Here is a 143,007-nt window from a genome sequence, read left to right on the forward strand (position 1 = left end):
GAAAACATGATGATTCCGGGGCTCACTGTGTAGATCTGGAGTAGAAAGACTGTGGAGATGCGAGGAGCTTCTGAGAAATGATGGAGGAGACTGCAAAGCCTGAAGACACTTGACTCACGTCTGCAAAGCAGCAACAACCACCCTGAAAATACAGCTCAGCTTTGAATGCCTGGAGCGGGGAGGGCCCTTGCTAAAGCGACCTCCTGCTCCAGGAAACACCGTGTGTGTCTGTCTACAATCTTGTGATGGGCCACATAGGCGAAGGGAAGTATGAGATGAAGGTGGACTTATCGCAGCGAGCTCTAACCACAGCCTCCACCTGGAAGCTGCCGGCAGGGGTATGGTTTGGCTTCTTGTCAATCGGCCAGGATCTTGTTCTCCGGGGGAACTCCACCGGAGGGCTCTGAGCTCCTGGCCCCCAGGGAAAGTCCTCATAAGGACCTTGGGCTACTGCCGCCTGGGCTCCGTGCAGAGGAACCCTGTTTGCAGCAGGAGGCCAGGTTCATCTCAGCTTCCTTCAACGAGCCCTGTGGTCCCTCCCGCCTTTGAAGCTCTCGTCCTGTTCTCCTACGGGGACTCCGCCTTCACCTCCGCAGGCTATCAGCCTTTGTCATCTTCCTTCAAAGCCCTGCTGTAAATCGTAGCTCCTCTGTGCTTTGCTCGTGTGTAGTGAAGATGCTGTTGTTGTTCAGCTGCTCAGTCGTGTCCCAATCGCGGTGACCCTGTGGATGGTAGCCCGCCAGGCTCCTCTGTCCATGGGATTCTTCAGGCAAGAATACAGGAATGGGTTGCCATTCCCTTCTCCAGGGGATCTTCCCCGCCCAGGGATCGAACCCGAGTGTGTTGCATTGGCAGGTGGATTCTTTATTGTTGAGCTACCAGGGAAGCCCCTGGCTTGTATGCAGTGAAGACTTGACCTGACTCAAAGACAGGTCCAAAGCTCCAATCCTTTGGCCACCTGATGCAAAGAGCTGACTCAGTGAAAAAGGCCCTGGTGTTGGGAAAGATTGAGGGCAGGAGGAAAAGGGGATGACAGAGGATGAGATGGTTGGATGGCATCACCGACTCGATGGACATGAGTTTGAGCGACTGGACAACAACAAGGACAGGTCCGTCTTTGCCTCCAGGCCCCGGAGTCTCCTTCTCAGAGGCGTGCCTTTGTCTGCTTGGGGGAGTTAGTAACTGGACCCTTTGATAATGCAATTTATGATGGGGACTCTGGGACACACCATGTCAGATCCAAACTCCAGGGGAAGACAGAGACTGCAAATGTTAGCTTCCTGAACTTCTGGGAGGGGCTGGAGACCAAAGAACAGACACGTGGCTAGTATGTGTTTGAGTATCAATAAATATTGGATGCTGAGGTTCAGGGGAGCTTCCCTGGTGAACAATATTCCATGCATATTGTGACACATTGATGCTGGCATGAATGGATGGATGGATAATTGAACTGGTGGATGGGTGGATGGATAATTGAACTGGCGGTTGGATGGATGAATTTAGGAATGGGTAATTGAATTGGTGGATGGATGGATGGATGGGTGGATGGATAATTGAATTGATGGATGGATGGATGGATGGGTGGGTGGATAACTGAATTGGTGGGTGGATGATGGATAATTGAATTGGTAGATGGATGGATGGGTGGATGGATGGATGGATGGATGATGGATAATCGAATTGGTGGATGGATGGATGGATAACTGAGTTAGTGGATGGATGGATGGAGGGGTGGATGGGTGGATGATGGATAATTAAATTGGTGGATGGATGGATGGATGGATGGGTGAATGGGGGGATGATGGATAATTGAATTGGTGAATATATGGATAACTGAATTGGTGGATGGATGGATGGATAATTGAATTGGTGGATGGATGGATGGGTGGATGGATAATTGAACTAGTGGATAGATGGATAACTGAGTTGGTGGATGGATGGATGGATGGGTGGATGATGAATAACTGAATTGGTGGATGATGGATAACTGAGTTGGTGGATAGATGGATAAATGAACTGGTGGATGAATCAATGGACAGATGGATGAATTGAGGGACAGACATGTGGACTAATGGATTGTGCCCAGTTTTTCTCCTGTCCTGGGGAAGCTCCTCCTACATCATGACCTTTTTCTGATGTAGGCTCACTCTGGACTCCTTACATTATGGGACAGCTCCATTAAAGCTGCAGGTGTCTCGGAACTAACTCAACCCAAGTGGACCCTCTTGCCTCCTTCCTACTCCAGAGTGTCCCTTCCCCTGTGGGTTTCCCCCTCAGCTCATGTCATTGACCTCACTCGGTGGCCAGAGCCTGGGACCTCAGGCGCACTCTTACCCCCGTAATCCAACCAGACACCCCTGATCAAGCTGTGAGTCCTTCATCCCATCCTCACCCTCCTCTCGGCTCCTTCGACCCGGCAGCCGCTACCCACCCCCCTCACCCCACCCTACACTGCCGATCCTGGTGTGGAGCCACCTGGGAACGCCGAGTCATGACAACAGTGGGGGATGTCACAGATCTGCAGCGTAAGGTCTTCCCGTGAGCACGTGGGTGGGTGAGGACATCCGAGCCTGACTCAGCATAGCCGTTACTGTAAGAGCTTACTCGGCATCCTGTGTGTGCCCGAGGGCTGTCTACAGTTTCAGGTCTCCTGCAGCCAGAGCCTTCACTTCACACACCCTTTTACACCTACAGGGACTGTGTGTGCGCGCGCATGCTCAGTCATATGGTCACATCTGTCTATTTGCGATTCCATGGACTGTAGCCCGCCAGGCTCCTCTGTTCATGGGGTTTTCCAAGCAAGAGTACTGGAGTGGGTTGCCATGCCCTCCTCCAGGGGATCTTCCCCACTCAGGGATTGCCTGGGTTGGCAGGCAGATTCTTTTCCAACTGAGCCACCAGGGAAGCCTCTTGCTTGTGTGTAATGAAGAGTTAACCTGAATCAAAGACAGGTCTCTTTTTGCCTCTACGATTGAGTTTCAACTTTGAGGATGCGTGCATGCTTGGTCTGTCAGTTGTGTCTGACTCTTTGCAACCCCATTTGCATCTGACTCTTTGCAACCGCATGGACTGTAGCCCCGCCAGGCTCCTCTGTCCGTGGGATTCTCCAGGCAAGAATACCGGAGTGGGTTGCCCTCCTGCAGGGGATCTTCCCGACCCAGGGATTGAACTTGCATCTCCTGCTTCGACAGGTGCGTTCTTTACCACTAGCGGCACCTTGGGGAGCTGCCACACAAGCGTATGGAATACAGCTTACACATACGCTTTTGTGTATCTGTGGGGAAATCATTCCATAGGACGAATTACCAACTTCGAGATGGCAGACTCAAAGAGAATGCAGGCACGTTGAAAATGGCATGTAATAGAATTGGTCCAACCTCCTTTGGAGAATCAGACGAATTTGTGCACGCAGCACCAGCAGAGCAGAGACTGGATTGTCTGCTCTGTCTTCCATTCGCAGGGTGACTTTTTCTTGTGCTGCATAGTAGTCATGTACGGATGTGAGAGCTGGGCCACAAAGGAGGCTGAGCACTGAAGAATGGATGCTTTCGAACTGTGGTGCTGGAGAAGACTCTTGAGAGGCCCTAGGACAGCAGGGAGATCAAACCAGTCCATCCTAAAGGAAATCAGTCCTGAATATTCACGGCAAGGACTGATGCTGAAGCTGAAACTCCAATCCTTTGGCCACCTGATGCGAAGAGCCGACTCATTGGAAAAGACCCTGATGCTGGGAAAGATTGAAGGCAGGAGGAGAAGGGGACGACAGAGGATGAGATGGTTGGATGGCATTACTGACTCAATGGACAAGAGTTTGAGCAAGCTCTGTGAGACAGTAAAGGACAGGGAGGCCTGGTGTGCTGTAGTCCATGGGGTCGCAAAGAGTCAGACACCACTTTCAACTGAACAGCAGAGGGCACGAGAAATTGCATTAAAAGTTCTGGACTAAATAAAGAATGATCGAATAGACTGAGCATGAATGAACAAGATACTGAGTTGCAGAAGACAGACGGATTCCATAAACTGGGTAACATTCATGGGAAATGACCAGGCTGATGCCTTTGCTAAGGATGGATAATTTTTTAGACATGTTGGCTTCAAAACCAGACCAAAGGATCAATCTAAGGGAGCTCTCTCCAGTTCATTAAGGAGGTGTATGCGCCATCTGGTGGAAAGGAGTGGTTCTGAGTGAAGTCTTTAGATTTCCTGGTGACTCAGTGGTAAAGAGTCCACCTGCAAAGCAGGAGACACAGGTTTGATCCCTGGGTCAGGAAGATCCCCTGGAGGAGGGCATGGCAACCCACTCCAGTATTCTTGCCTGGAGAATCCCACGGACAGAGAAGCCTGGGGGGCTACCGTCCTCGAGGTTGCAAAGAGTTGGACGTGACTTAGTGAGTGAAACAACAACAACAGACTCGAGAGTCATGGATCTGTGAGGTGGATGGACAGAGGCATGGCCTGATGGGCAGACAGAGAGGTGGGCGAGTGAGGGCACATACAGATTCCCAGGTGGATGGATGCATGGACAGGTGAATGGACACAGATGCATAGGTGGATGGATGGATAGTCAGACCAATGGATGGCTGGATGCATGAGTGACTGATCGGGTGGATAGATGGATGGATGGATAGATGGATGGATGGGTGGATGATGGATGGGTGGATAGATGGATAGATGGATAGATGGGTGGATGGATGGATGGATATGATGGATGGATGAATGGATGGATAGATGAATGGATGGATGGATGGATGCATGAGTGAATGATTGGATGGATGGATAGATGCATAGGTTGATAGATGGACAGATGGATGGGTGGATAGATGGACGGATGGATGGATAGATAGATGGGTGGATAGATGGATGATGGATGGATGGATGAATGTATGGGTGGATGGATGATGCATGGATGGATGGTTGGATAAATGCATGAATGGGTGGATGACTGGATGGATAGATGGATGGATGAATGGATGGATGGATGGATGGTGGGTGGATGGTGGATGGTGGATGCATAAATGGATGGATGAATAGATGGATAGATGGATGGATGGTTACATGGATGGGGGAGTGGATGATGTATGTATGGATGGATGATGGATGGTGAGGTGGATGGATGGATAGATGGATGGATGGATGGATAGATGGGTGGATGATGGATAGACGGATGGATGGATGGATGATGGATAGATAGATGGATGTTGGATGATGGATGATAGATGGGTAAATGGATGGATGGATATATGGATGGATGGTTAGATGGATGGGTGGATGGATGGATGATGCATGGATGATGGATGGATGGATGATGGATGGTGGATGAATTGATGGTGAATGGATGGATAGATGGATGAATTGAGTGGATGGATGGATGAATGGATGCGTTGTTGGATAAGTGGATGGATGGATGGATGGAGAGGTGGATGGATGGATTGCTGGATGAGTGGATGGATGAGTCAACGGATGTTTGGACAGATGGGTAGATGAATAGATGGATGAACAGATGGATACGTAGGCAGACAGATGTTGGATGGAGGCTACGTGTAGAAACAGCACAGTCAGCTCTGCCAGTCATCCTCAGGTCGGTCATCAGTGGTCTGACCAGCACCATCTTGGCTGTTTTAGGTACAATTAATCTTCCATTGCACGGTCGGTTTGTTCCCATTCTTTGAGGCCAGTCCTCAGATCTGTGACAGCTTATGTCATGCCTACAGCCTGGCCATGAAGTTGTTAACTTCTCCCCCTGGTAGAGGGCGTCAGTATCTACAAAGCAGCTCACAGGACGTGGCTCAGAACTTCTATAGCTCTCGCGTGCGTGCTCAGTCGTTAAGTCGAGTCCGACTCTTTGTGACCCCATGGACTGTAGCCCACCAGGCTCCTCTGTCCATGGGATTTTTCCAGGCAAGAACACTGGAGTGGGTTGCTGTTTACAACTTCACTACAGCCCTTCGGGAGGAACTAAAGGTACTTGACTATGCTTTATGAGTCAACTGTTATAATTTAGTCTTGCTTGACTGATTTGGTGTGGTTCTGCCATGTTCTTACTTCTCTGATTAAACTTCTGCTTCAGCTAAAGCAGAAGTTCAAGTTTATTTTTTACAGACAGAAGGCAGGCGGAGGGCATGGGAGACAAGGACCATAGGTTGTTGCTTCGTTTCAAAGGGACACTGGAGATTGTCGGCAAACCGCAGAAAGCCTGCTGACAGACCCGGAGCAGATCCTTCCTGGGAGCACTCGGAAGGAACCGAAATGCACCCATGCCTTGGTTGGTTTCAGACTTTCTGGTCTCCAGAACAGTGAGGGTATACATTTCTGTTCTCTTTGGGGTAACAGCTTACAGCAGCCCTTGGAAATGAATAGAGCGATAAGATTTAAGCACAGAACGCACACCATTGTCTGCATGGGGTAGAGAGGCACACTTTCCTGTGGTTGGTTGTTGTTTGGTCGCTAAATCGTGCCCAACTCTCTGCGATCCCATGAACTGCAGCACGCCAGGCTTCCCTGACCTTCACCATCTCCTGAAGCTTGCTCAAACTCATGTTCATGAAGTTGGTGATGCCATTCAACCATCGCATCCTCTGTTGCCCCATTCTCCTCCTGCCCTCAATCTTTCCCAGCATCAGGGTCTTTTCCAATGATTTGACTCTTCACATCAGGTGGCCAGAGGATTGAAGCTTCAGCTTCAGTCCTTCCAATGAATATTCAGGGTTGATTTCCTTTAACATGGATTGGTTTGATCTCCTTGCTGTCCAAGGAACTCTCAAGATAGTTCGAACGTATCAATTCTTCAGTGTTCAACCTTCTTTACGGTTCAACTTTCACAACCATACGTGACTATAGCTTTGAATACAGACCTTTGTCTGTAAAGTGATGTGTTTGCTTTTTAATATGCTGTCTAGGTTGGTCATAACTTTTCTTCCGAGGAGTAAATGTGTTTTAATTTCATGGCTGCAATCACTGTCTGCTGATTATGGAGCCCAAGAAAATAAAACCTGTCAGTGTTTCCACTTTTCCCCATCTATTTGCCATGAAGTGATGGGGCTAGATGCCATGATCTTAGTGTGTTCTGTGGTTGGTGATGACTTAATGTCCATATGTTTATTCTGGATGTGTTCATCATGTATGGCTGTGTAATAAACGACTTCAGACCTAGAAGCTTCTAAACAACAGACATCTGTCATCTCCCAGTTTCCCTCAGTTGGAATCCAAGCACATATTCCTAACAGGGTCTTCTCCTCAAGGGCTCAAAAGCCTGAGATCAAGCTAATAACCAGGGCTGGAAGGGGGATGTCTCTCCTTGGGGGTGTGGGTCTCTCTTCCAAGCTCAGTGATTGTTGGAAGAATTTCAGTTTCTTGTATCGGAACATTAAGAACCTCAGCACCCAGAAGCCACCTGCCAATCCCTGGCAAATGATCTCTTTCCACTTTGCTTCCTCGAAGGCAACCAGGCTGTGTTTCTATCATTTCAACGCTCGCTGACCCCGACAGCTGATTAGGTCAGGTCCACCTAGAACACTCTCTCATTTCATTAGACTGACAGCATCGATACCTTCACCACTCAGAAGCCACATGCCAATTCCTGCCAAATGGCTTCTTTTTTCCACCAGGCAACTGGCTTCCTCGAAGCCAACCAGGCTGCGTTTCCGCCGTTTCAAATGGTGTGGATCCTGACACCTGATTAGGGCAGGGCCACCTGGAATAACTTCTCATTTCATTAGCTTGACTCTATAGATGATAGACGACTGTAATTTCAATTGTAGAATTCCTTCAGCTGTGCAACATCACCCTGGAAGTGACAGCGTATCCTATTCCCGTTCCTCGTCATGCTCAATGGGAGTGAAATTTACATACCTGGTATTTATCACTCCTCAACAGAGGATTAAAGCTACAGGTCCCTGGGAACTTTGTTTCTGTGTTTCTGGGGGAACATTCCATGGAGGGATATTTTGCTGAAAAATGTAAAAGGACTTTCTTTGACTATTTCCCAGATTATTGCAATCGTCTCTTAGTCTTGCTGGTCCCAAAGAAGTGAGTATCTCACGTCTTAATTCGCTTTGCTTGGTTATTGGCAGTTTCCAAATTTAACAGGTCCCCAGGGCTATATTTTTGCCTGGAAAATCTCACGAACAGAGGAGCCTGGTGGGGGCTACAGTCCAAAGGGCCACAAAGAGCCGGACACGACTGAGCAGTGGGTTGCCATTTCCTTCTCCAGGGGATCTTTCTGACCCAGGAATTGAACCCAGGTCTCCTGTATTGCAGGCAGATTCTTTACCAACTGAGTTATGAGGGAAGCCATTTTATTTATACCATAAAATGACCTAAATGTACGGAGAAGGCAATGGCAGCCCACTCCAGTACTCTTTTGCCTGGAAAATCCCATGGACGGAGGAGCCTGGTAGGCTTCAGTCCATCGGGTCGCTAATAGTTGGACACAACTGAGCGACTTCACTTTCACTTTTCACTTGCATGCATTGGAGAAGGAAATGGCAACCCACTCCAGTGTTCTTGCCTGGAGAATCCAGGCAAGGACGGGGGAGCGTGGTGGGCTGCCGTCTATGGGGTCGCAGAGTTGGACACGACTGAAGTGACTTAGCAGCAGTAGCAGCAGCAGACCTAAATGTATTATTATGCATAAGATACATATTACAGGTAAAGTTATACAGAAGTTCATTATTTTTGCAATGGGTTATAAATAACATGGGTTTCCCACGTGGCATAGTGGTAAAGAACCCACTTGCCAATGCAGGAGACACAAGAGACACAGGTTTCACCCCTGGGTCAACAAGATCTCCTAGAGAAGACAATGGCAACCCACTCCAGTACTCTTGCCTGAAGAATCCCATGGACAGAAGAGCTTGGCACGCTACAGTCTATGGAGTCACAAAGAGTCAGACACAGCTGAGTGACTGAGCACACACACATATAACACATAAAGTATATTATATATTTATATTTAAATTTTATATATTAAGCGATTTAAAATAATAAAATGCATAGATGTATGACAAAAATATAAAATAATAATGATGCAATATGTGTTATTTTCAGATATCCTTAAAACTAAACATGAAACATAAATGTTAAAATGTAAAATTTTTCAATATTAAAATACTAGATATTTACACTAGCACTATATTACCTAAGTGTGTGTAGTTACATTATGGGAAGTGAAAGTCGCTCAGTTGTGTCTGACTCTTTGCGATGCCTATAGTCCACGGAATTCTCCAGGCCAGAATACTGCAGTGGGTTTTCATGCCCTTCTCCAGGGGATCTTCCCAACCCAGGGATTGAACCCAGGTGTCTGGCATTGCAGGCAGACTCTCTATCAGTGGAGCCACCAGGGAAGCCCCGTTACATTATATGTATGCTACGTTATAGCATAATATAACAATGTCATACAAGCAATCCATACTTCTAAGGAATTAAATCAGTAATTAATAAATATGCATTTGTCATAGTTCATAATGAAGTGATATTATATCTTATGTGCGACGCATAACTATAACAGCAGTGTACCCCACACAGCTGGCCTGAGTCCTGAGTCTGGTGCCTTCACGCTGGGGCCCCAGGTGAGGCCTCTGCCTGGACCTGAAAACAGGTAGCAGGGTTGGGGGCGGGGCGGGGCGGGGCGGGGCGGGGTGGGGGAAGGGCGCGGCGAGCTCGCGCACGCGCACCGCAAAGCCCGGGCCGGCCGGCCCCACCCACGGCCGCCCCGGAAGTCCCGCCTCTGGGGGGCGGGGCCATGGCCAGGAGGAGAAACCTGGACCCGCCGCGCGGCCAGCTTCCGCGGGCCCGAGCGGCGGAAGCGGAAATGCGTCACAGGGGCGGGCGGCGGCGGCAGAGGAGGCGGCAGCGGGTCGCGTCGGGGGCGCCTCCGGCGGACGGCGGTGGCGGCGGCGGCGCCGGGCGGGGAGGCCGGGCCTGCCGGCGTCGTCGGGGGCCCGCGGGAGAGCTGGGGCCAAGGCGGCGGCGGCCTGGTACGTGGACGGGGCCCCGCCCGCCGGCGCGAGGGACCCCGGGGTGTCGGGGGGCCGGGGAGGGCGGCCTCGCGCGGCGGGCGGCCGGGGCGCGGGTCTCGTGGGCCTGCGGCCTTCAGGGGTCGAGAGCCTTTGAGGGGCCTGGGCGCTGGGGGCATGGGGGTGACGGAGAACCGGGGGCCGGGGGCTGAGGGGGTCTCCCGGGACGGCCGGGGCGGGGGTGTCCTGGGCCTGCGGACTTGGGAGTGGGGGTCTGGGGACTTGGGGGTGTGGGCTTTGGGGGTCGAAAGCCTTTGAGGGGCCTGGGGGTGACGGACAACCGGGGGTCGGGGGCTGAGGGGGTCTCCCGGGACGGCCGGGGCGCGGGTGTCCTGGGCCTGCGGACTTGGGAGTGGGGGTCTGGGGACTTGGGGGTGTGGGCTTTGGGGGTCGAAAGCCTTTGAGGGGCTTGGGGGTGACGGACAACCGGGGGCTGCGGGGGTCTCCCGGGGGTGCTGAGAGCGGGGGAGGGGGGGGTTTCTGGGGGGGATTTGGGAGAGGGGACAAAGGCGATTGAGCAGAGGAGGGGAGGTCCCCAGGGAGCTGCGGGGTTGGGTCAGTGGACAGGGCTGTGCAGGCGAATCGGGGTCCACCAGGGTCGGAGGTAAGCAGGCTGTACCGGGGCTGGGGGTGAAGCTAGGGGTTACTGGAGGTTGGAGGGGGTTACCGGAGCCATAGGGGGCGGCTGGGGAGAGAGAAGGTGGGAGTTGGGGCAGTAGGGTGAGCATTTGGATGGGTGGAGGCGATGGGGATCGTGAGGGGCTGCCAGGGGTGTGTTGGGGGTGGGGTGTGCAGCGAAGGGGCTGGGGGTCGTCCCCAGGGTGCAGGGGCAGCTGGGCGACCAGGGAAGATGGGAATCTCCAGGGTTCCTAGTAGGCAGTGGGCTTCTGGAGTCTCTGACTCCAGGCCTCTCTGAGGTCTTTGGGGTTTTCTGCAGGTGGAGGGGGGCTGTCGCCACTCAGCCCAGGCTGAGCCCCCTCATTACTGCCCCAGACCCGGGCCAGGTGACTCTTTCTCCAGCTGGGATCCCTCCACCCCAGTCCCTGCAGCTTCTCTGGGGTCTGGGTGTGTGTGTGTGCTTAATTGCTCAGTCGTGACTCTTTGTGACCCCGTGGACTGTAGCCCACCAGGCTCCTCTGTCCGTGGCATTCTCTAGGCAAGAAGACTGGAGTGGGTTGCCATGCCCTCCTCCAGGGAATCTTCCCGCCCCCGGGATTGAACCCAGGCCCCTCGGAAGCTTTCAGAGCCATCTGGTGGGCGGGCGCACAGCCCAAGGCCACCTCCATTACTGTGTGCTGTCCATGGGTCAGGTCTGGCCCTGCTTTGCGGAAGTAGGCACCTGTCCGACCGGTAGGGAGAAGCTGGTTGAGGGGGAGGAGAGCACAGTCAGCTCCCCGTCCGTGGCTTCCGAGAGGCCCTGCGGCTCTGATAGTTTTATCTGGACACAGAGAAGGTGCTTCTGCCCTCGGTAGAGATACTGAAGTCAACGGTCCTTAGCCGTTCTCTCAGCCTGAAAGTTCCTTCCTGTTTCTGCGGGCTTCCTCCTGCACAGACCTTCCCAGGTGTTTGTGTGGGTTGTCCCTTCCCCGGTGAGGCATCTCTGCACCCTCCATGGAGGTGGCCTGTCCCCCACACCCCGAGGGCAGGGACCCTGCTCATCTGGGCTCCCGCCATCCCAGCCCTGCTGGAGCTGTGTCTGGGTATTGGGGGCAGCTCAGTGCCCATGGAGGCTTGGGGCAGGCAAGTGTTCCTAAAAGTTTTGCAAACCCATCTTTTTTCCCCCTGTATTTGTGTAATCTGATTAAAAGGGCCCATATGTCAGGGGCTGGGGCTTCCTTGGTGGTTCAGACAGTAAAGCACCTGCCTGCAATGCAGGACACCCTGGGTTCGATCCGTGGGTGGGAAAGACCCCTTCCTGGAGAAGGGAAGGGCAACCCACTCCAGTATTCTTGCCTGGAGAATTTCACGGGCAGAGGAGCCTGGCGGGCTGCAGTCCACCGGGTCCAGAGAGTCTGACACGACTGAGCAACTAACCTTGAGGGGCTGAGGGGCCTTCCCTGACGTAGCGACCAGTGTGTCGGGCAAGCAGAGGGCAGACGGGCCCCCCTGCCCCGGGCCGCGTGCTGGCCAGCCTGGGGGTGGGACACCGGGCCGGCCATGAAAACGCGGCGTGCGCGTCTTGTGTTTCAGGCCCAAGGTCCCGGCTATGGCCGCGGCCACCATCGTGCACGACACGTCTGAGGCGGTGGAGCTGTGCCCGCCGTACGGCCTGTACCTGAAGCCCATCACGAAGATGACCATCAGCGTGGCACTGCCGCAGCTGAAACAGCCGGGCAAGTCCATCTCCAACTGGGAGGTGATGGAGCGGCTCAAGGGCATGGTGCAGCACCACCAGTTCTCGACGCTGCGCATCTCCAAGAGCACCATGGACTTCATCCGCTTCGAGGGCGAGGTGGAGAACAAGAGCCTCGTCAAGTCCTTCCTGGCCTGCCTGGACGGCAAGACCATCAAGCTGAGCGGCTTCTCCGACATCCTCAAGGTGCGCGCCGCAGAGTTCAAGGTCGACTTCCCCACGCGCCACGACTGGGACTCCTTCTTCCGCGACGCCAAGGACATGAACGAGACGCTGCCGGGCGAGCGGCCGGACACCATCCACCTGGAGGGGCTGCCGTGCAAGTGGTTCTCGCTGAAGGAGTCGGGCTCGGAGAAGCCGAGCGAGGAGGTGCTGGTGCGCGTGTTCGAGCGCTTTGGGGAGATCCGCAACGTGGACATCCCCATGCTGGACCCTTACCGCGAGGAGATGACGGGCCGCAACTTCCACACGTTCAGCTTCGGCGGCCACCTCAACTTTGAGGCCTACGTGCAGTACCGCGAGTACGCCGGCTTCATCCAGGCCATGAGCGCGCTGCGCGGCATGAAGCTCATGTTCAAGGGCGAGGACGGCAAGGCTGTGGCCTGCAACATCAAGGTGGGGAGTGGGGGATGGGGGGCGGGGGACAGCAAGGTGGGGAGTGGGGGATGGGGGGCGGGGCGGGCTGCGCCCCAGGGCCTCGGGCACGGGAGGGCTGCCTGGGGCGGGGAGTGGAGGGGATGGGGGGCCCGGGGCGGGCGGCGGGCTGCGCCCCAGGGCCTCGGGCACGGGAGGGCTGCCTGGGGCCCCCACGCTGCGGGCGCAGAGTCTGTGTCTCAGGAAGCGTGGGGGCAGTGGAGCGCTCTCGCAGCCCCCGCTGAAATGAGGGGCGCTGCCCAGCATTGCCGCGGACGCTGGCCCGGGCGCTGGGTGGTGAAGGCAGCTGGCCACAGGGAGTGGGGGGCGCCCCACCGCAGGAGGGGGGAAGGAGCCACGCTCTCGCGGGCGCCGGGGCAGGCAGGGCTGGCCTCTATGCGCGCTCGTATTTCCGGCGGAAGGGGCCGTCCTGGAAGGGCTGGGGTCCCGAGCGCTCATTTCGAGCCCTGCCCTCTAGTCCCGAGGTCCTCCCGGTCAAGGGCGTTAGGGGAGCCCGCTCTCTGCGGTGAGTCTGAGGCAGGCCGCCTGCTGAGCGCAGGGCCGTCTGCATGTGCAGGACAGTGCGAGCTCGTTCTAACCCTGCCCTGCCTCCGAAGGTGTCTTTCGATTCCACCAAACACCTGAGCGACGCCTCCATCAAGAAGCGGCAGCTTGAGAGACAGAAGCTTCAGGAGCTGGAGCAGCAGCGGGAGGAGCAGAAACGGCGGGAGAAGGAGGCGGAGGAGCGGCAGAGGGCTGAGGAGAGGTGCGTGCTGCCGGGCCGGCCGGGCTCCGCGGGCCTGTGCGCGTGCGCGCCTGTCCGGGGGGGGGGGGGGGGGGGGACGCCGCGGGAGTGCGCGGCCTGCGGCCCAGCCCCAGGGCACCGCCGGTTCCCGCTCTGCCTTCCCGCTGAGCCTCCCGGGGCGCCGTGCACCACCTGCTGACGGGGGCACAGAATTTTTGTCCATCTTACAGGCTTTTGGCATTCAGGCTGAGGCTGCCTTAAAGTGAAGTAGGCAAGTGAGGGTATTGTCGGCTTTTCCCAACAAGAGATATTTAGAAGTCCTGTAAAGTAACAGGCCTCTCGGGTCAGGACCTTTGTCTCCCGCTTTTACGTTCCGCGCTAGTGGAGAACCCGCCTGCCTGCCAGTGCAGTGGGCTTACGTGGGTTCCATCCTGGGCGGGGAAGATCCCCTGGAGAAGGAAAGGGCAGTCCACTCCAGTGTGCTGGCCTGGAGGGTCCCGTGGACAGGGGAGCCTGGCGGGCTGCAGTGCGTGGTGCCACAGGGTGGGGCAGGACGGAAGGGACTCAGCCTGGCGCCCTGTGAGCCCCGCAGGCAAGCTGGCCTGTGGACGAGCTGCATTCTGGGAAGGGGGCAGCAGTCCTGGTGCTCCCTCGTGCCTCCTGTGCTTGGGTGTTTCTTCCCCGCACTTGTCCGTGTGCGCGATGGGCAAGGTTTCTCTTGTGTGTTTTGCAGTGTTGAGTCTCAGGCGTGTGTGGTCTGGGGTTCATTCCTCACCAGCCTGTGTGTGTGTGTCTGGGCTGACCTGACTTGCGTGTCGCTCCGGCCTTGGGGCTCCTATGTGGTTCCCGTTTGGTTCCGATGGTCACTAACGCGGATTTGGGCCTGTCTCTGGGGTCAGCGCTTCCCCGGTCTGCCCCGGAACCCATTTCCAGAGCCGCAGGTGCTGGGGATGGTGCCGGCCTCTGTGCAGGCAGCCGGCCAGGATGTGGACACGGGTAGGGGGTCGGGAGCCCCGGAGTGAGGCCGTGGCTGCAGAGAGGACAGATGCCCGGAGAGGGCGGGGTGTCCTGGCCTCGTGGCGGGCCTCAGGTGGCGGCCACAAGCGGGGAGCAGTTTGGATCTCACACTGGACGAGGCCCTAGAGTCGGTATGCCGGCCACAGGCTGAACCAGGGAGCTCCGGCGGCATGCGCACCACGGGTCCTGGTCCCAGGCAGGGCCCGTCCTCTCTCTTCCACAATCGACCTTGTCCGAAGTCCCTGAGCTGGGCGTCACAGAGCTTACCCCACGGCCTTTCTGGGGCGTCACAGAGCTTACCCCACGGCCTCTCTAGGGCATCACAGAGCTTACCCCACGGCCTCTAGGGCGTCACAGAGCTTACCCCACGGCCTCTCTAGGGCGTCACAGAGCTTACCCCACAGCCTCTAGGGCGTCACAGAGCTTACCCCACGGCCTCTCTGGGGCGTCACAGAGCTTACCCCACGACCTCTCTACGGTTTCGGGACAGGCACTTTTCTCCACCTTCACGTTAATGTGGGGAAACCGCCCTGAGGGTGGCCTTTGAGCTCAGGCGGCAAGGGGTGTCGTGGGGGGAGACCAGCTCACAGCCGGCGGGGCGGTACCTCTGACAGGGCTGAGGAGGTTGGGCATGGCTGGCCTGGCATGAAACGTGGGCCCGTGGGTGCCCAGGAGGCCCTCGGGTGTGCAGGGCTGTGTGTCCAAGCCCAGTTGGCCTCACTGTTAGCCTGCGGGCCAGCCCGGGAGCCTGGGCGTCTTGTCCTTCGTCAGAGGCGAGCGAGTTGGTCCTTTGCTGCTAATGAGGTACAGCGTGGCCTGCAGCAGTCCTGTTCCTGGTCACGGGCCCTTAGCTGGACAGCTGAGGGCTCTGGGCACTCAGGGCCCCTGACTAGCAGTCTGAGCGGCAGCCCCTCACTGATCCCTGCCGAGGGAGACCTTCTGGCGTGTGGCCTCCTGGACGCCAGCGTTCTCGCGAGCCGCCTTGCCTCCCTGCGTGGCCGCCTCTGCAGCTGGAGCTTGGGTCCTCCGGCCTCCTTGTCCAGCTGCTTCTCTGCTGACCTGGCACCCTGGGAGTGATGCCGGCTCTTCTGCACAGTATCCTTCCTGGCCCTGGCGTCCCCGTGCCACATGCTGTCCAGGGCGGCCTTGCGTCTCTGCTGTGCCCGCCCTGCCCCTGGCCTGAAGGTTAAGACTGAGGGGTGCGAGTGTTCCATGAGGACACGCTCATTGGTCTTCCTGCCCCTGGAGGTCTGGATCCCTCCCAGTCGTGTGGGGGTCCTGGTTTCTGGATGAGGACAGGGTGCCGTTGGGTCTGAGCTGGCCGGCGCTGTGCGGGTGCTTACGGGACCGCCACTGTCTCCAGGTGCTATCTACGCGGTGACCTCACGGGGTTTCCCCCAGGGATGCGTTATGTGGGGCCCCCCGTTGGGGGACACCCCCTCCCCAGAGCAAGCAGATTGGCTGTGTGTCACTGAGCGTGTGCCTTTTCTGCAAGTCCCCATGAAACGTCATGCTGTGTGCTCTCGGGGGCTTCCAGTAGCTGGGTGCTTCTGGAACCTTCCTGTCACCGGGTGCATGCCTGCTCCCCTCCAGCTCCGGGGCTGGGGGCTCGGGGTGGGAAAGCCCAGGGCAGGGGTCTCTCCGGCGTTGGGAGCAGGGCCTGTCCAGCGCTCGGGCTGTGCCTGTGTGGTGCCCGTGGTGGAGGGCCTCCTCCCTGTGCTGCTGAGGCCCGTCCTGGTTCGTCTGCTGTGGTCCCTACAGGAGCAGCTGGATCTGGTGAAAAACTCCGCTTCCCACCATCAGCCTTGTTCAGTTGTCTGGGCTGGGGTTGGGTTTAGCCAGGCTCTCCCTGGAAACATGGGAAAGCCTCGCCCTGTGCGCGCCTCGCTCCTGGGGTCCTCGGCCGTGGCTGAGATGTCTGTGCGGACAGAGCGCTAAGGAGCCAAGTGCTGCGATCACCAACCCGGGCCCCATGGCCCTCACGGAGCCGTCATGTCCCACCCGCCCGCCCAGGAAGCAGAAGGAGCTGGAGGAACAGGAGCGCGAGCGGAAGCGCGAGGAAAAGCTGCGGAGGCGCGAGCAGAAGCAGCGGGACCGCGAGCTGCGGCGCAGCCAGAAGAAGCTGGAGAAGCTGCAGGCGGAGGAGCAGCGCAAGCTGCAGGAGAGGATCCGGCTGGAGGAGCGCAAGCTGCTGCTGGCACAGCGCAACCTGCAGTCTATCCGGCTGGTGGCCGAGCTGCTGAGCCGCGCCAAGGTACCGCCCGCCCAGGGGGACGCCCCGCCCTCGGGAAGCTCCGCCCACAGGGAGTGACGCGCCCACAGGGACTGCCAGCCTCTAGGGATGACCCACATCCATGGGCGCTCCACCCATTGCGGGGTGGCCCACGCTCGGGGATGCCTGGTACAGAGGGAGGATCGGCCCTTGGGATGCCGTACCCTCGGGGAGGCCCTGCCCACATGGCCTGCCAGCCTATAGGGATGCCCTACGCTGGGCCATGCCCCCTCACAGGGCCTGCCAGCCTATAGGGATGTCCCATCCCCATGGATGACCTGCCCACGGGTATGCTCCGCCCCTGGGAAGCTCCGCCCACAGGGCCTGCCAGCCTATAGGGATGCCCTACCCTGGGGGATGCCCCGCCCACATGGCCTGCCAGCCCATAGGGATGCCTGGCTGTTCAGGGAGGATCGGCCCTTGGGAGGCCTGGCCTTCACGGACGTGCCGCTTCTCCCTGGCGCCCGGTTCTAGCCCAGGGATGGCGTTTGTCGCGGGGGACCGCGGTTGCAGCGCCCTGTGTTGCCCCAGGCCCGGGCTGTACCCCGAAGAAATGGCAGCGCTGTGGGTCTGCGTCCCCGCAACCAGGCCTCCGAGGCCCGGCGCCGCAGCCGCGGGGTGGCCGGGCTTCCCCAGCGATGGAAGGGCCCCCGCCTGGCCCCACGACTCTCTACGCGCTCCCGCCGAGCCCATGGCACCGGTGTCCTTCAGGCCAGGCGTCCCCGACCGCCCGGGAGGACAGGGCGGGCTCCAGACGAGGCGCGGTCCCCATGTCAGTCCTCGGAGCCGGGCTGTCCTCCTGCCCCCACGGCCGTGAAGCTGGAGGGTCCCTGCTGCCCTGTGTGGGTGGCGCGCGTAGAGCCCAGGCAGGCGCGGGGCGACCCTCACCTGCCATCTGGTTACAGTTGTGACCAGTCTGCGGAAAGGAGAGCAGCGTGCGCGCCGAGAGCTGTGTTCTTATTGCGTGGTGAACGTTGAAGACCCCGAGCAGGCCAGGCCTCCACGCCTCCCACACCCACGCGGGATGTCAACTGTCCGCACAGTAATCTGGGGCCCACGTGGCAGGGAGCGTGCACCGGAGGGCCCGGGCCGCCCTCGAGGCGCCCCCCCACCCAGGGCTGTGCCGAGGAGGTTTGCCGGGCTTGCTCCTGGCTGACGATCGTGGCTTCCGAGCGTGCCACCCGGAGAGGCCTGGTCCGCCCGAGAGGGGCCTTTCAGGAGGGCTGTGCTGGGAATCGGCCGGGCTTGCTCCTGGCTGACGATCGTGGTCTGCGAGCATGCCATTTGGAGGGGCCTGGGCTGCCTTGAGAGGCGCCGCTCCCCGCCACCCCCGCCAAGGTTGTGCCCAGGAGCTTTGCCAGGCAGCCTCCTGGCTGGTGATCATGGCCTCCGAGTGTGCCACCCGGAGGGGCCCGGACCCCGATAGGCGCCCCTCCCCAGGGTTGTGCCCAGGAGCTTGGCCGGACTTAACCCCCAGCTGCCGGTCGCAGGACTCCCGGTGTGGTTGGACCCAGCGGGCCGCGCTCCAGCCGGGCTGTCCTTGGAGCGCCCACCCGCGCTGAGAGCCCGGCTCATGCCCCGCCGCCCCGCTCTGTCCCGCAGGCCGCCAAGCTGCACGAGCACGAGCACAAGGAGGAGAGCCTGCGGCTGCAGCAGCTGGAGGAGCGGCGGCGGCTGCAGGAGGCCGAGCTGCGGCGTGTGGAGGAGGAGAAGGAGCGCGCGCTGGGCCTGCAGCGTCGGGAGCGTGAGCTGCGCGCGCGTCTGCTCAGCCTGCTGCTCAGCAAGAAGGCGGACGAGCCGCGTGCCACCGCTGCCGAGTCGGGCCCCGCCTCCCCCGCCGACCTGCTCCGGCCGGTGTTGGACATCCTGCACACCGTGTCGGCCTCGGCCGGCGCCGCGCCCCGGGACCGGGAGCCCGCGGTGCGGCCGGCCGCCCCCCAGAACCTGAACGGGAGTGCCGCCGCTGCTCCCGCTGCTGCCCAGGAGGAGGCGGCCCCGGGCAAGGAGGGGCAGGACCCTCGAGGCCCGGACGCCGGCCACTCGGAGAAGAGGTGCCCCGCCGTGCTGGCCTGCATCCCGGACAACACCCAGCAGCCCAAGGCCGCGCCCGCCGCCTGCGAGCCGAGTGCGCCCCGGAAGGACGCGCGCTCCGAGCAAGACAAGTGCAACCGGGAGCCCAGCGGGGGCGGCGGCCGGGCCGGCGGCGGGGCGGGCCGGGACGAGGGCGGCGATGGCGAGCGCAGGCACAAGCGGGAGCGCAGCGTGCCGCGGCGGCGGGCAGGCAGCCGGGAGGACGGCAGGCCGCGCAGGGAGCGGCGGGCGCACCGCAAGCGCTCGCGCCAAGGCCGCAGTGCTAGCCCCGAGGAGCGCGGCCGCTCCCGCAAGTCCCGCAGCCGCAGCCGAGAGCGGCGCAGCCGGCGGGAGAAGAGCCAGAGCCGTGGCCGCGAGCGGGACCGCAGGGCTAGCTCCAGCCGGAAGCGCAGCCGCCATCGGCGGGGCGACGACAGGCCGCGCTCAGGCTCCGCCGGCCGCCACCGCAGCGCCTGGAATAGGTAATGCAGGCCGCGCGCCCCGGGGCCGCCTTCCCGGAGACCGGCCGTGCCACGGGCGCCCGGGGAGCGTCCCGGCGAGGAGCGCAGGGCCCCAGGCTTTTCCTCCAGAGTATCCTCCAGGCGGCAGCCCTAGTGCGTCGGGCTCGTGATCACGAGCTTCGGTTTCCCATCAAACTGTTGATCCAGTCGCTTTAATGTCGCCGGTCCTCCCTGGATCAGGAGAAGCTCAGGGGGCTGCGAGCCTTGAGCATCGGAGACCCCGCCGGGCGCAGCCAGACCAGCTGCGCGGCATCGGGCCACCGCAAGGAGACACCGTGTCCTGACCTCACAGGAGCAGAGCCAGGCCGCAGTGACGGGGACGTACCGGCTTCCAGTCCGGCAGCCGCGGCCCCACCGGGCATTAAGAACAGGAAGCGTCTCGCTGGAGGTCTTTGGTTTGTTTTTTGTTTCTCCCGTTTTTTGTTTTGTTTTTCCCCTTTTCTGTAGGGTTAACCTGTCGGGAATGAAGTTTGGGTGGGATGCTAAAGGCAAGTGGCTGTTGACGCGATTGTCACCGGAAGGAAGCTGCGTGCTCCGAAACACGGAAACTCTTTACGGGCGTGGGCTGGTGCAGACGGGATACAGAAGAGTCCCAAACATTCACTTTGTACGAATTCAAGTCATTCAGCATACAACAGAAGAGCGTCAGGTGGTACACAGGGGTCCCAGACATTCACTTTTTACAAACTCAAGTCATTCAGCATAAAACAAAAAAGCAGGCTGGTTTAAAATTAGCTTTGGTTTCTAGTCAAGGTTAGCCTCTGTGGTTTTTTTAAGAAGCCGTTTTGCTAAATTATTTTTACTTGGAACGTTTCAGATTTAAGGCTGCAAACTTGTTAAATTTTATAATTGTCAGCTTCTCCAAGGGAAGCTTGGAAATACTTAAAAATAGCTGTAACGTCCACCTTAGGAGAGATGGTGTTTATTCCAGTTTGCATTTTTATGGTAAAATAAAATCTTTTTTTCCAATGAACTCATGTTTCCCATGCTTACGTGGGGAGTTTTTGTTTTGTTTTCAAGGTCTTTAGGCTGTCACTAGCTGAGCATAATCTAGTGTGTTTAAAATCACTTGGTCATTTGTAAATGTTCACTTCACATGCCATTACTATCCTAACATAACTCCCTGGAGAGCATGGTCCTCAGAGGTGTTTGGTTTGTTTGCAAGTGAAAGCGTTGGTCACTCAGTCGTGTCCAATTCTTTGTGACCCTGTGGACTGTAGCCCTCCAGGCTTGTCTGTCTGGGGGATTCTCCAGGCAAGAATCCTGGAGTGGGTTGCCATTTCCTCCTTCAGGGAATCTTCCTGACCCAGGGATTGAACCCTGGTCTCCTGCATCGGCTGGGAGATTCTTTACTGTCTGAGTTACCCCTTTAGCAAGTTTACAAGAGCAGTTTTTTTTAAAGCTACAGCGCTATTTTGAAAAAGTGATGGAAAGACAGTGGTTGTTTCTAAACTTGAGGTAGTGGGTAGGTGTTGGTGCCCTCGCAGGGACCCTGGTTCTGAGAGAGGGGCACTTGTGTGAGTCACTAATTCGTGTCCATCTCTTTGCCGCCCCGTGGACTGCAGCACGCTCACCGTCTCCCAGGATTTGCTCAAACTCCTGTCCATTGATCCGTGACACCATCCAACCATCTCATCCTCTGTCGTCCCCTTCTCTTCCTGCCCTCAATCTTGCCCAGCATCAGTGTCTTTTCCAATGAGTTAGCTCTTTGAATCAGGTTGCCCAAGTATTGGAGCTTCATCTTCAGCACCAGTCCTTGCAATGAATATTCAGGACGGATTTCCTTTAGAATGGACTGGTTGGATCTCCTCGAAGTGCAGGGGACTCTCAAGAGTCTTCTGCAACACGAGAGTTTGAAAGCGTCACTTCTCTGGCGCTCAGCTTTCTCTATGGTCCAGCGTCACACCTGTATATGACTACTGGAGAAACCATAGCTTTCAGTATATGGGCCTTTTATCGGCAAAGTGATGTCTCTGCTTTTTAAGATGCTGTCTAGGTTTGTCGGAGCTTTTCTTCCAAGGAGCGTCTTTTAATTTCTGGCTGCAGTCACCATCCAGTGTGATTAGGGAGCCCAGAGAGTAAAATCTGTTACTGCTTCCACTGTTTCCCCATCTATTTGCCATGAAGTGATGGGACTGGATGCCCTGATCTTAGTTTTCTGAATGTTGAGCTTTAGGCCAACTTTTTCACTCTCCTCTTTCACCTTCATCAAGAGGCTCTTTAGTTCTTCACTTTCTGCCATAAGGGTGGTGTCATCTGCATATCTGAAGTCACTGATATTTCTCCTGGCAATCTTGATTCCGGCCTGTGCTTGCTCCAGCCCAGCGTTTCTCATGATGTACTTTGCATAGAAGTTAAATAAGCAGGGTGACAATATACAGCCTTGACGGACTCCTTTTCCTATTTGGAACCAGTCTGTTCCATGTCCAGTTCTAACTGTTGCTTCCTGACCTGCATACAGATTTCTCAAGAGGCAGGTCAGGTGGTCTGGTATTCCCATCTCTCGAAGAATTTTGCACTGTTGGTTATGATCCACACAGTCAAAGGCTTTGGCGTAGTCAGTGAAATAGAGGTCGATGTTTTTCTGGAATTCCCTGGCTTTTTCTGTAATCCAGCGATTTTTGGCCATTTGATCTCTGGTTCCTCTGCCCTTTCTAAACCCAGCTTGAGCATCTGGAAGTTCTCAGTTCAGTTACTGCTGAAGCCTGGTTTGAAGGATTTTCAGCATAATTCTTACTAGCACGTCAAATGAGTAAAATTGTGTGGTAGTTTGAGCGTTCTTTAGCATTGTCCTTCTTTGGGATTGGAATGAAAACTGACCTTTTCCAGTCCTGTGGCCACTGCTGAGTTTTCCAGATTGGTTGGCATATTGAGTGCAGCACTTTCACAGTATCATCTTTCAGGATTTGAAATAGCTCAACTGGAATTCCATCACCTCCGCTAGCTTTGTTTCTGGTGATGCTTCCTAAGGCCCACTTGGTTTCGCATTCCTTGTTGTCTGGCTCTAGGTGAGCGACCACATCGTCGTGGTTATCCGGGTCATTAAGATCTTTTTTTGTACAGTTCTTCTGTGTATTCTTGCCACTCTGCTTCATCTCTTGTGCTTCTCTTCAGTCTTTACCATTTCTGTGCTTTTTCATGCTCATCCTTGCATGAAATGTTCCCTTGATAGCACCAGTTTTTTTGAAGAAATGTCTAGTCTTTGCCATTCTGTTGTTTCCCTCTATTTCTTTGCATTGTTCATTTAAGAAGGCTTTCTTTTCTCTCCTTGCTGTTCTCTGGAACTCTGCATTCAGTTGGGTATATCTTTTCCTTTCTCCCTTGCCTTTCACTTCTCTTCTTTGCTGAGCTATTTGTACTGCCTCCTCAGATAACCAGTAACTTCCCCGGTGACTCAGTGGTAAAGAGTCCGCCTGCAATGCAGTAGCCCCGGGAGATTCAGCTTCTATTCCTGGGTCGGGAAGAGTCCCTGGAGGAGGAAATGGCAGCCCACTCCAGTATTCTTGCCTGGAGAATCCCACAGACAGAGGCGCCTGTGAGCTACAGCCCGTGCGGTCACAGAGCATGGGACACGACCGAGCGCTCCCGCAGAGAACCACTTTTCCTTCCTGCAGTCGGACCTCTGTGTGCTGGTCCGACGTCCACAGACTCCACCAGCCTCGGCTGAGAACGGTGTTTACCAGCTGAGCTTGGTTGAATCTGGTGACAGAGAACCACAGATGCAGGAGACGAACTATGGGACTTTAACATTGGAGAACTTGGGTACCAACCGTGGGTCCTGGGAACCCCACCCAGGGTAATGGTGTCGGGGGCTGGGGGACGTTTGGGAGGTGACAGGTGATGCAGGTCGAGCCCCCGTGCACGTCTTCATTAAAGACTCCTGGACTCCCCAGGGAGCTCCCTCGTCCCTCCCACCACGGGGCACACAGCGAGAAGACACCCTCAGAGCCAGCAGGAGCACTCAGCAGACACTGTGCCCCCGCCAGGGTCTTGGACATGCAGCCTCCGGGACCCTGAGGAGGGTTCTCTTATTTCTAGGGCCCCCTCACCTGCTGTGGGACACCACGCGAGCCGCAGTACCCGACACCACGTGATGTCTAAGACCATCCAACCACGTCCCCTCTTGCTTTAGGGCAGCAAGCTAAATCATCCCACCGTGCCGTCTCCAGACTAGAAATGAAAAGTGTTACTCCCTTCAAAGAGAAAACACGAGGACAGCAATAGTACTCACCACTGTCCTCGCTGACGGCAATACAAGGGGAAAAGGCGCTGGCAGGGGTGTGGAGAGATTGGCTCCTTGTGCGCTGCTGGTGGGAAGGTAAAGTAGGGCAGCTGCTGTGGGAAGCACTTCAGCCGTTTCTTAAAGTGAAACGCGGAGAAGGAAATGGCAATCCACTCCCGTAGTGTTGCCCGGAGAATTCCATGGACACACTGCAGTCCATGGGGGTGGCAGAGTCAGACACGACTAAGCGACTAAGGCTTAAACGGTCAAACGTAGAAGTTCTGTGGGATCTACTTGCCCCACTCCTACGAATACACCCGAAAGATGTGAAAAGAGTTTTCCGAGAAAGACTTTCTACGGTAATTTCATAACAGCACCATTTACAACGGCCATGAGTATGGAAACCACCCAGGTGCATGGGTGGATGGATGGATGGGTGGGTGGGTGGGTGGATAAATGGATGGATGGCTGGGTTGATGGATAGGTGGATAGATGGATAGTGGGTGGTTTGACAAATGGATAAACAGCATGGGTTCCACGCACACAGTGGAATATGACGCAGCCTTGAAAAGGAGCGAAGCTCTGACAGGCTGCAATGTGGGTGGGCCCTGAGCACACGATGCTCAGTGAGCGAGGCAGACAGAAGGACGCTCGGTGTGTGACTCCATTGATCGAAAACACCCACAACAGGCAGATCCACAGAGACAGCAAGTGGGCTTGTGGTGCCAGGGATGGGAGGAAGAGGCTGAGGAGTGACTTTTAATGGGGACGGGGTCTCCTTGGTGGGGTTGGGAATGTGATGTGATAGGCGTGATGTCTCCACAGCACTGTGAAAGGCCTCAGACCTTGCGAGCTCACTTAACACAGTTTTACGTTATGTGCATTTTTGTTGCTCAGTTGCTCAGTCGTGTCTGACTCTGCAACCCCATGGATTGCAGCACGCCAGGCCTCCCTGTCCATCACCAACTCCCAGAGCTCGCTCAAACTCATGTCCATCGAGTCGGTGGTGCCATCCAGCCATCTCATCCTCTGTTGTCCCCTTCTCCTCCTGCCCTCAATCTTTCCCAGCATCAGGGTCTTTTCCAATGAGTCAGCTCTTCGAATCAGGCAGCCAGAGTATTGGAGCTGCAGCTTCAGCATCAGTCCTTCCAGTGAGTATTCAGGGTTGATGTCCTTTAGGATTGACCGGTTTGGTCTTGCTGTCCCAGGGACTCGCAACATTTTAATGCAATATTGACCATTTTCCTTGAATAAAAACCTAAGAAGAGGGTGTTTTGGCTTCTACTTTTGATTTCTCCTTTCCCTGGGAGGATCACTTGGTGTAATGACTGGACAAAACTGCACAGAGTTAAAGCCAACCTCCTGACCGTGGGTGGTGGTGAAGGAGAGGGCAGCTTTATTACAGCAGGTGCTGGACGGGGGCTGGACAGGTGTGGGCGGGTGCTCAAAAAAGGCAAACTCCCCCCGAAGGCTTTCAGTCAAACTTCTTTAGAAGGCCACGTGGTGCCCGAGGGGCCATCGGGGAACGTCTGTGATCAGCTGGTGCAGGGCTGCTCGATTCACAGTGAGAAAATGTCACAGCTGGGGTCATGGGGGTGGGGGTGGAGCAGGGGTGGAAGGTTCTCAGCCATCAGTCCTCAGGCGCCAGTCTTCTAGGGCTCCTTGCTCCTCGGGTGGTTAATTTCAGCCACCTGGTGGTGATTTCAGCATCTGCAAAACAATTCCGGACGAGTGCATCAGAAAAGGTTAGCCGTGAACTTTAGGGAGGAAGTGAATCGGAGGGCGCGGGGGATGGGGTCTCTTCCTGCAAAGGCACCTTAGGGTCCTGCTCGGTTACAAGGATTTCCTGGGCGCTTTGGGCTTTGTCAACGTTTCAGTCCAGCTCAGACTGCAGCACGCTAGGCCTCCCTGTTCATCACCAACTCCCAGAGTTTACTCAAACTCATGTCCATTGAGTCGGTGATGCCATCCAACCATCTCATCCTCTGTTGTCCCCTTCTCCTCCTGCCTTCAATCATTCCCAGTATCAGAGTCTTTTCCAGTGAGTCAGCTCTTCGCATCAGGTGGTCAAAGGATTGGAGTTTCAGCTTCAGCATCAGTCCTTCCAGTGAATATTCAGGACTGATTTCCTTTAGGATGGACTGGTTGGATCTCCTTGCAGTCCAGGGGACTCCCAAGAGTCTTCTTGTAATCCCCAGACATCGGGCAGCCCCGCCCTCTTGGGCCAAGTGCAAAAGATGAGGGTGGCATGGCCCCCGCCCTCCTGCCCCCAGGCTCCCCGCACGTCCCCCCGATCCCAGGCTCAGACGATACCATCTTCCTCACGTCCACCAGTCCCCAGCGCTCTGTGACCCTCCAGTTACTCGTAATGTGGCCACGCGTTCTGGGAAACACTTTTTCAGAAGGACAGTGCAGATGGTGGAGTGCAGTTTATTACACCGGAGGGCCCAAGGCAGAGTCTCCTCCTAGCCAAGGACCCTGACCAGCTTTTCTGAAAACCTTATATACCCTAAGCATCCGTGCCCAAACCCACCTCCCCAAATTCCCTGAAACTAGTCTGAATGAAGGAAGAAGATGCAAAGTTAACCCGTGATTCATATGCCTTAAGCCGAGGTGGTTAACAGTGGACAATTATCAATAGGCCTGTGGTCATACCCCAATAAGCAGAATAGAATGTATGATTCTATTCAGTCACACAGATAATTAGGGTATTCTTTTAGATGACCGAGAGTCTAGGTACGAATCCTGGGGTTCTTCCATCTGGGGGTCTGGTTTTCCAGTTGGTTGTTGTTTCCATAGATAGTGGGCATAGAGCTCAAAGTCCACAGTCCAGCCGGAAATGGAGTCCTGCTCTCAAGACGGAGCCTGTTCTGTGTTTCCTCCTTTGGAAATAAATCCGTAGGGGTTTTCTGGGGAGCGTGTGACAAATGGCCACGAGCTGGGGACTTAAATAAGAAACACTCATCATGCACGCTTCTGCCCGGTCGTGTCCGACTCTTTTGCGACCCCGTGGACTGTAACCATCCAGGCTCCTCTGTCCATGGCAATTTCCCCTGTAGCTCAGATGGTAAAGAACCTGCTTGCCATGCAGGAGACCCGGGTTCAAAGAATGAGTGAGCGACTTGGAGTTTCACTTGCAGCAGGACAGGGGCCCTTCCCTGGTGATTCACTGATAAAGGATACACCTGCAAAGCAGGAGATGTGGGTTTGATCCCTGGGTTGGGAAGGTCCCCTGGAGAAGGAAATGGCAACCCACTCCAGTGTTCTTGCCTGGGGAATCCCATGGACAGAGGACCCCGGTGGGCTACGTCCATGGGGCCGCAGAGAGTCAGACACGACTGAATGGCTAACACACGTACTGGAGTGGGTTGCCATTTCCTTCCAGGGGATCTTCCCCACCCAGGGATGGAAACTCGTCTCCTTTGTCTCCGGCATTGCAGGCAGATTTTTTTTTTTTTTTTTTACTAGCCGAGCCAGTGGGGAAACGAAGAGATGCTCACGCTCCCCCTAAGAGTGAAGATTGCGCAGGCCACAATTCACACCCAGTGCAGCCAAATAAATAAATGTTACTTAAAAATCCGTACGTTGATTCCCTGCAGGGCCCCTGCGGTAGGAAGTAGGAATGTGGAGTTTCTTCAAAGTTAACCCGTGAACTGAGGGCACTCACGTGAAAAGGAGGCCAGGGTGTCCCAGGGCTGAGCTCCCTGCAGAGGCTCCGGGGGAGGGTCCTCCCCGCCTCTTCCAGCTTCTGGGGGCTCCAGGCGTCCATCCCTGGGCTGGTGGCCGCCTCCCTCCCGTCTGCCTGCGTCTCCACGTGGCTTCTCCTCTGTGTCCGTGTCTCTCCTCTTCTGTGTCCTATAAGGATCCTGTCATGGGGTTTAGGGCCACCCCCAGCCAGGAGGACCTCATCTCAGACCTTGCCTTTATCACACCTGCAGAGACCCAAGGTTCCAGGAATTTTAGGGGAACAGTCTTCAACCCAGAGCAACATCCCAGTTTCAGAGATGTTAGATGTTTTTGTTTTCTTTTTTTTTCTATGTTTTTGCCACCCACAGTACATGGGGTCTTAGTTCCCCGATCAGGGATTGAACCTGTGTCTTCTGTAGTGGAAACTACACTGCCAGTCAAGTGTCTTAAAAGTTCTTTTTTTTTTTTTTTAATCTGCATTTTGGAGTTGATGCAACCATTTCTCATGTAATGACTGGTGGTTTAGTCACTAAGTCATGTCTCACTCTTTGTGACCCCATGGACTGTCAGCTGCCTGAGTCCTCTGTCCGTGGGATTCTCCAGGCAAGATTACTGGAGTGGGTTGCCATGCCCTCCTCCAGGGGGATCTTCCCGACCTACGGATCGAACTTGGGTCTCCAGCACTGACAAGTGGACTCTTTATTGACCGAACCACCCAATGACTAGCTCGTGTTGAATCTTTGATTTTACACATCGGACCTGGAGTGTTTTAAAAGCCAAAAACCTGATTTCCTGATTCAGGGGATCCAAGCTGGCCCATTTGAATGCAGAGTTCCAAAGAATAGCAAGGAGAGATCAGAAAACCTTCCTCAGCAATCAATGCAAAGAAATAGAGGGAAACCACAGAGTGGGAAAGACTAGAGATCTCTCCAAGAAAATCAGAGATACCAAGGGAACATTTCATGCAAAGATGGGCTCGATAAAGGACAGAAATGGTATGGACCTAACAGAAGCAGAAGATATTAAGAAGAGGTGGCAGGAATACACAGAAGAACTGTACAAAAAAGATCTTCACGACCCAGATAAGTGATCACTGACCTAGAACCAGACATCCTGGAATGTGAAGTCAGGTGGGCCTTAGGAAGCATCACTATGAACAAAGCTAGTGGAGGTGATGGAATTCCAGTTGAGCTGTTTCAAATCCTGAAAGATGATGCTGTGAAAGTGCTGCACTCAATATGTCAGCAAATTTGGAAAACTTGCAGTGGCCACAGGACTGGAAAAGGTCAGTTTTCATTCCAATCCCAAAGAAAGGCAATGCCAAAGAATGCTCAAACTACCGCACAATTGCACTCATCTCACACGCTAGTAAAGTAATGCTCAAAATTCTCCAAGCCAGGCTTCTGCAATATGTGAACCGTGAAATTCCAGACGTTCAAGGTGGTTTTAGAAAAGGCAGAGGAACCAGAGATCAAATTGCCAACATCCGCTGGATCATTGAAAAAGCAAGAGAGTTCCAGAAAAACATCTATTTCTACTTTATTGACTATGCCAAAGCCTTTGACTGTGTGGATCACAATAAATTGTGGAAAATTCTGAAAGACATGGGAATACCAGACCACCTGACCTGCCTCTTGAGAAACCTGTATGTAGGTCAGGAAGCAACAATTAGAACTGGACATGGAACAACAGACTGGTTCCAAATAGGAAAAGGAGTCCGTCAAGGCTGTATATTATCACCCTGTTTATTTAACTTACATGCAGAGTACATCATGAGAAACGCTGGGCTGGAAGAAGCACAAGCTGGAATCAAGATTGCCAGGAGAAATATCAATAACCTCAGATATGCAGATGACACCACCCTTATGGCAGAAAGTGAAGAACTAAAGAGCCTCTTTATGAAAGTGAAAAAGGAGAGTGAAAAAGTTGGCTTAAAGCTCAGCATTGAGAAAACTAAGACCATGGCATCTGGTCCCATCACTTCATGGGAAATAGATGGGGAAACAGTGGACACAGTGTCAGACTTTATTTTTCTGGGCTCCAAAATCACTGCAGATGGTGATTGCAGCCATGAAATTAAAAGACGCTTGCTCCTTGGAAGGAAAGTTATGACCAACCTAGACAGCATATTAAAAAACAGAGACATTACTTTGTCAACAAAGGTCTGTCTAGTTAAGGCTATGGTTTTTCCAGTGGTCATGTATGGATATGAGAGTTGGACTATAAAGAAAGCTGAGCGCAAAAGAATTGGTGCTTTTGAACTGTGGTGTTGGAGAAGACTCTTGAGAGTCCCTTGGACTGCAAGGAGATCCAACCAGTCCATTCTAAAGGAGATCAGTCCTGGGTGTTCATTGGAAGGACTGATGTTGAAGCTGAAAATCCAATACTTTGGCCACCTGATGTGAAGAGGTGACTCATTGGAAAAGACCCTGATGCTGGGAAAGAACTGAGGGCAGGAGGAGAAGGGGACGACAGAGGATGAGATGGTTGGATAGCATCCCTGACTCAATAGACATGAGTTTGAGTGAACTCCCGGAGTTGGTGATGGACACGGAGGCCTGGCGTGCTGCGGTTCATGGGGTCGCAAAGAGTCAGACACGACTGAGCAACTGAACTGAAACTGAAGCTGGCCCAGGGGCAGGTCTCTGAACGGCCCCTCCCCCAGGCAACTTGCCCTTGCCGTCAAGATTGAGAATTCGGGCAGAAAAACATCCTGTTCCTTCAAGTCCCATCATGGGTCCTGAGATCGGAGACTGTGGCCGACAGGAGGGTGACCGTCCATCTGGAGAATAAGATGTGCTGATGGTCAAATAGTCAGAGGCTCTGAGTCCATGGATCCAGTCCCCATCCTTCCTTAGTTGCAGTTCAGTCACTCAGTCGTGTCGGACTCTTTGCGACCCCATGAATTGCAGCGCACCAGGCCTCCTTGTCCATCACCAACTCCCGGAGCTTGCTCAAACTCATGTCCGTCGAGTCGGTGATGCCATCCAACCATCTCATCCTGTGTCGCCCCCTTCTCCTCCCGCCTTCAGTCTTTCCCAGCATCAGGGTCTTTTCCAATGAGTCAGATCTTTGCAGAATTTCTTGTCTGGCCTCTGATCTGTTCAGTCAGTTCAGTCGCTCAGTCATGTCCGACTCTTTGCAACCCCATGGACTGCAGCACGCCAGGCCCCCCTGTCCATCACCAACTCCCAGAGCTTGCTCAAACTCATGTCCATCTTGTCAGGGATGCCATCCAAGCATCTCATCCTCTGTCATCCCTGATTAGTTTCCATTGATTAAGGAGGCCAGGAAACCCTGGTTAACACTTTCTGCTCCTGGAAGAGTGAATCCAAGCTCCGACCTTGAATTTCAGGGTTCAGTCTCAGGTCGTGCTGATCCTCTTTAACCCTCCATCTCATCACTAAACTAATCGCCTTAAGTGAAGATCCGGGATTGATTCCGCAGCCTCAGGGGAGCTGGCTGAGAAAGGGCTGCCGGCGGTTTAATCAAGCAAATGCACTCAGTGGCCAGTCGTTCTGTCCCCCTGGGGGTCCCTCCTGAGGATCCCCCCATGGCCTTCCCCGTTAGGCTTTCTGCCAATAAACCTTTATCGAAACCCTGTCTACCTACCACCTGTCCGGTTAACAAGGCTTTATTGGAACCTTGTTCCATCACCTGTGTGGTCAGTATTGCTTTATTGGTATCTGTTCCACCACCTTTTTGTCAATAAAGCTTTATTGGAACCTTGTTCTAACACCTCTCTGGTCAATAAAGCTTTATTGGTATCTGTTTCACCACCTTTTTTGTCAATAAAGCTTTATTGGCACCTTGTTCTAACACCTCTCTGGTCAATAAAGCTTTATTGGTATCTGTTCCACCACCTTTTTTCTCATCAATAAAGCTTTATGGGAACCCTCGCTTGCCCAGCCACGAAGCACAGAGGACCTCTCTGAGGCACAGCATTGGTTCATAGTTGGAGCTTTCCCCCAGCCCCTTCTCCAGCAGCGTGTGCCCAGAAACAGGGCATGAGGTACAGCGTGGTCAGCGGACACGGACGTGTGCTTGCCGGGGTTCAGGGGAGGCTGTGTGGTGGGGGGTGGGGGGTGGAAGCTGAAGCACCCATCTGGGCTCCATGAAGCTGAGCGTCAGAGATGGCTGGGAAAGAAAGAGCGTATCCCCAGTGGGGCTGTAGTGGCTCAAGGCAGGACAGCAGCTTAGGGCAGGTTCTGGGCTTCCTCCCACAACAGCATGGCTCACCACGGTTCCTGGCGATTGAAATGCCACTGCCGATCACCCTGATAAACGCGGATGCATTGACCACCCCTGTGTATGAGGCTGAATCACGGGTCCCCAAACAGCTGTCCACGTCCTCACCCCCAGAACCTGAGAACCTGGCCTTGTTTGGACAAAGGTTCTCTGCATACCTGATGGAGTGAAAGATCTGAGATGAGGTCCTTCCTGAATGGGGGTGGCCCTAAACCCAAGGACAGGGTCTTTATAAGACACAGAAGAGGAGAGACAGGGACACAGAGGAGAAGCCATGGGGAGATGGAGGCAGAGACTGGAGGGAGGCGGCCTCCAGCCCAGGGATGGACGCCTGGAGCTCCCAGAAGCTGGACTAGGCAGGAAGGACTCTTCCCTGGAGCCTCTGGATGGAGCTCAGCCCTGGGACCCCTTGAGCTCACACATCTGGTCCCCAGAACTGGGGGAGCACAGATGTCTGTGGTTTTAATCCCACATTCTGTGGTCATTTGTTATGGCTGCACCCAAGACCCACCCTCCGCCACCCCCGCCACCCGCCGAAATGAAGGGCCCAGAGACTGTTCAGTCCATGCAGTGAGTCATCATCCCTAGTGATTAGTGGGCATGTGGGTTTGGGACCAGTTGCACCGCTGATGGTACAAGGATGGGAGGGGGCTGGGGTGACAGGCGATTTTCGGGCTGTGTGCTCATCAGAGACAGAAGGTGTGAACAGAAGCCCCAGGGGTCCATCGTAAGCTCTCTCATCCCCTTCACCAGGTTAATGGAATCTCCTAGAACAATCCATCTTGGGCTCGCTCCCCGGCGTCCAGCTTACAGGGTCAGTAGTGACATGCTGGCCATCTGCCCAGGTTGCTCATAGACTAGTGAAGCCCAAAGCTAAGATAGCCGGGGTCCCTCCAAGCCAGACCGGCCCAGAAGGAAGATGTGCTCCCAGGAGGGTGAGGGCTACAGTCTCCTGAAGGAATACGCCAACGGCTTCATGGTCTCCCAGGTAGGAAGAGGCTCCACCGGCTGAGGTTCTGTTGCCGGGAGGTGAGGAGGACAACAGGCACTCAGTGCTGAGCGAGGACGCGGTCTCCTCCGGGGGGCGCGAGGGTGCGCTGGGACTCTGGGCGAGTCCACGGGCAGAAGCTTGGCCATCGGGGCCTGGGGCCCTTCTAGGGATGTGTTGGCCCTCACGGAGTGGCGTCTCAGAACGACAGTTGTAGGGGCTTCCCTGGTAGCTCATTTGGTAAAGAATCTGCCTGCAACGCAGGAGGTCCAGGTTCCACACCTGGGTCGGGAAGACCCCCCGGAGGAGGAAATGGCAACCCGCTCCAGGATTCTTGCCTGGAGAATCCTGTGGGCAGAGAGGCCTGGGGGGCTACAGCCCATGGGGTCAAAAATGAGTCAGACATGACTGACTAACCCTTTTTTCACTGTGTTAGTGAAACAGGAGTGCATACAATCTTATTAGAATAAAACTTAATATAAACCGAGTATTAAGAAATAACATCTCAATAGAAAAAAGGTGAATCCGGCGTTGAGGATAAAACTGAATAGGACCTCAGCAGAACAACAGACTTAATAAAATCGTGGGTGGGTTGGGAGGCTGGGATTGAGACATATACACACACTGTTGATCGTGTGTATAAAACAGGACGGATGAGAACCTGCTGTACAGCTCAGGGAACTCTACTCAGAGTTCTGTGCTGACCTGCTGCTGCTAAGTCGCTTCAGTCGTGTCCGACTCTGTGCGACCCCACAGACGGCAGCCCATCAGGCTCCCCCGTCCCTGGGATTCTCCAGGCAAGAACACTGGAGTGGGGTGCCATCGCCTTCTCCACTGTGCTGACCTACATGGGAAGGAAATCCAAAATAAGAGGGGATATATGTATAAACGATGGCTGATTCCCTTTGCTGCCCAGCAGAGACTAATACAACATTGTAAAGCTACTGCTGTAAAATTAACTTTAAATATTTCAATAGAACGAGAGTGAATCCAGTGTTAAGAGAATAAATGTAAATACAACCTGAGTGGAATGGGAGACTGAGTAAAACTCAGTAGAAGGACGTCCCTGAGGGCTCAGTGACTAAGACTCTTGAGTTCCCAACGCAGGGGCCCCGGGTTCGACCCCCGGTCAGGGAGCTAGACCCCACGTGCCACGACTAAGACCTGGTGGAGACTAAGAAATATAAGTAAAAATAATTTAAAAACTCAATAGAATAAAATATGAATACGACCTTAGTAGGATGGGTTCAAAACATCTCAGACAAGAGGGATTGCAACTTTACTATAATTAGAGTTAATACAACCTCAGTAGAAAAGCGAACGCTATATTAATTGGATAAAACTTAATGCAACCTCAGGAGGAAATTGATAAAACCTCGATAGAACGAGAGCGCACCCAACTTTCAGAGAATAAAACGTCCTCCAGCCTTACAGAATGAGAGTCGATACCCCGTTAACAGAACAAGAGCTGAAACCATCTTAATAGAATGTGACTGAAGACAACCTGCGTACGAGGAGAGCTAATGAAATCTGAATGGAAAAAAACCTGAGTGCAACCTCGATGGAGTGAGCGTTTATAATATCTCAATAGAATAAGACTGCACCCAACGTTAAGGCAAGAAAATGTACTACGACCACTTGGAATAGGAGTTCATGAAATGTTTTTACATAGAGAGTGAACGAGACCCGAGCACAGCGCTTATACAATCACTGCAGGGTAAGTGTCAGTCACTTAGTCGTGTCCGACTCTGCAACCCCATGGACTGCAGCCCGCCAGGCTCCTCTGCCCATGGGATTCTCCAGGCAAGAATGCTGGAGTGAGTTGCCATTTTCTCCTCCAGGGGATCTTCCCGACCCAGGGATCAAACTCGGGTCTCCGGCATTGTCAGGCAGACTCTTTCCTGTCTGAGCCACCAGGGAAACCCCAGATGCACTTGTCTGCTGAAACCCAGGAATAGGGAGTGAATAAAACCTGAATATAGGCGCTGGTATAATCATAGCAGGGTAAGAGATCATGCCAACTTCACTGAACAAGAATCAACACAACTTTAACAGGGTGAGAACTGATTCCGCGTTAATAGAATACGGCTGAATACGACCTTCGTACAAGGAGAGTCAATAAAATCCTAATAGAAAAAAATCTGAATGCACTCTTAATGGACTGTTCATGACATCTCAATAGAACAAGAGTCATTACAACTTAATATAATTAGAGTTAATATTGAGCTCACTGCAAGAGCTGATACCATCTTAAGAGGATAAAGCTTAATACAATCTTAATATAGTAGGACTTGGAGCGACCTATTAAGGATAACAACTAATAAAACCTTAAGAAGAGTAGATACAATCTTTACAGAATAAGAGTTAATACCGTCTTAACAGAACAGGAATGGATATGGCCATTTTAATGTAAACATTTAATTTTATACTGGGGTATAGCCAATGAACCGGAGAAGGCAATGGCACCCCACTCCAGTGTTCTTGCCTGGAGAATCCCAGGGACAGGGGAGCCTGGTAGGCTACCGTCTATGGGGTCACACAGAGTCAGACACGACTGAAGTGACTTAGCATAGCATAGTCAATGAACAATGCTGTGATGGTTTCAGGTGGACAGCAAAGGGACTCAACTATACACACCCATGCGTCCATTCTCCCCCAGCTCCCCTCCCACCCAGGCTGCCACACGACACTGAGCAGAACTCCCTGTGCTGTCCAGCAGGTCCTTGCTGGTTCTCCATGTTAAATACAGCAGTGTGTCCATGTCCATCCCAGACTCCCTGACCATCCTTTCTGCCGCCAACCATAAGTTCATTTTCTAAGTCTGTGAGTCTTTCTATTCTGTAAGTTGGGTTGTGTCATTTCTTTACAGATCCCACATGTAAGGGGATGTCGGATGATATTTTCCCTTCTCTGTCTGACTCACCCTCCTGAAGAGTGTGAGTCTTCGGAGAACTAAAGCTGACTCTGTCTTCATTGCCCCGAGGTTCTCTTTGCTGCCTGTGAGCTGGGGGTGTTTGAGCTCCTGGCAGAGGCCCTGGAGCCCCTGGACTCAGCAGCAGTGTCTTCACATCTGGGCTCCAGCCCCCAGGGGACAGAGCTGCTACTGAACACCTGTGTGTCCCTGAAGCTGCTGCAAGCCGACGTGAGGGGAGGAAAAGGTAAGCACCCTGGCTGTTTGGAAGAAGGCGTTTTAAAGGTGCACTTTCAGCACAGTTTTCTGTTTTATTTTTCTGGAAAGAGCCACAGAGTAAGTCTTCTCAGCCTGGAAGGCCGGCCACGAGGTCTCTGCAGATGACACTCATCTCTGCCTTTGGAGCATCAGAGCTGCTGGAGACAGACAGATGGGCGGGGCTGATCCTAATAAAACTTTATTGGCCAGACAGGTGGTGGAACAAAGATCCAATAAAGGTTTATTGACTAAACAGGTGTTGGAACAGGGTTCCAATAAAGCTTTATTGATCAAACAGGTGGTGGAACAGGGTTCCAGTAAAGCTTTATGGGCCAGGCAGGGGGTAGAACATGGTACCAATAAAGCTTTATTAGCCAGACAGGTGGTGGAACAAGGTTCCAATAAAGCTTTATTGACCAAACAGATGCTGGAACAAGGTTCCAATAAAGCTTTATTGTCAACACAGGTGGTGGAACAGGGTGACAATAAAGCTTTATTGTCAACACAGGTGGTGGAACAGGGTTCCAGTAAAGCTTTATAGAACAGACAGGCGGTGAAACAGAGTTACAATAAAGCTCTTTAGCAGAACAGGTTGATGGAACAAGGTTCCAATAAAGCTTTATTGGCAAAAACAGATGGCCAAAACCGGGTACCAAATTCGGGTTGTCATTTGCTGACTGTGGATCAGGAAGTTTCCAGAGGCTGGTGTTTGCACTGAAACCCTGATGAAATATCCAAGCAACGAGACAGAAATGTGACCGAAAAGTTACACGGGAGTAATTTTTCCATCATGCTCAACTGCTTCTTTTCAAGGGTTGCCCTTTGTGTTAAGATCATATTCTTGTTTTGGTATTGAAGCTGCTTTCCTCTTACAGAAGATGGTCCTTGCCAGTTTTTACTTTTAATGCCCCTTCTTTGCAAAATTAAAAATTGTAAGCCCTATATCAGTCACTTAGATTTTTTTTTTTTTTTTTTTTTAGAATCTTGAGAATCTGTGAAATTGCAAAGTGTAGGGACCACTGCCTGGCAGAATGGGGGTGGGTGGGAGGGCAGTGGTAGAGGTGGGTGATGGGCTTTCTCCTTGAAGCAAGGACTTGCGTCCCCGTTGGATTTATGGGGTGCAAACAGAGAAAGTGAGTTAACTTGAACAGGAGGACGTTGTTTGGGGGTTGACGGTACTCAGATGGCTGTGGGCTTGGGAATCAAGCAGTCACACCCTGTGAGTAAGCTTTGCAGCCCCCTCCCTTTCCCCCACTGGCACCCCCAGCGCGGGCTGCGGTCCAGCCAGGACACACCTGTGGAGGATGGCGGACGTTCAAGGGGAAGCTCCTGGGGGCGGGAGGAGCCTGCTGTACCTGCAGACCCTCGGGTAGGCACATCAGGATGTGGGCTAACCTGCCGGGCTGGAGACGCTGGGATGCTCGGCTCAGACACCAGGTTACAGGACCTCCGGCTGCAACGCTGTTGCCCTGGGGACCCCTTGGAGCCCCGCAAGCATTCGGCAGGTACAGATTGGGCAGAAACAGTGAGCGCATTCAGTGCAGTCCAGTCGCTCCGTCGTGTCCCACTCTTTGCGACCCCATAGACAGCAGCACGCCAGGCTTCCCTGTCCTCCTCCATCTAGAATTTGCTCCAACTCATGTCCATCGAGTCCGTGATGCCATCCAACCATCTCACCCTCTGTCGTCCCCTTCTCCTCCCACCCTTAATCTTTCCCAGCATCAGGGTCTTTTCCAAGGAGTCAGTTCTTTGCAGCAGGTAAGGCCAAAGGATTGGAGCCCCACGGACATGTATCACGTGTCGTCTACGGGGTCGCAAAGAGTCGGAGGCGACTGAGGGATTGAGCAACACTGGGGCTCGCTGGCCCTTTCCGTTTGCTACATCGGATCTTTCCGTGGGATTTACGAGGGCTGAAAGCGGCAGGCAGGACACGCAGCCCCTGCACCACAGGCCAGCCGGTCCTTCGGGACGAGGGTCCAGCTGTCGGGGTGCCGACCGTCCCAGGCAAGAATCACGTCTGCAGTCAGGAAGTTGCCAGCATAACTGTTGGCATCTTGGCGATGCCTGGGTGTCTAACTTTATTCCCCCGCCCCTTCTGTTTGTTTTCAGCTGTGTATGCAAACACGGAGCTCGCCAGCACCTACCTGGTGAGAGGCAGCCCCAGGTCCCAGCGGGACATGCTGCTGTACGCGGGCAGGACCGCTTACGTCTGCTGGCGCCACCTGGCGGAGGCAGTCAGGTGCGTGTCAGCCGCGCCCGCGAGTCCCCAGGGCCGCCTGCGGGCTGGCTTCCGGGCGTGCCAGGAAGCAACGTGTTAGGTTTCTTATTGCGCGGGTCTCCAAGCTCCCGGATCTAGGTTTCTTAGCGCGCGGGTCTCCAAACTCCCGGATCTAATGCCTGATGGTGTGAGGTGGAGCTGATGGAGTAATAATAGAAATACAGGGAAGAGTCACTGCAAGGACTGATGCTGAAGCTCCAACACTTTGGCCATTTGATGTGAAAAACTGACCCACTGGCAAAGACCGTGATGCTGGGAAGGACTGAAGGCGGGAGGAGAAGGGGGCGACAGAGGATGAGCTGGTTGGATGGCATCACCGACTCCATGGACATGGGTTTGAGCAAGCTCCGGGAGTTGGTGATGGAGAGGGAGGCCTGGCGTGCTGCAGTCCGTGGGGTCGCAAAGAGTCGGACACGACTGAGCGACTGGACTGAACGGAACTGCAAAGTGGAAAGCGATTCCCGAGTAGTCTTGGGTTACTCGTTTCCCGCGGAGGCCGTCTGTGATGCCAGGGGAAGGTCTGTGAGTGCAAGGCCGCGTGAACGGAGTGCAGTGACGTCTCGGGGCCTGAGTGACGGTCTCCTCCTCGTTTTCAGGGAAGGGAGGAACCAGTATCTGAAAGCCTTCGGGATCCCGTCCGAGGAGCTCTTCTCTGCCATCTACAGGTGACGCCGCCCACCCACTCCCATAGCGTCCTGCTTGAGAGTTACATTTGTGTATTTCTCATTGAAGGATAATCCCTTTGCAGAATTGTGTGGGTTTCTGCCACACAGCCGCATGCATCAGCCATCGGTTGGCCTGCGTCCCCTCCCTCTTGAACCTCCCTCCCACCTCCCTCCCACCTCCCACCCCTCTAGGTTGTCCCAGAGCCCCGGTTTGAGCTCCCTGAGTCATCCCGCAGATTCCCATGGGCTATCTGCATCGCACATGGTGATGTACGTCTCTCCATACCTCCCACCTTCTCCTTCTCCCTACCTCCCCGGGTCTGTAAGTCTGGTATGTCTGCATCTCCACTGATGCCCTGCAAATGCATTCACGAGTACCCTCTTTCTAGATTCCATATGTATGTCTCAGTATACGATATTTGTTTTTCTGACTTGCTTCCCTCTGTGTAACAGGCTCCAGGTTCCTCCACCTCATTAGAACTGACTCAAAGGCGTTCCTTTTTGTGGCGGAGTAATATTCCATCGTATATATGTACCACAGAGTCTTTATTCATTTGTCTGTCGATGGGCATCTAGGTTGCTTGAAATGTTACAGCAGTCGTGTTGATTTACAATGTTCCATTAATTTCCGCTCTACAGTGAAGGGATTCGGTTATGCAAATATACACGATTTCATTTTGTAACAACTGACTAATATCCCACCCTATATATGCACCACATCTTCTTTCTCCATTCCTCTGTTGATGGACATTGAGGTTGCTTCCATGTCTTTGCTGTTGGGAATAGTGTTGTGATGAATCCTGGGGGGGTGCGTGTCTTTTCTAATTATGGTTTTCTCCAGGTGTATGCCCCAGCAGCGGGACCACAAGATCGTGCGATAGCTCTCTCTCTAGTTTTTAAAGAACATTCCATACCGTTTTCCATAATACCTGGACAAGTACACATTCCCACCAAAACTGCAGAGGGCTCCTTTTTCTCCACGAGCTCTCCAACACTTAATGTTTGCAGAGTTTTTGATAATGGCAGTTCTCACCGGTGCGAGATGATTTACCTGTTGTAGGTTTGATTTGCGTTTCCCTAATACTCAGAACCCCACTCCAGTCCTCTTGCCTGGAAAACCGCATGGATGGAGGAGCCTGGTAGGCTGCAGTCCATGGGGTTGCTAAGAGTCAGACGTGACTCAGCGACTTCACTTTCACTTTTCACTTTCATGCATTGGAGAAGGAAATGGCAACCCACTCCAGTGTTCTTGCCAGGACAATCCCAGGGACGGGGGAGCCTGGTGGGCTGCCGTCTATGGGGTCACACAGAGTTGGACACGACTGAAGCGACTTAGCAGCAGCAGCAGAGTTGAGTTTCCACCTGGTGGTTTTTTTTTTTTTTTTTCAGGTATTCCAGAGTTTGATTCAGTTATACATAGAGGTTTATTCTTTTTTAGGTTGTTTTTCTCACAGAGGTAGTTACATCATGCTCAGTGACTTCCCTGTGCAATTCAGCACAGACTTTTGGATCATCAATTCTGTATATATGAGTGTGTACATGTTCATTCCTAACCCTTCATTTGTCACTTTCATATAACATTTTTTTTTTTTTTGGTAGTCATAAGTTCCTTTGAGCTTCCCTGGTAGCTCAGCTGGTAAAGAATCCTCCTGCAATGTTGGAGACCCCGGTTCGATTCCTGGGTTGGGAAGATTCCCCTGGAGAACGGATAGGCTACCCACTCCAGGATTCTTGGGCTTCCCTGGTGGCTCAGCTGGTAAAGAATCCACCTGCAATGCTGGGAGACCTGGGTTTGATCCCTGGGTCAGGAAGATCCCCTGGAGAAGGGAAAGGCCACTCACTCTAGTATTCTGGCCTGGAGAATCCCGTGGACTGTATAGTCCTTGGGGTCGCAAAGAGTTGGACACGACTGAGCAACTTTCACACATAAGTTTCTTTACTCCGTTTCAGAGTCTGGCTCTGTTATGTAAATTAGTTCGTTTGTGTGAACACCCAGAGCCCCCCGTCATGGTTATATGATAGCTGTCTTTCTCTGACTTCCGTCACTTGGTACCGGAGTCACTCGGTCCATCCAGGCTGCTGGCAGCGGCCTTATTCCGTTCTGCTCTGCGGGTGAGCTGTATTCTTGCACAGAGAGATCTGCCTTTGTTTTCCTGTCAGGGGACGTTTCGGTGGATTCGGTGTCTTGGCCAATGTGCATTGTGCTGCCCTGAAAACAGGAAGGCGTGTGTTATTTTGAAACATGACTTTTTTTCTGGATCTGAGCCCAGAGGTGGGATTACTGGATTGTACGGTTTCTGGATGCTGAAGTTTTGTAAGGAACCTCCATGCCGTTTGCCACGTTTGCTGCACCAGTCTAGCTTCCCACCAAGACTGCGGGAGGATTCCGCTTGCCGCCTGCCCTTTGCAGCACTTGATCTTTGTAGATCTTTCTGAAGATGGCCATTCTGATCTGTTCGAAGGGATGCGTCATTGCACTTTCGATTTGCTTCTAATAATTACTGATGCTGAGCATCTTTTTATGGGCCTGATGCCAACCTGTATGCCTTCTTGGATGAGATATCCATTTTGATCTTTGGCATATATATATATATATATATTTTTTTTTTTTTTCCTTCTTGGGTTGTCTGTGTTTGTCATATTGAAATGCATGAGCTCCTCATAAGTTTTGGAGTTGAATTTCTTGTGAGTGTCTTCATTTGCAAATACTTTTTTTTTTTTGCAGTCTGAACACTATCTGTTTCTTTCGTTCAGGGCTTTCTTTGTTGAACAAATGCTCTTCAGGTAGATGAGGTCCTGTTTTCTTTTTGTTGATTATTCATTATACTAATATATATAGTTCAGCTCAGTCACTCGGTCGTGTCCGACTCTGTGACCCCACGAACTGCAGCACACCAAGCCTCCCTGTCTATCACCAACTCCCGGAGTCCACCCAAACCCATGTCCATCCAGTCGGTGATGCCATCCAGCCATCTCATCCTCTGTTGTCCCCTTCTCCTCCTGCCCCGAATCCCTCCCAGCATCAGGGTCTTTTCCAATGAGTCAACTCTTTGCATGAGGTGGCCAAAGTACTGGAGTTTCAGCTTTAGCATCAGTCCTTCCAATGAACACTCAGGACTGATCTCCTTTAGGATGGACTGGTTGGATCTCCTTGCAGTCCAAGGGACTCTCAAGAGTCTAGGCTCCTCTGTCCATGGGATTTCCCAGGCAAGTATACTGGAGTGGGTTGCCAATCACTTCTCCAGGGGATCTTTTCATGACCCAGGGATGGAACGCAGGTCTTCTGGGGTCTTCCTGACCCCGGGATTGAGCCTTGTGGGTCTCCGCACCGCAGGCGGATCCTCTACCCTCTGAGCCGCCGGGGAAGCCCGTGTGTTACGGTAGAGCACGGCTGCTTTCCCGCATTGCGTTAGTTTCAGGGGTGCGGGAACTTGATTCGTTTATACACAGACATCCGTCCTTCTGTCTCAGGCTCTCTTTCCCGTCTAGGTAATTAGCGTCTGTTCAGTAGAGTTCCCTGTGGTGTTCAGCAGGTGTTTTTGATCATCACATCATATATGGGAACTGGAATATGTCCATTCCAAACTCTGAAATAACCCCATCCCCATTACAGCTTGTGTGTGTGTGTGCGTGTGTGTGTGTGTGTGTGTGTGACACTTATAGGTAATTTCTCTCAGTTTCAGAGTCTGTCTCTGTTGTGTAATTAGTTCGTCCGCTTGAATATCTACAATCCAGGTGTAGGAGGCATCTCAGGACCTTTGTCTCCCCGTCTCTGACTTCCTTCCCTCCCCGTGTGTGACGGCCACTTGGTCGGGGCATGCTGCTCTCCGTGGCCTTATTCTGTCCTCTGTGTGGCTGAGTTGTGCTCCAGGGGAGAGGTGGGCCCCACTCTGTCTTCATTTTCCTGTCGACAGACATTTTGGTCGATTCGCTTTCGTGGCCTTTGTCAATCACGCCGTCCTGAAGACAGGGGTGCGTGTGTCATTTCGCATCGTGATGTTTCTCTGGATCTAAGCCCACAGGTGGGACTGCTGGGTCGTACGTTTTCTGGAGGGTTAGTGTTCTAAGGGCGCTCCTTGCTGTTTTTCACAATTCCTGCCCTGCTTTAGTTCCCTAGCAAAAGTGTAGGAGGATTTCCTTTTTTTCTCCGCCCTTTGTTAGCACGTGTTCTTGGTAGAATGTCTCGATGATGGTCGTGCTGACCGGTGTGAGGAGATCCCTCATTGTCTTTGAGTACCTTCTAATAATTAGTGATGCTGAGTGACTTTTCGTGAGTGGAATGGCCCTCTGTATGCCTTCTTGGAAGGAATATGTATTTTTATCTTTGGACCCTTTTTATCTCTGATGTTTTGTGGTTTTGATATGAGACGTGTGAGCTGTTTGTAGCAATTGGAGGTGAATTTCTTGTGTGTATCTTGGTTAGAAAAAATTTCTTTTCCATTCTGAGAGTCTCTTTCTCTATCGTTTTCGATGTCGTCAGTTGTCAAAATGCATTTAAGGTCTGTGCCCACATGCTTTTTTCTTATTTTTGGCTCATTGTTCATTTTCTGTGTGGTGGATCCAAATGAACCTCTTCACGATTGTTCAAGAGGGTTGTGAAGTAAAAGTCGCTCTGTCGGGTCTGACTCTGCGACCCCATGGACTGCAGCACGCCAGGCCTCCGTGTCCACCACCATCTCCCAGAGCTTGCTCAAATTCATGCCCATGGAGTCGGTGATGCCATCCAACGGTCTCATCCTCTGTCGTCCCCTTCTCCTCCTGCCCTCAATTTAATGACAGCAAGCGCAGCTTTTATATGTGTCGTTACAAAGCCCAGCCACGAGGTGGCAGAATTTCTCCAGAAACTGTTTTTTTTAACCCCTTTTTGTAGTAGAAATGTTAGTTTACTTTGGAGAACGCTTCATTCCTCCGATATTGTATTTGTTTCAAGGGTACAGGAACTTGGATTTCCTTATACATAGATATTTATCTCTTCTTTATTTTTCCACCATATAGGTGGTTAGAGTGTGTTCAGTAGACGCCGTTTTGCTATTCAGTAGGTCATTTTGGATCATCTGTTTGATTATATTATAATCTGGTGGCTCGGTGGATAAAGAATCTGCCTGCAATGCAGGAGATTAGGGCTTGATCCCCAGGTTGGGAAGATCCCCTGGAGGAGGGCATGGCAGCCCACTCCAGTGTCCTTGCCTGGGGAATCCCACGGACAGAGGAGCCTGATGGGCTACAGTCCACGGGGTCGCAGAGAGTCGGACACGACTGAGCCACTCAGCATGAACAAATGTGTGTGTTATCAGCAAACTCTAAATGGATCCATCATCACTAACTTTTCTCGTTTTTATAAGCGTAAGTTTCTTTTCTCTGTTCCAACGTCTGTTTCTATTGGGTAAAGCAGTTTGTATCCATTGTTAGATTCCAGCCACAAGTGGTCTCCTTCTCCCTGTCTGCCTGGCTTCTCTAGGGCTGATCATCTCTGCTTCCTTCTCTCACACTGGACATGGCATTCTCTCCTGCTCGTTCGTGGGTGACTTGATGGTTCGTCGTGTCTGTGAGGCCCCCTCTTCTTTACCCGTTCACCTGTCCCCGAACACTCAGGCTGTTTCCGTGTCGTGGTTATTTTCCTGGCGCGGCTGTGATCTCCCGAGTGTACCTATGTTTTGGAAACCCTGGGGCTTCTCTGGCTCTGTGCCCATGGTCGGGGTGAGCGTGTCCTAAGATGCTTCTCTGTTTTCTTTTCTGAAGGACCCCCATACTCTTCTCCCTCCTGCATGGACCGATTCCCACTCCCAGCAACAGTGCAGGGAGGCTCTCTCCCCTCCACACCCTCTTCAGTGTTTATTTTGGAGATTTTGTGATATGCCCATTCTCACAAGATGGGCAAGGTGTATGGTGATACCTCACGAGACTTTTAAGTGGCCTCTCTCTAATAAGCAGTGATGCTCAGCACGTTTTCATGTCCCTAATGCAATCTTTCTGCCTTCTGGAAGACATACCCATTTCAATCTATGTCCCCTTTATTTCTTGTTTTTTGTGTGTCTGTGTGTGTGTCTGTGTGTGTGTGTTTTTGACACAGAGCCGCACAAGCTGTTTCTGTGTTTCGGACACAAGTTTTCCGTGGGTATCTTGGTTTGCAAAGATTGTTTGCCATTCTGAGCATTATCTTTTCATGTGGGATTCCCCGTGCTGTGCAAATTCTTTTGCGGTTAACTAGATTCTGTTTCGGAGAAGGCAATGGCACCCCACTCCAGTACTCTTACCTGGAAAATCCCCTGGACGGAGGAGCCTGGTAGGCTGCAGTCCATGGGGTCGTTCAGAGTCGGACACGACTGAGCGACTTCACTTTCACTTTTCACTTTCATGCATTGGAGGAGGAAATGGCAACCCACTCCAGTGTTCTTGCCTGGAGAATCCCAGGGACGGGGGAGCCTGGTGGGCTGCCGTCCGTGGGGTCGGACAGAGTCGGACACGACTGAAGCGACTTAGCAGCAGCAGCAGATCCTGTTTTCTTACTTTGGGTGTATATTTCCCTACTCTGAGTGGACGGCAAGGCTGTCCTGACTGTATTTTCGTGCAGAAGCTCACATTCTGTGTCCTCCGATTTAGACCTCGGTCTTTCCTGAAGTGCGTCTTAGTGTACGGTCTTGGGGAATATTCCCGTTTCCTTCTGGCTTTCATTGTTTCAGGCGCCCCCTACGCTGTCCCCCGTGACGCCCGTCACCTGTTTGGATTCCCAGCAGCCCAGGAGGAGGGCCCCGTGCTCTTCCACCGCGTCTGCGGCATTGGGTGTGTGTAGAGGGTTTGACCATGAGCATTCTCAGCTGTGTGAGGCGATACCTCGCTGGAATTTGATCTGCCTCTCCCTTATAATTCCTGGTGCCGAGCACTTTTCATGGATCTAATGCAACCTCTATAGTTGCTTGCAAGAAATATGCATTTCCATCTCTGGCCCCCCTTTTTTTTTTTTCCATGGGTTGGTTGTGTTTTTGACATTGAGGTGTAGGAGCTGTTTGTATGTTCTGGAGATGAATTTCTGGCAGGTATCTTTGTTTGAAAATGATCCTCCCCCCCACAATTTTAAGGATTTCTCTTTCCTTGAGGATGTCCTGGCTGTGGAAAGGCTTTTAAGGTTAATTAGGTCCTGTTTTCGTTTTGGGTTTAGTTTTCATTCTTCTAAGTGAAAATCACTCAGTCGTGTCTGACTGTCTGCGACCCCGTGGACTATACAGTCCATGGAATCCTCCAGGCCAGAATACTGGAGTGGGTAGCCTTTCCCTTCTCCAGGGCATCTTCCCGACCCAGGAAAGGAACCCAGCTCTCCCGCATTGCAGGCAGATTCTTTACCAGCTGAGCCACCAGGGAAGCCCAAGAATACTGGAGGTGGGTAGCCTCTCCCTTCTCCGGGGGATCTTCCCAACCCAGGAAGCGAACCAGGGGTCTCCCGCATTGCAGGATTCTTTAGCTGCTGAGTTACCAGGGAAGCCCCATTATTCCAAGGGGTGAATGTCAAAATGTGTCCCGCATGTACCTCCCCTAAGAATTTCATAGAACCTGTCCTTCCATCTAGGTCTTAGGCTATTTGCAGATTCTTGCTGTGTGTGGTGTTAGGGACTGTTCTGATTGCCTTGTCTCTCTCTCTCCCTTTTAATTGTCTGAGGAGCATCCAGACTGTTGTCCATAGTGCTAGGCACCATTTGCGTTCCCGGGTGGTAGGAGGAGAATTCTGTTTCCTCCACAGACTCTTCAGCACGGAGTGTTTGTGGACTTGTTTACAGCGGCCATTCTGACCGGTGCCAAGTGATTCTGCATTGAAATCTGGTTTGCCTCTCGCTAATAATCCCTGATGCTGCGCGTTCTTCACCCCAGGAAAGTGGTTCTGTTATGCTAAGTGCACCGGGCTTCTTTCTCCTTTTGCGGCTGAGTCATATTCCACGGTGTGTGGATACCACGGCTTCCTCATCTGAGTCGTATTCCACGCCTTGCTCATCTGCGCCTCTGTCGGTGGACAGCTTGATTGCTTCCACATCTTGAACATCGTGACGAGTGTTGCTATGATCATCAAGGTGCGTGCATTTTTTCAAATTATGGTTTTCTCCAGGTATATGCCTCGAGGTGAGATTGCTGGGCCATGAGTGCAGTGCAGTCGCTCAGTCGTGTCCGACCCTTTGCGACCCCATGAATCGCAGCACGCCAGCCCTCCCTGTCCATCACCAGCTCCCGGAATTCACTCAAACTCACGTCCATCGAGTCAGTGATGGCATCCAGCCAACTTATCCTCTGTCGTCCCCTTCTCCTCCTGCCCCCAATCCCTCCCAGCATCAGGGTCTTTTACAATGAGTTAACTCTTCGCATGAGGTGGCCAAAGTACTGGAGTTTCAGCTTTAGCATCATTCCTTCCAAAGAAATCCCAGGGCTGATCTCCTTCAGAATGGACTGGTTGGATCTCCTTGCAGTCCAAGGGACTCTCAAGAGTCTTCTCCAACACCACAGTTCAAAAGCATCAATTCTTCGGCGCTCAGCTTTCTTTATCGTCCAACTCTCACATCCATACATGACCACTGGCAAAACCATAGACATGACTAGACAGACCTTTGTTGGCAAAGTAGTATCTCTGGTTTTTAATATGCTATCTAGGTTGGTAATAACTTTCCTTCCAAGGAGTAAGCGTCTTTTAATTTCATGGCTGCAGTCACCATCTGCAGTGATTTGGAGCCCCCCCCAAAATAAAGTCTGACACTGTTTCCACTGTTTCCCCATCTATTTCCCATGAAGTGATGGGACCAGATGCCATGATCTTAGTTTTCTGAACGTTGAGCTTTAAGCCAACTTTTTCACTCTCCTCTTTCACCTTCATCAAGAGGCTTTTTAGTTCCTCTTCACTTTCTGCCGTAAGGGTGGTGTCATCTGCTTATCTGAGGTCACTGATATTTCTCCCAGCAATCTTGATTCCAGCCTGTGCTTCCTCCAGCCCAGCGTTTCTCATGATGTACTCGCATAGAAGTTAAATAAGCAGGGTGACAATATACAGCCTTGGCGGACTCCTTTCCCTGTTTGGAACCAGTCTGTTGTTCCTTTCCCTAATGTTTGACTGTGTTGAGATCATTTTATGTGATATGTTTTTAACGAGTGCAAGTTAAAGGTACCTGTTGACGTTGACTTCGTGATCATCTGCCCAGTTTTGAGTTCTTGTTCACTGAACACCCCTAGGAGACTCCTAGGAGGGCAGAAGTACTTGGAGCCCTGCAGAGCTTGGGAATATTAACGTGAATGTGAAGTCGCTCAGTCGTGTCCCATGGACTGTAGCCTACCAGGCGCCTCTGTCCGTGGGATTTTCCAGGCCATAGTACTGGAGTGGATTGCCATTTCCTTCTCCAAGGGATCTTCCCAACCCAGGGATGGAACCCGGGTCTACCGCATCGTAGACAGACACTTTACCGTCTGAGCCACCAGGGAAGTCTGGGAATATTAAGTGCCGGTCAACACAGCTTTTATAGTCGCTGTTACCAAACATGGCCACAAGAGGGCAGCATTACTCCATGCGATGCTTTTGCTTTTTTCCGTTTGTTCTTTGGCTGTTTCTTTACATTGGAGCAGAGTTGACGGTCAGTGATAGGTTTGTTTCAAGTGTACAGGAAGTTGGTTCAGTGAGACACAGCCACGGCTATATTCTCTTTTCGGTTCTTTCCCCCATATAAGGTGATTCCTGGGTGTTCCCTAGACTGCCCCATGCTACTCAACAGATCCATTTTCATCATCTGTGACATATATGTTCAAGCCTGGGAAAATCCCATGGATACAGCAGCCTGGTGGGCAATGGTCCATCGGGGCAGAAAGACTTGGACACGACTGGAGTGCTCGAGGATGCGTGCCCAAATGGCATTTGTTATTAGCCAACTCAATTTTTCCTTTCTCCCTTTCTTTTTTTTCTAAATTTTTTATAATCATTACTTGGTTTTCAGAGTTTAGGTCTTTCCTGTTCGCTCAGACTGTAAAGAATCCGCGTGCAATGGTGGAGATCTGTGTTCAAACTCTGGGTCGTGAAGATCCCCTGGAGGAGGGCTGCCATGGCAACCCACTCCAGTGTTCTTGCCTGGAGAACCTCATGGACAGAGGAGCCTGGCGGGCTACAGTCTGTGCGGTCGCAGAGGGGCAGACAGGACTGAGTGACTAACGCTTTCTAAGTTTGTGAGTGTGTTTGTGTTGGTAAAATGGTTGATTTGCCTAAATTTCTAGCACGTACCTGTCGGTGGTATAGGATCTGCCTTTCTCTCTCTGAGTTCCTTTCCTTAGCATAAGAGTCACTCGGTCCATCCAGGCTGCTATCAATGGCATTAATCTGTTCTTTTTCTTGGCTGAGTAATATTCCAGTAGAAAAGTTAGGCACTCCTTGGATCTGTCCAGAATGAGCGGGGAAATCCTTTTTCTTTTGGGGCGGGCTGTGGAAAGAGACAAGCCTGGGGCTTTGTAGGCAGCACCAGCGTCAGCTGTGGGTGACTCGTCAGATGACGTGTGACGCCACAGGGGTCAGACCTTGCTGGTGACGCCGTGACGATGTGTCAGACGATGCTGGTGGCTTCATGACTGTCTGAAGTGTGTGTGGCTGCTCCCAGGCTGGGGCAGGAAATGCACCAACAATTAAGGAGGGAGGGTGGTCACTGCTGAGGGTCCTGAGACCCGGGGCCGGCTGTGCAGCCTGTGTATTCTTCCCTGCCTCCCTACCTCCCCACTGACTCCAAAACCACAGAGCAGCCTCTGCAGAGGCTGAGAGGAGAGAGGCTGCCCCCAGGAGACCCTCGCCGCCCCCCTCGCCTGCCTACCCTGCAGCGTCGTTGGCTCCTTCTCACCTCTGTCCCCTCCCGAGAGCCTCCTCCCCCCTCCTCCCGGGACCCAGCTCCCCCTCCACTTGTCTCCACGTCCCTGAATCCATCATGCCCAGCCCCCTCCCCCAGCCTGTGTGGACAACCCTCACCGGCCTCCAGCCTCCAGCCTCCTGCATTGCACAGCTGATCCGGTTGCCTGGCGCTCCACCCCGGTGGGTGAAGGACCCGGGTCTTTGCTCAGCTCAGGGGCCCCCGGGTCGTTGCTCAGGGTGATACCTACTGGACTCCACAAGGTTCTCATGGGCTCATCTCGTCGTGTTCCAGGTCCGAGGACGAAAGGCTGCAGTTCATGCAGGGTCTGCAGGACGTGTGGAGGCTGGAGGGGGCGACGGTGCTGGCCGCCTTCGACCTGTCCCCCTTCCCGCTCATCTGCGACCTGGGGGGTGAGTGTCCGCCCCGGACCCTGGAGCTGCGTTTGGAACCCTCTTTGTAGACCCTAGGGCTTCCCTGGTGGCTCAGATGCTAAGGAATCTGCCTGCATTGCAGGACTCCTGGGTTCGATCCCTGGGTCGGGAAGATCCCCTGGCGGAGGGCATGGCAACCCACTCCAGGATTCTTGCCTGGAGACTCCCATGGACAGAGGAGCCTGGGGGGCTACGGTCCACGGGGTCACACAGAGTTGAACACAGCTCATGTGACTTAGCACAGGCACACATATTGAGTAGAATTCCCTGCGCTGCACACTAGAAACTTGTCAAGTATCAGAGTGATTCATAGCAGCGTGCCCACGTCCGTCCCAGTCTCCTCACGTATCCCTCCGCTCGGTCCCCTTTGCTGTGTTTGTTTCCCGTGTCTGAGACTCTGTTTCTGTTTTGCGCAGAAGTTCATTAGTATCACATTTTAGGTTCCACGAATGAGTGACGTCACGTGGTATTTGTCTCTCTCTCTCTGACGAACGTCACTTGGTCCGATCATCTCTAGGTCCGTCCGCATCGTGGCGATGGCATCGCTGTGTTCTTTTTCACGGCTGCGTAATATTCCACTGTGTATGTGTGCGACATCTTCTCCATCCATAGGTCTGTTGATGGACCTTTAGGTTGAGGTTATTTTATAAAAGTGGATTCCTTGACTCTGAGATGTTCACACTGCTGGCATCTGGAGGGAGGTCTCCATGTCTCACCTGGGTGTCCCCTGGAAATGTCTCCCACAGGGAGACATGGGCACGTCTTCCTGTGGCATCTGCCCAGGGGCTTCCTCTGCCTGGCTGTTGTCTGTTCTTGGGCGGACGAGGGGAAGCCGTCAGGTCAGAGTCTACATGGAAGGTGGATGTGTGGGTTGGTGCAGCCAGGAAGTTGCCTTAGATACAGGGCTTTGTACGTGAGCCTGTCACCATGGAGACCAGACTGTGGGTACCGCCCAAGTCTGGGGGCTGTCACAGCCCACATTCTCTTGCAGGCGGTTCTGGGGCTCTGGCCAAGGCGTGCGTGTCCCTGTACCCGGGATGTCGGGCCATTGTGTTCGACATCCCAGGAGTGGTGCAGATCGCCAAGAGACATTTCTCAGCCTCGGAGGACGAGCGCATCAGCTTCCATGAAGGTGGGTGTCTGGAACACTGTCTGTGTCCGCAGGGAAACACGTGGGTCCTGGTGGGCTGGGGAGATGGAGCCAGTGGGTGTTCAGCATGGCTTTCTGGACCATCCAAATACACCCCCTTAAGATGGAGCTTCCAGGGGGCTCAGTGGTAAAGAATCCGCCTGCCAGGGCAGAATACGCAAGAGATGCAGGTTCGATCCCCGAGTCGGGAAGATCCCCTGGAGACAGAAATGGCGACCCACTCCAGTATTCTTGCCTGGGGAATCCCCATGGACAGAGGAGCCTGGCGGGGCTACAGTCCATGGGGTCATGAAAGAGTCGGACACGACTGAGCACCCGGGCATTTAAACCTAGAACTGTGATGCAGGATGGGTGGGAAATGTGGGAGGGTATTGTTTTCTTGCAGTTAATTCTTTCCTGAGTGTTGTACTGAGTTCAGTGTGTCTCCTCACCCAGAGTTTGTAAACAGGACTTTAGGAAATAAGGTGTTTGCAGAGGTGATGGAGTGAAGGGTCTGAGATGAGGATCCTCCTGGATGGGGGTGGCCCTAAACCCCAGTGACACGGTCCTTATAAGACAGAGAAGAGGAGACACACGGACACAGAGGAGAAGCCACGTGGAGACGGAGGAAGAGATGGGAGGGAGGCGGCCACCAGCCGCCTGGAGCTGGATGGACACCTGGAGCCCCCAGAAGCTGGAAGAGGCGGGGAGGACCCTCCCCTGGAGCCTCTGCAGGGAGCTCAGCCCTGGGACACCTGACCTCAGACGTCTGGTCTCCAGGGCTGGGAGAGGACAGATGTCCTGGTCTCTGGGCACTTCTTACGGCCGTCCCGGGAAACTCACGTAGGTATTTACAACCAGCTCGTGTGCGAGTGGCAATGAGCGACGTGGGTTGAAGGCAAGGTGAGGGGACAGTTATCGACTGAAAAGACAGAAGCTTCTCAGATGTCCCAAGGCTCAGAAACCACAGCAGCTTTGCGGACCGCTGCGAGGGACTTGTGGTTGCCTTGGAAATGGGGGGCGCGGTTCCCAGCTGCGGGCCGTCACTTAGGTACCGAGGTCTGAGCTGCAGACACCGTGTACCTCCATGTGTAGACACAACTGGCTGTTTGTGACTCTTTTTCTCTGCTGTGTCAGGAGGAACACAGCAGGTGGGGGTATCATTTCTGTCCACTCTGAGATCTGCCAAGAACTCCCTATTATTATGATTATTGTTATTATTTTGGCCATTGGATGCAGCTTGTGGGATCTTAGTTCCCTGACCTGGGATTGAACCTATTTTCTTGGTAATGAAACCATGGAGTCCTAAACGCTGGACAGCAGGGGAATTAATTCCTTATTTTATTTTTTTAAAAAGTTCACCTCCAAGTTCAGGGCATCTCAAGGGACAGGCCGCCAGCATTCCATCCAGGGCCGTATGCGGGGGGACTCTGACTGACCCGGGTGAAGGGTCAGCTCCTTTCCAATGACTCTGCGTCCGACAGGCAGATTTGAAGGTGACCAGAATGTGCCAGACTGTGTTCTTAAAGGACGGGATGCTGCCTTTATTTAAAATTCTGAAATGTAGACCATCAGGAAGTTTTCTTTTTTTGGGGGGTGCGGAACGGGGGGCTTTATGCTGGATTTTTTTAAACTGTTGAATTAAAATATACTGAATCTGAGTGACTGAGTTTGGGGAGCCCCCTTTGATTTTGTGCTCAGAAGGAGGACCTCGGTGTGAAGTTAACCACCTCTAGGGCATCTTCTTGGAAATACACACGCTGACGGTGTCAGTTCTGTGCCTCACCCGGGAAATGGGGTGAAGAAGGAGCCTTTGGGGGACTTCCTTGATGGCCCAAGTGGCTAAGACTCTGAGCTTCCAGGACAGGGGGCTCTGGTTCCACTCCTGGTCCAGGAGCTGAGTTCCTGCATGCTGGAAGACCCAGTGCAAGAAAGAAAGAAAGGGGTGGGGGAAGGAAGGCTGAGAAAGACAAAAGAGAAGAAAGAAAAAGAGCAGAAGGAAAAAGAAAGCAGGAAAGACACTACAGGTCCCATTGGTTTTTAAAAAAGAAAAAGAAGCAGGCTGTGGAAGCTGGGAAAACCAGATGGACGTGAAATGAAGTGGTTAGTTGCTCGGTCGTGTTCAACTCTTTGCAATGCACGGACTGTAGCTGCCAGGCTCCTCTGTCCATGGGGATGCTCCAGTCAAGAATGCTGGAGTGGGTTGCCATTCCCTTCTCCAGGGGGAATCTTCCCAACCCAGGGATCAAACCCTGGTGTCCTGCGTTGGCAGGCGGATTCTTGACCATCTGAGCCCCCTGGGAAGCCCAGGAGGGTTGGGACCGCTGCTTTAAGGGTGCTATTTACACGAGACTTTCTGAAATCAAGTAAAAATAAAACCGTTCTCCAGAGCTGACGCGGAAAGGGGGCGTAAAGGGAGTATTGCATTGTTCAGAATCGTCTCATCGTCACACGGAGACGTCTTCTGTTTCGGGAGGTCAGCAGCTGGGGGCATCTGGGGCCAGGTCTGTGTGTATGAGTGACCCGGCCACACGGGGCGTAGGTGTCCTCACTTGGAATTGAGGCAGGCTGACAAGGGGCCCCCTCGCCTGTGTTGCAGGGGATTTCTTCAAAGACGCCCTCCCGGAGGCGGACCTGTATATCCTGGCCAGGGTCCTGCATGACTGGACCGATGCCAAGTGCTCCCACCTGCTGCAGAGAGTCTATCGGGCCTGCAGGACAGGTAGGTGGCGGGGACGCCGGGCGCCGGGCCCGCGGGTCCACTCAGGGCAGAGGGACGGGTGTCTCGACGCGATGAGGGCTCGCAAATCCCGTCACGGGGACATAGACGCGCCTCTGCGTGTGAGGAGGCCGGAGTTCCGGCCGGCCTCTGGAGGCTGCCCTCCTTTTCGAGACACCACCACGTCACGGGCTCCCTCATATCGTCTCTTCATCGCCACACTCTTCCATTCCCCCCACCCTGAAGTTGCGGTTCTCAAAGTACAGTGTCATTTTCAGAAGTGAAGTCGTTTCTGGAGGGTTGTGTCTAGAGCCCTTCCGTGGGGGAGCTCTAGGAAGTGTGTTGAGCAAAAGTGAATTATTTATGTTTCAATGCACACTGACATTACTTGATGGTGACTTGAGTTGTTTATTTTTTTTTTTGACTTTGTGTAGAGGGACGTTTGCAACCTTGGTCCTTTAAGTTTATTTTTACCGATTCATTTCTTTAGCTGTGCTGGATCTTAGCCACGGCGCTGGAGATCTTCCATCTTCGTCGTGGGATACGGGATCCTTTGTCATGGCTTGCAAACTCTTAGCTGTGGCAGGCGGGATCTAGTCCCCTGGCCAGGCGTGGAACCCGGGTCCCCTGCTTTGAGTGTACAGAGTCTTAGCCAGCGGACCCCTGAGGACGTCCTTCATTGAACCCTAGTATCATTATTATTATTAGTTTGTACAGACAGGAAAATCGCCAAGGAACAGATATATATGTATCTGTAGCCTGGAGAATCCCATGGACAGAGGAGCCTGGCGGGCAGCAGTCCATGGGGTCCCACAGACTCAGACACGACTCAAGCGACTCAGCCCACAGCACGCACGGCTGATTCCCTCTGCTGTGTGGCAGAAACGAACGCAACATTGTCAAGAAGCTGTAGGTCCATAAAAAATTAGTTAAAAGAAAAAAAAAATAGAAAAAGTTGCCCAAATGGGTAGTGGCTTGCCTGCGGTTTTTCTGTTTAGAAGAATGTGCGTGGCTCGGCGTCTCCAAGGTCACGGAAACTATGAGTTTCTCCCGGGGGTGATGCTGTGTGGGCTCTGGTTTGCTTCCCGTATTTCAGTTTGGTAGCTCAGTTGTGTCCAACTCTTTGCAACCCCATGGACTGCAGCACGTCAGGCCTCCCTGTCCCTCACCAGCTTCCGGAGTTCACTCAAACTCACGTCCATTGAGTTGGTGATGCCATCCAGCCGTCTCATCCTCTGTTGCCCCCTTCTCCTCCCGCCTTCAATCTTTCCCAGCATCAGGGTCTTTTCCAATGAGTCAGCTCTTCGCATCAGGTGGCCAAAGGATTGGAGCCCACACACATATATATACACAAATCCCAGGTGGTGCGAGTGGTAAAGAACTCAGCTGCCAGTGTAGGAAATGTAGGAGACTCTGATTCGATCCCTGGGTCGGGAAGATCCCCTGGAGAAGGAGATGGCAACCCCCTGCAGTATTCTTGCCTGGAGAATCCCATGGACAGAGGAGCCTGGAGGGCTACAGTCCATGGGGTCGCAAAGAGCTGGACACGACTGAGCGACCGGACATGCACATATATAATACATAAAGCATGTCATATTTACATTTAAAATTTATATGTTAAGCGTTTACTTTTAAATAGTAAATGAATGAATGGATGTCAAAAATATAAAATAATAGTTACGTAATTTGTGTTATTTTTGGATATCCTTAAAAATAAATATCATGAAAAATGTTTAAATGTAAAAATTTAAAATATTAAAATACTATATATTTACAGTAAAAGTATATTACATTTGTGTATGTAGTTACATTATGGGCTGTAAAAGTTGATCAGTCATGCCCGACTCTGCGACCCCATGGACTATACAGCCCATGGAATTCTCCAGGCCAGAATACCGGAGTGGGTAGCCGTTTCCTTGTCCAGGGGATCTTCCCAACCCAGGGATCAAACCCGGGTCTCCCGCACTGCAGGTGGATTCTTTACCAGCTGAGCCACCAGGGAAGCCCAAGAATACGGGAGTGGGTAGCCTATCCCTTTTCCAGGGGATCTTCCCGACCCAGGAATCGAACCTGGGTCTCCCGCACTGCAGGCGGAGTCTTTACTCACTGAGCGATCAGGGACACCCGTGTACATATGGGTACGTATGTGTATGCATGTCTGTGTTACACGTGTCTGCATCGGTATATGTATGTGCGTGAATATGTATCGGCACACTCAGATGTTGCGTGCATGGTACAGACACGACCTTCCAGACAGCGCAGCTAGGAGAATCCCCCACATCTGGAGGCAAAGCTCTTTTCCTCACGTTCTCGCTGCTTGGAGGTCCCATCTCCGCCTCTCCCCACGAGCCTCCTACTGATGGTCAGCCCCACTGTGTCTGCATCGCTGCAAATTACTATCAATAACGCACGGATCTTACTTTGACATCACGGGGAGGGAGTGTGGGCATTCCTAGCCACGAGATCCATTGTCCAAAAAGGACCCAGGACTTGGTGACTTTTTAAAGAAGCCAGGAGAATGTGGTGTTTGGTCTGAGAATCGGGTACGGAATAAAACGGGTCAGAACGTGTGTAAGGGTTACTTTGATCGCTTGATTGGCACACTCGCCTTTGAGCTTTCAGAGAAAATGACGTGACACACCGTTTTGTGGATTTGTTTCTAAGCGATGAAGCTGGAAAATAAGAACGAACGGTCACATGTCGTTTTCCAGGGGTGCGTTCTGAAGGATGCGTTTTGAGGATCGATGGTCCTTCCTCCCCGCCTCCCTCCCGTCTCTGCCTCTGTGTCCACCTGGTTTCTCCTCTGGCTCTGTCTGTCTCTTTTTCCGTTTCTCATAAGGACCCTGTCCTTGCATGGCAACCCTCTCCAGCATTCTTGGCTGGAGAGTCCCGTGGACATAAGGAGCCTGGTGGGGCTACAGTCTATGGGGTGGGAAAGAGTCAGACACGGCTGAAGCGACTGAGCCCGCTCCTGGTTACCAGCCAGAGGCGGGTGGACAGTGTTTGTAGACACAGCCCTGCTTAATCGTGTGCTCTGTCCAGCGCCTACGGGCCACGCTGGCCTCTAAAGCTGGGAGGAAAGAGGGGACGATGGCTGTGTGTTCTAGGTCAGGCTCTGTCCCGCGGGGGGTCCTAGGTCAGGCTCTGTCCCGCGGGGGGTCCTAGATTAGGGTCCATCTTGCAGGGGAGGGTGGGAGATGCCCGGAGCTGTGGGCTAACCTACGAGCCGGGGGTGTGTGCAGGAAGCCGGGTGAGGAGAGAGTGGCCAGTGGGTCCTGGGTCTGGGCTGACCCTCGCTCAACCCCTCACCCTCCCCGCGGCAGGTGGCGGCATCCTGGTCATCGAGAGCCTCCTGGACACGGACGGGCGGGGCCCTCTGACCACGCTGCTGTACTCGCTGAACATGCTGGTGCAAACGGAGGGCCGTGAGCGGACCCCCGCCGAGTACCGCGCGCTCCTGGGCCCCGCCGGCTTCCGAGACGTGCGGTGCCGGAGGACGGGGGGAACCTACGATGCTGTCTTGGCCAGGAAATGAGCCCTGCAGCGTGTGACCCCGCACCCCCGTCATGACGCAACGCCTGCAGTGAAGAGACGGTGTCGGTCACGTTTCATTCTTATCTTTTCTTCTTCTTTTTTCCCATTCTTGTCTGTCTATTTTGCATGTTTCTTGTTTTTCTGCCCTGTCGAGGGATATGAGGTTTATGCCCACGGATGGTCACTTTGAGTTTTATCTTACTTTCTTTAATTATCCTTATTTTCACTTGATTCCAGTCCATTCTATTTTGCTTCCTTCCTGTGATGGAGTTAAAGGTCTGAGATGAGGTTCCTCCTGGATGGGGATGGCCCTAAACCCAAGGACAGGGTCCTTATGAGACACAGAAGAGGACAGACATGGACGCAGAGGAGAAGCCACGTGGAGACGGAGGCGGAGATGGGAGGGAGGCGGCCACCAGCCCAGGAATGGACACCTGGAGCCCCCAGAAGCCGGAAGAGGCGGGAAGGACCCTCCCATGGAGACTCTGCAGGGAGCTCAGCCCTGGGACCCTTTGACCTCAGACATCTGATCTCCAGGACTCAGGGAGGGTGAATGTCTGTGGTTTTAAGTCATGATCCCATTGGTTTGTTTTGATCGACCCAGGACACTCACACGCAAGGAAATGGATAGATCGTGGACACATCTCAAATTGTTTAAGTTTGAAAAAGCAGAAAAGAATTGCTGGTCTGTTTTGCACCATAGAGTCCAAGAGGTCTGTCGTGAGGAGTTTTAATATCTACTCCTTTAGCAACTTTCTGATATGCAATAAATATAGCGTCATGAACTACCATCAACATGCTGCATGTCGTGTGGCTTATACCTGGAATTCTGTGCCTCTGACCGTCCTTCCCTGTTTCGTTCACCTCCCAGCCCGCACCTGTGGCAACAAGCTGTCTGTATCTATGAGGTTGTTGCCAAGGTAGCTGTTCCCTCCTCCAGGGGATCTTCCAAGGTAGCCATTCCCTCCTCCAGGGGATCTTCCAAGGTAGCTAATCCCTCCTCCAGGGGATCTTCCTGACCCAGGGATGGAGCCTGGGTCTCCTGCCTTGCAGGTGGATTCTTTACCCTCTGAGCCACCGGGGAAGCCCATCACAATCTCTAGGTCTATCCATGTGGCTGCCAAGGGCTGTATTTCGCTCTTTTTTAGGGCACGTAATGTTCTATTTTATGTATGTACCCCATCTTCTTGAACCATTCCTCTGTCAATGGACAGCTTAGTTTGTTTCCACGCCTTGACTGTTTTGTAATTTCGTTTGTGGTATCTTTTAGGTTCTGCATGTGAGCAATATAATAGAACGCATTCGTCTTTCTCTGTCTGACTGACTTCACTTTGCATGAAAGCAGGAGTTTATGTTCGTGTTTCTTCATGGTGGCATAGCCTGGGTGGGACGTGGGATCTTTCCGGACCGGAGATCAGACCCGTGTCCCCTTTCCTGGCAGGTGGGTTTTTAACCACTGGATGGCCGGGCAAGTCCTGTTAGATATGTTTTATAATCAGAAGCAAGACAAGACTTCAACTGTCATTTCAGAAGAAGCATTTAATCTTTGTTTCCGGTTGTGCTGGGTCTTTGTTGCCGTGTGGCTTTTCTGTAGTTGCGACGAGCAAGCGCTGGTCTCTTCTTCCGCTTCCTGTCTGCGTTCTACTTTCCACTTGGGAGCTTCCTCTCTCTTGCTGCAGAGCACAGGCTCTCGGGCACGCGGGCTTCAGGAACTGCTGCTCGTGGCCTCAGTAGTTTTGACTCCCGGGCTCTGGAGCCCAGGCTCATTGGCTGTGGTGCGTGGGCTCTGTGGCTGCAGCGACATGTGGTGTCTTCCCGCAGAGATCGAGCCTGGGTCTCCTGCGTTGGCACGTGGATTCTCAACCACTGCACCGCCAGACAAGCCCAGCTAGCTGTTAATGATTGTCGTGTTTGTATTTATGTATATGTTTCCTCCCGAATTGTAAGCTCTGTGATCACCCCCGAGGGGCTCCATCCCAGGGGAGTCATTTCTCCGAGCTTCAGGCCCTTCACTGTCCGCATGAAACCGTCACAGCATTGTTAATCGGCTGTTCAGTTAAGTTCAATCGCTCAGTCGTGTCCGACTCTGCGACCCCGTGGCCTCCCTGTCCATCACCAACTCCCGGAGTTCACTCAGACTCACATCCATCGAGTCGGTGATGCCATCCAGCCATCTCATCCTCTGTCGTCCCCTTCTCCTCCTGCCCCTAATCCCTCCCAGCATCAGAGTCTTTTTCAATGAGTCAATTCTTTGCATGAGGTGGCCAAAGTACTGGAGTTTCAGCTTTAGCATCATTCCTTCCAAAGAACACCCAGGACTGATCTCCCTTAGGATGGACTGGTTGGATCTCCTTGCAGTCCAAGGGACTCTCAAGAGTCTTCTCCAACACCACAGTTCAAAGCATCAATTCTTTGGCGCTCAGATTTCTTTATAGTCCAACTCTCACATCCATACATGACCACTGGCAAAACCATAGCCTTGACTAGACGGACCTTTGTCAGACAAGTGATGTCTCTGCTTTTTAATATGCTGTCTGGCTTTGGATGGTGCCAGCTGAAGCGTCTTGGCCGCGTCTGATTGACCGCTCACTTGGAAACGCTGAGCCGTGCATTGCGGGTCGGCCAGGCGTGGCTGCTCTTCGGAGGTAACAGAGCTGACGGCTGAATCTGACCTGGGACAGGAGCGTTCATCTCGGGTGTTGCATCCTGGAACCTCTGGGTGCCGCCTTCGTGAGGCTGGAATTGAGTCTCAAGCTGATGCAGTTACGGAAGAAAGATGCCTGGAGGTGGTGCCTGGGGGCACTCGTTTTGCCGGAGACATGGGGTTGGAATTGGCTTCCTGTCTACTCATGTCTGACTTATGACTTCTAATAATTTCCCCGCTGTTCCGCCTGAAGACTGGACCGGTGTATGAATTGATGTACCTACTTCTGTGGTTATATAGCGGCTTTTTATACTGCAGCCTGGCGTGCTGCAGTCTGAGGGGTTGCGAAGAGTCAGACATGACTTGGCGACTGAACAACAGCATACATGGTTCTATGATGCAGAAAACAGATGTGTGCCTATCTGTACATACCTACATGTATGTGTGTGTGTGTGTGTGTGTGTGTGTGTGAGTGTCTGTGATGATAGCCCTCTATCCATGTCTTTATTTCTGACCACACTGGTCTCTTTGTATTATCTGGAACCTAACTCTGTCGTCTGTCTGTACGTATAGGAAACCTGTGTGTGCTAAACACATTTTTTTTTTCCCCAAAACAACTTTACTATTTATTTCAATAAATGAAATCTGTATATATTTTTTTCTTTTTACAACTACTGAGACACCTCGTTTATTCCAGGTGGTCATAGAAAGAGGTATTCCACATGACTGAATTAGATAAAGTCTGAATTAAAATTTTATTTTCTGGAGTATATGCTAAGCTGTGCTTGGACTTAGATGGTGAAGAATTTGCCTGCCATGCAGGGGACCTGGGTTTGATCCCTGGGTGGGGAAGATCCTCTGGAGGAGGAAATGGCAACACCGCCCAGTATTGTTGCCTGGAGAATCCCATGGACAGAGGAGCCTAGGGGGCCGCAGTCCATGGGGTCTCAGAGTCGGACAGGACTGAGCGACCTACAGTTATGCTGTGCTAAGTCACTTCAGTCGTGTCCAACCCTTTGTGCCTTCGTGGACGGGAGCCCGCCAGGCTCCTGTGTCCATGGGATTCTCCAGGCAAGAACACTGGAGTGGTTGCTGTGCCCTCCTCCAGGGGAGCTTCCCAACCCAGGGATCGAACCCGGGTCTCCTGCCTTGCAGGTGGATTCTTACCACCAAGTCACGGGTATTCACTGTTTTTCACATTCTTTTCCCATATAGCTCATTACATAGTATTTTTTTTTTAATCTCTATTTTTTGGGGAGGAGGCATTTGGACCAGCCTGTGGGAAATTAGTTCCCTGACCAACGGTTGAACCCACAGCCCCTGCAGTGGGAGGACAGAGTCTTAACCACCAGATGGCCCGGGAAGGCCCGTAATAGATCGCTGAGGAGAGTTCCCTGTGCTATGCAGTCAATCTTCACTTATCTCTTTCCAGTTTATCCCTCCTGCTTAACATTTTTTTTTTTTAATTGGAAGGACTGATGCTGAAGCTGAAGCTCCAATACTCTGGCCACCTGATGCAAAGAGCAAGGAGCTCCAACCAGTCCATCCTAAAGGAAATCAGTTCTGAATATTCATTGGAAGGATTGATGCTGAAGCTGAAGCTCCAATACTCCGGCCACCTGATGCGAAGAGCAAGGAGATCCAACCAGTCCATCCTAAAGGAAATCAGTTCTGAACATTCATTGGAAGGACGGATGCTGAAGCTGAAGCTCCAATACTCTGGCCACCTGATGCGAAGACCTGACTCCTTGGAAAAGACCCTGATGCTGGGGAAGATTGAGGGCGGGAGGAGAAGGGGACGACAGAGGATGAGATGGTTGGATGACATCACCCACTCGCTGGACATGAGTTTGGATAAACTCCGGGAGTTGGTGATGGACAGGGAGTCCTGGCGTGCTGCGGTCCATGGGGTTGCAGAGAGTCGGACATGACAGAGTGACTGAATAACAGCAATAGAAATTCCGTGCATAGAGGGTCCTAGGAAATGCCATCAGTGTCTCCACGATGGAAAGCATGTTGCCCAGGCAGGGGGGAGACGGGCCTGAGGAGGAAACTGGGGGAGTGATGCTTAGGGCCTCTTCTTGGTTACCGTTTGTGGGTCTTTCCCTGGAGGACTACCCTGCACTTGCTCTCCATGGAGGGGAAGTCCTGTGCCTTTTAAGTCAAAGGGCATGACTTTGCTGACTGTGAAGAGTCAGGTGAAGGGAAAGGAACAGGTTCTGTGTGTCTGACAGAGCTGGGGGGTGGGGAGGTTGTTCTGATTCCCGTGGGGCTCAGGTGTTGACCTTGACATCCCCCCAGATGTCTGTTTCCTGCCTGCTCCTCACCTCTGGCTTCCACTGCACGTTTCTCGGTTCAGTTCAGTCGCTCAGTCGTGTCTGACTCTTTGCGACCCCATGCACTGCAGCACGCCAGGCCTCCCTGTCCATCACCAACTCCTGGAGTTTACCCAAAGTCATGACCATTGAGTCGGTGATGCCATCCAACCATCTCATCATCTGTCTTCCCCTTCTCCTCCCGCCTTCAATCTTTCCCAGCATCAGGGTCTCTTCAAATGAGGCCGGGTGTTCACATCAGGTGGACAAAGTATTGGAGTTTCAGCTTCAGCGTCAGTCCTTCCAGTGAATATTCAGGACTGATTTCCTCTAGGATGGGAAGGCAATTTCTCACGGCCCCTCTGAGTTCATCTTCAGCGACTTCAGTGAGGCTTCCCGAGCAGGTGAGCCTGGACTGAGTCAGACACACAGAGCTCTCCCTCTGCTGATTCTGCTGGGTCCTGGGTGCTCTTGAGGACCCTGAGGTAGCGACCAAACCCCAGTTTACACAGGAGGCGAGGATGGTCAAGGCCAGAGGTCCCCAGCCTTTTTGGTACCAGGGATCAGTTTTGTGGAAGACCGTGTTTCCGTGAACCTTCGGGCGGTGGGAATGCTTGCAGGCTGCCTCGAGCCCCTTGCACTAACTGGGCGTGCATGCTCAGTTGTGTCTCACTCTGCGACCCCGTGGACCGTGGCCCTCCAGGCTCCTCTGTCCATGGGATTCTCCAGGCAAGAATATGGAGTGGGCTGCCACGCCCTTCTCCAGGGGATCTGCCCACCCCAGGGATGTAAGCAGCGTCTCCTGCATTCGCAGGCGGATTCTTTACCACCTCCGTCACCGGGAAAGCCCACATATACGTATATGAACATAAATCACATTTATAAATATGTAACGTACATTTCTTTGGCTCCTCTGCCCATGGGATTCCTCCAGGCAAGAATACTGGAGGGGGTTGCCATGCCCTCCTCCAGGGGATCTTCCCCAGCCAGGGATCGAACCCAGGTCGTCTGCATTTCAGGCGGATTCTTTACCAGCTGAGCCACTGGACAAGCCTTAATTTTTTGTTTTGTTTTGTGCAGTTTATTTCTGTTATTACATCAGCTCCACCTCATGGCATCCTTCAGGCATCAGATCCCAGAGGCTGGTCCAGACTGGTGGGGTGGAGGAGACCCTGCTTCATTCTACCTGTGTTGGTTCATGGGTCCCCTTGCAGCGTAGCTGAACACCTCCGTTTCTGCCACATGCTAATTTCCAGAGCCTTGGACACTTGTTGGGCTTCCCTGGTGGCTCAGACGGTAAAGAATCCGCCTGCAAGTCAAGAGACTTGGATTTGATCCCTGGGTGGGGAAGATCCCCTGCAGGAGGGCATGGCAACCCACTCCCATATTCTTGCCTGGAGAATCCCGTGGACAGAGGAGCCTGGCGGGGCTACAGTCCACGGGGTCACCAAGAGTCAGACACGACTGAGCAACGGAGCACCCACATGCGCCCTTTCGGGATTTTTTCTCCCCCATTTGTAACCTTCACACCTGTACCGTTCCATTTTCTTCCCCTTTCTTCATTTCTGTTTGAGCCATCCACTCTTGGCGGCTATTTTTACCTCCTGAATAAGCAGGGTTATTTATATACGGAGAAGCGGAGGCACATTATTTGAAAAAAGGAGAAGCTGTTACCTCAGACCCAGGTTTTGGGTATTTGTAAAAATCAGAAGGAAAATGAGCATCGGGCCGTACCTGCTTCGACGGAGGTTTCGTGCAGACCTGAGCTCGTGGCTTCTGGGAACGTGTATATGAGGGCAGGGGCAGGTGGGCTTATGAGCCTGATTTCCATTCTGGGTCTTTGGAGAGAGGGGTGATCCACCTTCTGTGCTGGCCGTCTGGGTTGCCACGGACAGCTCAAGCTTATTGATGGATTAGCTGGTTAAGATATGGCAATGCTGGGATGCTTCTCAATTGTGCTGCTGGAGAAGACTTTTTTTTTTTTAAATATATAATTAGTTTACAATATTGTGATGACTTTCGCCATGTGTCAGCATGAACTGGTCATAGGTACACGTGTCCCCTTCATTCTTGACTCCCTTCCCAGCTCCCTCCCCACCGCGTCTCTGCATCACAGAGCTCCGGCTTTGGGTGCCCTGCGTCGTGCGTCGGACTTGCCCTGGTCAGGTCTTTTGCCTATGGTAACGTACATGTGTCAATGCTCTTCCCCCAAATCATCCCAACCTCGCCCTCTCCCACAGAGTCCAAAAACTGTTCTATACATCTGTGTCTCTTTTGCTGTCTCGCATACAGGGTTATTGTTACCATCTTTCTAAATTCCATGTATATGTGTTAGTATACTGTATTGGTGTTTTTCTTTCTGACTTTCTTCACTCTGTATAATAGGCTCCAGTTTCATCCACCTCATTAGGACTGATTCAAATGCGTTCTTTTTAATGGCTGAGTAATACTCCATCATGTATATGTACCACAGCTTTCTTATTCATTCATCTGCTGATGGACATCTAGGTTGCTTCCATGTCCTGGCGATTGTAAACAGTGCTGCGATGAACATTGGGGTACACGTGTCTCTTTCAATTCTGGTTTCCTCGGTGTGTATGCCCAGCAGTGAGTGGGATTGCTGGGTCATATGCCGGTTTTATTCCTAGTTTTTAAAGGAATCTTCATACTGTTTTACTGAGAGTGCCTTGGACAGCAAGGAGAGCCAACCATTCCATCCTAAAGGGAATCAGTCCTGAATATTCACTGGAAGGACTGATGCGGAAGCTGAAACTCCAATACTCTGGCCACCTGATGCGAAGAGCTGACTCATTGGAAAAGACCCTGATGCTGGAAAGATTGAAGGCAGGAGGAGATGGGGGTGACAAAGGATGAGATGGTTGGATGGCATCACTGACTCAAGGGATATGAGCTTCAATAAGCTCTGGGAGTTGGTGATGGACAGGGAGGCCTGGCGTGCTGCAGTCCACGGGGTCGCAAAGAATTGAACACGACTGAGTAGCTGAACAACAGCAACCACCAAAGGATGTCCTGTTTTCAGTGGGCATCCCCCAAAACGTGTGCATATGTTTATATCCAGAATCCGTGACAGTGACCTCGTTTAGAGACACGGTCTCTGCCAATGTTATTAATTGAAGGATCTGCAGATGACGTATTCGGGATTATCTGGTCAGAGGACATAAGAGGTTTCTATTGTGTTCATGTTAGTCTTGCCTACAGATTTGGGCTAGGCTCCAGAAACATCCCAGGACAAAGCGTCGACTTAAGAAAGATTGCACAACCTGAGACTTTGGAGTTACGTGTTATTTGGGGCCTAAATGAGGAGCACATCCTGGGAGAGAGCCCCTCAGATGGCTCTGAGAAGTTGCTCCAAAGAGGTGATGGTCAGTGTCGATGTGATTCTGGTGAAGCGGGAGTTCACGCAAACATTTCTCTTTGCAAAGAGTCTTCTGTTAGTCACCAGGAGTTGATGTCATCTCCCCATGAAGAGATTTAGCGCTTTCCAGATATGACAAGATGCAAGAGCTGGCTTCATAACATCGCCTCCTGAAAATATCTATGTGAAGACCTGTCCCACCAGTCTTTCCCAGAGCGCACATGCCTGATGTCTGCTCTCCACCCTGAGCTCCTTTCGGGGGGTGTCGAAGGTCTGCAGCTGCAGCAGCAGCTGATTTAATCCTTGTCGAGGTGGAAGGCGGGTGCCGTTTTATAGTGGGAAAAGCAGAAGGAACCGGGTTTTTTTTTTGTTTAGTGGGAAGAAAATCCTGCATTCGTGGCTGAACCAGCCAAGCACAACCATCCTGCTCCCCTTGCAGGCATGAGCCGTTGTTCAGTTAAGTTTAGTCGCTCAGTCGTGTCCGACTCTCTGCGACCCCGTGGACTGCTGCATGCCAGGCCTCCCTATCCATGGCCAACTCCCGGAGTCTACCCAGACTCACGTCCATTGAGTGGGTGATGCCATCCAACCATCTCCTCCTCTGCCGTCCCCTTCTCCTCCTGTCTTCAGGTTGGAGCCACGTTGGACAGAAGTGAGTGACCTGGGGACCCACTCCTTGCGGTTGGAGTTGAAGTGGGGCTAAGCCGTTTACCCCCGTGGGGTCTGCACTAAGTCAGCTCATATCAGGGTTGAACTGAATGGTAGGGCGCCCAGAAGGTGTCCGAAGAGAACTGGGCCATTGCTCGGTGTGGAAAAGCCACCCTTTGGGTGTCGGAAGAGCTTTGAGCAGAGAGAGAGTTTTCCTTTAACTACTACAAAAATTTTTTTTTCAGCTGTTTAGAGCAAACACCTCCTGCTGGCTGAACTCCCTGCTCTTGCTGTTTTTTCCTGTAAGCGGAGTTCCTCTCTCTCGTCAGAATTCTCTAGAACACCAGTTAGATCCTGTCTGTACTTGTTAACCATCTCCCACCGCCATGGCTCTCGTGGCTGTTAGGAAAAAAAGCTCAAATTGCCTCACCTGTTTGGCGGCTGGCGAAGGCGCACGCGGCGATGGGTGGTCCCTGATGTAACGAACACGCTTAGAAAGTGAACGCTGCCCAGCCGTGTCTGACTCTTTGTGACCCCCTGGCCTATACAGTCCATGGGATTCTCCAGGGCAGAATACTGCAGTGGCTTGCCATTTCCTCCTCCAGGGGATCTTCCCCACCCAGGGATCGAACATGGGTCTCCGTGTCTCCTCCATTGCAGACAGATTCTTTACCTGTTGAGCCTTCGGGAAGAACTGTATTATAAAAGGTTACAATAAGTTGTTATAAGTGACCACAGATCAGGTGGTTTAAAACCACAGACACGGAAGATGTATATCTTCCCTGAGTCCTGGAGACCAGACGTCTGAGGTCAGGGGGTCCCAGGGCTGGGCTCCCTGCAGAGGCTGCAAGGGAGGGTCCTTCCCGCCTCTTCCGGCTTCTGAGGGCTCTGGGCGTTCATCCCTGGGCTGGTGGCCGCCTCCCTCCCGTCTCTGCCTCCGTCTCCACATGGCTTCTCCTCTGTGTCCGTGTCTTGGGTTTAGGGCCACCCCCATCCAGGAGGACCTCATCTCAGACCCTTCATTTCATCACACCTGCAGAGACCTAGTTTCCAGAGAAGGTCCCGTTCTGAAGTTCAGGCTAGCACCTAACACTTTGGGGTGGGGAGAGACAATTCCGTTGACAACAGCCTCCTCCAGGCCGCATGTGATATATATATTTTATTTGGGTGAACATGCACACTTGACCTGCGATGAGTGCCTTAACACACGTGGAAAGTTTCCTCCTGAAAGCCTTGGTCCTCCTTGTGAAGGAGGACACCTTTTATCTAGCACGGGCGAGACCCTCTCACTTTGTCAGCGGCCAGCAGGTCCCGTAAAACGCGGACATCAGAGTTGTTTTGGGTGAAGCCCATCCGGGGTGGACTGACCAAGCTCCCCAGCTCTCGGGGGCTCTGCCTTTGAGAGACAGCCTCTGGATGCGGGTCGCCTTAACCACGGTCGTGAGGGCGTCTTGGGACGCGTGCCCGTCTGCCTTGTCCTTCCATATGTATGCTGGCGTTGCCTGGAGTTTGCTCAGCCTCAAAGAGATCGGGTCGTGTTTTCTGGCTGGCTCGTGACCCAGGCTGATGTGTACAAAGAGTTGCCATTTCAGAATTAGGGGCACCTGGATCCCAGGGGAGAAAAAAGAGGCATGTTGTTAGCACCAAGGTCTGGACGTGCCAACGTTTGTGCGTTTGAGGAGTTGAGGAAAAGGTTGGAGGCATACTGAGGCGCTGATCCTGGGACTAGCAGGGAAGATTTCAGACCAGATGGGTGTCCCGTGTGGCTCAGATGGTACAGAATCCACCTGCAATGCGGGAGACCTGGGTTCGATCGATCCCTGGGTGGGGAAGATTCCCCTGGAGGAGGGCATGGCAAACCACTCCGGTATTCTTGCCTGGAGAATCCCGTGGGCAGAGGAGCCTGGGCGGGCAACGCAGTCCACGGGGTCGTAAAGAGCCGGACACGACTGAGCGACTGAGCACAGCACACACCCTTCCTTGCAGTTGCGTTCTGTGTGTCTGCGACCATAAGACAGTCGTGAGGGCGTCCTGGGACGCGTGCCCGTCTGCCTTGTCCTTCCATACCTATGCTGGCGTTGCCTGGAGTTTGCTCAGCCTCGAAGGGATCGGGTCGTGTTTTCTGGCTGGCACCTGAGCTTGGCTTCCTGCAGACACGGCTGAGCACCACGACGCCCTCATGGTTCCTGGGACGGCGGGAAATAGAGAGAGAGGTTGTCTTCCCTGGGGGAGGAAGTCGCCGTGGCGGTGGGGGGAGATGCTGAGTGCCTCGGTCACCTGCAGCTCACCCCAGACCACAGGCAGAGTCCGGGCGCCTTGGAGGACACTCATCTCCTCGAGACAGGGGACCCCCAGCGTCTGGGATCCGGTGCCTGACGGTCTGAGGTTGCAGCTAGCGTGAGAATAATAGAAATGACGTGCTTGATCAACGCGATGCGCTGAATCAACCTGAAACCATCCTCTCCCCGCATCGCTCCGTGAAAAATTGTCTTCTGTGAAAGCGGTTCCTGGTACCTAAAAGCTTGGGGAGCACTGCGTTGGAAGGATGGAGCCCCCCACTTTGCTGTGGAAGGCTGTGAAGGGGGATGGTCCCTGAGGCTGTGTGTGTGTGTCCAGGTTTTTGTCGGTCTGTGTGTGTGTGTGTGTGTGTATCTGTCTCGGTGTCTGCATTCATCACTGCATCTGGGCGTCTCTGTCTAAAGCTCTGCGTATGTCACATTTACCACGCACCTGTGTGTGTGCGTTTAGAGGTCTGCATCCACCTCTTTTCATGAATCTCAGCGTGTGCATTTAGAGTGTGGTGACTTCTCTGGTCATGGACCACAGGCTCAACAGCCATGGTGCACAGGCTTGGCTGTTTCCCCGCATGTGGGATATCCCCAGACCAGGGATGGAACCCGAGTCTCCAGCGTCGGCAGGCGGATTCTTTCCCACGGAGCCACCAGGGAAGCCCTGGCTCTGCAGTTATATGTCTGTGTGTGTGTATTTCTTCCTGTCTCCGTGAGTCCGTGTTTATATGAGTGTGTTTCTCGTGCCTCTGTGTTTCTCGTATCTCTGTGTTTCTCATGCGTCTGTGTGGGTCTGCAGTTATACACCCAGGAGCATCTATATCTGTTCCTGTTTCTCTGTGTCCGTATTTATGACTGCGTCTGTACGTCTGTGTTTTTCCTGCCTCTGTGTGCGTCTGTGCACATTGATCTGTGTCTCTGTATTTATTATTGCGTCTGTGTTTCTCGTGTGTCTGCGTTTATACGCCCGGGAACGTCTATATTTACTCCTCTTTCCGTGTGTCCGTATTTATCATTGCATCTGTACGTCTGTACTTTTCATGCATCCGTGAGCTTCCCACACGGCTGTGTTCCCCGAGTCGCTCTCTCAGTGACAGCAGTGACCTCTCTGACCTCACTGATCTCTCAGTGACCAGGGACTCCTGTGCCATAATGCCTGATTTAGGGGTGATTATAAGTTGCTCCAATCCCTGGGTCTGAACAGAACCCTGGGATCATGAATGAAAACTTTAAGCATCGGGACTGCCCTGGGGGTCCCGTGGCTAAGACTCTGCACTGCCAGGGAAGCGGGGCAGGTTCCATCCCTAGGTATGGAAGGGGATCCCACATGCTGCAACCACGTCCTGTGCAGCGAATACATAAATATTAAAAAAAATTTTTAAAAACCTCAGTAACCATGCACTGCTGCTGCATTGCAGGCAGATTCTTTACCAGCCAAGCCACCGGGGAAGCCCAAGAATCCCGGAGTGCATAGTGCATCCCTTCTCCAGAGGCTGCAGATACTGGGAGCGCCCCTGAGGAGAACACGTGGATGGGGGCATTCACCCCCGGGGGGGCACTTGGCCCGATTCTTGAAGGCCCCCTGGGAACCATAAGGTTATTACAGAGTATTGAGCAGAGTTCCCTGTGCTGTCCAGCAGGTCCTTGCTGGCTCTCCGTGTTAAATACAGCAGTGTGTCCATGTCCATCCCAGACTCCCTAACTATCCATCTCCCATGGCAAGAAGTTAATTTTCTAAGTCTGTGAGTCTCTTTCTGTTTTGTAAGTCCATTTGTAACATTTCTTCTTAGAGTCCACATATAAGGGATGTCATATTTCTCTTTCTCTGACTTCAAATGGCATTATTTCACTCTTTTTTACGGCTGCATAATATTCCGCCGAATATATGCAGCACATCTTCTTCATCCCCTCATCTGCCGATGGACGTCTAGCTTGCTTCCACGTCCTGGCTCTTGTAAGCTGTGCTGCGGTGAACACATGGGTCCCTGTATCTTTTCAGATGCTGGATTTCACCGTTTATGTGCTCAAGAGTGGGACTGCAGGATGATATGGTCAGCTCTCTCAATTTTGATCGAGTTAATGATGGAGTCTTCAAAACTGAAATAATGCTAGTTTTCCGTTTGCACCACTTTCTGATTTTTTTTTTCTTCCTGAGACGTGGGTTCCTGAACTGTTTTGCCTTCTCAGCGCGCTCCTTCGCATCCCGTCTCTCTCCTCTTTGTCCTCGCCACGCCGCGTTCCGCCGTATTCACTTGAATTGCCTCCTCCGCTCTCCATTCTTAGGACCCCGGGCCTCCGAGGCTCTGAATTTCGTGGAACCGCACAAGCATCCATGTGTTACAGTTTGGCAGAGGGTGGGGGACTGTCCTTGGTGAAGATCCCAGGTGATGGAAGTGCCCGATACGGGATCTGGGGGGGTGCCTGCTGTGGTTCCACAAGGAGAAGCGTGTTATTCACAGCCTAAAAGTTGACAGTTAGGTTTTATTCAGGCAGGGGCGGGGGAATTTTTTGGACTCCCAAGCCTGGGAGGCAGTATTTCAACTGACCGTGAGGAAAGAGGAGGCGAGGGGAAGAGCCAGGTTATACAGAAATTTTGCAACAAAAGACAGGTATTGTGAACATCAAGAGATGATTGTAAAGAATGCCTGATAGTCCACGCCTTCCTCAGTGGCTCAGATGGTAAAGAATCTGCCTGCAACGCGGGAGACCCAGTTTCAGTCCCTGGGTGGGGAAGATCCCCTGGAGGGAGGGCATGGGAACCCACTCCAGTATCCTTGCCTGGAGAATCCCATGGACAGAGGAGCCTGGTGGGCTGCAGTCCACGGGGTCACAGAGAGTCGGACACGACGGAGGGACAAACACATTCACATTTGGAGGCTTTGAAGTCGCCGTTGGCCTGTGCATCCGTGTTTATTGATGTGACCGGAGATACTCCATTTTACACAGCCGTCGTTTACAAGACTGAGCTTTCTTCCAAAGGGCAGGGACTCAGTTAGGAGGAGTCACTGCCCGGCGTGTGTCCCGAAACTGCCTGAGACACTGTTATTTCCTGCGGTCCTCTGAGCGGTCAAGCAGGAGTCTGGACATCACAGCATCACGTGAACAAACGAGGAGCCAGGAGGGTAAGACTGAAGGACTCTGCTTCTTCTTCTTCCTGAAGGGGGAAAGTTCTGGGCATGTCCCAGAAGCCCCCAGAGGAGCTACGGACCCCCTCCCCACTCCAGGGACATGACGAGAAGTGCATTTCGTCTCTGCCCGTTTCCCATTTCAGTCGCTCAGTCGTGTCCGCCTCTTTGCGACCCCATGGACTGCAGCACGCCAGGCCTCCCTGTCCATCACCAGCTCCCGGAGTCCACCCAAACCCATGTCCATTGAGTCGGGTATGCCATCCAGCCATCCCATCCTCTGTCGTCCCCTTCTCCTCCTGCCTTCAATCTTTCCCAGCATCAGGGTATTTGCCAATGAGTCAGTTCTTTGCTTCAGGTGGCCAGAGTATTGGAGCTTCAGCTTCAGCATCAGTCCTTCCAGTGAATATTCAGGACTCATTTCCCTTAGGCTGGACTGGTTTCATCCCCCCTTGGCTACTGATTTCATCAGTCATGCCTGCAGGACTGTGGACTGAAAAGGTCACTTATATTGTCGGGAAAAAAAAAACACACAACGTATGTCGACAGGAAACTGTTCCCACCATTGTTAATCGGCTCTGTTCTAGTATAAAATAAAAAGTTTTTAAAGAATGAAATTGTCAGGATCTGTGTGCGGGTTGGAAAAGAATTTCCAGACATGAGGCTTAAGAAGAATTAAGTTTATTAGAGTGGAAGATGCTGTTAGAACAGGGGGCTGGCTCAAGAGAGAGCCAAACCCTTTCGCAGGCTACCAGCCGATTTTTATAGCCTCAAGACAGAGACATTTCCTGCCGGCAGCATGGCATTAGCTGAGTGGTTAGGATGCTATCTAGGCTGGACGCTAGGGTGGGTATTTTACCTAATACGGGGTCAGGGAACTGGCTGGTTTACATCTGGAGTCTCATGGCAACAGTTGCTATGGGGCTTGGTCCGTTCCAGAGATTTTTGTCCTCTGACCTTGCTATATGGTTCCGCAAAAAATGAGCTTAACAATTAAGAGAATGCACAACGTAGGCTTTCCTGGTGGCGCAGATGGTAAAGCATCTGCCGACAATGAAGGAGACCTGGTTTCGATTCCTGAGTCTGGAAGAGCCCCTGGAGAAGGGACTGGAAACCCACTCCAGTGTTCTTGCCTGGAGAATCCCATGGACAGAGGAGCCTGGCGGGCTACAGTCCATGGGGTCGCAAAGAGTCAGACACAACTGAGCAACTAGCAACAACTTATGTCCAGCTGAAACTGTCACAGCATTGTTAATCGTCCCTAAGAAAGTGTTAGTCGCTCAATTGTGTCTGAGACTTTGTGACTCCATGCTGTGTGGATGGTAGCCTGCCAGGCTCCTCTGTCCGTGGGATTCTCCAGGGCAGAATACAGGACTTGATTGCTATGCCCTCCTCCAGGGGAATCTTCCCGACCCAGGGGTGGAACCCAGGTCTCCCTCATTGCAGGCAGATTCTTTACCGTCTGAGCCACCGGGGTATTCTCCACTATAAAATGATAAATTTTAAAAAGTAAAAAAGAATTTAGCAGTTAAAAGAAAATGCACAACTTATATGTTGAATCGTGTTTTATTTGGCAGAGAAAACTGAGGAATTAAGCCCAGAAGGCAGCCTGACAGATCGCTGTGAGGGGCCGCTGCGAAGAGATGGGAGAGCGGCAGGTCGTGGAGGAGTTTTTGCAACAAAAACCAGGTAGTGGGAACACTGAAAGATTCCTGTTAATGAAAGAAACCAGGCGTCTCCAGGTAACGATATCACAGCTTTCCTTTGTATCGTTGATCTTCAGTTTCCAAGTCGTGTCTGACTCTGCAAACCTCAGTGACTGCAGCATGCCAGGCCTCCCTGTCCATCACCAACTCCCGGAGTTTACGTAAACTCACGTCCATCGAGTCGGTGATGCCATCCAACCGTCTCATCCTCTGTCGTCCCCTTCTCCTCCCACCTTTGATCTTTCCCAGCATCAGGGTCTTTTCCAATGAGTCAGTTCCTCGCACGAGGTGGCCAAACGATTGGAGCTTCAGCATCAGTCCTTCCAATGAATATTCAGGACTGATTTCCTTTAGGATGGACTGGTTGGATCTCCTTGCAGTCCAAGGGACTCTCAAGAGTCTTCTCCAACACCACAGTTCAAAAGCATCAATCCTTTGGTGCTCAGCTTTCTTTACAGTCCAACTCTCACATCCATAGATGACCAGTGGAGAAACCATAGCTTTGACCAGACAGACCTTTGTCAGCAAAGTGACGAAAAGCAGGCGTCCTGTTTGCTCCCCCAGGGCCCTCCTTCCTGCCTGAAGGAAGTGGTTCGTAGCTTGACCGACAGCTGCTGTGTCCTTTGTTGACTTGGCAGGAGACACTTTCCACTCACTGCTAACTATCAATCGACAAAGGGTGCTGAGGCCTCCAGCCCTCTTGCCCCAACAGTGACCCCGAGGGATTCAGGAGGGGAGAGAAAAGGATGCCGGCCCCAGAGAAGCACAGACTCTGTTGCATCTTCCCACAGACAGAGAAGCATTGGGGACCTCCCTCGTGGTCGAGTGGTTAAGACTCTGCCTTGCAAAGCCGGGGATGTGGGATCGATTCCTGGCTGGGGGACTAAGATCCCACGTTCTGTGGAGCGGCTACGTCCTGACACAGTCAAATAAAGAAATACTTAAAAAAAAGTTCTTTTAAGAAAAGACGCTGCCTTACAAGGCAGGGGGTGCTCGTTCAATCCCTGGTTGGGGAATTAACATCCGTTCGATCCCTGGTTGGGGAATTAACATCCCACGTACCTTGTGGTCAAACCGGTCCATCCTAAAGGAAATCAGTCCTGAATATTCCTTGGAAGGCCTGAAGCTGAAACTCCAATACTTTGGCCACCTGATGCAAAGACCTGACTCATTGGAAAAGACCCTGATGCTGGGAAAGATTGAGGGCAGGAGGAGAAGGGGACGACAGAGGATGAGATGGTTGGATGGCATCACCGACTTGATGGACATGAGTTTGAGTGAACTCCAGGAGTTGGCAATGGACAGGGAGGCCTGGCGAGCTGCAGCCCACGGGGTCCAAAGAGCCGGACATGACTGAGCGACTGAACTGAACTGAGAATTTGAGAGCTGTGTTTTATTCAGTGGGGGAATTTTTAGGGCTTCAAGCCCACGGTCAAAGCCAGTCAAGTCAGAGGATAAGACAGGTTATCATAGAGGCTCTGCAAACAAAGACCAGGTCGTCCGAACGTCAAAAGATGAGTGTGAGTTAAAGAAAGCGATGTCCCGAGTTACGGAGCGCAGTGCCTGTCTGTGTATGGGACGAGGCAAGAGTCTGGATTCCCTGAATCACTCCTTTCACACGCATCCAGGTGTCTGCCGTCAACACCCCGTGTGTTCGCCACCTGAGCTTCCCCAGGGCTCTCTGTGGGGAGCTGGCTGCGGTCAGATGGCCGCTAGATGACAGGTCTCCCTTCCCTTCCTGAGCTCCCTCTGGGCTCACCGGCTCACCGTCCGTGAAGGCTCGCATCGCCGATGACTCTGACAGCCTTTGTTTACTGACTCGGAAGGAAATATTCCATTTCTGAAATCCCGTGAGGACGCTGCCTGTGTAAGTTCTGTACGCCCCTCTGGCAGGTTAGGGATCCCATAAAACGGGGTTGTGGAACCTCCCGTTTCTACCCCATTGATCGGAAGCACGGGGGCATTTGTGGGCGTATTCCCGGGACTCTTCATGGGCGTCTGAGGTGGGCGCTGTTTTGTCAGGCTGAGCCCTTACCCTGTGGCTTCAGCTCGTCCCTTCACAGTCATGTCTGGACTGAATTACATGGTTGGGCACCCAGCTGGTGTCTTGAAATCTGAAGGGTTACTTGATCTGGAGGCCAGAGGAATTGAGAGTAACATGATATATTAACAGAAACAGCACAGAGTATAGTAGTTTCTGCCGTTTAGTCGCTCAGTCGTGTCAGATTCTTTGCGACCCCATGGACTGTAGCCCACCAGTCTCCTCTGCCCGTGGGATTCTCCAGGCAAGAATACTGGAGCGGGTTGCTATGGAGTGCGTTCCTATGGCCGGGGGATCTTTCTGACTCAGGAACGGAACCCGTATCTCCTGCATTGGCAGGCAGATTCTTTACCATGTGAGCCACCAGGGACGCCCACCTCTCTCGGAAAAAAACAAGCTGCTGGGGATCACCTCTCAGATAACTTGCTTGTTGTAGTTCACTCAGTCGTGTCTGACTCTCTGCAACCCCGTGGACTGCAGCACGCCAGGCCTCCCTGTCCATCACCATCTCCCGGAGTTTGCTCAAACTCATGGCCGTTGAGTCAGTGATGCCATCCAACCATCTCATCCTTCCTTGCTCCCTACTCTTTGAGGATCTGCGTGGGAGGAACGTTTGGGGTGCAGAACTCTCCTACCCTCTGTGCTCTTGAAGAAGCATGAAAAAAACACAGGAACAGCAGCCACCAATCGGCTCATTTTTCAAAATCTGTGTGCAGCTCATGGTATGTGGATGGAACGGGGTCTTCTGTGTATGGACTTGCAGTCACAGGCTGATTCTTTGCCTTGGACGGCAACATAAATGTCCTTCAACAGGGATGGATACAGAAGATGTGGGGTGTGTGTGTGTGTGTGTGTGATGGAATATTACTCAGCCATTAAAAACAATGAAATAATGCCATTTGCAGCTGCATGGATGAACCTAGAAAGTCTCGTACTCAGTGAAGTAAGTGAGACAGAGAAGGAGAACTATCCTATGACGTCCCTTATATGTGAAACCTAAAAAGAAACGATACAAATGAGCTTACAAACAAAACAGAAACAGATTCAAGAGAGTTTATGGCTGCTGGTGGGAAAGGTAGGGGGAAGGGATAGTCAGGGAGTCTGGGATGGACATGGACACACTGCTGTGTTTAACATGGAGAACCAGCAAGGACCTGCTGGACAGCACAGGGAACTCTGGTCAGTGTCACGTGGTGGCCTGGATGAGAGGGGAGTTTGGGGGAGAATGGATACGTGTGTATGTGTGGGTGAGTCCCTTCGTTGACCGCCTGAAACCATCCCAACATTGTTCATCAGCTCTACCTCAAAACAAAATGAAAAGTTTAAAGCAAGAATAACCTGGTTCTTCGCAACTAGAGATGGTCCTGTGAAGTGAGTTAAGTCAGACAGAGATGAATGCCAGATGATGTCACTCAGCTGTGAAGTGCAAAATATGACACAAGATGAATTGACCCGAGAAAGAGAAGCAGAGTCCCAGACACAGAGGACAGAACAGCAGTTGCCAAGGTGAGGGGGTGACGGATGGAAGGGCTGGGAGTTTGGGGTTTCTGGATGGAAACTATTCTGTGTAGGATGGATAATCCAAGTCCTCCTGTAGAGCCCAGGCAACTCTGTGCAATATCTTGAGATAAACCGTCACGGAAAGCAATGCTTTATTTAAAATACGTGATCCTTGTTTGCTCAAAGGCGTCAGGAGAAGGGTGAGCGGTAGGATACCCACGGACAGAGGAGCCCGGTGGGCTACAGTCCACGGGGTCACAGAGAGTCGGACAGGACTCAGCGACTAACAGTCTTTACTTTGAAGGGGCAAAAAGCCCCTCTGTGAAGGTGACAGCTACATACCCTAAGAGACAGCTATCACTGTTTCGTATCAATGACCCAAACGGTTTTCTTCTCTGACCACAGATAACGAGCTCCCAGTGGTTTTCCTGCTACATAATTAAATGTTCTCCAGATAGCTTCAGTCAGTAGGTAAATGGCCACATAGACTGTTTTCATTCTAATGAAAGATGCTCAAAGAATCCCCTGGATGTTTCTACGACGTCTACACTCCAGACGGGAAAAAAATCGCAACAGAAGCAGCAATATTTCTGCTTATTTCTGCTCTGCAGATAGGTGCATCCGTAATATTTTTCTAGATTCCACCTATATGTGTTCATACATGATATTTGTTTTTCTCTTTCTGACTTACTTTGTAAGATAGTCTCTAGGTCCATGCCTGTCACTGCAGAATGCATTGCTCCATTCTTTTTCATGGCCGAGTAATATTCCACCATACATAAGTATCTTCTTTATCCGTTCATCTGTTGATGGACATCTAGGTTGCTTCTCTGTTCTGGCTGTTATAAATAGTGCAGTTGTCAACATTTTGCAGTGAGGATGTCTTTTTGAATTAAGGTTTGCTCCCGGTGTAGAGATGCAGACGTAGAGACAAATGTACGGACCCCAAGAGGAGTAGGGGGTGGAATGAATTGGGAGATTGGGATTGAGACTCACACGTTATTCGTTCAGTTCAGTCCAGTCACTCAGTCGTGTCTGACTCTTTTCGACCCCATGGACTGCAGCACGCCAGGCCTCCATGTCCGTCACCAACTCCCAGAGTTTGCTCAAACCCATGTCCATTGAGTTGGTGATGCCATCCAACCATCTCATCCTGTGTCATCCCCTTCTCCTCCTGCCCTCAATCTTTCCCATGTATGTGTGTTAATATATGATATTTGTTCTTCTCTTTCTGACTGACTTCAATGTATAACAAGCTGTCGGTCCATCCGCTTCACTAAAGTGAAAGTCGCTTCAGTCGTGTCTGACTCTTTTCGAACCCATGGACTGTAGCCTGCCAGGCTTCTCTGTCCATGAGATTCTCCAGGGCAGAATACTGGAGTGGGTAGCCCTTCCCTTCTCCAGGGGACCTTCCCGACCCAGGGATCAAACGCAGGTCTCCCGCATTGCAGGTGGATTCTTTAACGTCTGAACCAGGGAAGCCCATCCACTTCACTAGATTGGACTCAAATTTGGTCTTTTTTATGGCCACGTAATATTCCAGTGTATATATGTACCACCTCTCTTTTGAGTTCATGTATCACAAACCCTTCAGGGACACAGACGCAACAAAAAAGCCTTTGTTTATAAGTCAAATGTTTCCATTGTTAAAAAAGGGAAACATAAAATCATTGACATGGTGTCCCTTTATCAGCTGAGTCTCCCGACAGCCACCTTGGCGCTGAGTATCTCCTTTCCCACGGTTCCTCAGATTGGCCTCCGTCATTGCAGTAAAGAAGCAAATCTGCGTGCTGTCTATTCTTGATGGTTGTTATCCCAATTCTGATGTTAATGGAAGGGACTCCAGCCTGGAATACCAGGAGATGCAGGGAACCGTGGGGATGGTCATCTTTCCTCGTTCAAGGTCGTCTCAGTGTCGCAGAGCTGCAAGGGCATCAACAGATACCCCGCTCCTCCGTGTCACAGGTTCTCTGTTCTCCTCCACCATCAGCGGATCCTCAGCCAAGGGGTGAGGAATACACAGAGGTCCTTTCCCTGAGCTTGTTTTCCAACGTGTGCAGCAGGGAGCGGCTGCTTGCTGCTGGAAGTAGGGTCTCTGCTTCCCAGACCGGACCACAGGGGCCTCCGGGGCCCGCAGTTAGGGCTCAGGTCCCTCGTCTTGCCTGTCTAGTCAAGAACAAACTCAGGCAGGGAGGCACACGGCAGACAGTAAAGTCAAAAGGCTACTGAAAAGAAAAGTACCTGCGGAAAGGCACCAGGGTGAGCTCAGAGAGAGAGTCGTGCCTTTGGGAACTTTAAATTCTTTATTGTTGTTGCTCAGTGGCTCAGTCGTGTCTGACTCTGCGACCCCATGGACTGCAGCACGCCAGGCCTCCCTGTCTATCACCATCTCCCGGAGTTTGCTCAAACTCACGTCCACTGAGTCAGTGATGCCATCCAGCCATCTCATCCTCTGTCGTCCCCTTCTCTTCCTGCCCACAATCCCCCCCACCCGCGGTTAATTTGTCTCAGGACCCTCCCCTGGAGGGCGCACGCACACCCTAGCGTACCTATATCTTGAAGGGAAGGCTTCTGGGAGGAGCAGGACTCATTATGGTCTGGGATTATGCTCTGACTTTTGACTGCAAGGAGCCTTTCTGCGTAGGTGTGGTGTCTCCCTTATCAGACAGGCTTTTTCCCCTTCCTTGTCCCTGCCTTGATCATTCCCTTGAGGGAAGAGAAAAAGACTGGCTAACCACCCTGTTTTTGGTTGGTTGCAAAGTCCTCAGCTGCAGCCCACCTATCTCTCATCTCAAGACTTGCAAGTGGAAAAATGTGAAATTGTAATTCACTCCATCCTGTCTGCCTCTTTGTGACCCCATGGACTGTAGCCCCACCAGGCTCCTCTGTCCATGGGATTCTCCAGGCAGGAATACTGGAGTGGGTTGCCATGCCCTCCTCCAGGGGATCTTCCCCACCCAGGGATCTTAGTTAGGTCTCCTGCATTGCAGGCAGGTGGAAGGGTGGCTGATTGTAAATTTGCAACCTTGAACCCGTCTGTCTTCCTACCTCAAGCTGATGCCTGTCTGGCTCTGGGCTCCTCCATCTGTTTGGCCAGCTCAAGAGTCCCCGTCCCTCCCTCTGGGGAAAGATTCCTGCAATTTGCCCGATGGATTTTGTTTGCTGATGCCCTGGAGCAGGAGCCGGGACCCTCGGGGATGACCTTGCACTTTGCAGACCGCAGCACTGCAATTCCTGGATTCATGGGAAACACCCATCCCTAGCTGGGCATCCCTGGTGGCTCAGATGGTAAAGAGTCTGCCTCCAGTACAGGAGACGTGGGTTCCGTCCCTGGGTCGGGAAGATCCCTTGGAGGAGGAAATGGCAACTCACTCCAGTATTCTTGCCTGAGGAATCCCAGGGACAGAGGAGCCTGGGGGGCTACAGTCCTCCGGTCACAAAGAGATAAGACTGAGCGACTTAACACAACACACCCACCCCCAACCCGCACTTGAAGGCCCCTGGACATTCCAAGTCTTCTTCCCAGAGAAAGGGAGGAAGCCACCTTCTGCAAGGGAGGGATGCCTTCATCTGCATTCCGCTTCAGATGGAAATTCTTCACACAATAGTCCTTTCTCCTCATTTCTAGCCAGAGAGGCTTGAGTAATTTTCTTTCAGAGAAGGAACTTTTAGTATTTTTGGGGGTGGGGAGGGGAGTAGGGGGGTCAGAAAGGAAGATTATAATCTCATTTCTCTAAGAATTAAAAAAGAGAGCGACGTGTTGTTTTGAACTATTTACAGATTTTTAAAACATACGTTTGTAGTGTGTTGATATAAAAGTAAATGCAATTGTCACGGACGAGGCGAGTATGTGTCACCCTATTAAAAGCAAATGTAGACGAAGAAATATGTAACATGTCTGGATATTAAAAGCAAATATTGAGGAAGAAAATATAGAAAATGTCAGCACATTAAATGCAAATATAGACAAAGAAGCTATGTAAAATGTCACCATATGACTTGCAAATATAGACAAATGAAGACAATATATAAAATGCCATAATATTGAAAGCAAATAGAGACATAAAAAGAAAATATGTAAAATATTACCCCATTCAAAGCAAATGTAGAAAAAAGTACATAAAATGTCACCATATGAAATGCAAACACAGACAAATAGACAGGATATAAAATGTCATACTATTAAATGTAAATCTCGACAAAGACAATATATGAAGTGTCACCATAATGAATGCAAATGTAGGCAAAGAAAATGTGCAAAATGTCCCCAGATTAAATGAAAATTTAGACAAAGACTATATAATGCCACAGTATTAAAAGAAATACAGACAAATAAGAGAAAATATGTAAGCTGTCACCAGATTAAAAGCGAATATAAAAGAAAAAATATATAGAATGTCACCATATTAAATGCAAATGTAGACAGAGCCAACACATAAGACAGCATCAGACTAAATGCAAGTGTTGATAAAGAGAGTGTATAGTGTCAGCACAGTGAGTGCAGATATGGGCAAAGATAATACCTAAAGTGTTACCGTTTTAAATGCAAATACAGACAAAGACAATATATAAAATGCCATAATATGAAAAGCACCTACAGACCAATAAAGAAAATGTGAAAAAGCACAATATTAAATGCAAAGAAAGAAAGTGAAAGAAAGAGACGTTATTCAGTCGTGTCCGAGTCTCTGCGACCCCACGGACTGTAGCAAATATAAATAAAAATTGTTTCAAGTTCTTGCATCTGCTCCCTCTTAAATATGTGCTGACATTTTATCTATTTTCTTCCTCTATATTTGCTTTTAATCTGCTGACGTGTTACATGTGTCTTTGGCTATATCCACCCCACTGAAGAAACGATGGTGCTCTAAGGAAAGCATCCTGGGTAGGCTAAGTGCTCCGCCAGCTCGATGTCCTTATGATCCTCACTCGTATAATGTCTGCTATGCTCAGTCGTGTCCGACTCTTTGACACCCCATGGACTGTCGCCCACCAGGCTCCTCTGGCCATGGGATTCTCCAGGCAAGAAGACTGGAGTGGGCTGCCATTTCCTCCTCAAGGAGACCTTCCTGACCCAGGGATGGCACTGGCGTCTCCTGCATTCATTGCCTGTCGGTTCCTTACCACTAACGCCACCTTCTCTGTGCTGAGAACCGTGGTACTGGAGCTCCTCAGAGTCCTCAGAAATGACACCAGTAGGTTCCACTAGCATAACATCCCAGAAATCCAGGTTACAATTCAATCTTTACAGCAATAGCCAGAAAAGTCTCAATGTCTGGAAAAGATGCTCAACACACATCTACCTGAAGATGACATAGATACTGGAATCATCACAGATATAGTTTTTTATTTTATTTGGAATTTAAAAAAACCAACTTTAACGTATAATATATATAAAATAAAGTCTTCCCTAGTGACTCAGCTGGTCAAGAATCTGCCTGCAATGCGGGAGAGCCAGGTTCGATCCCTGAGTTGGGAAGATCTGCTGGAGGAGGGCATGGCAACCCACTCCAGTATTCCTGCCAGGAGAATCCCATGGACAGAGGAGCCTGGTGGGCTACAGTCCACGGGTTCACAGAGAGTTGGACACGACTGAGCGACTCACACTGCACAGGTTTGTGCTATGTCAGTTACGTTTTCGGGAGAACTACGTGTGCTGAGCTGATGCATGGAGCCTACTGGCGGAGAAATTCAATATTTGTTCATAACAGTGTGAACCTATCGGAGTCCCCGGTTTCTGCCGTGCTTTCCTGGGTGTCTGCAGCTCTGATGGGTTATCTGCAGAGATGCTGGCTGTGATCATTTCAGACATGCCCGGGGAGGCGGGTGTCTCCCTTTTAAAAGGGTGCAGGAACCATCTCTGACGTCGCAAATATCCCAGGCAGTGCTGTCATTGAAAACTGACGCTCAGGGTCTTGCTCAATTCCTTCTGAAGATGCTGGATATCAGAAAAGAGACGGGCAGAGAATGTCATCAAGGACCACAGGCTCAGTCGTGTCTGACTCTCTGTGACCCCGTGGACTGCAGCCCCGCCAGGCTCCTCTGTCCATGGGATTCTCCAGGCCAGGATAGTGGAGGGGGTTGCCATGCCCTCCTCCAGGGGATCTTCCTGACCCAGGGATCGAACCCACGTCTCCTGTATTGTAGGCAGGTTCTTTACCATCTGAGCCAGCAGGGAAGCCCCGTCAGGGGACCATGTAAGGGGCAGAAACAGCTCTGAATATTTTGTAGTTTTGTGAAGTGACGTGCTGCCATTGTGCGGCTTCTGGGACTAAATAGTAACCCTCCCACCCCCACCAAATTCATGTCAAGGCACTGTTGGTCTCTGTTGGGCTTGCCGACTTCCGCTTTTTCAATCAGGGAACCGTCCTGGGGAATTCTTTGACCCCACCCCGCTCCCCAGGGACCTAAGGATGTGACTGCATTTGGAGATGAGGGTCTTTGAAGACGGGGATGAAGCTGAAATGAGGTCACTAGGGTGGGTCCTGACCCAAAGAACTGGGGTCCTCATGTCAAGAGGGGATGAGGACCCAGAAACACACACCCAGGGGCGAGCTCGTGAGCACACGGGGAGGAGACGGCCGTCCACACGCCCAGCAGAGAGGCCTCGGGAGGAGCCAGCCCTGCCCACACCTGGGTCTCACGTTATAGCCTCCGTGACTTGGGGCCATGAACGTTTATGGTTTGAGACGCTGAGTCTGCGGTACTTTGTCATGATGGCCCCCAGGGGAGTCATGCATTCCTTTAACGCTCTATCAAAGCTCAGTTGGAGATTTTAGGGGGCACGGTTAGCAATTGGAACCCCAATTATTTTCCGTTTCTGTCCACAGGTGATCCCTGGCACGGAAGCCCGAGACCTCAAGCAAGAGTCATCAGTTTCAAGCAGGCGTCGTCAAGCTACCGATTTCTCGACTAAGGTTATAAAGAGTTCGAGGCATTTCTGTAATGCTGGGTGAATTAAACATCCACGTTTTCCCCTGACATTTTTAGTAGTAAAGCATTAAAATATAGGCCATTAAAATTTGTGGCCACGTGGGGTTTTTGAAGAGTGATTTTTTTTTTCATACGTACCATTGGCTTTGGTTGGGTTTGGCGACTACCACTTTTTTTAATCAGGGAAGTGTCGTGGGGAATTATTTGAGAACGTGTGGATGACCTTGAATTTTATGTCCTGGGCAGAGTGGAGTGTTTCTCTTGTCCCCGCCAAAGCCCATAAAAGCCAGGGATTGAATGTTCATAGCCCTGGCCCAAAGCCAGCCTTGCAAAGCTGAGGGTCGGGAAGCCATTCGTTTGTTTCCCTTGGCTGTTTATGACTGAAGTATAGTGGATTTACAGTGTCGTGTTCATTTATTCTATGCAGCACACCGACTCAGTTATACAGATCCATGCCTTCCTTTTCATATGGTTTTCTGTGATGGCTTATCACTGCATAATGAATATAATTCCCTGTGCTATATAGAAGGACCTTGTACTTTATCCATCCAATATAAAATAGTTTTCATCTGCTAGCCCAAACTCCGAGTGCATTATTTCCCCTTGGCAATCACACATGTTCTATATGTCTGTGAGTCTCTTTCTGCTTCACAGACAAGTTCATGGGCACCGTATTTTATTATTTTATTTGGTGAATTTTATTTATTTTCAAATAATTATTATTGGAGTATAGTTGACTGACAATGCTGTGTTAGTTTTGGGTGTGCAGCAAAGTAGTCCAGCTCTCCACATGCAGATATCTGCTCTTTTCCAAATTCTTTTCGCGTATTGATCATCACAGAGCACTGAGCAGAGTTCCCTGAACAACACACACGATCGTCCCTGTGTGTATACGGAACTGTACCTAATTACTAACCAACAGTAACTATGATAGTTCTCTATTTTATATAAAGTAGCGTTTACGGGTCGGTCCTGACTCTCCTAAGTTATCCCTGCAACCACCGTCACCCTTCCGTGACTGTAAGTTTGTTCTCTAGGTCTGTGAGTCTCTTTCTGTTTTGTAAATAAGCTCATTGGTACCATTTTAAACTGTTTTAAATAAGTGATGTCAATTGTACGGGGTCTTCCTAGCTGCAAGGGCTTTCTCTGGTTGCTGTCAGCGGGGGCTACCCTCTAGGTGTGGTGAGTCGGCTTCTCTTCGCAGCGGCTTCTCCCGCAGAGCACACAGGTTCCAGGCTGTGCAGAGTCCAGAGTGGAGACACGTGCCATTTTTCCGTGGCATGTGGGATCTTCCTGGACCTGTGTCTTCGTGCATTGGCCTTTTACGCCTGAGCCACCAGGGAAGCCCTGTAGCATTTTTTTTTTAGGTTCCACATATTCGTGATGTCATATGATACGTGTCTTTCTCTATGTGACTTCACCTAGTATGCTCATCTCCAGATCCATCTGTGTTGCTGCGAACGGCATTATTGAATCATTTTTCACGGCTGCATAGTATTCCATCATGTGTACGTACCACATCTTCGTTATCCATTTCCTCTGTCGATGGGCACTTAGGTTGCTTCCACGCCTTGGCTGTTGTGAACAGCACTGCAGTGAACACTGAGGTGCAGAGCTATTTAATTTCCGATGACACCTTCTTTGATTTCCTTCACTGGTCCCAGGCTCTCCCACCTGTTGCTTTCCGTTGGCCGATCCACTGAGTAGTACAGTATTACTGTTTGTTTTTGTTTGTTTGGTCTTCTCCTTATCGTAGATTCTGTAATCACTTTCAAATACGGCTGCTCCAGTGGAGGAAGCTCATAGTTTCTACTGAACTGAGCTCAGTCACCATGGAGCATGGCTTTGGGTAGATATGAGTTGTGTTGTTTTCCTATATGAAGGTTGACAAGCTGGCCTCCGGGTTCCATACGGCTCTGGTTCTCTCTCCCTTGTGATTCTGGCAATGTTGCAGGTCTGGGCTGCTCCATCACCCTGGGTCCTGGTCCTAAGAAGAGCTGGAAGCCCACTGATGGGCAGGTAGCCTGCGTGTATGTGAACCACTGAGGTTCTGGGGCTGTGTGTTACAGCAGCCTCTGGTAGCCTATCCTGGCCAATACCTCCATCAATGGTCCTCTTTCTCCTGGGCTGTTTCTCTCAGTTCTGAATTTACAGGGTGAAACGGCTCCTGTGTGCAGAAATGCAAAGAAGATGCACCTTGGGGGTCCACAGTTCTTTCCACGTTGCTTTTCTGGGTGTGATGGTCAGCCTGATCGATTATGGTTTGGCAATGGCAACCCACTCCGGTACTCTTGCCTGGAAAATCCCATGGACGGAGGAGCCTGGTGGGCTGCAGTCCATGCGGTCGCTAAGAGTCAGACACGACTGAGCGACTTCACTTTCACTTTTCAGTTTCATGCATTGGAGAAGGAAATGGCAACCCACTCCAGTGTTCTTGCCTGGAGAACCCCAGGGATGGGGAAGCCTGGTGGGTTGCAGTCCATGGGGTCGCTAAAAGAGTCGGACACGACTGAGTGACTTCCCTTTCACTTTTCACTTTTGCATTGGAAAAGGAGATGGCAACCCACTCCAGTATTCTTGCCTGGAGAATCCCAGGGACAGAGAGCCTGGTGGGCTTCCGTCTATGGGGTCACACAGAGTTGGACACAACTGAAGCGACTTAGCGGCAGCAACAGTGGAGAAATTTATACAAAGAGGCAACAGCTCAGGTTTATTCTGGTTTTGACTTAACTTCTTAGAGGAAAATGTGAACTAACTTCTCGGTCAAGCCAGTACAGCTGTTTCCCAACCATTCTGCTCAGACCAGTTGAGAAAAAGAGTGGATGGAAGAAAATGCCTCTCCCACCACGAGGGATCCTCAAAGTGTTCCCTGAGTGTGCCACAGGGGCGACCATTTTTCATATGTTACCGACCTGGGCATTTTTGCAGAAACTAACGTCTGTGGCTAGCGATTTGTTAGGAAAGTGAATATTGAAACAGTCCTCTCAATAACATTCAGGAAACAAAAGACCCTAATCGCTATTTTTTTTTTTAAATAAAAGTGTAGCATTCTATTCATTCTAAGCCAAAACAGTGGAGTCAAAACGTCATTAAATTTTTAGTCAAAAAATTCATAACTTTTCTAAAATATATATTATATATATTATTTATATATGTATACAAAGCATTTATACGTATATATATGTATACAAAAGGGTTTCTGTGCTGAGAAAGCCTTGAGGAAGAACATAAAAAAAAAAAGAGATGGAGGAATTGGAGGACATAAACTAAATGAAATGGGAGCACTGAATATGAAATAGAAAATATGAAACAAACTAGATACAAGTAAACGATCGTCATACGGTCCAGCTGTTTTTAAACATGGCTGCTCATTAGAAACATATCTGGAGTTATGGAAGGGAAAAAAAAAAACCAATACCTGAGCATTTGTATTTTTCAAAAAAAAAATAAATTTCCAATATAACTCTGGTATGCAAATGGATGTTAAACAGAGATTCCAAGTGTTGCTTTCTGGTGTGTGGTCTTGTCGAATTTTGGGTCCCCTCCAGCATGGGTGTGCCACGACTCTCCAAGGCTGCAGGTGAGCTAACTGAGGCTTAGGGTTTTCTCTCAGCTTTGTGACCCTAGAAAACCTCACCGCAGAGCAGAGCTGCTAGATTCAGGCTTTGCGGCTGAGACCTTGAGATCTCAGGTGTGTGTGTCTGTGGTGTGTTTGTGTGTTGTGTGTCTTTGTGTGTGAATATCTAAAGGAAGCATGGAGATTTTCTGCAGAACTCCAGGACTGGAGTGAAGGCTTATCTTTTTTTTTTTTTTTTTTTTACAATTTTGCGGTTGTTCAGTTGGTCAATCGTGTCTGAGTCTTTGCGACCCCATGTACCGCAGCACGCCAGGCCTCCCTGTCCATCACCCACTCCCGGAGCTTGCTCAAATTCATGTCCATGGAGTCAGTGATGCCATCCAACCATCTCATCCTCTGTCGTCCCCTTCTCCTCCCGCCTTCAGTCTCTTCCAGCATCAGGGTCTTTTCCAATGAGTCAGCTCTTCTCATCAGGTGGCCAAAGTAGTGGAGCTTCAGCTTCAGCATCAGAAAAGATATTTTTTTAAATAATTATCTTTACAAAAAATTGACTTACTTGGCTCTGTTGTGCCTTCAGCCGTGGGATCTTTCTTTGTGGCTCATGGACTCCATAGTTATGTTGAATATTCCCGGACCAGGGATCGAACATGTGTACCCTGCATTGGCAGGTGGGTTCTCAACCACTTGACCACCACAGATGTCCCTGAAAGGTTATCTTGATTCTGCATCTTCAGAAGTAATTAACCACACATTTGGCTGAGCGGCAGCCTTAATACTGACGGTCGGGCTCAGATTCTTACCTGTGTGTCTGCAGCCCTGGAAGTAGATTTTGCTGTCAGAAGCCTTGAGTCAGTGTCTGCCAGGCGGGCTGCAGAGGCTCCAGGGATGGCGGCCAGCTTGGCTGGTTTTGTTTACCTCCTGGAAATGTCAGATTTGGAGGCTCAGTGCGTTTGTCAGGGGCAGCTGCGTGTGTGTTGGATGGCACCTCCTCCAGCCGTGCCAATGGGCTTCTCTGCTCTGTTGCAAAGGTCCCGGCGAGCCGGTCCCCGTCCAAGGGTCAGCCCGTGGTTCCAGTGGACGTGACGCCCTCCTACATCGGAACGGGGGCCGGGGCACCCGGCTCTCAAAGCCGTGTCCGTGTCACACCGCCAGGGAAGAATATGGGCATTGCCAAACCTTGAGGTCCCGGCAGATGGGAGCCTCCGATTTAGTTCTAAGTCACGTCTTAATGATGAGTCCGGGCCAAAGGAACCCGTGGAAATATGTGACAGGTATCAATTTAGGCAATGTGTCTGCGCCAAAGAGGGAGTTTTCCTGCAGCGTTCTCGGGGGGACAATCTCCAACCCTGAATCAGAATATCCCACAAAAAAGTACAGACTTGACCAGCTTCCATAGCACATGTGGGCGTGTGGTGTGTGTGTCTGTGGTGTGTTTGTGTGTTGCACGTCTTTGCGTGTGTGACGTGTGTGCAGTGTGTATGTGTGTGTATGGCATGTATGCATGTGTGTGGTGTGTGTGACAGGTGCACAGTACACGTGTGTATTTGTGGTCTGTGTTGTGTGTGCAGTGTTTGTGGGTGTATACGACGTGTGTGTGTGGCGTGTGTGTGTGTCTGGTATGTGTGCATTTCTGTGGTGTGTGTATTGTGTATACGTGTATTTTTGTGGAGTGTGTGTTGTGTGTGTATGTGTATATGGTGTGAGTGTGTGTCGTGTGTGTGTGTTTATGGCGTGCATGTGTGGCATGTGTATTGTGTATTGTGTGTATGTGTGTATGTGTTTATGGTCTGCGTGTGCTGCGTGTGTGTGTGTGTATGGTGTGTATGTGTGTGTGTGGTGTGTGTGTATGGTGTGTATATGTGTGTGTCTGTGTGTGTCTGTGGTGTATGTGTGTGTGTGTCTGTGCGTCTGTGGTGTGTATGTGTGTGTGTGGTGTGTGTGTCTGTGAGTGTGTGTGTGTGTGGTGTGTATGTGTGTGTGTAGTGTGTGTGTTTGTGAGTGTGTGTGTGTGGTGTGTATATGTGTATGGTGTGTATACGTGTGTGTCTGTGTGTGTGTATGGTGTGTATATCTGTGTGTGTGGGTGTATGGTGTGTATATGTGTGTGTGTGTGGCAAGTGTGTGTCTGTGTGTGTGTCTGTGAGTGTGTGTGTGTGGTGTGTATATGTGTGTGTCTGTGTGTGTGTGTCTATGGTGTCTGTGTGTGTGTATAGTGTGTATATGTGTGTATGGTGTGTATGTGTGTGTGTGTGTCTGTGTGTGTCTGCCCTGGCCATCCGAGCCCCTGTCAGCACCCTTTGGGCTACTGCAGGTCTGAGACCCATCCCACGGTGTGTCTCTGTGTGTGTGTGTGTGTGTGTGTGTGTGTGTGTGTGTGTGTGTATGGTGTGTATATGTGTGTGGTGTGTGTGTGTGGTGTATGTGTCTGTGTGTTTGTGTGTGTGTGGTGTGTATATGTATGTGTGTGTGGCGTGTGTGTGTCTGTGAGTGTGTGTCTCTGTATGGTGTCTGTGTGTGTATGCTGTGTGTGTGTGTGTGTGTGTGTATGCTGTGTATATGTGTGTCTGTGTGTGTTTGTGTCTATGGTGTCTATGTGTGTGTGTCTGTGTATGCTGTATATATGTGTGGGTGTCTGTGTGTCTGTGTGTGTGTGTGTGGTGTGTATACGTGTGTGTGTGTGTATGGTGTCTGTGTGTGTCTGTTTATAGTGTGTATATGTGTGTGTGTGTATGGTGTGTATATGTGTGTGTGTGTGAGTATGGTGTCTATGTGTGTGTCTGTGTACGGTGTATATATGTGTGTGTGTGTGTGTGTGTGATGTGTGTGTGTGTGTATGGTGTCTGTGTGTATACAGTGTGTATATGTGTGTCTGTATATACTGTGTATATGTGTGTGTGTGGTGTGTATATGAGTGTGTGTATACATGTGTGTGTGTGGCGTGTGTGTGTGTGTGTGTGGTGTCTATGTGTGTGTCTGTATATGCTGTGTGTGTGTGTGTGTGTGTACAGTGTGTGTGTGTACGGTGTGTGTGTGTGTGTATCGTGTGTGTGTGTGTGTGTGTGTGTGGCGTGTGTGTGTCTGCCCTGGCCATCCGAGCCCCTGTCACCACCCTTTGGGTTACTGCAGGTCTGAGACCCATCCCACGGTGTGTGTGTGTGTGTGTGTGTGTGTGGTGTGTGTGTGGTGTATGTGTCTGTGTGTTTGTGTGTGTGTGGTGTGTATATGTATGTGTGTGTGGCGTGTGTGTGTCTGTGAGTGTGTGTCTCTGTATGGTGTCTGTGTGTGTATGCTGTGTGTGTCTGTGTGTGTGTCTGTGAGTGTGTGTGTGGTGTGTATATGTGTGTGTCTGTGTGTGTGTGTCTATTGTGTCTGTGTGTGTGTATAGTGTGTATATGTGTGTATGGTGTGTATATGTGTGTGTGTGTGTCTGTGTGTGTCTGCCCTGGCCATCCGAGCCCCTGTCAGCACCCTTTGGGTTACTGCAGGTCTGAGACCCATCCCACGGTGTGTGTGTGTGTGTGTATGTGTGTGGTGTGTGTGTGGTGTATGTGTCTGTGTGTTTGTGTGTGTGTGGTGTGTATATGTATGTGTGTGTGGCGTGTGTGTGTCTGTGAGTGTGTGTCTCTGTATGGTGTCTGTGTGTGTATGCTGTGTGTCTGTGTGTGTGTGTATGGTGTGTATACGTGTGTGTGTGTGTGTATGGTGTCTGTGTGTGTCTGTTTATAGTGTGTATATGTGTGTGTGTGTATGGTGTGTATATGTGTGTGTGTGTGCGTATGGTGTCTATGTGTGTGTCTGTGTACGGTGTATATATGTGTGTGTGTCTGTGTGTGATGTGTGTGTCTGTGTATATACAGTGTGTATATGTGTGTCTGTATATACTGTGTATATGTGTGTGTATGGTGTTTATATGAGTGTGTGTATACATGTGTGTGTGTGGCATGTGTGTGTGGTGTCTATGTGTGTGTCTGTATATGGTGTGTATATGTGTGTGTGTGTACGGTGTGTGTGTACGGTGTCCGTGTGTGTGTGTGTATCGTGTGTGTGTGTGTGTGTGTGTGTGTGTGTGTGTGTGTGTGTGGCGTGTGTGTGTCTGTGTGTATCTGCCCCGGCCATCCGAGCCCCTGTCGGCACCCTCCGGGCTGCTGCGGAGCTGAGACCCGTCCCACGGTGTGCAGGGGCCTCAGCCCCACGCGGACCCTTCCGGTAAACAGGAGATGTTGGGGGCCGGGAGGGGTCTGGGGGGCGGCCCTTGTTGGGGGGTGGGGGCGGCGACTGCCCGAAGAGCCGCCTCCTGCACCTGCCTCTGCTCTGCGTCCTGCAGGCGGGCCTCTCTGCCGTCTCCCCGCGGGGACCCAGCACGGCGCACACGGTGCGTCCGCCGCGGGCGCTGGGGAGTTGGGCCCTGGGGGGGCTTTCCGTCCTACCTGCGCGTCACACAAGCTATCGCTGCAGAGGGCAGGCAGGGGCCAAGCCCCTGGGTCGCAAGATCACACCCATCTCTGCTTTAATGGCCCACAAGGTCATCTTATTATGGGATACAGAAGCTGGCCTTCCTGTATTTTGCAAACCGGTGACCACCCCTCGGAGGGAGGCTTGGATGACTAGTTATCAGAGCCCAACATGCGTCAGAAAAAGTTCTCGTGCTCTCGAGCAACTCAGAGGTATTGGTGCAAATTAGCTGGAAATTCGAGGAGTGATATTCCGCCCCACAGTTGCATCTGAGATGACTGAGACTGATATACCATTTTGGGGGGGGGGGGGGGCAGAGGGTGGGCTTCCCAGGTGGCTCAGTGGTAAAGAACCCACCTGCCAATGCAGGAGACGGGAGAGACGCCAGTTTGATCCCTGGGGCGGGAAGATCCCCTGGAGAAGGGAATGGCAACCCACTCCAGTGTTCTTGCCTGGAGAATCCCATGGACAGAGGAGCCTGGTGGACTGCAGTTCGTGGAATCGCAAAACAGTTGGACATGACTGAAGCGACTGAGCACCACTTTTTTCTTCTACTTCTGTGTCAATTATTCTTGTAAATATGAGGAAATTCATTTAAATGCTGCCAGATCCAGCAAAATAGAGTAGTATTTTCCCAACTGTCTGTATTTTCCACAGACAGAAAGGACCCACGAATGTAGCAGGTTCTAGACAGAAAGCAGAGCTGACCAGCAGGTCCGTTGATGGCTCCCAGTCAGCCTGGTGGAAGCTTCTTACACCCACGCAGCCTGCAATCACCACTGTGGTTGCCGCTTACTGATGGTTTGGGCCATTTTTGTGCTTCCTTTTTTTTAAACTTTTTATTTTATATTGGAATATAGCCAGTCAACAATGCTGTGATAGTCCTAGGTGGACAGCGAAGGGACTCAGCCATACAAATGCGTGTATCCATTCTGCCCCAAACTCACCTCCCATCTAGGCTGCCACGGGACACTGAGTGGAGTTCACGGTGCTGGAACTCAGTACGTTCTTGCTCGTTAACTATTTTATACATACTGTATATGTGTCAACCACAGCCTTTTAAAAAAATTTATTCATTTTTTATTGAAGGATAATTGCTTTACAGACTCTTGTTTTCTGTCAAACCTCAACATGAATCAGCCATAGGTATGCATACATCCCCTCCCTTTTGAATCTCCCTGGTGCGGCTTCCCTGGTGGCTCAGCGGTTAAAGCATCTGCCCGCAATGCGGGAGACCTGGGTTCGATTCCTGGGTTGGGAAGATCCCCTGGAGAAAGAAATGGCAACCCACTCCAGTGTTCCTGCCTGGAGAATCCCATGGACGGAGGAGCTTGGTGGGCTATAGTCCACGGAGTCGCAAAGAGATTGGCCCCACGGGGTCGCAAAGAGTGGTCCACGGGGTCACAAAGAATCGGACGCGACTGAGCAACTTCACTTTCACTTTCTTTCCCACCTCCCTGCCCACCCCACCCCTCTAGGTTGATAGCCACAGTCTTTCTTTTAAAAAATACTTTTTATTTTATATTAGAGTATAGCCGGTTAATAGTATTATGAGAGTTTCAGTGGACAGCGAAGGGACAAAGCCGTATGACATATACATGTATCCATCCGCCCACAAACTCCCTTCCCCCCACCCTTTTTTTTTTTTTTTTTTTGATGTGGACCATTGTTTTTTTTTTAAAAGTCTATTGAACTGGTACATTATTGCTTCTGTTTTTTTGTTTTGGTTTCTTGGCCACAAGGCATGTGGGATCCCGGACCAGGGGTGGAACCCTCACCGTGTGGGCTGGAAGGTAAAGTCTTAACCACTGGATCCCCAGGGAACTGCCTGTGATGAGTTGTGTTTAGTGGCTAAGTCATGTCCAACTTTTTGCAATGCCATGGAGTGTGAGTGCCAGCCTCCTCTGTCCATGGGGATTCTCCAGACAAGCATACTGGAGTGGGTTGCCATGCCCTCCCCTGGGGGAATCTTCCTGACTCAGGGATCGAACCCACGTCTCCTGTATTGCAGGTGGATTCTTTACCATTTTGAGCCACCAGGGAAGCCCTGTAGGGGAGCAGAGAACAGGGAGAAACAGCTCTGAACAGGGACTGAACCTGGGCCGCCTGTATTGCAGGCAGATTCTTTACCCACTGAGCCACTGGGGAAGCCCCTGAGGTCTATATTGATCTAAGCAAATCATAGAGGCGTTTCCCCCGCGCTTGGGGATGGTGGCAGCTGGCTTCTCCAGGTCAGCGCTGTGATTGGGATTCCTGCTTGGGAGTCTGTATGTGTCTCCACGTGTCCCTTACAGCTGGTTCGTTGCTGGCTTTGGTGATAAGGATTCCTCATTGATTTGTCCATTGTACTGCAGAGAGGGGTTTAGAATTTCTCCTGCCTGGGGGTACGGATGCTAACGTGGCTGAGAGGGGTCTGCTCTGTGCCCTTTGCTGTGCTTGGGTTGGGGTGTCTTTGAGGGGGGCGTCCACCCTGAGATGGGATTGACGGGTTATGGGGATGTGGGCGCCTTCCTGTGCGGGTGGGGGGGCCTTGTTGAACAGCATGCTGGGGTGTTGGTGGAAAGAAACGATTCACCAGAAATACGGTTCTCAGGCTCCCCAGTGTCCCCAGCCCCCACGCAAGCCCAGCCCCACTGTCCGTATGACACGCTTGAGGGGGTGGCAAGCAGAGGTCCCCCTGCCCTGGGTCACGCAGCTGGGAACGTAAGACCCGCCTCCTGGTACCCAGGGTCACCTGTTCTAACAGAAGCTCTGATGAACGCCCACATAAGGGGTCAGCAGTCTCCTACATCTCCATCTGTATTCTTGCCCTGCAGAGACGGCGGGGGAAGGAGAGGGTGGGGTGAATTAAGAGAGTGGCTCTGACGTATACACACCACCATGTGTGAAACACACAGCCAGTGGGAGGCTGGGGATAGACAGGGAGCTCAGCTCGGGCTCCGTGAAGACCCAGAGGGGTGGGTGGGGGTGGCACGCAGGCTCGAGAGGGAGGAGATGTAAGTGTCCTTAGAGCTGATCCCTGCTGCTGGGAAAGACTGAGGCAGGAGGAGAAGGGGGCGACAGAGGATGAGATGGCTGAATGGCATCACCAACTCGACGGACATGGGTTTGGGTGAACTCCGGGAGTTGGTGATGGATAGGGAGGCCTGGCGTGCTGCAGTCCATGGGGTCGCAAAGACTTGGACACGGTTGAGCGACTGAATGACAATAAATAGCTGATTCGCCGAGTTGTAGAGAAGAAACCAACACAGCATTATAAAGCAAGAATCCTCAAAAAAACAAAACAAAACAAAAAACCAAACCCAAAAACCATAAAGGAAAAAAGAAAAGCATTCTGTTCCCAGTGTAATCATATGACCCAGTCTTCATTTACCAGCTCATCAAACAGCCCATTCAAGTGTCTGAATGATGAACATTTTATTTTTCCTGTTTTTTCCAAATTAAAAAAAAAATTGAAATTTAATTTATTACACTGTGACACCTTTATTTTTCATAGGCATTTTATTTTTAAACATTTTGCCTTGAGTGAAACATTCTTTAAGGTCCATAGAGCTTTGCAATTTTTTAAAGTTTCATATGCATGGTTTTTATTTTTATTTATTCTTAAGCTTTTTATTTTATATTGGAATATAGCTGATGAACAATGTTGGAACAGTCTCAGGTGGACAGCAAAGGGGCTCCGCCACACATACACATGTACCCATTCTCCCCCAGCTCCACTCCCATCCAGGCAGCCACGTGACACTGAGCAGAGTTCCCTGTGCTGTCCAGCAGGTCCTCGCTGGTTCTCCATGTTAAACACAGCAGTGTGTCCATGTCCATCCCAGACTCCCTGACTATCCCTTCCCCCATCCTTCCCCCGGGAACCATAAGGTTATTACAGAGTATTGAGCAGAGCTCCCTGTGCTGTCCAGCAGGTCCTTGCTGGTTATGCATTTGAAATATGCATATGGCTTTACATAACCCTGTAATAACCCCTTTTTAAAAAGCCCTCTCCCACATCTTGCCTCCCCCCAGCACCGGTAACCACTGATTTGTCTTCTGTATCAGTGACTGATTCTCTTTTTTTGTTGTTACACTTACCAGTTGTCTGTACTTTTTAGATTCCACATGTAAGTGATCGCAAACAGTATTTGTCTTTCTCTGAAGTGACGTGCCCTTTAAAAAATGGCCTTTCGGGGAAGCTAATTCCTCCTTTTGCTAAGACAGGAACAATTTAGTTACGATGGATTCTCAACGCCACAGCGATGGTGCTGGTTCATCTGGATCACTTTTCTTTTGTCCTCGTTATTATTTTTTTTCCCTTAAACGGAATTTACTCTCAGTTCCTTGGTAAATACATCTCCAGCTGATCACAGAAAGCGGCGCGCCCCTGTGCATAAATCAGAAGCCTGTCATTTCTCAGTGGCCTTGTGGGCATGTTTCCAAGTACAGGCAAAGTCTAACTAAAATGGCCTGTTTCCAACACTGTCTTGTCTCAGTGGAACCCCCGAGATGCCATGACCTCACAGGGGAGCGTGAAAGAGGTTGTTCTTCTGTTGCTAAGTCATGTCCAACTCTTTGCAACCCCATGGACTGCAGCATGCCAGGCCTCCCTGCCCATCACCAACTCCTGGAGTTTACCCAAACTCATGTCCTTTGAGTTGGTGATGCCATTCAGTCATCTCATCCTCTGTCATCCCATTCTCTTGCCCTCAATCTTTCCCAGCATCAGAGTCTTTTCCAATGAGTCAACTCTTTGCATGAGGTGGCCAAAGGATTGGAGCTTCAGCTTCGGCATCAGTCCTTCCAGTGAACACCCAGGACTCGTCTCCTTTAGGATGGACTGGTTGGATCTCCTTGCAGTCCAAGGGACTCTCAAGAGTCTTCTCCAACACCACAGTTCAAAAGCATCCATTCTTTGGCACTCAGCCTTCTTGATGGTCCAACTTTCACATCCATACATGACTACTGGAAAAACCATAGGTTTGACCATATAAAGTAATTTTAAAGAATTAGTTTTTGGCCGTGCTGGATTTTGGTTGCTTCATAGACTTTTCTCTGGCTGCTGTGAGCGGGGGCTACTCTCTAGGTGAGGTCTGTGGGCTTCTCATTGCGGTGGCTGCTCTTGTTGCAGAGCACAGGCTTGCTTGCCCACAGCATGTGGGATCTTCCCAGGCCAGGGATCGAACTCGAGTCTCCTGCTTTGGCAGGTGTATGGTTTACCCTGGAGCCACCAGGGAAGCCAGGAGAAACTAAGTCTTGATTTGATGCCTCATGACAAATCCCTCTTGTTTCCTGGTTGTCTGTCTTCACCCGACCCAGAGCCCCAAGAAGGTGAATCTCCCCAGCAGCCCCCTTGTGATTTCACAAAATCCAACGTCCCTGAGCTACTTCCCTCACTTACAAAATTCACTTTAAAATCGCTCCGCCCGGTGGCAGCATCTTCCATGTGGGCTGGCGTGGTGAGACCAGCAGAGAAGACTGTGTTTCCATCTGTCTTAGTGGCCAAGGATATTTCTACCAGACTTTGCCGACCGAACGCCAGACTGTGTGACTAAATGATCCAGAAAATGTCCTTTCCGGTCAGGGTATGTCTCCAGGAAAAGAAAAAAAAAAAAAAAAAGAAAGAAAACAAAGCTGAAAAGTGTGAATGGACACTTCTTGTAATGCAATCAGACTTGAAGTTGCCAACGTTTGGCAGCGTGAGGTGCAGGACACACTGCAAGTTATATAAATGGCCCAGAACGGGGATGCTTTGTTCTTCCAAGGGCAGGAACCGCACCCTTTGTCTCTCCACCTGTGAAACCACAGCGGGGAGTATCACTCAGATTGGTGGGGGCCATGCGGGTGTGAGAACGGAATTCGTAATGTTAGGACCAGCCAGCAGACGCAGGAGATGATCTTTGGGGGCTCCCCTCGCGGTCTAGTGATGAAGGCTTAGGCTTCCAACGCAGGGGGTGAGGGTTCAGTCCTTGGCCAGGGAACTAAGATCCTGCACACTGTGCAGTGTGGCCAACAAGTGTAAAAAAAAAGAAATTAAAAACATAAAATGCCGTCTTGGATTAAGACACTTTCTGTGGTGTGAAGTGTAGATACCGCAGATAACAGTATGGAGGTTCCTCAAGAAAGTAAAACTAGAACTACCATATGACCCAGCAATCCCACTCCTGGACACTTATGCAGAAAAGACAAAAACTGTCATTAGAAAAGATACATGTACCCCAGTGTCCCTTGCAACAGTATTCAGAATAGGCAGGACATGGAAGCAACCTAAGTGACCATCGACAGACAAATGGATAGATGTTGTGGTCCTATCGTATATATATATATATATATATATATATATATATACATATATATATACATATATATATAATGTATACACACACACACACACATACACACACACACGATGGAATATTACTCACCCATGCAAAAGGAACAATTTTGAGTCAGTTGAACCAAGGTGGATGAACATAGAGCCTATTATATAGAGTGAAGTACATCAGAAAGACAAGAAGCAATATTGTATATTAATGCATATATATGGAATCTAGACGGAGAAGACAATGGCAACCCACTCCAGTACTCTTACCTGGAAAATCCCATGGATGGAGGAGACTGGTTGGCTGCAGTCCATGGGGTCCTGAAGTTGGATAGGACTGAGCGACTTCACTTTCCCTTTTCACTTTCATGCATTGGAGAAGGAAATGGCAACCCATTCCAGTGTTCTTGCCTGGAGAATCCCAGGGACGGGGGAGCCTGGTGGGCTGCCGTCTATGGGGTCGCACAGAGTTGGACACGACTGAAGCGACTTAGCAGCAGCAGCAGCATGGAATCTAGAAAGATGGTGCAGATGCACCTATTTACAGAGAAGAAAGGGACGCCCAGATGTAGGGAATGGACATGTGGGCACAGTGGGGAAGGAGAGGGTGGGATGGATCGAGAGAGTATCCCTGACATTTACACGCCACCCTGTGTTAAACACACAGCAAGAGGGAAGCTGCTGTGTAGACAGGGAGCTCAGCTCGCGGCTCCTGATGACCCAGAGGGGTGGACGGGGGTGGGAGGGAGCCTCAAGAGGGAGGGGATACGTGTGTACTTGCAGCCGATTCACGTGGTGGTACGGCAAAAGCCAGGAACGTTGTAAAGCAACTACCCTGCAATTAAAATAAAACCTTTGCTGTGCTAGAAAGTCAGGAAAGTTAATCCATCACTCTCCATTAATACATTTAACTCATCGCTCTAACACGGTTATGAAAGCTGTTGTCAAGATTTCTATCCCAAGGACGTGTTGATCGACCTTTCCGCTGACGTGCGTCAGCTTGAAAATCCTTGGGAATCCGCGGAAGTGCTTGCCAACGAGGCAGCCAGGGCTGTGATTAGCGGGCCGAAGAGGCGCCGTCCTTGACGATGCCGTTTCTAACCCCATGACGGCACCGGGGAGATTTACGGGGAAAATTCCGACGTGCGCCGTGGAGGGCTTCCACTGGAACGTAAAACATTAAAGACAGATACGGCTGCAGATGTCTGATGAAGGTCAAATTCACACAGACGATGGGAGTACTGGGTTCTCCGAGGGTTCTTTTTCTTCTTCGTCTTTCCTCCCTTTGATGAAGCAATTTATTTTACTTTCATAGAATGATGTCGATGTTTTCTAAAGGATGCAATGCAATATCCCCCCCGTTTACAATCAATGAAAAACCTTAATAAATGACCTTGAAGCAGAGAAGCAAATAGCACTTGTCCCTGCCTACGGACGAGTTCATCGAAGTGGAGAAACAAGTCTAGGTTCCAGGTTCAGCTCGTGTCAGGAGACCCTGAGCTTGGGTCTGATCCGTGGTCCCATATTCTCTTCATCCTGACGTTACCCTGGGTTGTTGTTCTTCTTGTTCAGTCTCTAAGTCCTGTCCGACACTTTGTGACCCCCTGGACTGCAGAACGCTAGGCTTCTCTGTCTTCCAGTATCTCCTAGCATTTGCTTAAACTCATGTCCATTGAGTTGGTGACGCCATCCAACCATCTCATCCTCTGTCGTCCCCTCCTCCTCCCTCCTTCAGTCTTTCCCAGCATCAGGGTCTTTTCCAATGAGTCAACTCTTGGCATCAGGTGGCCAAAGTCTTGGAGCTTCACCTGCAGCATAAGTCCTTCCAATTAGTATTCAGGGTTGATTTCCTTTAGGATGGACTGGATGGATATCCTTGCAGTCCAAGGGACTATCAAGAGTCTTCTCCAGCAGCACAGTTTGAAAGCATACAAAGATGTCTAGCCCTGTCTCCAGAAGCCATAAGACGCGTCCACGGTGCTAGGAAACTGCATCTCTGCTTAGCTGCTGTTGGAACGACTCATCTTGCCCACCTTCATAGAGTGGTGTCCACCACGGAAACTCACGGAAGCCGCGATGGCCAACTGTCTTTTAAAATTTGCGTTTGTTTTGTGACTGCTCTGGGTCTTCGTCACTCAGGCTTTTCTCTAGTTGCGGCGGGAGGGGCTACTTTATGGTTGTGGGGAGTGGGCTTCTCATTGTGGTGGCTCCTCTTGTGGCCGAGCACCAGCTCTCCGGCACATGGGCTCAATAATTGTGGTGCATGGGCTCAGTTGTTCCATGGCATGTACGATCTTCCCGGGCCAGGGACTGAACCCACGTCTCCTGCACTGGCATGTGGATTCTTAATCACTGGGCCACATGGGAAGTCCCGCCAAGCTGTTTATCCACCACTGAAAGCTGGGCTACCAGAGGGTCCCCACGTTGGACAAATCTGAGACTTTGCTCACGCAGCGTGAGCCGTGGTCTTCCACTACTGTTTTCTGAGACCAAGAAATCCTGGGCTCCGGACACCCCAACCCTGCTGGGGGGTGAGCCGTCCTATACACGCAGCCGTAATGGAACAAAAGCTGGAGTGTGGGGTCCACCTTCCGTAAGATTAATATCATGTAATGTCATTTGTATGGACAATCTTAAAAAAAAATGATACAGAATTGATGCTTTTGAACTGTGGTGTTGTAGAAGACTCTTGAGAGTCCCTGGACTGCAAGGAGATCCAACCAGTCCATTCTAAAGGCGATCAGCCCTGAGTGTTCTTTGGAAGGAATGATGCTAAAGCTGAAACTCCAATACTTTGGCCACCTCATGCAAAGAGCTGACTCATTGGAAAAGACTGATGCTGGGAGGGATTGGGGGCAGGAGGAGAAGGGGACGACAGAGGATGCGATGGCTGGATGGCATTGCTGACTCGATGGACGTGAGTCTGAGTGAACTCCGGGAGTTGGTGATGGACAGGGAGGCCTGGCATGCTGCGATTCATGGGGTCGCAGAGTCGGACACGACTGAGCGACTGATCTGATCTGATAATGCAGTTACTTTGCTGTCCACTTGAAAGAAACACACGATTGCAAATCAGGTCCACTGCTGTGCGGGTTTCCCAGCTGGTGCTAGCGGTAAAGAACCCGTCTGCCAATGCAGGAGACCTAAGAGTTGCAGGTTGGATCCCTGGGTTTGGAAGATCTCCTGGAGGAGGGCATGGCAACCCGCTCCAGCGTTCTTGTCTGGAGAATCCCATGGACAGAGGAGCCTGGTGGGCTACAGTCCATGGGGTCGCAAACAGTTGGACATTACTGAAGCGATTTAGCATGCACGCATGCGCCAATATGAAAGTTTAAAAAAATAAATTCTGTAGATCTGTATGGTCTTCCTGAGCAACCTCTGAGTTGAGCAAGCTGTAGAACCTTGGAGGAAGGGTTGGATGTCTCCAAGCCTTAGTTTCTCCCCTGGACAGGGTTAGATAATCGTTCCCCTGTGCCCATTGAAGAGTTGCAACACGGCGGGGTGCACACCAGTGCTTTGTCAACTTGAACACGCTTTAGCTGTGCGAGTTGTTCCATTGAACTAATGACCCACGTCAGTGCTTTGCCTGAATTTTGGCTATACCAAGCAACATGTAGAACTTTCCCGCCCAGGTTTTGAACTTACATCCGCTGCATTGAAGGTTCAGAGACCTGACCGCTGACCACCACTACGGGGGGAAGCCCCGAGTCAATGCTTCCAAAAGGGTTCCAGTGTCTTTGACTGAGGGCTTCCCAGATGGAGCCCGTGGTAAAGAAAGGACTTGCCTGCCAATACAGCAGACGTAAGAGATGCGGATTTGATCCCTGGGTCGGGAAGATCCCCTGGAGAAGAGCATGGCAACCCACTCCAGTCTTCTTGCCTGGAGAATGCCATGGACAGAGGAGCCTGGCGGGCTACAGTCCATGGGGTTGCATAGACTCAGACATGACTGAAGTGACTGAGCACCCGTGCGTGCACGCCTTTGACCTAGGACACACGTCCATGAACAGTTCAAATGTATGAACTTTTCCTTCACGCACAGCACGTCATAGGCAAGTTTGAAACTGAAGCACACATTTTTGTCGAAAGGGGTTGTAGTCACTTCTTTGCAACAGGGTGAACGGAAGGTGGGTTTTCAGACGCGTCCCACCTCGTGGCACAGACTTTGTTAAGAGGTGTCTCTGTTTTCTGTGTTGTGTGTTTACTGACGGTGACAGAGGGAGCGTGAGGGAAGGGGTTATGAAAAGAAAGGAAAACGGAAAATCCCCAGAACACCTGTTCTTAGGAGATAAGAACTCTGTTCTGCTCACAAGCGTAATTATAGTCATCACTCTCCCCATCCGAATGAGGACAGGCAGGGAGGCAGTTCATTCTCATTGAAATCCCTGAGGTCTTCATTCTTTCTGGGTGTTTGGTTGGAGAAAAAAAAAAGAGTGAGTTTATTTCATTCTTTTCCCCAGAGTGTTAAGAGCCGCAATCGCTAGTCTGAATGCATAATGAGAGCCTCTTATTGTATCCGTGAAGTGGAGCAGTGCCAGTCTCACTTAATATCATTATTTTACTTTACTTGCAGGACAAGCAAACTCTAGCTCTTTTATTAAATATTAAACCTGTACCTGGATGCCTCATGCAGTTATACCTCTGAGATACCATGAGTGGGTTGGGTTCTGGATCACAGCTATCAAGCGAATATCACAATGTCATTTGAATTTTTTTTGTTTGTTTGTTTCCTGGAAACATCGACCAATCCATCCTAAAGGAAATCAACCCTAAAGATTCACTGGAAGGACTGATGCTGAAGCTGACACTCCAGTCCTTTGGCCACCTGATGGGAAGAGCTGACTCATTGGAAAAGACCCCGATGCTGGGAAAGATTGAAGGCAGGAGGAGAAGGGGACAACAGAGGATGAGATGGCTGGATGGCATCACCGACTCCATGGACATGAGTTTGAGTAGACTCTGGGAGATGGTGATGGACAGGGAGGCCTGGCGTGCTGCGGTCCATGGGGTCGCAAAGAGCTGGACACCACTGACTGACTGAACAACAGCAATTCTCCATGGATAGTTATGTTTACAGTAGGTTGTAGTCTGTTTGGTGTACAATAGCATTTATCTCTAAAAAATTCAATGTAGATCCATTTATTTCTAAAGAGCCCTCTGTATCTTCTGAGACTGCAGTGAATTGTAGTAGTCACAGCAGAGATCAGAGAGGCCATTCCTAGTATAACCATCATGAGGAAGTTTGAAATCCTGTGAGAATTACCAAAGTGTGAGACAGAGACACAGAGTGGACGCGTGGTGTTGGAAAAACGCTGCTGACCGACTTGCTCGATGCAAGGCCCGAGACAAACCTTCCATCTGTAAAGAGTGCAGGATCGGGGAAGCAATCCTGGTTTTTCTCTGAGTTGATCTTGGTTCCGTGAGGTCTCTGTTGCTGTGTGCAGGCTGCTGTCGAGCTGTGGCCCACGGGCTTCTCACTGGTGGCCTCTCCCGTGTAGACGCACAGCCTCTTCATACATGGGCTTCGGTCGCTGTGGCTCATGGGCCTCGTTGGTCCGAGGTGGGTGGAATTTTCCTGGACCAGGAATGGGAGCTGAGTGCCTGCATTGGCAGATGGACTCTTAACCACTGGGCCTCCAGGGAAGTCTGAAGTCTTGTTTTTAAACTTTATTTTCAAGGTGGTCAGAAAGTGCCCATTAAAAGAAAAAATCCCCCTCCTGTCTCATCCCATCCATCCATCCATCCATCCATCCATCCATCTATCCACACATCCATCCATCCATCCATCCATCCATTCATGTATCTGTCTACCCATACATCCTTCCATCTATCCACCCACCCATGCATCCTTCATCCATTCACATATCTATTCATCCATCCATCATCCATCCATCTACTCATACATCCACTCACCCACCCACCCACCCATCCATCTATCCACCCACACATCCATCCATCCATCCATTCATGTATCTGTCTACCCATACAACCTTCCATCTATCCACCCACCCATGCATCATCATCCATTCACATATCTATTCATCCATCCATCATCCATCCATCCACTCATACACCCACCCACCCACCCACCCACCCATCCATCATCCACCCACCCACCCATCCATCCATCCATCCATCATCCACCCATCCACTGATCCATCCATCCACCCATCCACCCATCCATCCATCCACCCACCCACTGATCCATACATCTACCCATCCATCCATCCATCCACCCACACATCCATTCATCCATCCATTCATGTATCTATCTACCTATCCATCCTTCCATCTATCCATCCACCCATCCATCCATCATCCATTCATGTATCTATTCATCCATCCATCCATCCATCCACTTATACACCCACCCCCCCCCACCCATCCATCCATCCATCCACCCACACATCCATCCATCCATCCATTCGTGTATCTATCTACCCATCCACCCTTCCATCTATCCATCCACCCATCCATCCATCATCCATTCACGTATCTATTCTTCCATCCATCCATCCATCATTCACCCATCCACCTATCAATATATCCATCCATCCACTCATACATCCACACACCCACACACCCACTCATCCATCCATCCATCCATCCACTCACCCATCCATCCACCCACCCCACCCCCACCCTAGTCCCTGGAAACCACTAATCCACTTCCTGTCTCTGTGGATTCGCCTGTTCTGGATGTTTCCTATCAATGGAATCACACACAGTGTCTCCTTCTGTGTCTGCCTCTCTCACTATGCATAGTGTGTTCAAGGTCCAGCCACACTGTAGCCTGTGTCAGGGCTTCACTCTTTTTCATGGCTGTGTAATATTCCACTGTGTGCATGGACTCCATGCTGTTGACCCATCCATCCATCCTTCCACTCATCTATCTGTTCATCCACCCACCCACCTATCCATCCATCCATCATCCACCCACCTATCCCCCCACCCACCCATTCCCCCACCCATCCATCATCCACCCACCCACCTATCCATCCATCCACCCACCCACCCACCCATTTATCCATCCATCCACCCACCCATCCATCATCCACCCACCCATCCACCCACCCACCCACCCACCCATTTATCCATCCATCCACCCATCCATCTACCTACCCACCCATTTATCCATCCATCCACCCATCCATCTAACCACCCATCCATCATCCATCCATCCATCCTTCATCCACCCACCCATCCACCCATCCACCCACCCACCCATCCATCATCCACCCATCCACCCACCCACCCATCCATCATCCACCCATCCACCCACCCACCCACCCATCCATCCATCCATCATCCAGCCACCCACCCATCCATCCATCCTAACACCCCAATCTCTGACTTCTAGCCTGCAGAACTGTAGGGACTCTGTTTCTGTTGCTGAAGCCCCCAGCCTGGTATTTTTCTATGGCAGCCCAAGCAGACCCAGACACTGTCCTTCCGTGTCTGCTTCTCTCCCTGAATATTGTGTATCCAAGGTCCGTTCACACTGTAGCCTGTGTCAGAGCTTCACTCCTTTTCGTGCCTGCGTAATATTCCACTCTGTGGATGGACCTCATGACGTTTACCCGTCCATCAACTTGATGGACAGTTGGGCCCCTTTCGTGTTTTGGCGATTGTGACTAGTGCAGCTGTGAAGATTTGGGCGGGTCATTTTGTTTGAATGTTGGGAGCTGCGTTAGGCATTACTGACAAAATAGAGGCACAGCCCTAAACCCCCTACCTTTGTTCTGTAGGCACAGACCCGGAATGAAGGAGTTAGGCTTTGTGATTCTGACTTGTTTTTCCCTTTTCTCAGCTGAGTTGACTGAAGAGAATATTAAGGTGCTTATTGTTTTTGAGAGGAGCATGAGAAGGCATAAAGCCTTCTGCAGCTGTGCTCAAAGAATAATTCATAAAGTTAATCACTGACATTTGTTCAAGGACTTTTGCAAAAAAGTGTTCCAGGGTGAGCACACAGGCCGCAGCTTGAGGCCATGGGAGGGATTGCTATCTGAAGCCCATTTGTGAGAAAAGTTTATGGCAAAGGAGTTTGCTGAATTTAGGGCTTAGGAATAATTAAAATAGTTAGAAGCTAAAGATTTAAGGATGGCTGTAATGTTAGCATATTCTACTATAGCTTATAGAAATTAGGGACTTTAGAGATATTATTAAGTAGATGCCCTTTCTAAGAAATAGTGACCTTAGGATACTAGGGGCAAACAGGGCTTAAAAAGATAAGAAATAAACTGAGGAATGTGGTATGCAGCCCAGACATTAGCATGAGTTACAGTGTATTCAGAAGGACACATGAGAAGAAGTAGATAAGAGAATCGCTGAAGAAGGAACTCCATTTGAGGGGCAACAATGATTTTTGGAGTAAAATAAATCTGGGTCCATGGGAACTAAAAATAGAAAACCTCTGACCTAATGCTTTTATAAAAGTATAAAAGAGAATCATAAGCTTGAAATAAACAGGCAGTCCAAGTAAAATGAGAGGCTGCCTCAGTTTCTCTCGCCGACACCGCTCACCCCTTCAGGTTGAATCCCTGGCTGCTGGAGCTGGACTCTGGCATTTGAACCCTAAGTTTCCATTCCTTTGGGTCTATATCCAGGAGTCGAATTGCCGGGTTGCAAAATCAAGTGAAACTTTTCCACATTGGCACCTTCCTTTCCATTCAAACCAGAGGGTGTGGACGAGTCCTACTCTCTCCAGATCCTGGTTAACTTGCTCATTTCTGTTTTTTGGACTAGAGCCATCCTGGTGGGTGTGGAGGTCAGCAATCTGACGTGGTGAGGCCATCATGGACCACCTTTCTGAGTTTCTAACTCATTGTTCGGGATGAGGGAGGGAGGGATGGCCGTCCTTCTCACTGGTCAGATTCTGGGCTCAGCAAGACATCCATGGAGGTGGCTCCTCCACACATCTGTCTCTCCTTCCCATATGTCTGGCACCCTCATCAGCTCTTGAGTTGACAGCGATGTTCTTGATTGCCCGTGGGAGATGCACTCGGCGGTCCGCACAGGTCACAGCCCTCCTGCCCAGGGATGGTTCATCACATGCTTTGGTTCCAGTCGCCCGGCTGGAGAAACTGCCCCAGTGACACCTGGTTTCCTTACGTCTCTTAAACCATTATGACAGCGTCGGGGCTGACGTCTGCTAGAAGGACGTGTGTTTAAGATGCAGGTTCTATAAGGCGGCACTGTGTTCCTGAAATATTTGCTGCGTTGTGGTCAAATTATGGGGGATACGGGTAACTGCCTGGTGCAGAGTGTCTGGGCGCGGGGCTCCCGAGATCTCATCCGAGAGGCGTCCCCCTTGTTGACTTGCTCGTGAGGGCAGATGCCCCATCGTGGTGGGGCTGTCCCGAGCTGGGCTGGGTGTCTGGACCATGCTTGGGTTCTGTTTGTTGAGCTCAGATGGGTCTCTGGGTGCCCCATGAAATGAATGAGGCTGAGCCCACTATAGGGCTTGGGGAAGGACCTCCGGCTTCGTGGCTGAGCGTGGCAGGGGGCAGAGAACCCAAAATGCACCCGGCGGGGCTTTGAAACAGCACTCAGCTCAAGGGGCGATGAGAGTATTTCTCTAAGTCGTACAGATGTCCACCCCAGACAGGGGGCCGCTTGCGCTGGGACATCCCTGCATTTGGCATTTCCAGAGATGTTTGGTAGCTGCGTTCACTTTGTTTATTTATTTGCTATTGGCTGCAGTGAGTCTGTTTTTTTTTTAATTAATTTAATTGGAGGCTAACTGCTTTACAATGTTGTGGTGGTTTTTGCCGGACATCAACGTGAATCAGCCTGGGGTGTACATGGCTACGTGTGACTTTTCCTAGTTGCGGCAAGCGGGGGCTACTCTCCAGGGTGTGTGGGCTTCTCATTGTGGGGGCTTCTCTTGGTGTGGAACACGGGGCTCAGTAGTGGATGGGTGGGTAGGTAGATGATGGACAGATGGACAAACGGATAGATGTATAGATAAAAGTGGGCTTCCCCAGTGGCTCAGCTGGGCAAGAATCTGCCTGCAAGGCAGGAGACCCCGGTTCAATTCTTGGCTTGGGAGGAGCCCCTGGAGAAGGGATAGGCTACCCACTCCAGTATTCTTGGGCTTCCCTGGTGGCTCAGACGGTAAAGAAAAAACTTACGGGCAGTGTGGAAGACCTGGGTTCAATCTCTGGGTCGGGAAGATGCCCTGGAGGAGGGCACGGCAACCCACTGCAGTATTCTTGCCTGGAGAATCCCCATGGACACAGGAGCCTGGTGGGCTACAGTCCATGGGTTTGCAAAAGAGTCAGACACGACGGAGCGACTAAGCACAGCACAGCATAGATAAAAGACACACAGAGAGGTTCTTGATAGATGGATAGATAATAAGAACAGGTGGAATTGGTGTTTCTGAAACTGGTGTTTCTGAAGGTCTCACAGGAGGCTTTCTGGTCGCAGGCTCAGTTTTTGTGGCTCATGGGCTTAGTCGCCCCGCAGCATGTGGGATCTTCCTGGACCAGGGATCGAACCCAAGTTGCCTGCATTGGCAATGGAATCTGAACCAGTGGGCCACCATGGAAGTCTGTAAATTCACTTTAATTCCAAGCCTGCACACAGACACGCCAGGACACTGGATCCTTTCCAATCGTGGCCTTGATGGGACCCACTCCCCTGCTGCTATGGCTGGGCATCGATGACCTGGGCAGCTCTGGTCTCTTCGCTGAATGGATGGGCACAAGTGCAAAGCCCACACCCCCGGCCGATGCTCTTTAGGGGTGGACTGACGCTCCAGGACCCGGCCCGAGACTGGGGCCGCGTCTTTTCCGAGTCCATGCTGCCCTGGACGGATGGTGCTGGCGTGACGTGACAGGAGACTCTGCAGTTTGTGTTTCTGAAGCTCAGCCTCACGGGGGCCTCTGGTTTCAGAAGCAAATGGGGGTTTTCTTCCCAAGTGCATTCTAAGAGTAGCGTGGGTTTCTGGAGGGATGATGTGTGTCTGTTTGCATATGTAGAGAGACAGTACATACGTATGTAGATATAAATCAGCATGATGGTAGGTGACGACAGAGCACAAGAATGAGATGATAAGATACATAAATAGATAGATGGTGCAGATATATAGATGAGAATGGTGGATAGGGGACAGAAAATCGGTAGATAGGAAGACTGGTGACTGATGGATGGATAACTGACACGTGTGGAAGGAAGAGATTGCTGATAGACGGACAGATACACAGCAGACGGAAAACAGGTGGGCAGATAGATTAGACAGAGAGATGAATGTGAAAGTCTTAGTCACTCAGTTGTGTCTGACTCTTTGTGACCCCATGGACTGTAGCCCGCCAGGCTCCTCAGTCTATGGGATTCTCTAAGCAAAATGACTGGAATGGGTTGCGTTTCCCTCCTCCAGGGCATCTCCCTGACCCAGGGATGGAACCCAGGTCTCCTGCATTGCAGATGGATTCTTCACCATCTGAGCCACCAGCGGAGCCTGACATTGATGAATAGAGAGAGGAATAGATGATAGATAGTAGAGTGATATATTGGATGGATGCTGCTGCTGCTGCTGCTAAGTCACTTCAGTCGTGTCTGACTCTGTGCAAACCCATAGACGGCAGCCCACCAGGCTCCCTCATCCCTGGCATTCTCCAGGCAAGAACACTGGAGTGGGTGCTAGCCAGCTAGATAATGGATAGACAGATGGTAGATATGATAGATAGGTGGGTAGGTACTTGATTGTCAGTAAAGATAGGTGGATGGATGGATGGGTAGATAGATAAGACAGATAGGTGGGCAGGTACTTGATTATTAGTAAAGACAGGTGCATGGATGGATGGGTAGATAGATCATGATGGATGGACAGATAGATACCAACCTTATAAGACAGGTGTATGGATGGATAGATGGATAAATGGACAGATGTGTACATAAAAGATGCGTAGACTATTGATGGATGGATAATAAAAATAGGTGGAGTTTGTGTTTCTGAAACTAGTTCTTCTGAAGGTCTCACAAGGGCCTCTGGTTTCAGGAGCAAATCAGAGTTTTCTCACACGTGTGTTCTAAGATTAACATGGGCGTTTATGGAGGGACAGAGACATTACTTTGCCAACAAAGGTCCGTCTAGTCAAGGTTATGGTTTTTCCAGTGGTTATTTATGGATGCGAGAGTTGGACTGTGAAGAATGTTGAGTGCCAAAGAATTGATGCTTTTGAACTGTGGTGTTGGAGAAGACTCTTGAGAGTCCCTTGGATTGCAAGGAGGTCCAACCAGTCCATTCTGAAGGAGATCAGCCCTGGCTGTTCTTTGGAAGGAATGATGCTAAAGCTGAAACTCCAGTACTTTGGCCACCTCATGCGAAGAGTTGACTCATTGGAAAAGACTCTGATGCTGGGAAGGATTGGGGGCAGGAGGAGAAGGGGACGACAGAGGATGAGATGGCTGGATGGCATCACTGACTCGATGGACATGAGTCTGAGTGAACTCCAGGAGTTGGTGATGGACAGGGAGGCCTGGCGTGCTGCAATTCATGGGGCCGCAAAGAATCGGACACGACTGAGTGACTGAACTGAAACTGAACTATGGAGGGACAGTGTGTGTGCGTATGTATATATATAGACAAAAAGTAGATACATATATATATGATTATAGATGATATTAGGTCTTAATAATGATAAATACTTAGATTATATAGGTGATGCAGATATATAGATTAGATAGGTAGATAGATGGTAGAAAATTGGTAGATAGATAAATGATTGATAGATAAATGGACAGATATATTGATAAAAGATATATACAGCATTATTGATAGATGGATAGATAATAAAATATCAGTGGATAGAAAGATGAATAGATGAGAGATAGTAGAAAGGTAGATTGATGGACAGATGGATGGATGATAGATAACGGATAAGATGGGTAGATACTCGACTGCTAGATAAGACAGGTGAACGGATGGGTGGATGGATGGATGGATGGATAGATAATTATGGATGGATAGATAATTATGGAGGGATAGACAGATACCTAGATCAGTAGATAAGATAGACAGGTGATGGATGGGTAGGTAGCTAGTTAGGTACGTTGGTAGATAAATAGATAATAATCGAGGGATCGATACCTAGATAATATAGACAGGTGGATGGATGGAGAGACAGATGCCTAGATGGATAGATAAGATAGCCAGGCGATGGATGGGTGGATTGGTAGGGAGATAACGGTGGATGGATAGATAGATATCTAGATTGACAAATGATAGACAGGGGAATGGATGGATGGAAAGGTATACAGATCCCTGGGTAGGTTGGCAGCTGAACAGATAATGATAGCTGGATAGATAGCTAGGTAAGATGGTGAATGGGTCAACAGGCAGATATGTAGACTGAGAGATAAGACAGACAGGTGAATGGGTGGGTGGGTAGATAGACAGGTAGACAATGGAGAGATATCTATTACGAGGAATTGGCTCATGGTGCCACGGAGGCTGACAAGTCCTGAGATCCGCAGGTGAGGCAACAAGCCGGACACCCAGGAAGAGCTGATGTTCGTCTCCAGGTCCTCAGGCAGGAGGAGACCTGGGCCCCCGCGGAGGAGTCGGGCAGGAGGGATTCTCTGTCACCTCAGGAAGGTCTGCGGTTCTGGTCTGTCCAGACCTTCAGCCGATTAGACGAGGCCCACCCACGCTAGGGACAGCCATCTGCTTTTTTCAGCCGACCCATTCCGAGTGCTTGTCTCATCCACAAACATCCTCCCAGACACACTCAGAGTCATGTTTAGCACCTACCTGAAGCTCCTGCAGCCATCGAGTAGACACATAAAATTCATTCTCTCGGGACTCATCTGGTGGGACCAATTCCATCCGTATCTCTATTTACATATTGGCTGAGTGCATGCTCAGTCATGTCTGAGTCTCTGCGACCCCATGGACTGTAGCCCACCAGGCTCCACTCACCATGGGATTCTCCAGCCAAGAATACTGGTAAGTAAGTAAGTGTTAGTTGCCTAGTCGTGCCCGACTCTTTGTGCCCCCGTGGACTATAGCCCACCAGGCTTCCCTCTCCATGGGACTTTCCAGGCAAGAACACTGCGGTGAGTTGCTGTCTCCTTCTCCAGGGGATCTCTCCAACCCAGGGATCGAGCCCAGGTCTCCTGTATTGGCAGGTAGATTCTGTACTGGTTGGCCACCGGTGAAGCCCCCAATTTATCATACGTTGAGTTAACTTTTTTCTGACATGATGTATAGAAGCATGGCGTTGTTCTTGCATAAGGCTGGCCTCAAGGTTTCTAGCACCATTTTTAAAAAAACTATCCTTTCCCCATTGAATTATCTTATCATCTTTGTTAAAAATCAATTTACCCTGTAAGCATGGTTGTGTTTTGGCTCCCTCGTTTCTCTTAATTGATGTCTACCCTGATGTTAGTGACACACTGGTTTTCATTTTTAGCTTTTTATTTTGCATTGGAGTATAGCCGATCAACAATGTTACTAAGTTCTCAGTATATATACATACATGCATTTATGTGTGTTCTTTCTCAGATTCTTTTCCTGTTATTACAGGGTATTCAGTAGAGCTCCCCGTGGTATACAGCAGGTCCTGCTTGTCTGTTCATTTTGTAAACTGTGGTGTGTGTTTGTGAATCTCAGACTCCCAATTCACCCCTCTACTCCTTCCTCCTTGACAACCACAAGTCGATTCTCTACGTGTGTGAATCTCTTTCTGTTTTGCAAATGCTTTCATTCGTGTCTTATTTTAGATTCCATCTAAGTGATGTCATATGGTATTTGTCGTTCTCTGGCTTACTTTGTATGATAATCTCTGGGTTCATCCCTGCTGCTGCAAAGGGCATTATTTTATTCTTTTTTATGACTGAGTCGTATTCCACTGTATGTATATGTGTGTGTGTGATGCCTTTCCCTGGTTGCTCAGCGGTTAAGAATCTACCTGCCAATGCAGGAGACACAGGTTCGATCGCTGGGTTGGGAAGATCCCCTGGAGAAGGGAACGGCTACCCACTCCAGTATTCTGGCCTGGAGAATCCTATGGACAGAGGAACCTTGGGGGCTACAGTCCATGGGGTCAGAAAGAGTCAGACACGATGGGGTGACTACCCAACAACAATAACACACATGTATATCACATCTTCTTTATCCTGAAAGTGAAAATCGCTCAGTTGTGTCCAACTCTTTGTGACCCCATGGACTATAGTCCATGGGATTCTCCAGGCCAGAATACTGGAGTGGGTAGCCTTTTCCTTCTCCAGGGGGTCTTCCCAACATCATGTCTTTTTGACTGTCTTATTTTGTAATGGACTATAGCAAGTTAACCGTCTTTTGATAGTTGCAGGTGGACAGCAAAGGGACTCAGCCATGCGTATACATGTATCCATTCTCCCCTAAACTCCAGCAATACTCAGAAGTGTTTTCAAATTTTTTAACTTTTAATTATTCATCGCTAGTCTATAAAAAATACCATTGACTTTTATAAACTAGTCTTGTTTTGTGACACAGTCTTGCTAGACTCACATGACTTCTCTGAGCATCTTTTTCTGTAGGCACTGTTTAGTCTATCTGGACAGTCATTAAAATAAAATAAAATAAAAAAACCAGAGCTTGCCTGCTTCCTTGTGGTCAAGCTGTATGTTCTCTCTTGGTCTCGCTGTACAATGTCTCGTTGGATGGTGCCCAAGAGAGTGGGTTGGCTTCCGTATCTTTCCCGACCCTCTTAGGGGAGCGGTCTTTAACCATGAAGGATAATTAGCTGACAGTGTTGGTGGGCACTTTGTACAGGTGTAAGAAGTCTATTCTTAGTCTGAGAAGCGCTTTCGTTATTTAATGTGTCTTTAATTGGCATATACTTGCTTTACAGTGTGTGTTAGTTTCTGCTGTACAGGCAGCATGGATCAGCCATGTGGATACATACATCCTCTCCCTGTTGATTCACACCTCATCCCAGCCGCTCTGGGTCATCACAGAGCCCCGAGCTGAGCTCCATCCCACAGCGGCTCCCGATAGCTGTCTATTTCACACGTGGCTGTGTAGAGAGGTCAGTGCTACGCTCTCGGCTCATCCCACCGTGTGCTTGCCCTCCTGTGTCCGTTTTCTAGGTCTCCTTCTCTGTTCCTGCCCCACAAGCAGGTTCATCGGTTCTGTTTTTCTGAGATTCCATACCATTTTGAAGAACGTAGGTGAACGCTGACATCTGCCTTTCTATTCCGCTGTCTGCCGTTGTCATGGTGAATCACCTTGGTTTGTTCCAAAGGGGTTGAACCGATATCCCATTTCTAGGAAGGAGTCCTGTTTCATTCAACCCTCGTTTGTGGAAATTGCTCTGTTTGTACTTTTTACTTTTTTTTGGAAGCGATGGAAGCCAGCATTACTCTGATTAAAAACTTGTTAAAATGTATCTATTTTAATTGGAGGATAATTGTGGTCTTGTGATGGCCTGTGCCTTATGGGGACATGAATCAGCCTTAGGCATGCATGTAGCCCCTCCCTTTGGAACCCCTGTCCCACCTCCCTCCCCAGCCCACCCTTCAGGCTGTCACACAGCACCGGCTTTAGGTTCCCCGTGTCATGCGTCAGGCTGGCTCTCTATTTCACATATGGTCAAAGCAGGCTTAAGACATTACAAGCACACGAAACCCTTGGCAAGAGTTCGTTAACAGCAAATATGTCAAAATCCTTAACATCATCAATTGACATATATTTCCCCTACTTCTGTCTTCTGGCAATGTTTGTAGAGAACAGAGGTTTTTTTTTTTTTTTCCCCCCTTAAATATTTGGTAGAATTTGCCTGTGAAACCATCAAGTTTGGAGGGTTTTTTTTTTTTTTTTGTCCCAAGTATTTAACTATCAGTCTAATTCCTTAGTAGGCTATTGTATTAATCACTCAGTTGTATCCGACTCTTTGTGACCCCATGGACCGTAGCCCTCCAGGCTCCTCTGCCCATGGGATTCTCTAGGCAAGGTTACTGGAGTAGGTTGCCATGCCCTTCTCCAGGGGATCTTCCCGACCCAGGGATGGAACCCGGGTCTCCTGCCTTGACAGGCAGGTTCTTTACCGTTCACACCACCTGGGGAATCCACTGTAGCAGTTACATGACACTTATTCATTTTTCTCTGAGTGAATTTTGGTGATTTGTGTGTTTTGAGGAATTGAGATCTATTTATCTAAGTTGTCAGGTTGGTGAACATGAATTTGTTTATACTGTTTCTTAGTAACTGTTTGTTAAAGGATTTTTTTTAAAATGTGGATCATTTTTAAAGTCTTTATTGACTTTGTAACAATGTTGCTTCTGTTCTCTGTGTTAGTATTTGGCCAGGAGGCTTGTGGGAGGGTCCCAGCTCCCTGACCAAGGACTGAACCCACCACTGCCTGCATCGGGAGGTGGAGTCTCAACCACTGAACTGCCAGCGAAGTCCCTCTTATTAATTTTTTAATGCAGTCCGTGCAGTCTGAGTGATGTCCATTCAGCCTCCTTCACACTTGGTCTGGTATTTATTTTTGCTTTTATTTCCCGGATTGATCCTTTACCAGCTGAGCCACAAGGGAAGCCCAAGAATACTGGAGTGGGTAGCCTGTCCCTAATGTGGGAGACCTGGGTTCGATCCCTGGGTTGGGAAGATCCCCTGGAAAAGGGAAAGGCCACCCACTCCAGTATTCTGGCCTGGAGAATTCCATGGCCTGTATAGTCCATGGGGTCACAGAGTCGGACACGACTGAGCGAATTTCACTTCACGTCACTTCCTGGATTGATCTGACAAGAGGTTTGTCAGTTTATCGTCAATTTATTGACAAATCAGGGAACCAGTGTTTGATTCAATTGCTCATCTCTGCTGCCTTTTTGCTTTCGATTTCCCTGATGTATGCTCGTTCCTGTTTCCTTGTTTCTAATTCTTTGGTGTTGAGTACGGTTTTCCTTAATTTCTTAAGGTGAGAGCATAAACTATTGGTTCTAAACTCTTCTTTCCTCCTGCAAGCATATAACCCTGAAAATACTCCTTTCAACACAGTCTAAGCTGCACCCCACAGATTTCCTTGGGTTGTGTTTGCATTTTTTTTTAAAGAATTTTTTAATGTGAATTTTTTTTTAAAATCTTTATTTAATTTGCTACAATATTGCTTCTGCTTTCGGTTTTGGTGTTTTGACTGCAAGGCCTGTGAGATCTTAGACCAGGGAGATCTTTGAGATCATTGCCCTGGAAGGCAAGACCTGTGAGATCTTTGCCCTGGAAGGAAAAGTCTTAACACCTTGGCCGCCAGGAGAGGCCCTGTGTCTGCATTTTTATCCAGTTCCAAACACTTTTTCTCTTTCCCTTCCTAGTTCTTTTATTTCCCTTTGGCCTGTGGGTTATTTTGAAACCAGCTGTGCAACTGATCAATCCTGGGGGACTTTACGTAACTTTCTGTTGCTGATTTCCAGCTTAGTTCTGTTCTGGTCAGAGAACATGTCCTGCAAAATTTCAGCCCTTTAACGTGTATGGTCTTTGGCTTTCTGGCTCAGAATTGGTCTATGTCAGTGGTTAATTCAGGGGCACATCACTGTTTTTCTGTTCCCCTGGGCTCCGTGGTTTATAAACATCCATCAGGTCAGCCTGGGTAATGGGCTTGCCCAGGAGCAATGACTCATTTATATTTAGATTTTTTTTCATTCCACTTTTATTTTGTATTGGAATGTAGCCGATTAACGATGCTGTGATGGTTTCAGGCAGACAGCAAAGGGACTCAGCCAGACATATATACATGTATCCAATCTCCCTTAAACTCCCCTCCCATCCAGGCTGCCATGTGGTATTAAACAGAGTTCCCTGTGGTATACAGAAGCCTCTCGCTGTGTATTTTATGTATGTATGTATTTTACACGGAGTATCAATAGTGTATAAGTGTCGACCACAGCCTTTTCTTAAACTTTTTGTTTTGTGTTGGGATATGGCCGATTAACAATGCCGTGATGGCTTCAGCTGAACAGCAAAGGGACTCAGGCAGACGTACACGTGTCTCCGTTCGTCTACACGGATCCCTTCTCCTTGCCGCCTGCGTCTTCCCGCCCCAGTTTATCCCTGAAAGGGGATAGAGGTTCTCCCAGGCCCCGTACAAACAGCTGAGTCTAAACTGGTCACTCTCAATCTGTGGGATTCCGCCTCGAGGGGACGCTTGCCGACATCTGGGGGCCTTTCTGCTGCTCAGTACTCAGCAGGGAGAACGCTCCTGCCGCATGCTGGGTGGACACTGGGGTCACTGCTCCACACCCCACAGGGCTAGGATGCCACCCCGCATCAGAGAGTCGTCCAGTCTGCCGTGCCGGGTCAGGCTTTCTCAGCCTCAGCCACCTGGCGTCTGGGGCTGGGCGAGTCTATGATGAGGGGCGTCCTGGACCCTGTGTGGGGTGTGGAGGAGTGTCCCTGGGCTCCCCCCAACGCACGCCAGGGGCAGCCCCTGCCCCCATCTCTGCCATGGACAGAATGTCTCCAGATGTTATCATATGTCCCCTCGGAGGGTAAAGCCCTCCCAGTCTGTGAACCACGGCCATAGGTGCATACCTGGATGGATGGGTGGATGGAGGGATAGATGGATGGATGGATGGATAGATGTATGGATGGATGGATAGATGGATGGATGGATAGGTACATATATGGACCAATGGATGGATTGATGGTGGATGGTGGGTGGATTGATGGATGGATGGTTAGATGGATGGATAGATACATATATGGATCAATGGTTGGATTGATGGATGGATGATGGGTGGATGGATGGATGGATGGATTGATGGATGGATGGATAGATGGATGGACGCATGGATGCATAGATAGATGGATGGATGGATAGACAGACAGATAATTAGACAGTCGTGCCTGCTCAGAGTTTCTCAGCTTAACTCTGATAGACGCATGGATAGATGGATGGATGGATAGACAGACAGATAATGAGACAGTCGTGGCTGCTCAGCGTTTCTCAGTCTCAGCAGGCTGACGCCCGGGGCTGAACGCCTCTCCCATTTAGGTGTCCTGTGTCCAGTGGGGTGTGCAGCAACGCACCCGGTCGGCCCCCACCACACGCCAGGAGCACTCCCTCCCCCACCCCATCGCGGTCACGGCCAGAATGTTGTTTCACGTCCCCTGGCGGCGGGGTGGTGGGCAGCTCATCTCAGTTTCCAACCAGAGCCGGAAGTACACACACAGATGGATGGAGAGATGGCTGGATGGGCGGGTGGATAGACAGGTACATAGACAGATAGGTGGATGGACAGACGTCCAGACAGGTGATGTCTCTCGTGCTTGGTCAGGATTTCTCAGCCTCAGCACTGCTGAGACATGGGGCCTGGACCAGTCTCTGATGGGGGGCCTCCTGGGTCGCCCCCACCACACGCCGGAAGCATCTCTGCCCACCCCAAGTCATAACAATTGTCTTCAAACTTCAGCTACTGTCCATCAGGGAATAAAGTCACCCCATTTTGGGTGGTACTAGTGGTAAAGGGCCCGCCTACAAGTGTAGGAGACTTAAAGAGACTCGGGTTCAATCCCTGGGTCAGGAAGATCCCCTGGAGGAGGGCATGGCAACCCACACCAGTATTCTTGCCTGGAGAATCCCATGGAAAGAGGAGCCTGGTGGGCTACAGTCCATGGGGGTCGCAGAGTTGGACACGACTGAGCGACTCACAGTTTTTCTTTCTTTCTAGTCCAGACACCTTTCTCTAAGCAAGGTCTTGGTGCAGTATTCATACAAGATTTTCTGAACAAAACAGGAACTGGCTCAGGAGGAATAAAAAGCAAAAACCCTTTGTAATTGGGTTATTGGGCAAAACTCCAGAGCAGAAGCAGGTCATTAAAAGAACTCTGAGTATAGGTGACATTTCTTTCTCTGGAAACAGTCGTTTCAGGACCTTAATTCTTTCATGGTTGAGAAGTTTCAATATTAAGATGTTCCCGGATTACACACACTCTCCCCACAGCCACCTGCATGACCAGAATTTGTGATGAGCTCTCAGACGGGCATTTTCCTTTTGCAGAAGTTTCTGTGCTGGGTTATGATGGTTGTTCAGTGGCTCAGTTGTGTCTGATTCTTTGTGACCCTATGGACTGCAGCACACCAGGCTTCCCTGTTCATCACCAACTCCTGGAGCTTGCTCAGACTCATGTCCATCGAGTCGGTGATGCCATCCAACCATCTCATCCTCTGTCGTCCCCTTCTCCTCCTGCCTCCAGTCTTTCCCAGCATCAGGGTCTTTTCCAATGAGTCAGTTCTTCGCATCATGTGGCCAAAGGATTGGAGTTTCAGCTTCAGCATCAGTCCTTCCAATGAACACTCAGGACTGATCTCCTTTAGGATGGACTGGTTGGATCTCCTTGCAGTCCAAGGGACTCTCAAGAGTCTTCTCCAACATCACAGTTCAAAAGCATCAATTCTTTGGCCCTCAGCTTTCTTTATGGTCCAACTCTCATATCCATATGTGACTACTGGGAAAACCACAGCTTTGAGTAGACGGACCTTTGTCAGCAAAGTGATATCCCTGCTTTTTAATATGCTGTCTAGGTTTGTCGTAGCTTTTCTTCCAAGAAGCAAGCGTCTTTTAATTCCATGGCTGCAGTCACCATCCACAGTGACCCTGTTACTCTGGATGGGAGGCTGGCTGCCTCCACAGCCCCTGGGGAAGGCATGAATTTGCTATGTTTGATGACGATCGTTATTCCATTTGCTGCTAGAGCTCGGTTGAGGAATGGGCATGAGTCCAGTCCTGGGAGGTGAGGTGCGGAGGGGTGGAAATTCCAGGTTTGATTCCTGACGACTCAGCACAAAGAACTGCTTAGGGGCTTGGACTTCACGGCTGTGGGATGCTGTTCGTATAAACTGAATCTCTGGTTGTGTCCTGTTATGCACTGAAGTGTGTGTGGCCCCTAGCTCCTCACTACCCCCACCCCCAATAGGACCTTAGGTTGTGGTTCTATTAGGAGATGGGTCTTCATTTTATTTTTTTTTAATTTGTTTTTAACTGGAATATAACTGCTTTCCAGTATTGTTGGTTTCTGCTGTCCAGCAGCGTGAATCAGCCATGTGTACCCATATATCCCACCCCACTAGGTCATCACCGAGCCCCGAGCTGAGCTCTGTGTGTGATACACCGGCCTCCCACTGGGGATCTATTTTACCCGTGGGCGTGTGTATATGTCGGTGCTACTCTCTCAACTCGTCCCCTGCTCTCCTTCCCCTCCTGTGCCCACAAGTTTGTTCTCTACATCTGCGTCTCTGTTCCTGCCCTGCAAACAGGTTCATCAGTATCATTTTTTTTTTTAGATTCCGCATATATGCGTTAATATATGGTATTTGGTTTTCTCCTTCGGACTGACTTAACTCAGTATAACAGGCTGTCAGTTCATCCATCTCAGTTCAATTGAATCACACTCAATCCATTTTATGACTGAGTAATATTCCATTGTGTATACACACCACCTCTTCCTTATCTGTCCCTCTGTCCATGGATACCTTGGTTGCTTCCATGGGCTATTGTAAAAGAGTGCAGGGCTGAACACTGGGGCTGTGTGCATCTTTTTGAATCCCAGAGCCATCATTTCTTTTTAGGATAATCGCTTCACTCCCATTTCTTGATGATCTGAGCAAATCTCTGAAGAAGCGGTCCGGGTTCACTCTATGTGGACGTCTGACGGTTATTCTGATGGCGGATGTAGCTCTTTTCCCGTGAATTCTAGCCGTTGCTTTGATCTCAATGTTTGCAAATCCCCACCCAGGAGCTGGTTGCTCTCGGTCTACAGATGGTCTAGGGTGTAGCGGTATATCCGCTCTGGGTCCTGTCTTCTGCAACCACCTGGTTTTCCAGACAAAGCTTCTTCACCTTCATGCTCACCCGTTTTGGGTTCTGACTCTAGGCTGTTTCTGCAGAGAGGCTGCCAAAGCAGCCCCTGGCTGATGCTCCTTGGTTCTGTTTTCTTTGCGATGTAGGTTTAACCACCGCTGTGAACTGGCCGTGTGTGACCCTGAGCTGTCTCTCCCGGGCAGTGACTCACAACTCTGGCTTCCCTTAAGGGACCTCTGGGAGGTTTAAAAAAATCCTGCTGGCAGGACCCAGCTCCAGACGCTCAGATATATTTGATCGGAGGTTTGCAGGGTGGCCAAAGGAATTCTAAATTTTCTGCATGGGGTGGTGAAGGGCAAACAGGAGCTGCTGAGGTGGGCGGGCGTTCCTCACTGTATGCTCTCTCCGTCGTCGCTGGGGAGGGGTTTACCCTCAGGACACCCCAGGAATGAGAGTCTCTACTGTCCGAGCCGCCTGTCATCCCGGCTTTAGCAGTGCAGCTGCAAGGAGGCTCTGTCTCAGGGGACCCCCTCTGACAGACTTGACAAGGAAATGGGGCGAGAAGGTGATGTCATTAAAAAACTTTTTTTTTACATTGAAGTATGGATGGAGGAGCCTGGAAGGCTGCAGTCCATGGGGTCGCTGAGGGTCGGACACGACTGAGTGACTTCACTTTCACTGTTCGCTTTCATGCATTGGAGAAGGAAATGGCACCCCACTCCAGTGTTCTTGCCTAGAGAACCCCAGGGACGGGGGAGCCTGGTGGGCTGCTGTCTATGGGGTCGCACAGGGTCGGACACGACTGAAGCAACTTAGCAGCAGCATAGTTGATTTGCATCTTGTGAGACTTTAAGGTGTACGGCAAAGTGGTGAAGTGTTAATTGTTCAGTTGCGACCCCATGGACTGCAGCCCACCAGGCTCCTCTGTCCATGGGATTCTCCAGGCAAGAGTACTGGAGTGGGCTGCCATTCTCTTCTCCAGGGGATCTTCCCAACCTGGGGATTGAACCAGGTTCTCCAGCATTGCATGTGGAGACTGCTGAAGTCGGACATGACTGAAGTGACTTAGCAGCAGCAGCAGCTGCTGCTGCAATTAAGACCTGGTGCAGTCCAATGGAGGAAAAAAAAAAAGAATGCTGGAGTGGCTCGCCATGCCCTCCTCCAGGGGATCTTCGCAACCCAGGGATCGAGCCTTTGTCTCTTCTGCCTCCTGCACTGGCAGGCGTGTTCTTTACAACTAGCGCCACCTGGGAAGCTCTAAACATACATTACAAGGCGTGAAACAGATAGCTAGTGGGAAGCTGCTCTAAGAAGAGGGAAGTCAACTCGGGGCTCTGTGATGACCTAGAGGGGTGGATGGGGAGGTGGGAGGGAGGCTCCAGAGGGAGGGGGTGTATGTATACATACGGCTCATTCACTCCGCTGTACATCAGAAGCCAGCACACTATGTTAAAGCAACTACACTCCAATTAAATATTTAAAAATAAAGAAAGGATGGAGTTTGGATCCAAAAGGGGAAATAGGAAATCAGTCCCCTCTCTGTGGCTTCCCTGGTGGCTCAGATGGTAAAGAATCTGCCTGCAATGCAGGAGACCAGGGTTTAATACCTGAGTTGGGAAGACCCCCTAGAGAAGGGAATGGCAACCCATTCCAGTATTCTTGTCTGGAGAATTCCATGGATTGAGGAGGGCTACAGTCCATGCAGGCTACAGTCCATGGGGTTGCAAAGAGTCAGACACGACTGAGCAAGTAACACTTTTTCATTTTCACCAGGCTTCAGGTTAGAAGGTGCAGTTGACGGCATGAGTTGCTCACAGTTTTTTTTTCTTCCTCCATGCCTTAGCCCTGACTCATTTTTTCACAAGAGGACCACACCTCCCTCCTCTGTGGACTTTGGAGTTTGCATCCATTTTGCTTTCTCTTTTGAAATGTCAGCAGAAAATGCTGCAATCCCAAATGGTTTGAGTTGTCCTCTGTAGACTACATTTAAAAATATGTCCAAGATAAGCACTAGTTGCAAAAATAATAAAACCTCATGGAGCAGATATGAATTTAAACCATTGGATTCTGATTAGCCAGAGTGGGGAGAACCCAGCCTAGATCAGCCCAGCAGTCACTTGTTAATAGACTCATAGGTCTGAAAACATAACTCTTTATTGTGGTAGGGGTTTGATATATAGGACTGTTTGTTACGCAGCATAGTCTAAGTCATACCTGACTGATACAGAAAACAAGAATCTTCTAGGCACGCAATGGGTCTCAGCACCACGTCTATTTTGTAAGGAGATCTCCTGCAAATGGTCTACACTCTAGACCATTCTCTATCCTGTTTTCAACAGGATGGGGGATCGAGATTCAGGGAAGTAGCTCATATGCTTTTCTTTGTAATCAAATATACGGCAATGGGTATCTCCCCTGGACATTTTCAAATCTATTGTATGCATGATAAAATTTTAACACTCTGTTGCCAGTGATGGTTGGGTGGATGGGATAGGAATGGGTGTGTGTGTAAGAGTTTAAAGGCCAGTCCTCCCTTGACCCTCTCCTCTTCAGATGTAATTACTACTGTGAACTTAGAATGTATCCTTCACGTGTGTGCACTGCCATTGTCTTCATACATGTACATATCCCTACAAATAAAAGCCAGAATTTATTTCACAAAGAACCCACAGATACAGCAACCTGTTCTTTTATGAGCTGACTGGTTTGGCTTAGTCGCTAAGTCGTGTCCAACTCTGTGCGACCCCGTGGACTGTAGCCCGCAAGGGTCCTCTATCCATGGAATTCTCCAGGCAAGAATCCTGGAGTGGGTTTGCCATTTCCTCCTCCAATAGGCTGACTAGATGTCACAAATAATAATTCAAAATCTTTTCCCTTTTCCTGAAGCTGCTGCTATGATTCCCCGACACTTTACAAATGCCTGTTTGATAAATAGCGTTTTTATCAGCTGAAAGAAAAATGGATGAAAATTACCACAACATCCATTTTCATGCAGGAAATTTGAGGCATTTTGTATCTACTTAACGGATGATAATTTTTCGACTCCAGAAGGAAGCCGTTTTCCAAAAAAGATGTTTTTCCTGCTGAAGTCAAACTTCCACTAATTAAAACCAAACAAGTGACTTGATTTGGAGGCTGAGACCATCCAAGCTGTGTGCACACAGCCCTGTTTGTTTGTTTTTGACTTTCTGGGTAGTTGGATGAAGGGAGGGAAAAAATGAGCCATTTCGAAAATAAATCCTGCAGCGTACATTTGTAATTAAGCTCTGAAGGACTTGTGTAAATGTGAGCTAAACCGTAAATGCCTTAATAGAACCCAATTAGTTATGCATTTGGAAACTTTAGTTTTGTAAATGTGGAAATCTCTGTTTTGGTGATATGTCTGCTAGCTCAAAGTAACAGAATTTCAGCGCTGTCGCTCTGGGCTGGATGAAGCCAGTATGTCTGGGCAGAGAGAAGGTTGCTGGCTGATTCTGGCATTTTCTCGCCAACACTGGCCCCAACTCCTTCTTAAAAGACATCGGATTTCTTCATCTTTTTCTGTGTTCCCCTCCCCGGAGCCCGTACCCCAGGACAGCTGTCTCTGTCTGCCCTCCAGGGCTGGTCCTTTGATGGGGATTGTATTATGAAAGTCAGGCAACCCGACCAGGACTATGGATTCTTTGGGGAGAAGATTCCTCCCCGCTCCACGTGGGGGGTGGGGGCTTGTCTTCTGGGGAACGTCTCATCCCTCCTAAGGGGAGACCAGAAAACAAGATTGTCTTCTGGATTCTCTCAACCTAAGAGCATCTGGAAACCTTGCCTCCGAGGCTTACCCAGTGGGACTTCCTGAAACAGGTGTTACAGGAGATCGGGCTCAGAAAGGGATCAGGATTTTGTTTTAGCGACCCATCCAGGAGTTTCAAGGCATCTTCCTGGGCGGCTGCGAAGATGCTGTGTGCATTGTTGCCATTCAGTCGCTCAGTGGTGTCCAACTCTTTGCGACCCTATGGACTGCAGCACGCCAGGCCTCCCTGTCCTTCATCTGTGTCTATGGGGGTAAAGATGAAAGGCAGTGGGCAGAGGGGGGTTGGGGATTGTTGGAGAGCATAGATGAGATCGCCTAGGAAAGAGTCGGGGTGGGGGACGTGGGCTGGAGACTGAAAGATGGAAGAACGTTCTTCTAAAGGAATGAAGACAATGAAAAGTCAGAGGAGCCTGTGTCTCCCAGAAAGACCGCTGAGGAGTTACAGGAGACAGAGATGAGAGATTAGAGCGAGGGGGTGTCTCAGAAGAAGGTGGACCTCGGTGGTCCCTGATCCACTGAGATTCACGTCGGAGGAGGGAAGGGAAAGCGGTCCAAGTTCATCAGAGGCAAAGCAGGAGCAGGCTTAGTGGACACAGAGGCTTTGTCTGTTGCTGTGCTGGGCGACAAATGAGTTCAAGTGTGTTGTTATTCAGTGGCTAAAATCGCGTCCAACTCTTTGTGACCTCACGGTCTATAGCACTACAGGCTTCCCTGTCCTTCACCATCTCCTGGAGTTTGCTCAGACTCATGTCCATTGAGTCAGTGATGCCATCCAACGTCTCATCCTCTGTCATCCCCTTCTGCCGTCAATCTTTCCCAGCATCGGGGTCTTTTCCAACGAATAAGCTCTTCCTATCAGGTGGCCAAAGGATTGGAGCTCCAGCTTCAGCATCAGTCCCTCCAGTGAATATTCAGGACTGATCTCCTTTAGGATGGACTGGTTGGATGTCCGTGCAGTCCAGGGGACTCTCAAGAGTCTTCTCCAAAACCACAGTTCGAAAGCATCCATTCTTTAGCACTCAGCCTTCTTTGTGGTCCAACTCTCACATCCATTCATGACTCCTGGGAAAAACCACAGCTTTGATTATACGGTCATGACTGCAAGTGTCTCAGTTTAAAATTTCCCACTCATGATCTCATAGTTTCCATAGGTAGGAAGCCTGAAAGGATGCTGTGTTCTTTGGTCAGGGTCTACTGAAGCTGTGATGGTGATTGCAGCATGGTTTCAGGACCTGGTCTAAGTTCAGTGATTGTTGGCAGAATGCAGCTGCTTCCCACATTTTTTTGCATGACCATTTCATCCTCAAAGCCAGCAACAGCCACACAAGGCTTTCTTATGCTTTGAACTGCTGACTTTCTCTTCTCTGCTCTCAGCAGGTAGAGAGCTCTGAATGTTGTAGCTCTCGTGGCCACATGGCGGGGGCAGTGACCTGGGTCATAGAGGACAGCCTCCGTGGGGTTAGCAGGGAGGTGACCTTCATTACGTCTGCAAAGGAGCTGATACTCCGAGGTGTGACTGCAGATGGGAGGAAGCTCTGAGAAGACGCATGTCCCCCTACTCTGTCAGAAAAGGAGTAAAGTTAGGAGGAAGTGGGGGGTGAGGCTGGAGGACAGCGGAAGGAGAGAAAGGTAGGGTGATTCAGATGGGGAAGCAGGCAGGTGATGGGTGTGGTTTTTTTTTTTTTTTTGGACAGAGTGTTCTCCAGTTGGGTTAATCCAGGCTGTGGGGCAAGGGGCCAGTGCCAGGATGTGATCAGGCTGTACTGCCTGCTCGCTGGTGGACTGTGGAGAAGTTCCTTAACCTCTCTGAGCCTCAGCTGCTCAGTATGTGGAGGACAGTGAGGGAAGGAAGTGTCTCTCTCGGGTTTTGAGCCGGAAGTGAGGTATTACAGACACAACTCGTACAACCGCATCTGGGGTATGACAGGAGCTAAGGAAGTGCTGGCTGGAGATGCCCTGAGCGTCCCTGTTATTCTGCTCCCGGGAGGCTGATGATGCCCCTGGCATGAGACGGGAGGAGGACGAGGAGTCCTGATTCCACAGGAGGAAGGGGGATACAGCCTCCATGGTGGTGATCATGGTGACATGGCCACCGTGATAGTAACATATTAATACACAGCCACTGTGAGAGTGTAATGCTAATACAGCCTCCAGGATATTAACAATAGTGACATGCCCCCCATGAGAGTGTAACGGTAATACAGCTGACATGACGGTAATAGTAATAATACGGCCACCGTGATAGTGAACCAGTAATACAGCTGCCAGGATGGTGATGTAATAGTCTGGCTACCATGTTGGAAGAGACCTTGATGCTGGCAAAGATTGAAGGCAGAAGAAGAAGAGGGTGAAGAGCATGACATGGTTGGATGGCATCACCGACTCAATGGACAGGAGTTGAGCAAACTCCGGGAGATGGTGAAGGACAGGGAAGCCTGGCGTGCTGCAGTCCATGGGGTCGCAAAGAGCTGAACACGACCGAGCAACTGAACAACAGCTGCAACCGTATTGTGACACTGGTGCTGCCGTCATAAGATTCCAATGGTGATCCAGCTCCCGTGGGATGATCGTAGTAGACCTGCCGCCACGGGAGGTGGGGGGATAATGCCGCTACCATGAGCATAATGTCAGGAATGAGTCAGCCGGGCCTCCGGTCCACTGCTGAGCCTGGCCGTCTGAGGATGGTGAGCCTTGCAGGAGTCAGGAGCCAGCAAGCAGAGACTGTGACCCAGCCTTGCAGAAGCCTGGAGAGGGGCAGGACGCCAGCAGGGCTAGGCAGCCGTGTGTCCCCTGGTAAGCAGGGCTGGGGGCAGCAGGGGCCAAGCGGACATGGCTCCGGGCCCTTCCCGGGTCCACGCCTGGGGATATACTAGTCTGTGCTCACCCGGGATCACCCCCTGAGGAATTACCTTCCCTGGTGATTCACTGATAAAGGATACACCTGCAATGCAGGAGATGTGGGTTCGATCCCTGGGTTGGGAAGATCCTCTGGAGGAGGAAACGGCAACCCACTCCAGCATTCTAGCCTGAAGACTCCAGTCTTCTTGCCTGCGGAATCCCATGGACAGAGGAGCCTGGCGGGCTACAGTCCATAGAGTTGAACAGAGCTGGACAAGACATAAGTGACTTAGCATGCTCATACAGGGGTTTAGGGAGATGTCAGTGCTGTGCTTTTAATGCTGTGGTTCAATACAAAGATGGTACGTCCTCTGTTCCTTTTCTCCTGATAAAAAGCATGTTTCTGAGGCACTAGAATCTTACACCAGTCCATCCTAAAGGCAATCAACCTTGAATATTCATTGGAAGGACTGATACTGAAGCTCCAATACTTTGACCACCCGACGGGAAGAGCTGACTCATTGGAAAAGACCCTGATTCTGGGAAAGATTGAAGGCAGGAGGAGAAGGGGATGACAGAGGATGCGATGGTTGGATGGCATCACCGACTTGACGGTCTTGAGTTTGAGCAAGCTCCAGGAGATAGTGGAGGACACACCATTAGACACGGTCTACATGCCATGCTATAGACCGTGTGGTCACAGAGAGCTGGACATGACTTAGCAACTGAATACCAACTATAAGAAGCTAATAGCCAGAAAAATCAAAACCATTTTTTTATGGAAGAACAGTTGATACACAACATTAGGTTAGTTTCAGGTATACAGCAAAGTAGTTCTGTTATACACAAATACACAAATATAATCCAAAGATATACAAATCTTTGGATTCTTATCTCTTATTGATTACATGTGTAAGCTGAGTTGGGTCCAACTCTGTGCGACCCCATGGAGTGTAGCCCACCAGGCTCCTCTGTCCATGGGCTTCTCCAGGCAGGAACACTGGAGTGGGTTGCCATGGCCTCATCCAGGGGATCTTCCTGAGCCTGGGATCCAACTCACATCTCCCGTGTCTCCTGCCTTGGCAGGTGGATTCTTTACCACGAGCAGCACTTTATTACACGACATTGAATATTGTCCCCTGTGCTATTCAGTAGGTCCTTGTTGCTCATCTATTTTATGTATAATAGTGTGTGTGTGTGTTAATCTCAAATACCCAATTTATCCCTCACCCACCTTTTCCCTTTGGTAAACAGAAGTTGGTTTTCTGTGTCAAAGAGTCTGTTTCAGCTTTATAAATAAGTTTGTTTATATCTTTTTTTTTTGAGATTGCACAAATAAGTGACAACATATGGTATTTGTGTTTCTCTGTCTGACTTACTTCGCGTACTGTGATCATCGCTAGGTCTACCTGTGTTCTTGCAAATGGCATTATTTCATTCTTTTTCTTGGCTGAGTAGTATTCTACTGTCTGTACGGACCGTATCTTCTTTATCCATTCCTCGGTAGATGGATGTCTAGATAGCTTCCATGTCCAGGCTATTGTGAATACTGCTGCTATGTACCTTGGGGGTGCATGTATTTTTTTTGAATTATGGTTTTGTTGGGAGTATATGTGTCCAAGAGTGGGGATTGCTGGATCATATGTCACTTACCGTATTATATCAGCCTCAGGTTTTACAATGCAGTGATTCAATATCTGTATAGGTTATACTTCATTCAAAGTTATTACAAAATCTCGTAAGCATTTTAAAGTCAGATGAAGGGACCCCTAATGCTGCTCATGGTGAAGGGAGCATCTTTCTTTGATGGATGACCACAAGAAATCTTGGGCAACATACAGACCACAGGCATTGTAAAGCAGCTGTGTTGTTCAGCTGCTCAGTCGTATCAGACTCTTTGCAACCCCATGGACTGTAGCCCGCCAGGCTCCTCTGTCCGTGGGATTCTGCAGGCAAGAAGGCTGGAGTGGGTTGCCAGGCCCTCCTCCAGGGGATCTTCCTGACCCAGGGATCAAACCCGGGTCTCCTGCATTGGCAGGTGGGTTCCTAAAACACTGGACTGCCAGGGAAGTTCTGCCACTCAAGTTTTAATGGAGGAATCCGTGTGCCGGGGACAGTTCTGACTCCAAGCAAGCAATCCAGAAGTGATGATCTTGACCTTGTGGGTGATGACTTAAGGTTTCTTGTAGCGTTTTCTGCCAAATCCAGAGCGCTGTGGTCCTCATAGCCAACCGAACATCTGCATATATGTGTTTGTAAAATGTGGCTCCAGGGCAGGGATCTTCCTGTTATGGAATTTATTGCTCAGGAACATAAATAAGAAACTTTTTGAACATGACATAAAGTCATCAGTGTGTTTGGCAGATTCATTGAGCCTTTAATAAGGCTTGGACAGGAGATTTAATGCTTCAAGAAGCCACTTAAAAGGAAGAGTAATAGGTTCATTGTATCCACGCCATAATATCTTAGGAAAGACGGTCAGCCTCGAAGTATGCATCACTGTCTGTTTAATAAAAATCAGGTTGCAGGGAGCACGCGAGGAAAAATACAAGTGCGTGAAAATTTGTAAGCAGCGGAAATGGCCAAAGTAGTTTTACGACCATTTGCAGAGCGGAGCTAGAGGCACAGGTGTAGAGAACAAACATATGGACACCAAGCGGGGAAGGGAAGGGCGGAATGAGGTGGGCGATCGGGGTGGACACAGATACGCTGCTGACGGGTGTCTGCGTGACTTCAATCCTGTCCAACTCTTTGTGACCCCGTGGACTGCAGCCCGCCAGGCTCCTCTGTCCACAGCATCCTCCAGGCAAGAAGGCTGGAGGGGGTTGCCGTTTCCTCCTCCAGGGGAGCTCCCCAACCCAGGGACTGAACCTGGGTCTCCTGTGTCTCCTGCAGGGGCGGGCAGATTCTGCACCACCTTGGAAGCCTTGAAGAACAGGATGGAGGTAGGTTCCTTCAAAAGCTAAATGTAGAACTCCTATATGATCCTGCAACCCCACTCCTATGCCGATACCCAGAGAAAACAGAAACTTTTTTTTTTAATCAACAAAGTTTAATTTTTTCATGTTTCCTCTTTGGAAAGAAGACAAGGTAGAAAAAGTTAGAGACTTGTCTTCGTTTTTTTTCCCTCAGCTCCCACCTAACCCTGCCACGTTATTTTTAAAAATAATGTTTCCTTTTTTGTGTGTGTGAAAGCCGCTCAGTCATGTCCAACTCTTTGAGACCCCGTGGACTATACAGTCCATGGGATTCTCCAGGGCAGGATACTGGAGTGGGTAGCCGTTCCCTTCTCCAGGGGATCTTCCCCACCCAGGGATGGCACCCAGGTCTCCCGCAATGCAGGCGGATTCTTTACCAGCTGAGCCACCAGGGAAGCCCAAGAATAGTGGAGTGGGTAGCCTATACCTTCTCCAGCAGATCTTCCAGACCCAGGAATCGAGCCAGGGTCTCCTGCATGGCAGGTGGATTCTTTACCAAGTGAGCTACCAGGGAAGCCCCAAAGTCTTTATTACATTTGTTACAATGTTGCTTCTGCTTTGTGTTTTTATGTTTTGACCTTGAGGCATGTGGGATTGTAGCTCCCCAACCAGACTTCACACCCAAAGCCCCTGCATCGGAAGGTCAAGTCTTAAGCACTGGACTTCGAGGAAAGTTCGTACCGTGTATTCTTAACCCAGGGATCTCTCTACTTCATCCTTGATGGTTTTTTTTTGACTCTTGCAGTTTTATCCACTGACTCAAATCAGGGCTGTCCACCTCAGATGGCCGCGTCTCCAATTTCTCTGGTTTCTGTTTTCAATTTCTGTTACGGGGCTGAAAACACCCGGGTCTGGATTATCTGCCCGTTGTTCCTCTTCAGGTCAATGCCAGTCCTGTGCTCCATACTTTTTCTCAGCAGAGAAGAAAATGCATTTGGCTTAAAAAAAAAATACATCGTGACTTCAACATGTCTCGTACAGAAAAGGCATTAATCGGTGTTATAAAGCTGCCAGTGTGGGCAGCTGAATTCCCCCTCCTCACCCCGCCATCGCTCAATTATTAACTGAAACATACTTTTGTTTTTGCCGGGTTTGACAACAAAAACCATAGTTTTATTTAGTGGGATTTTAAAAATCAAGACGGGAGTAAGTTATACAGCTAATGTCAGAGGAGTGAGCTAAAACACAACATTAAAAGGGTTCATTGAACTTCCCTGGGGGTCCAGTGGTTAAGACTTCAGCCAACCAATGCAGAGCGTGTGGGTCTGATCCCTGCTCAGGGAGCTGAGATCCCGCACGCCTCCTCGCCAAAAAAATATAAAACAGAAGCAATATTGTAGCAAATTCAATAAAGACCTTAAAAAGAGTGCACATAAAAAAAATCTTTAAAAAGAAGCAGGTGAAAAAATACAAGATGATTTCTTTCTGCAATCGTGGGCTCATGACTCTGAAATCTCATGAATCATCTGAAATTTGGTGCAACACTTTGTTTATTGCGAGTAAATGTAATGCCAGCTCTCCAGGCATTGATGGTTTCCATTGAGGAGGGAAAGGTTCTTCACGAGTCATCTGTTACTATGATATGGTATACAGACTAAATGAGGATCTTTGCAGATTTCTCACGGAAGAATCTGATTCATTGTGCTGGACTGTGCTCAGTCATGTCTGACTCTCTGCGACCCCATGGACTGTAGCCTGCCAGACTCCTCTGTCCATGGGCTTCTCCAGGCAAGAATGCTGGAGTGGGTTGCCATTTCCTCCTCCAGGGGATCTTCCCCACCCAGGAATTGAACCTGGGGTCTCTTGCATTGCAGGCGGATTCTGAGCCCCCAGGGTAGGGGGCAGTTGGGTGGGATGGAAGGTGGCTTAGGGTGTTCTGCCCACCCGCCTTGGGGGGGCCATGGGCACCAACCCCACCCCGCTTTTGCTCCCAGCTCCTCAGAAGTGGTCTTTTTGTATCTTATTGTTGATAATTGTCTCAACTGTGCATCAGGCAGTTATTGTTAGTCCCTTACAGTTTCTCTCTACTGTGTTGCTGCAGACACTGTAGCAAAGTGTCCCGGGGTCCTGGTCTATTTCACCGTGTGTGTGTGTGTGTGTGTGTGTGTGTGTGTGTGTGTGGTGTCTGACTCTCTGCAACCCCGTGGACTGCAGCCCACCAGGCTTCTCTGTCCCTGGGATTCTCCAGGCAAGAACACTGGAGTGGGTTGCCTTTTCCTTCTCTAGGGGATCTTTCCGACCCAGGGATCGAACCCGGGTCTCCCGCGTTGACAGGTAGATTCTTTATCCCTGAGTCACCTGGAATAAGGCACAACGCCAGGAAGGGGCCTCACGGGTGTTGTACAGAGTCGGCTCTGGATACGACCGTGCTTATTCTCAGCTCTTGCTTACAGCTCACGGCTGGATCTTCGTCCTCCTCACCCGGCGAGCTCGACACATGGCGTGGCCCGTCCCTCAAACCGTGAGCACCCGTGTTGACGTTTTGGGGCCAAAAGACTGAAATGATTTTCAGTTCGAATACAGATCACAGAGATGTGACCCGCGCACGGCGTTGCTCGCAGGGCATGTTCTTGTCCAAACGCGTTCTATCGTGTCTCCACACTGCTTTTCAGCTGCGTCCCGCGACTCAGCTTTTCAGGGTTACGTCGCATTACATCGCTTTTTGGCTTTTGTACACTCCAGAATGAAGTCTGCCACTTACATTCCATATACTGCCATATGGGACCTGCAGGGCCTGCTGACGGCTATAACCCATGAAAGCTTTTCCTTGGAAAACTGATGCATTCGTGGGCTGGGGCTGCCATAAAATTACCCTGGATGGGGTGGCTAAAACAGCATACACTCAACCCTCCCACAGGCCTAGAGGCTGGAGGCTGAGACCGCCAGGTGTGGGCAGAGCTGGTTCCTCCCGAGGCCTCTCTCCTGGGCGTGTGGACGGCCGTCCCCTCCCCGAGCCCTCACGTGGCCATCCCTCTGTGTCTGTGCCCTGATCGCCTCTTCTTATATAAGGACCCCAGTCCTATGGGGTCAGGACATACCCTAATGCACAGAGATTGTTTAAACTCAATGACCTGTGAGTTTCAATAAGTCCTAATTCCGAAGGATCAGGACCCATGGTGATGACCTCGTGTAACCTTCATCCCCTCTCCAAAGACACTTATCTCCAAATACAGCCTCATTGTGAGGTCCTGGGGGTCAGAGCGTCAGCATGTGAGTTTCACGGGGATGCAATTCACCGCATGGCAGATGGCGATTTACTACGACCAGGTGTAACGGTACCCTCCCTGGGAGTGTATCCAGCCTCCTGTGTCTGCTTCTCCACTGCAGGTGCACTGACCCTCATGTGCGTTCAGCGGTGAGCCTGAATTCATTTCTGAGCCGCAGGCGTATCGCCCACGCCAAAAGTGTTACCAGGATCCCAGTCAAACGACACGCCCGGCTCTTCCGTTGTTCTTACTAATCGGGTGTTTTTGTGACAGAAGCCGCTCTGTTCTCCTGACTTGGTTTGCTGTTCATGAGTGTTTCCGTCTGTCTTCACATGATTTGAGTATTCACAGGCTGCTCCTGGGTTATGGGGGAAGGAGGGGGCTCACTGAGGAAAATCAGGTTAGTCTCTGTTCCCAGACTTGCGAAGCCAAACTCACCTTATTCCATCTTGTTGTATAGTTGCTAGCTTGACTCTCTGCAACCCCGTGGACTGTAGCCCGCCAGGCTCCTCTGTCCTAGGGGATTCTCCAGGCAAGAATACTGGAGTGGGCTGCCAGTTCTTCCCTGATAGCTCGCTTAGTAAAGAATCTGCCTGCAGTGCAGGAGACCTGGGTTCAGTCCCTGGGTTGGGAAGATCTCCTGGAGAAGCGAAAGGCTACCGACTCCAATATTGTGACCTGCAGAATTCCGTGGACTGTATAGGCCATGGGATCGCAGAGCGTTGGGCACGACTGAGCGACTTTCACTTTCGCTTCACTTTGTCCAGGGGATCTTCACAAACCAGGGATCGAACCTGACTCTCCTACATTGAAGGCAGATTCTTTACCATCTGAACCACCTGGTAAGCTCTATATATTCACCTTAGGAAAATGGGAAAATGTGATGTCATAAAGCCCCAGGTTGTCTCTTCTTCCTGCTTTCTGATTTAGGAATGCAGTTTTGAAAGTTATGCACACACAGTATGTGTGTGTGTGTGCCTGTACAAACTGTATGTGTCTAATTATGTAAGTAATTTAAAATATATTTGTTTACTCACCTGTGCTGAGTCTTAGTTTTGGCATATACTACCTTTTAATTGCACCATGCAAACTCTTCATTGAGGCACGTGGGATACAGTTCCCCGACCAGGGATCTAACCTGGGTCCCCTGCATTGGGAGCTCAGAGTCCTAGCCATTGGACCACCTGGGAAGTATTTCTATAAATAACTAAATATGTCATCTGTGTTTTATATTTCTGTACATCACATCATGTAGATGTGTGGTAAGACATTTCATATCATGTTGGGAGTTGTTGTCTTTAAAGAAACTGCAAAGTACGTTTGTATAATATTTGTCACAGAAGTAGAATGTATTGATTCACATTCGGAGTTTAATTCTTTTTTATGTCGTCAACTTCTTAGTCTCTCTTTCTTTCATTTATTTTCGGGGTATAATTCTCGACATTTATAGTTATTATGTAATATTGGCTATGTTCCCCATGTTGTACAAGATGTCCTCAGAGCTTATTTTGTAAAGAGTAGTTTATATCTCTCGAGTCTGCTGCTGCTTTGAGATAGCCACTCTTCTGTTGTATTTTTTTGGTGCTACATATAAGTTATATCATATGGTATTAATCATAGTCTTTTTGACTTAGTGTGATAACCTCTAGGTCCGTCCATGTTATTGCAGTTGGCATCCGTTCACTCTTTTTTATGGCTGAGTAGCGTCCTGGGTTTTACCCCACTCTTCTTGGGGCAGCTTCCACGCGTCCTGGAAGAGACCACGGCTGGCTGCCCCGCTGGTTTCGTATTTTCAAGGGACCACTGGTTGCCCTCACGCTTCTCTTTGGCTGATTCATGGAAAAACTGGCCCCTGCCCTCCAGATCCACATCGTCCCAGTGGAAACAGAAGCCCAGAGAGAGGCACAGGAGGGCCTAGAGGAGCTATCCCACGTTGAAGGTCAGGAAGGACGGTGGTGAGGAGATACCCCTCGTCCAAGGTAAGGAGCAATGCCTGTGCTTTGCTGGAGCAGCTGTGAAGAGATACCCCACGCCCACAGTAAGAGAAACCCAAGTAAGGTGTTGCAAGAGGGCATCAAAGGGCAAACACACTGAAACCATACTCACAGACAACTAGTCAATCTAATCACACTAGGACCACAGCCTTGTCTAACTCAATGAAACTAAGCCATGCCCGTGGGGCAACCCAAGATGGGCGGGTCATGGTGGAGAGATCTGACAGAATGTGGTCCACTGGAGAAGGCAATGGCAAACCGCTTCAGTATTCTTGCCTTGAGAACCGCATGAACAGTATGAAAAGGCAAAATGATAGGATACTGAAAGAGGAACTCTCCAGGTCAGTAGATGCCCAATATGCTACTGGAGATCAGTGGAGAAATAACTCCAGAAAGAATGAAGGGATGGAGCCAAAGCAAAAACAATACCCAGCTGTGGATGTGACTGGTGATAGAAGCAAGGTCTGATGCTGTAAAGAGCAATATTGCATAGGAACCTGGAATGTTAGGTCCATGAATCAAAGCAAATTGGAAGTGGTCAAACAAGAGATGGCAAGAGTGAACGTCGACATTCTAGGAATCAGTGAACTGAAATGGACTGGAATGGGTGAATTTAACTCAGATGACCATTATATCTACTACTGCGGGCAGGAATCCCTCAGAAGAAATGGAGTGGCCATCATGGTCAACAAAAGAGTCCGAAATGCAGTACTTGGATGCAATCTCAAAAACGACAGAATGATCTCTGTTTGTTTCCAAGGCAAACCATTCAATGTCACAGTAATCCAAGTCTATGCCCCAACCAGTAATGCTGAAGAAGCTGAAGTTTAAAGGTTCTATGAAGACCTACAAGACCTTTTAGAACTAACACCCAAAAAAGATGTCCTTTTCATTATAGGGGACTGGAATGCAAAAGTAGGAAGTCAAGAAACACCTGGAGTAACAGGCAAATTTGGCCTTGGAATACGGAATGAAGCAGGGCAAAGACTAATAGAGTTTTGCCAAGAAAATGCACTGGTCATAACAAACACCCTCTTCCAGCAACACAAGAGAAGACTCTACACTTGGACATCACCAGGTGGTCAACACCGAAATCAGATTGATTATATTCTTTGCAGCCAAAGATGGAGAAGCTCTATACAGTCAGCAAAAACAAGACCAGGAGCTGACTGTGACTCAGATCATGAACTCCTTATTGCCAAATTCAGACTTAAATTGAAGAAAGTAGGGAAAACCACTAGACTATTCAGGTATGACCTAAATCAAATCCCTTATGATTATACAGTGGAAGTGAGAAATAGATTTAAGGGCCTAGATCTGATAGATGGAGTGCCTGATGAACTACGGAATGAGGTTTGTGACACTGTACGGGAGACAGGGATCAAGACCATCCCCATGGAAAAGAAATGCAAAAAAGCAAAATGGCTGTCTGGGGAGGCCTTACAAATAGCTGTGAAAAGAAGAGAAGTGAAAAGCAAAGGAGAAAAGGAAAGATATAAACATCTGAATGCAGAGTTCCAAAGAATAGCAAGAAGAGATAAAAAGCCTTCTTCAGCGATCAATGCAAAGAAATAGAGGAAAACAGCAGAATGGGAAAGACTAGAGATCTCTTCAAGAAAATCAGAGATACCAAAGGAACATTTCATACAAAGATGAGCTCGATAAAGGACAGAAATGGTAGGGACCTAACAGAAGCAGAAGATATTAAGAAGAGATGGCAAGAATACACAGAAGAACTGTACAAAAAAGATCTTCACGACCCAGATAATCACGATGGTGTGATCACTGATCTAGAGCCCGACATCCTGGAATGTGAAGTCAAGTGGGCCTTAGAAAGCATCACTACGAACAAAGCTAGTGGAAGTGATGGAATTCCAGTTGAGCTATTTCAAATCCTGAAAGATGATGCTGTGAAAGTGCTGCACTCAATATGCCAGCAAATTTGGAAAACTCAGCAGTGGCCACAGGACTGGAAAAGGTCAGTTTTCATTCCAATCCCAAAGAAAGGCAATGCCAAAGAATGCTCAAACTACTGCACAATTGCACTCATCTCACATGCTAGTAAAATAATGCTTAAAATTCTCCAAGCTAGGCTTCAGCAATATGTGAACTGTGAACTTCCTGATGTTCAAGCTGGTTTTAGAAAAGGCAGAGGAACCACAGATCAAATTGCCAACATCCGCTGGATCATGGAAAAAGCAAGGGAGTTCCAGAAAAACATCTATTTCTGCTTTCTTGACTATGCCAAAGCCTTTGACTGTGTGGATCACAATAAACTGTGGAAAGTTCTGAAAGAGATGGGAATACCAGACCACCTGACCTGCCTCTTGAGAAATTTGTATGCAGGTCAGGAAGCAACAGTAGAACTGGACATGGAACAACAGACTGGTTCCAAATAGGAAAAGGAGGACGTCAAAGCTGTATATTGTCACCCTGTTTATTTAACTTATATGCAGAGTACATCATGAGAAACGCTGGACTGGAAGAAACACAAGCTGGAATCAAGATTGCCGGGAGAAATATCAATAACCTCAGATATGCAGATGACACCACCCTTATGGCGGAAAGTGAAGAGGAACTCAAAAGCCTCTTGATGAAGGTGAAAGTGGAGAGTGAAAAAGTTGGCTTAAAGCTCAACATTCAGAAAATGAAGATGATGGTATCTGGTCCCATCACTTCATGGGAAATAGATGGGGAAACAGTGGAAACAGTGTCAGACTTTATTTTTCTGGGCTCCAAAATCACTACAGATGGTGACTGCAGCCATGAAATTAAAAGACACTTACTCCTTGGAAGGAAAGTTATGACCAACCTAGATAGCATATTCAAAAGCAGAGACATTACTTTGCCAACAAAGGTCCGTCTAGTCAAGGCTATGGTTTTTCCTGTGGTCATGTATGGATGTGAGAGTTGGACTGTGAAGAAGGCTGAGCGCCAAAGAATTGATGCTTTTGAACTGTGGTGTTGGAGAAGACTCTTGAGAGTCCCTTGGACTGCAAGGAGATCCAACCAGTCCATTCTGAAGGAGATCAGCCCTGGGATTTCTTTGGAAGGAATGATGCTAAGGCTGAAACTCCAGTACTGTGGCCACCTCATGCGAAGAGCTCACTCATTGGAAAAGACTCTGATGCTGGGAGGGATTGGGGGCAGGAGGAGAAGGGGACGACAGAGGATGAGATGGCTGGATGGCATCATGGACTCGATGGATGTGAGTCTGAGTGAACTCCGGGAGTTGGTGATGGACAGGGAGGCCTGGCGTGCTGCGGTTCATGGGGTCGCAAAGAGTTGGACACGACTGAACGACTGATCTGATCTGAATATTCCATTGTACAAACGTACAGTCTTCTTTATCTGCTCATTGTCGATGGATTGAGGTTGCTTCCACGTCTTGGCCATTGTGAACAGAGCTGCTCTGAACATAAGGGCACGTGTATCTTTTCAGAGTTTTGTCTGGGTGTGTGCCTTAGGCTGGGGCTGCTGGGTCGTATGATAACCGTGTTCTTCGTTCTTTGAGGAACTTCCGTCGTGTCGTCCACATTGGCTGCACCCACTGACGTTCTCACCGGCAGTGTACGCATATTATGTGGTTTTTACAAAAAATTAAAGAGCACCTAGTGAGTTTCTCTCAAACCTGCCATGTAACTTGCAAAGAATCACTTTTCAAGATAGAATAGGCTCTTCTTCACCTCTTGACAGGTGGGCATAACATGGCGGTAGGGGCAAAGAATCTGCCTGCCAATGCAGAAGACAAGAGAGATGGAGGTTCGATCCCTCGGTGGGGAAGATTCCCTGGAGGAGGAAATGGCAACACATTCCAGTATTCTTGCCTGGAGAACCCCATGGAAACAGGAGTGGGCTGCAGTCTGTGGGGTTGTAAAGAGTCAGATATAACCGAAAGCGACTTAGCATGCATAAAAATAATTCAACGGACATTTCTATTCCGTTCACTTGAGTTTTCAACATTACATGCTGCTGGGGGTAATGGAAGCAATCCTTCACATCACCTGAAGTTACAAGCAGTGAGAAATTAAGGAGAGGCAGCTCGCTTTACTTTGCACGTGGACCTGTGTGCATTTTCTGACTAAAATAAGGGGATGTGACTGAACTCAGAACGGTCCGTGTCCAGGTACACTTTGGAAACTGCCCCGGGAAGAACGGACACGGAGTGAGGACCTTCCCGTCCGTGTGCCTCGGCTCCCTGTGAGAAAGCTAGGGGATGGAAGAGAAAGCGCCAAGGTAAGGTCAATATTTGCAGATGGAGACCGGGAGCACTTTGTTCCGACAGCTTTGTGTTCCGTTTTTGAAGTCGGCTTGGGTTGCAACATTGTCTTACTTTCAGATATGCAGCAAGATGAGTCAGTTACACCTACACAGATACATTCCTCTTCATATCCTCTTTGGTTATGCTTTATCACAGGAATATTGCATATAGTTCTGTCTGCTACACAGTACGACCTTGTTGTGTCTCATTTATGTTTATATCTAAGTATAATAGTTTGTCTGATGGCTGTAATTTTTGACTTTTTATTTTGCATTGGGATATAGCCAATTAACAGTGTTGTGATGGTTTCTGGTGGACAGCAAAGGGACTCAGCCATCCATATACATGTATCCATTCTCCTCCAAACCCCCCTCGCATCCAGTCTGCCACGTGACATTAAGCAGAGACCATCGAGCCGGTGATGCCATCCGACCATCTCATCCTCTGTCGTCCCCTTCTCCTTCTGCCTTCAATCTCTCCCAGCAGCAGGGTCTTTTCCAATGAGTCAGTCCTTCACATCAGGTGGCCAAGTACTGGAGCTTCAGCTTTAGCATCAGTCCTTCCAATGAATATCCAGGACTGATTTCCTTTAGGATGGACTGGTTGGATCTCCTTGCAGTCCAAGGGACTCTCAAGAGTCTTCTCCAACACCACAGTTCAAAAGCATCAATTCTTCGGCGCTCAGCTTTCTTTATAGTCCAACTCTCACATCCATACATGACCACAGGAAAAACCATAGCCTTGACTAGACGGACCTTTGTTGGCAAAGTAATGTCTCCGCTTTTCAATATGCTGTTTAGACTGGTCATAACTCTTCTTCCAAGGAGTAAGCGTCTTTTAATTTTTTAAAAGAGTGGCCATTACTGGAGAAACACAAATCAGAAGTACAGTGAGGTACCACCTCATACCATGGTCAGAATGGCCATCATCAAAAAGTGTCTGTTACTTTCATGGCTGCAGTCACCATCTGCAGTGATCTCGGAGCCCCCAAAAATAAAGTCGGCCACTGTTTCCACTGTTTCCCTATCTATTTGCCATGAAGTGATGGCACCGGATGCCATGATCTTAGTTTTCTGAATGTTGAGTTTTAAGCCAACTTTTTCCACTCTCCTCTTTCACTTTCATCAAGAGGCTCTTTACTTCTTCTTCACTATCTGCCATAAGGGTGGTGTCATCTGCATATCTGAGGTTATTGATATTTTTCCTGGCAATCTTGATTCCAGCTTGTGCTTCCTCCAGCCCAGTGTTTCTCCTGATGTACTCTGCATAGAAGTTAAATAAGGAGGGTGGCAATATACAGCCTTGGTGTACTCCTTTCCCGATTTGGGACCAGTCCATTGTTCCGTGTGCAGTTCTAAGTGTTGCTTCCTAACCTGCACACAGATTTCTCAAGAGGCAGGTCAGGTGGTCTGGTATTCCCCTCTCTTTCAGGATTTTCCACAGTTTGTTATGATCCACACAGTCAAAGGCTTTGGCGTAGGCAGTAAAACAGAAATAGATGTTTTTCTGGAACTCTCTTGCTTTTCCTATGATCCAACGGATGTTGGCAATTCGATTCCTGGTTCCTCAGCCTTTTCTAAATCTGGCTTGAACATCTGGAAGTTCTCAGTTCACGTACTGTTGAAGCCTGGCTTGGAGAATTTTCAGCATTACCTTCCTAGCGTTCTCCATTTTAAATATAGCTGTGTGTGCATGCGATGGCTGTATTTTCTCACAGAAATCTTTGAGAACTCACCCAGTGACGGCACCTCAGGTGATCCGTCCTCCTTGTTCAGATGGCCTCATTTCCTCTCCGGAGGCTGTGAGGCAGATGTCGGGGAGGATTAAAAATAAACGCAGTCTCGGCGAGGCACCCCCACGGGAGCAGCTGGGACCTGCAGACAAAATGCACCCTGTGAGCTGGCTCCCCTGCCCCCGCCCCAGGCTGGTGTCTGCACCCCGGGAGGGAGGCAGCCCTACTGGTCGGGGAAGAGGGGGCTTTGGGAGCAAGAGGGCAGGTGGGCTTCCAGCCTAGGTCAGCGCCTTCATGAGCTTTCGTGTCCTGCTCTGAGTTTGACCCCAGATGGATGACTGACTGGGGTGGGTAGCGCATGGGAGGGTTGGGGGGTGTTTTCATCCTAAAGCCTGTGCTCCAGGAGTGGTTCAGTGTTTCTTTGCAAAACGGGCTTTCTGTGGGCAGAGAATGGATACACGTGTATGTTTGGCTGAGTCCCTTTGCTGTTTACCTGAGACGTCAGGGCGTTGTTAATCCGCTCTACCCTGATACAAAGTGTTTTTGCTGTTAAAAATCAGCTTCCTGTGAAGGGGTAGGAAGGTGTGGCAATCACAGTTAAGGTAATGCCAACAAATAGATTCTAGTGTCTTGATGGCAACGTGGTGGGCGTGGGGGAGGCAAAATTGGGGGGAGATAAAGGCAGGAAAATGGGGGGAAGGCAGGCAAAAGTGGGGGTCAAGGGAAGAAAATGTGGAGACAGGCTGGCAAAACGGGGGTGTTCCTGTTAGTCGCTCAGTCATGTCTGACTCTCTGCGACCCCACGGACTGTAGCCCGCCTGACTCCTCTGTCCATGGGGATTCTCCAGGCAAGAATACTGGAGTGGGTGGCCACGCCCTCCTCCAGGGGGTCTTCCAGACCCAGGGACTGAGCCTGGGTCTCAAAATTGCAGAGGAGAAAGGCAGGCAAAAGGGAAAGTGTAGAGAAAGGCCC

The 143,007-nt window shown here is 50.5% G+C and overlaps 2 protein-coding genes and 1 pseudogene across 2 annotated transcripts; 2 read left to right on the forward strand and 1 right to left on the reverse strand.

The window, feature by feature from the left end:
• Window positions 1–2,446: 2,446 nt before the first annotated feature.
• Window positions 2,447–11,626, reverse strand: LOC112445918 (uncharacterized). The gene is made up of 6 exons (XM_059884001.1): window positions 11,620–11,626; window positions 11,281–11,352; window positions 10,633–10,698; window positions 10,356–10,468; window positions 9,703–10,276; window positions 2,447–2,475 (listed from the first exon to the last, which is right to left on the reverse strand). Exons 1-6 carry the CDS (start codon window positions 11,624–11,626, stop codon window positions 2,447–2,449), a joined length of 861 nt encoding a protein of 286 aa, XP_059739984.1.
• On the forward strand, window positions 9,820–20,597 carry AKAP17A (A-kinase anchoring protein 17A). Its single transcript, XM_024990316.2, has 5 exons — window positions 9,820–9,974; window positions 12,204–12,981; window positions 13,617–13,765; window positions 16,775–17,015; window positions 18,636–20,597. The coding sequence occupies exons 2-5, from the start codon at window positions 12,220–12,222 to the stop codon at window positions 19,587–19,589; spliced, it is 2,106 nt and encodes a 701-aa protein (XP_024846084.1). The 5' UTR covers window positions 9,820–9,974; window positions 12,204–12,219; the 3' UTR covers window positions 19,590–20,597.
• Window positions 20,598–31,631: 11,034 nt separating this feature from the next.
• Window positions 31,632–58,336, forward strand: LOC132344460 (acetylserotonin O-methyltransferase-like; annotated as a pseudogene).
• The last annotated feature ends 84,671 nt before the right edge of the window (window positions 58,337–143,007 follow it).

Source organism: Bos taurus, chromosome Y, assembly GCF_002263795.3.
Source record: "Bos taurus isolate L1 Dominette 01449 registration number 42190680 breed Hereford chromosome Y, ARS-UCD2.0, whole genome shotgun sequence".
Lineage (NCBI taxonomy): Eukaryota > Metazoa > Chordata > Mammalia > Artiodactyla > Bovidae > Bos > Bos taurus.

Bases quoted from the DNA above. Each gene is read 5' to 3' on its own strand.
- AKAP17A (XM_024990316.2), top strand. From the start codon at position 12,220: ATGGCCGCGGCCACCATCGTGCACGACACGTCTGAGGCGGTGGAGCTG. The intron at 13,766-16,774 runs GTGCGTGCTGCC...CCGCCCGCCCAG, and splicing joins CGGCAGAGGGCTGAGGAGAG to GAAGCAGAAGGAGCTGGAGG. The intron at 17,016-18,635 runs GTACCGCCCGCC...TCTGTCCCGCAG, and splicing joins AGCTGCTGAGCCGCGCCAAG to GCCGCCAAGCTGCACGAGCA.
- LOC112445918 (XM_059884001.1), bottom strand. The intron at 10,277-10,355 runs GCAGGCCCAGGA...CGTCACCCCCAG, and splicing joins AGACCCCCACTCCCAAGTCC to GCCCCTCAAAGGCTTTCGAC. The intron at 2,476-9,702 runs GTGGGTGGGGCC...CGGCGTTCCCAG, and splicing joins GCGGGACTTCCGGGGCGGCC to GTGGCTCCACACCAGGATCG.